Source organism: Callospermophilus lateralis, chromosome 1, assembly GCF_048772815.1.
Source record: "Callospermophilus lateralis isolate mCalLat2 chromosome 1, mCalLat2.hap1, whole genome shotgun sequence".
Taxonomy (NCBI): Eukaryota; Metazoa; Chordata; class Mammalia; order Rodentia; family Sciuridae; genus Callospermophilus; species Callospermophilus lateralis.
This window is the reverse complement of record NC_135305.1, coordinates 140,549,586-140,659,073: the sequence shown is the minus strand read 5'-3', so window position 1 is coordinate 140,659,073 and position 109,488 is coordinate 140,549,586. Positions and strand designations below refer to the sequence as shown.

Here is a 109,488-nt window from a genome sequence, read left to right as displayed (position 1 = left end):
ACCGTGGGGCAGGTGACAGAGGTACCTGAGGGCGAGGAAGGGTAAGAAAGCGAGAGAACCCCCTCCTCTGACCCCGGCACCTGCGAGGGAAGCAGGAAGGAGCAGCCGGTTGCCACTTTGTGCACCCGAGGCGCGAGGGCTCCGGGTGGTGGTCCAGCAGCGGAGGGGTACTCTAGGCGCCAAAGAGGCGCGAAGGGCAAGGGGCAATCCCAGTCGCAAAGCCGGCCGAGGTACGCAGAGTGGGCGTGTCCGCCTGTAAGCCCGCCCAGTGGGGAGAGGGAGGGCGCCCAAATAGAAGGGAAGGCAAGTGCGCGGATCTGGCCGCTGCTGCCTGCTCCTCCTACTTTTCTTGGGGCCAAAGGGTAGGCAGTTCCTCTCGGAAGTAAACGCTGGAGGACTCTAGCCATGGCGGGAGCTGAGTGGGAGTCGCTGGAGCAGTGCTTGGAGAAGCATCTGCCATCCCAAGACTTGCGGGAGGTGAAGCGAGTTCTGTATGGCAAGGAGACCAGGTCAGGGGCCCAGAGGCAGAGTTGCGAGGTGTGGGTCTCGGGAACCAACAGGGCTTCAGGGTTTCAAGCGCTCTGAGGTGACGGTGATAAGGTCCTACATAGGCGGGCAAAACTCATAGAAATCACAGATACGACATCCCCGGGCCGTGAGGGGTTGCAAGATTCCAGGGAGACCCTCACACATCATGCCTGGAACTAGAAGGGAAAGGAAGGGTTTGAGATTTACTTTCCTGGGCTTTCTCTGTGGCCACACCAGCACTCCTCTGCCCTTTGAGCAGTTTCTTTTCCAGAACCAGGCCTGCCCTCCGCGGGGTTTGGCTGAGTAAATGCTTCCAAACAGAGCCTCCTAGTAAGTGCAGTTGATTATCTGGCTCCAGTCTCTCCTGCCTGGAGTGACTGCCTTCTGGACCCTTATTGGTAGAGTTCAGCTGAATCTAATTGGCAAAGGAAACTTTTCCACTGGCAAGCAAGGGTTTAGTTACATGTTCAGTAAAAAAAAAAAAAAAAGGTTTTCCACCCCTAGCTAATCATGTGTGTCACCAGAACTCTCTGAGGGCAATTGGATGGACACTAGATATAAAGAGCTGGAAAAGACACTTCGCTTCCATTGTTGTTTCTCTTTAGTCCAGTCTTCTCTGGAACTACCAGAAGGACCTTTTAAAAATGCAGATCACATTCTGTTGCCTTTTATTTAAAAATATAATGGATTTTCCTGGTCTCTTAGAATGAACTTCAAACTCTGACCCCAAGAAGCCCTGGCTAAATCTCCTTCCACTTCCTTGTTCATTTGTGGGCTTCTTGCCTCCCCGCAGTCCAGCAGACTACCTGCTCCATGACCTTGTGCAAGTGGCCTTCCAACAAGAACCTAATCTGCTCATCTGCAACTGGAGGGCATTGACTGAATCAGTGGTTCTCAATCACTATTGGAGTTCTGGCAGGGAGACCAGACCAAAGATGTTTTCACAGCTAGAGGATATCTAAAGATGGAATAAAGCTGCCTTTGGGGTTTTGTTAAAAAAAAAAAAAAGGCTCTTCATACCTTTAGATAAAGGAATTAGATAACCTTTAAGGTCCCTCTCAGTGTGTCCAATGCTGTACTGTACTTCCCAGTGCACCTATAAGGTTGTTATCTGGGAAGAATCTTAGCACTAAGGCTCCCAAAGAAGGTGTCTTAAATAAAGCGAGGGTATAACTCAGGCTACAGTTAGTAGGAATGGGAATTAATTTATTTTAAGGGTGAGGTGAGCATATTCACATGTTCTGCTGAAAAATAAAAAGGAACTAATGAGCTTATGGGTGTCAAGAGAGGTAAAACTGCAGCATACTAGGAAAAAAGAAATACTTCCCCACATAAGTGGCTGACTGGAACATATTCTGAAATTAGGGCTGAGGTCAGGCCAAAAACAACCATGCTAGAGGGTTTTTTTTGTTTTGTTTTGTTTTGTTTTTTAATCAGTATTTGGAGAACTCCAGAATAGAGAGGGATTGTAATGGGTGGGAAAAGTGCTAACCAACATCTGTTGACCAGTGTCTGTCAGGCCTTGTGTTGGGACTTGACTTATAATAACTGAGCAAATGGCTCCCCTTTTTCTGCTTTTTCTTCTTGGTTGTGTTCTGTTCAGTCTCTCTAGGTTTTAGCACTTGGGTATAAACTCTCGTACTTGCTCAGTCCTTATGATTGGGTAGAATTCAGCTATGAGCAGGATTTCCAACTGAAGATAGAGAATTAATTACCTCCTGCTTAGTCTATGCACTGCTTAGAGCCTAGCTTGGACATGGTCACCTCTGTGAAGGCCTTGTGGTTCTGGAGTCCTCAGTCCCTCCGCTGGACTCCCACTCTGCTCCCTACAAGACCACCTTCTCTCTGATTACTTGTTGTGCCTAATGCAGACAATGCTTAGCTGGGCACAGTGATACTGGGGGAAAAAAAGAGAGAGAGCTAATGCTTGGTAAATGTTTGCTAAGTGAATGAGCTAAATGGGCTTTTGCCTACACCAGACAGATGAAATCCCCAGAGGACATCAACTCTCATTTTAAGATAGTCAGTATTAAGAAGCATTCATTCATTCAACAAACATTTATTGATCATTTGTTTTTGTCTTGGGCACCTGGGATACTAGGATAAGAAACCAGTGAGGTTTTTTGTTGTTTGTTTTTAGTGCTAGGGATCCAGTTCAGAGTTTTGTGCATGCTAGGTATGTGCTCTGTCACTGAGCTGTACCCACAGCCCTCACTTTCCATCTTTTTAATGATTGTTTTACGTTGTGAAAGAAGGATAAAGGAGAGCCTAACAGAATTTACCTGTTTGTAGTTCAAGGATGGCAGGAAGGTTCCCCAGGGCTGTCATACTTAAGCTATATCCTGAAGGAAATAAAGGGGTTCATTTGGAGACAGGAAGGGCTTGTGTCTCCAGACACCGGAGGACATGCCTAGACATGGCCTGTATGTTTGAAAGAGGAGGTCATAGAGTAGATTGAAGAAACCCAACAGGAGAAGGCAGGAGTGGCCAGTGTAGATCCATGCGGGCTCTGTATACCATGCTGTAGCAGTGGACATTCATCCTTACAGTAGTGGAAACATTGGGGCATTTTCCACAGTAGCCATGTCAAGAATGGACTGGAAAAGGAAGGACAGGTGAAGGATGAGAGGCCTAGAGGCAAACAGAGTACCTGGAGATGGAGAAGTGTCAGGGGCCCAGTGGACAGTGGATGGGAGGTGTGGCAGAGGTGGTGAGGATCATTCCTGGCTTTTGGCTTCCACCCGACAGGTGACTGGTGGTTTCCTATGATGAGGAGCAGCCTTGGAGAACAATGATGAGTTCAACTTTGGATGAATTGAGTTTGGTGTGTTATGTAGTTCCTAGGGCTGCCAAAATTGTAATAGTGAGCTTAAAACAGCAGTAATCTACATTTTCACAGTGGTAAAGACCAAAAGTACAAGAGCAAGGTGTCTACAGTGCCACACTCCTTCCAGATGCTCTGGGGGAGAATTATTCTTTGCTTTTTTGTAGTCTCTGGTGGCTTCTGGGGTTCCTTGGCTTGTGGCAACCAATCTCTGCCTTCATCTTCACATGGCCTTCTCCTGTTGTCCCTGTGACTGTCTTCTTGGTATCTCTTATAAGAATATTTGTCGCTGGGCTGGAGATGTAGCTCAGCAGTAGAGTGCTTGCCTAGCTCTAGCATGCTTGAGGCCCTGAGTTCCATCCCCAGCACTGCCAAAAGCAACAAACAAACAAACAAAAAATCTTTTCATTGGATTTAGGGCTTATCTGAATAATCTAGAATGATCTTATCTTGAGATTCTTAATGTAATTACATCTGTGAAGACCCTTTTTTCCAAATAAGGTCACATTCATAGGTTCTAAATATTAAGATGTGGATATAGTTCAACCCTTGATAGGTACTCTTGGGGTCTCCATTTAGAGATGTCCAGTGGCCCTTTGTTGTGTGGAGGAAGGCCTGATGGGGAGAAGCTGTTTTAGAACTGTGCTGGAGATGATCCTCCCAGGTGGAGGAGAAGCAGGTGCAGCATGGGAGAGGCCCAGAGGGAATGCTGGAGATTCCAAATAGTCAGAGAAGCAGAGACTCTGAAGGTGAGGATATATAGATGGGAGGACTCTAGAATGGGAGAGGAAAGAAGCATTAGATAGTATAGAGATGTTTGCTAGTCAAAGACAGTTTGGGCTTAAATGATGAAAATGCATGGGGCGGTTCCTACAGTAGGTAGTAGGGACCTGAGAACAGGGGGCTAAGAAGGGTGTCGGAGGTGAGGGCTGAGCTGAAAGGAAGTGTATGTGGAAGCTTCCTGTGGAGGAGGGAGAGCAAGAAGGATGTATGGAGTGCTCTCTCTCTCTCTCTCTCTCTCTCTCTCTCTCTCTCTCTTTCTCTTTTATGGTGGTGCTAGCCTTGTGCATGCTAGGCAAGCACTCAACCAACTGAGCTATATCCCCAGCCCCGCTCTGTTTTTTTTTTTTTTTTAATGGGAGAGAGTCAAACAGCTTTAATTGCTTTAATAGTGAGTATGGTGGGTCTATATGTAGTAACAGGGAGGGATGTCCAAGTTATGTAGTCAGTCATATGTCACCTAATGATGGGGATATGTTCTGAGAAACACATCCTTAGGTGATTTTGTGGTTGAGTGAATATCATAGAGTTCACTTACAGAAACCCAGATGGCATAGGTCAATCAATGTGGCCTTTCAATGTAGCAATGTGACAACTCAGTGTGGTCTCAATTTTTTTTCTCCCAGTGGTGCTGGGGATTGAACCCAGGCCTCACACAGCCTAGGCATATTCTGTACTACTGAGCTATACCTCAGCCCTTTGATGTGGTCTCTTGATATAATCAGCAGGTATAGAAAACATGATCTATGGTATAACACATTGTATTAATGGAAAGTACACTCTAAAATAATGATAAAAAGAATAGTAAATGCAAAAGCCAGTAATACTATTGTTGATTATCATTATCAAGTGTTATGTAACCATATATAATTTATGTGCAATATATATGATTGGTAGCACAATCGGTTTGTCTACGCCAGTATCACCACAATCATGTGAAATGATACATTATACTACGGTGTCATGATAGCTATAATGATAGGAATTTTTCAGCTCCATTATAATCTTATGGGACCACAGTCGCTTATATAGTTCATCTGTAATAGAAATGTTACATAGTACATGACTATGTATTGTCAAGTGAAAAAGGCAAGTTGAAGAATAGAAAATGCAGCCTGATGATTGTATTTGTAATACCTGTACCTACATAGAAAAACTGTAGGAGGAGGCACAAAACATTACTAAGAGGGATCATCGGAAAAGTTTGGGCCTAGGGCTTGGTGGGGGGAACTTATTTTTCTTTTTTATATCCTTTCTAAATTTCCCCCCTCCATGGGCATTTTCTCTTGTAACAAATCTCTAGTTTAATAATTTAAAATACTGATGGTAAATAGTCAATAGAGGTGGAAAGATAAAGTGCCTGAAGTAAGAGGCTGCTGAGGAAGCTTGGGACCCTTAGGCCAGGTCTGCCTTGACCCAGGAAGGAGAGGTGGGGGCCCAAGATGGTGTGTTGCAGCCAGGACAGGAAGTGACAGGCTTTCTCCTTCTTGAAGATGGAGCTGAGGCCAGGAGAGGGGGTGGTTTCAGTTGCAGGGTGATGGATAGAGGGATTGAAAGTCAACTACAGGAGCCAGGGTTGGGCTGCAGGTAGCCACAGATCCCCCTGGTAAGGCTGTATCTCATTTTTTGGTCCCTGTGCCTTCCTGGACTATGGGTGAACAGGACCTGTCTTAGTCACCATAGACTGGGTGATTTTTCAAACATTGAAATGTATTTTGAATGCTCAAAAGTTCATTAACAAGGCATTGGCAGATTCAGTGTCTGGTGAGGATCAGTTTCCTGTTCATGATTTATGCCTACTCCTACTTGCTATGTGTACGAATGGTGCAAGGGGCAAGCAATGTCTTTTAGGCCTTTTTGGTTTTATATTCTTTTTTTTTTTTTTTTTAGTATATGTGTATGTGTGTGTGTATGGTACAGGGGATTGAACCAGGGGCACACTACCACTTATTTCTTTATCTTGAGACGAGCTGTCACTGAGTTTCCCAGGCTGGCTTCAAATTTGTGATCCTCCTGCCTCAGCCTCTCCAGTCACTGGGATTACAGGTGTGTGCCACCATACCTGGCTAGGCCAATTTTTTTTATATATATATATAAGGGCACTAATTCCATTCTTAGGGTTACATCCCTGTAACCTAATCATCCAAGGGCCCTATTATTTTAGAGGTTGGATTTTGACATGTGATTTTGGGGGGACACAAACATTCAGTCCATTGTAGTACCCCACTGAATCCTCCATCAGATAACCCAAGTTCCCTTGTGAGGTTGTGATTCATTTCTAATCCAAACCTTTGAAGGACCTAGCACAGGGTATACCTTGAGGGTAGGTTTTGATCTCTTAGACACTGTGGGGTAAGAGATTTTATAGGTAGTGACCAGAAAATAGAGATGCTAAAGAGAGGTGTGACCCCAGAGGTGGCTGAACTGGAGGGTGGAGCAGCCCTGCCCTGCCACGCCTCACCTTGGGTGTAGAAAAATATCCACAGGAATTGTGGAATGAGGGAGTACACAGGCTCAGGGCCAGCAGGCAGCACTTGACATAGACAACGGGTGGGGAGATGAGGGGATAATATGACTGATGGTGGCAGAAAGAGAAAACAGCTGTGAGCCATGAACAGAGAGGGATGTCTGCCAGGTTACAGCCAGGCTTCCTCACCAGACAGGAGCCAGGCTCTTCCACCTGACATCTTCCCAGACTAAAACCATAGGATATTTGCACAGGGCAATTTGTCCCCGGGACCCACCAGCCTTTGGAGGGAAATAAAACCTTTCTCCTATTTTCTTCCTGTGGCTGCTCATGCATCCTCAGATAGTAGCTCCTGGAAAGCTGTGTGACTGTGTCCATGGAGGATGACTTGCCCTGAGGCTGAGGCCTGCGAGAGGGGGACAAGAGGGGACTCTTCCGTCGGGGGGGTGGGAGGTACAGTGAGGGGAGGCGAGGTGTGGGCACTGCTGCTATTTCTAACCTGCCAGCGGGAAGGGAACCTTGACTGTTTGAAAAGCAGGCTGATTGTCAGGGGCGGAACCGAACTCAGAGCTGTCAGGGCCATCACTTGGAAAGCGCCTGGCAGGGGGCGGCAACAGGGGGCTTGGGCTGACAGGGCTGTGATTTTGAAAGAAATGTCTTTAAGAAAGTGATTTAAAGTAGGAGAGAAATATTATTATTAGATAATGGCTGTCAGGTTATTTTTTGATGTGCTCTCTGGGTATTTCATAATCATCTCACCCTTAGATGGTAAGTCCTTCCTGGCCCAGGGCCATGAACTATTCGTCTGGGGGGTTTACCCCAGCTCCTGGCACGCAACAGGTCATGAGAAGTTACTTGCTGTTTGACCAGTGGCCACTTTGGTGAATAGTTTTATAAATAATTTTCTAGCCTTTGTTAATAAACCACAAACTTGGATGAACACTTGGACCTTCAATCTGGATCCTTGGGCCTTCACCTGGATTCATCAAACCCCACTCCCAACACCAGGCATGGAACTGGATCCCTAATGGGGACAGCAGAGGACAGGACCTGGGGATGACCCACCCAAGACTCAGCTCCTTAAGGGCAAATGGCCGCAGGGCCCTCCTCATAGTATCAGTTCTTGGCTTCCATTCAGCCTGTCTCCTGAGCCCTATCCTCTGCAACTCTATTCTGTTATCACAGCCTGTGCCATTCCCTAGGATCAGCATGGCCTTCTGATTCTAGATCAGAAGCGTGTTTTGGAACTACTCCCTCCTTTCTGTGCTGACTGTTGGAACTTTGATCCTTGCCCTGATTTCCATAACTGCAAAACACTAACCTCTTGGCTGGTTGTTCTTCCCCACTCTGCCAGTCCTAACCATGCCACCTCTGTGCTAAAGTCTATTGACTATTAGGTAGAGTCTGGACTCAGCATAGTGTCTATTCATGGCCTAGCCCTCCTGCTTCCTAGCCCCCTTGGGCCCTGGCACTGGACACCCTTGGCCAAGGACACCCCCAACCTCTTCTTTCCTTGATAAACAACTGCAGAGAGTCTGGGTTTTTCCCCCTGCAGCCCTGGGGATGGAACCCAGGCCCTCAAGTGTGCCGAGTCCACCTTGTCCCACTGAACTACACACCCAGCCCTGGGAGAGGAACTTTAGATGCAGCAAATATCATCAAAATCCTCTTCCTTCTTCTTCTCATTTAGGAAGCTTGATCTGCCCAGCAAAGCTTTCGAAGTTGCCTCGGAAGGAAACTTTGAACTACAGGGATATGCCTTTGAGGCAGCCAATGAGCAGCTGAGACGCCCCCAGATCGTGCGTGTAGGGCTAGTTCAGAACAGAACCCCACTCCCTGCGGATGCCCCTGTGGCAGAACAGGTACAGCCGTTTCTCTCTCTCTCTAAGAATTCTTTTTTTTTAACCTTATTTATTTATTTATTTTTAGTTGTAGATAGACACAATACCTTTTATTTTATTTATTTATGTGGTGCTGAGGATTGAACCCAGTGCAATACACTTGCTAGGCAAGCACTCTACCACTGAGCCAAAACCCAAGCCCCCAGGTGCAGCCTCTCTTGATCATATACACAAACAAGGCTCTGGCTCACCCTTTGCTTTGAACACATCACAATCCTTGGCTGACCACTCATCTAAATCCACAAGCCCATGTGTCTCAAAGGATAGCTGAAACACTTCTGCCAGACCTCCTCATTTTCCTCCAGCCTGAATCTTGAACTTTTCTTTCTCTTCTGGTTTTTACCCTTTCTCTTCCTTACTGTTCTTTTCACCTTCCCTTTCACTTCATGTCCAGCTGTTGATCCTGATTAAGTTCCATTTTCCAATTAGGAGGGTGCCCATTTGGCTAACTAGAGCTCTCTTCATGGGACACTGCCTCTCAGTCACCTGCCAGAAGGCCACTTGTCAGCATACACTGGCAGGACTGTCCCATGCTTTAATCCTAAAGGCAGAGACTCCCTATACCCAGAACTATTGCAGCCGATGGTGCCCACAAGCGGATAGGAATATGATAGATGTTCGTTTATGAGCTTATGGTTAGTAAATAAATGTGGGAGCATTGTGCATTTCCCTAAAGAAACATCACCACAGACAGACACAGGTTGTTAGTTTGTATACTTCTTCACAGCATTCCTCCAGCTGCTCAAACTTCGATGGCTTTCTTTGCAGAATTTTCCTCATGATGTTGCACTCTTGAGAATTCTTAGGGATTCTTGAGAAACTTAAGGTCACTTGGATTCCTGGTCAGGTTCTGAATCATCTTTCATGTCGATCCTTCCTTTGCTTTTGAGGGATTGAAAGATATCAGTGGTAGAGTGCTGGCCTGGTGTGCCCAAGTTTGATCCCCAGCATTCCACCACCATCATCGAAAAAAAGATATGTGGTTCTCAGTTTACTTTTTTCTCTGGATTTGTTACTTGTGAATATATCTTCCCTATCATCCCAGATGGTCAATTTGTAGGGCCAGCAATGTTCTTGTGCCCACGGCACCTAGAAGTATTTTTTTTGCATGTTGGTAACATGGAGCAAATTTGTGCTGACACTATGTGTGTGTGGAGGCCTGGAGCTAATAGCCTCTTGGGGAAGAGACTGAGAGCATTGGAAAGAGTTTGTGCTCTCTGGGTTTTCAGCCTGGTTCCTTTGGTCTTTCTTTGAGTGAACACTATGGAATGTCTCTTGGAGCCCGGGATTGGGGAGCGCGTGAGATCCCAGGAATGAGACAGTAGAGAAACCAGTGGCAGCAAAATGGGAACAGTGCTGCCAAAGGGGCACCCAGAGGCAGCTGGGAGAATCTGCAGAAGGCTCACAGAAGGACAACATGTGACACAGATGTCACATATCTGGGAAAATTGAGTGGTTGGGGGAAGCTCATTCCTGACCAAGGGCACACACCAATGCATGAAGAGTTAGAAGAATCAGAAAGGTGAGTTGGCAGCTATGATTCACACAGGACAGTGGAAATGGCAGGACAAGCAAGCCCGGCACCGTGAATGCAGGATGGGGCAGAGTAGACTGTCCAGAGCCAAGGGAGCAGCTGGTCCAGGGGGAGATTCTGTGTGTGTGTGTGTGTGTGTGTGTGTGTGAGAGTGTGTGTACATGCATATGCACCTTGTACACAGTACACAGAATCAGATATATTCATACTTCTCAGCAACCCCATGAATCTGGTGGTTGTTTCCCCATTGCCAGGTGAGGAAATTGAGACAGTGTCCATGGGAACCAGAGCTTCTGTACCTCCGCTTCATATTGCAGATTTTAGTCTGATGATATAACCAGCTATTAGAACCTCCCTAGCCCACTCATCTCCTCACACCTGGTCAGGTGGGAGTTTGTTGTTCTATGTGCATTGGGATAAATTCTTTCAAATCGTCTTTTCAGAAGAACTGAATGGATTCTAATCCTTGCTTTTTAAATCATCAGGTCTCTGCCCTTCATAGACGCATAGAGGCCATTGCCGAGGTGGCTGCAATGTGTGGAGTCAATATCATCTGTTTCCAGGAAGCATGGAGTAAGTCTTTTGTGATGCTTTCTCAGCTACCTTCAAACAATTGTGTCTTCTCTCCATGTTGTCAAGAGTGTCTGCTACCCTATTTAAAAAACACCACCAACAAAAATAAACAAACAACAACAACAAAACCAAAACTTCTTTCTATAGAAAGACTATTTGTCAACAACAGCAGAATCCCAGGAAACCTGGCCTCCCTCTCTCTCACAGGCTCTACTTGGTCATTTGATCCTTTCACTTCTGTCTTTCACATCTTTTTGAATCCCTTTACTCCTCCCTTCCTCTGTACCACTGCCCTGGTCCAAGCTACCAAATCTCTCCTCAGTTTTTTTTTTTTTTTTTTAAATGATAGGCATGAAACCCAGGTCCTTGAGCATGTAGTCAACCACTGAGCTACACCCCCTAGTCTTCTCCTCAGCTTTTATAATTACCTCTCCGGCTGATCTCCTTAAACCCTCTTCCTCTGGCCTCTCTTAACCTTGCTTTACCTTCAGATCTTCACTCAAATCCAGTTAGCCTGCCTATCTAAAATCGAGTCCTGTTATCTGCATTCCTGGTACCATGTGCTTTTTCCTTTATGTTATTTATTTGTTTATTTTTATTGAAATTATATGTGCTCGTGGTTTAGACTGTAAGGTCTGTTACCAAAAAAATATAAAACAAAAAAACGGCTGTTCTCCTACCCCAAGGCATCTTCTTTCTACACTTAGCTTGTTCTTTGGAATTTACCTTTGTTTCTATAGTTACTTCCTAATTTTTCAGTTTTACGTCATTCATGGACTTCCCACTTTAGAAGTGCTTTCCTCCTCATGCCCGCCTCTACATACATGTGTCCTTCCTCGTCTATTCCCCATTCGGTTTCCACTGAGCCATTTTGATTTCTTTTCCTGAATAATTTTTTTGTTTTCCCTGCAGCGTGATTTGATTTCTACGTACTTAACCACAAGTTCAACTCCATACTTTCTCCTAAATTCCCTTAACCTGTTTAGACACATCAAGCAGTCTATCGATTTCCTCTCCTTAAAGGAATCTGTCCCAGAACCTTCTAACTGCTCCAGTCTGAATTAATTGCCCCACCTGCTGGTCACACAACTGATCCATTCATCATCCTGAGGAGTCTGTTTTCAGGATCATCATCCTGAGGCGTCTTCTTTCCTTCCTCTTTCTGATTACTCATTTGGGTGGAATGGCCCCCTGAGTAATCAGAAAGAACACATGGGAGAAAAATGTTTTGGGACCTTGCACATCTTAAAATATGTGTCTTCTACAATTTGCTTGATTGTTTGGGTAGGTATCAAATGTGAGGTTAGAAATAATTTTCTTTCAGAAGTTTAAACATATGGCTTCATGGCTTCCTAGCTTTGAATATTGTTGACTAGCCCAAAGCCACTTTAATTTCTGACCTATTGTCTGTGACTTACTTTTCTCTGGATGATTATAGGATCTTCTCTTTTGGGCTAATGCTCTGCAATTTCATAATAATGTCCCATTGTGTGTACCTCTCTCCATCATTATTCTAGGCACTCAATGGATTCTTTCAGTCTAGAAACTTGGGTCTTGCAAATCTACATTTTCTTGTATTGTTTTATTAGATCTTTTCTCCTGTCAAAAGACACAATTACAATAAGCATAGTTTGAGGTTCTTAATTGACTTGGTGAGTCTAGAATCAGGCAACACTGCATTCCAATGAGCTGAGAAGAAAGAGGTTGGCTTCATAAAGGAGAAGGGCCGAATCAAGTAGAAACAAAGAACAAAGAGAGGATTGGTTGCTTCAAAGTTACTTTCCTTGAAAGGCAGGAGACAGGAAGATGAACAATAGAAAAATAACTGAAAATAGTTAACATCACATTACTTCAGATTAGTTTTGTGGTAAAGATTAAAGTAGAGGGAATGACAGTATCATGCTGACTGACACTGGTCTGTTGTGGAGATTTGGCTATCATTTCTCTTTCTTAAGGTTGGATAACAACTTAGTTTCTGTTTGGTGATGTGGAACTTTAGTATCAGTAATGCCATTTTGATATTTAGACTGGTCCCTTATTCAATTTCTTCCTTTTATTGGATTGGAACTGCCTCCCATGCATTGAGGCCTACCATGGACACCCGCTCCTTGGAGGGGCCCTGGAGATTCTCTCTGGCAGAACCGAGCACTTTGTCCTGCCAGGTTGTGCAGCCATCCCAGGTCACAATCTATCTCTTCCTCTTTAGGCTGGCAATTTCCAAGGACAGAACCACATCAGAGTCAGGAGCCTGGCTCATTGAGTGGTCCATCATGCCTTACCCTTTAATTAGAAAACTATAGTTGGGGCATTATAGCCCCTGACCTCACTCAGCCTCCATTCCATGCCTCCATTCCTCTTGAAGCTTTGTTTGTGTTGGAGTATTTGTGTAAACAGGAAACAAAAGCCATTAAAGTGGAAATTGAGAAATTTGGAGGCCTTAGCAATTTGAAATGAAATCAGCATGGGAGATTGTATTCTCTAGGGGCACTTGAGTCATTACTAATGCTCTGAAAGCTGAGAATTAATGGTCATTAAAGAGCATTTTTGTTATCAACAGCTTTTTTGTCATCTTCCTTAAAATAGTTCATTTGTCTTCACCTCACCAAAGGGACACAGGGGAGCCGTAAGTCTGGTACCAAGGCTCTTGGGGGTGGTTGTTGGCAGCACTTGCTGCCTGTTTGGGGCATGGAGAGGCTGCTGGTACCATTGGTGGTATGCTCACTCTGGTGCAGTCCTAGGACCAGGCATCCTGGGACTAGAGGAATTAGGAAGCTGAGGCTTCTCTTTCTACACACCTGTTTCTGAGGGTGTCAGAGAAGACCTGCCCCTTAGCATAACTGGTGTTGTGTGTGTGGGGGGGGAAATATTATCTACCATTGTGGTTTTAAAATAGGCCACAAACCCCCATGCCAAGGCATATGAACACCATCTAATCACATCATGAAGCATCCTACAGATGTTTTTCTTAAGTTAGTTTGTTCAGAAATGGTAGAACAATAGCAGACATTTAGAAATGCATCTAGAAAGTGGTAGAATGCTTGCCTATCGTGTGTAAGGCCCTGAGTTGGATCTCCAGCCCTACAAAACAAAATGAAAACCAGTTAGTTTAATGAAATTTTCTACTGAATGAATTCCCTGGCAGGGTCTAGCCAAAGATCATGGGAATAGTGCATTTATCTTTGAACTTGCTTATCTTTGAACATGCTTATTCTCATTTCTGAAGAAGCCTCCTTGTCCCTGGGAGAAGGAGGGTCCCAGTAGTGACCTCCTGTAGCCGAGCTGAGGAGCATACCCAGAGGCTGTGGGTGATATAATTCTAACCTTTCTCCCCTTTACAGCTATGCCCTTTGCTTTCTGTACGAGAGAGAAGCTTCCTTGGACAGAATTTGCTGAGTCAGCAGAGGATGGGCCCACCACCAGATTCTGTCAGAAGGTAAGACATTAACTGCTCCTCGAACAAGAGCTACTGAACCTGCATAGGTCACAGAGCATGGCCACAACTGTCAGCTGTGGCTCTTTGCCATGGAAAATGTAACTGTTTGGTGCTTGTTTTACCAGATAAAGTAGATAAGACTGTTTGCCACCTCTTTTTTTTTTTTTTTTTTTTTAAGTATATATTCACTTAAAAATCATAGACCTTCAGAGCTGGAATTGACTTTTGTGGCTTTTTCAGGTAAGGAAGCTGTACCTCCTGTAGAGGTGGTCTCTGACTTCTATAGTAAGTCCAGGGACATTGATTCTTTGTCCAGAGTTTTGCTTACTCCAGTTGCCATTTGTTTGCATCATATAGGTTTTGACGCATGACTTGTCTCATTAGGTAGAAATTTATTTTGATTATTTTGATTTTTTTTATTAAAACATTATAACACATGTGATATGATCCCATTTATATGAACTGCCCAGATAAATCTCTAGAGATGGAAAGCAAATTTGTGGTTGCCAGGGGCTGGTTTAAGGAAAGAAGGGGAGTAGCTACTCATGGGGATAGGGTTTCCATTTGGGGCGATGAAAATGGAACACACACACACAACACAACATGATGATCATGTTAGATCATGGTGATGGTTACCACAATTCTGTGAATCTACTAAAACCCACTGAATTTCATACTTTAAAAGAGAATGTGAATTATGGTATGTGAATTATGTCTTAATAAAGCTGTTATCAGAAAAGCCCATAACAGCTGGGTGAGGTGGCTCATGCCTTGTATTCCCAGCGGCTCAGGAGGCTGAGGCAGGAGGATTGCAAGTTCAGATCCAGCCTCAGCAACAGAGAGGTGCTAAGCAACTCAGTGAGACCCTGTCTCTAAATAAAATACAAAATAGGGCTGAGGATGTGGCTCAGTGGTTGAGTGCCCCTGAATTCAATCCCTGGTACCCTGAAAAAAGAAAAAAAGAAAAAGTGATGGATATTAAGTTATCCTTATTCTCATCCATAATGAAGGAACTCCTCTCATTTTTCTGTCTTCTCTTTCGGACTTCATATATCCTTAAAAAGTTCAGGGGCAGAGCTATAATCACAGTGATTTTATCAATACTAAGTTGTGATTCTAAATATCACTATTTTCAGACTATAGGGGGAAAACAATCTCTTGTTTATCAGGTTGTTGATTCCTTGCTATGGAAAAGAGAAGGGGACTCCTTAGGGGGCTATTGCATTTCATAAGTCTGAGCTAGGGCTAGAAGAAGGGTGTGAATGAGATCTGGTGCCAGTCAACATCAAAGGGACCAGAGATTCAAGGTCACCCCTTAGGAATGTAGCATCTGCTATGGCTAAAATGTGTTCCCCAAAGTTGATGTGTTACAAACTAATCCCCAATGTAAGTGTTGAGAGTGGGGATGAGCCACCGTGCCTGGCCCTTCTTACCCATTTTTACATGTACAGTTCAGTAAAGTATTTTCACATTGTTGTGCAACAAATCTCCAGAACTTTTGCATCTTATAGATCTGAGACTCTGAACCCATTAAACAATAGCTTCCCTTTCCCCTGCTCCTAGCCACTATCAACCACCATTCTATTTTTTCTTCATGTGATGTGATTACTCTATCTTACATAAGTAAATTAGAGAATATTTGTCCTTTTTTTTTGACTTACTGGTTTCTTTTTTATTTTTATTTTTAAATTTTATTTATTTATTTATTTTGTGGTGCTGGGGATCGAACTCGGGCCTTGTGCATATAAGGTAAGCACTCTACCAACTGAGTTATATCCCCAACCCTCTTTTTATTTTTTTTAACCTCTATTTTATTGACTTATTTTTATGTGGTGCTGAGGATTGAGCCCAGTGCCTCAAACATACTAGGCAGATGCTCTACCACTGAGCTACAACCCCAGCCCCTTGACTGCTGATTTCAATGAACACAACGTCCTTAATGTTTATTCATGTTGTAGCATGTAATAGGCTTTCCTTTTTTTTTTGAGGGTGAATTATATTCCATTGTATGGATAGACCACATTTTGCTTACCTATTCATCTGTTGATGGACACCTGAGTTGCTTCTATCTCTTGGCTATTGTGAATAATAATGTTATGAATCTGCATGTAGAATTATCTTTTTGAGTCCTGCTTTCAGTTCCTTTGGGTATATATCCAGAAGTAGGATCATGTAATTCTATATTTAATTGAGGGGTGGGTGTGGGGAATCTCTATATAGTTTTCCATTTAATGTTCTTACCAGCAGAGCACAAAAATAATTATTATGGGCTGGGGATGTGACTCGTCAGTGGTAGAGAGCTCACCTAGCATGTGTGAGGCTCTGGGTTTAATTCTCAGCACTGCATAAAAATAAATAAATAAAATAAAGGTATTGTGTCCATCTATAGCTAAAAAGATATTTTTAAAAAGAATAGTGATTATTCTTGTTTAGTTAACCATGGGCATCAGGATGACAATGACATTTAATGTTCCTGACAACTGCTAAGAGTGATAGCTCCAAACCAAACCCAATTATTTAATAGGATCATTCAGTTCTTCTCCAATAAAAGAACTTTAATGGGCTGGGGTTGTGGCTCGACAGTAGAGTGCTTGCTTAGCACATGCAAGGCCCTGGTTTCAATCCTCAGCACCACATATAAATAAATAAAATAAAGGTACTGGGTCCAAATACAATTAAAAAATAAATATTTATAAAAAAGAACTTTAACAATTGATTAGAAAGTAGAACTCTGAATTATTTGTATTTCCAGCTAGCAAAGAAGCATAACATGGTGGTGGTGTCCCCCATCCTGGAACGAGACAGAGATCATGGGAATGTTCTGTGGAACACAGCTGTGGTGATCTCCAATTCTGGAGCAGTCTTGGGAAAGACCAGGAAAAACCATATCCCTAGAGTGGGAGATTTCAATGAGGTGAGCTGCACCACTGTGCTTGCTCTTTAGTCTACAAATCTCACTGGGCTTTCTGTGTGGAATAACGTGGTGCCATGTAATGCTGGAATAGTATGGATGTGACTCTCAGAGGATCTCATGATGTTGCCATGCATCACACAAGCAGATGATATTCAGACTTTATATGGTAGGTGAGCCGCAAACACCTGGAGCACAGTGGAATTTTTATACATTTTTAAACTATAACCTGATATGACTTCTTGAAACTATCCTTTGCAGTAAGTGGTACTTAAGTTAAAACCAAAATAATGCGCAAATATGAAATGATTCCTGAAGCCCTTTTCAGGATCTGAGCACCTAGCCCACCATAGTCCAATCCTAGTTTTTGGGGTAGCATTGCTCGTCTGTGGCTCCCATGGTGTCTGAGTAGGCCCAAGTCTGTGTATTGGGTGATAGGGGGTAAATGTGTATATGTGTGTTACATGAGACTTCTCATTCCTGTTGTCAGGGCATAAGTCAGGGACTGTTTTGATTCGTTCATGTCAATTCATAGGTGAGTGAGAGGGAGGGAGTGGATATTGGAAGAAGGGAAATGAATTCCACCCAATGCCTAAGATATTAAATCTGAATATGATTTTCAGTAAGTGCAGTTTCAGTCCTTGGTCCTCCCTCTGCAATCACAGGGCTCTCAGCTACTCTTATGCTGGTTGGGAAGACAAGAAATCATTTACAGGGCTAGATGAGGTTCCCCAGGAGAGAGAAGAACCCAGGTTTCACAGTAACAGCTGGAGGTGGATGTGGGAAGACATGCCCCTCACCTGTTTACCCTCTGATTAATTTTTAGCTCCCACAGATAGCAGAGGGCAGGTCTCAGAACAGCATATGCTCTGGCGTCTGCCACGTGTGCGTATCCTGGTTGCTTCCCGATCCTCATCAATTTTGAAATGAATGAGAAGAAACAAAGGCTCCGAGGCAGACCTATTTGGAATCCGCCTTTCCCCTCTATTTTCTCTTAATGTTGTCCCTGATAATGTTCCACAGCTGGGAGAGCTCCCCTCTGTCTGCCCTGCAGGTTTATCCTTAACCCCTGGCAGGAGGCCTAAGGCGCTTTTTGTGGGCTCCACTCTCAGATTTGGCCTTAATCAGTTAAGCAAGTCTCATGGCTACTCAGGTGACAGTTTTCTCTTCCAAATAGGAAGAGGATTGCTTTGAATGAGTACAAGTTTCTTCAGCTGCAGACTTCTGTATAAGGACATATGGTTGGTGTAGACATCAGTTAACTCTTGTTAGCATGGATCAAACCTCAGCCTTCACTTGAAACCTCACCATAGTTTATCCTTGAAAGTTGCTTCAGAGATTTTTGACATATCACAAAGGAGACTGTGGGCAAATGTTTAAACCACAGTGATTTTCCTTTGTGGTTGATTGGTTATTGTATCTGGATTTGTGTGTCTGTGTGTGTATGTATCTGTCTGTGTGTATTTTAACATTGAAATTCTGGAACTTGTAGAGTCTACACCCAAGAGTGTTACTTTTAGACTACTAGTCATGTTTTTCTGTTGCGTCTAAGGAAAGTGAAATTCTTGAAGCTCTGAAGCATCAATACGTGGTCCTTTGATTTTGTTTTTCAGTCAACCTATTACATGGAAGGAAACCTGGGCCATCCTGTGTTCCAAACCCAGTTTGGCAGGATCGCAGTAAACATTTGCTATGGGCGACACCACCCTCTCAACTGGCTCATGTACAGCATCAACGGGGCTGAGATCGTCTTCAACCCCTCAGCTACCATTGGAATACTCAGGTCACTCAGCGGGCAGGATCTTGGGGGCTTCTTGGGGCCCAGACACCATCTCCTCCAAAGGCTGGGCTGTGGGACTTAGAAATACATTTAGTAAACTGCAGGAGGCAGGTGCAGCCACTAGGATGTCTAATAGACCTGAGCCCTAGGATTGTATGTTGCACATTTGACCTGCTTTTCAGTGAAAAGACTTCTCAGGATGACCATTACAAGCGCCATCTCCCCAAAAAGTCACTTGCTCTCCTCTAAGACTTAGCTTTTGCCATGATGCTGAACACTGAGATAAAAATAATAATCCCTACCCTCCTCTGCATTCATCAGGATTCAGAAAGCCTCACTTTTAAGTCTTGGAGCCCAGTAGGTGCCTGACCAGTGTTAGCTCCTGGACAGGAGGTTACAGATTCCTGATCCTCAAATCTACAGTGTCCACAGGGGAGAATGGAAATCCAGATGAGAAAGGGAACAGGTGAGGGAATTGGAGCCCAGATGATACTCAAGAGATCAGTCCAGGTGGGGGCTGTGATTGTAATTCAGTGCTTGACTAGCATGTGTGAGACAGACATTGGGTTCAATCCTCAGCAGCACATAAAAATAAATAAATAAAGGTACAAAAAATACAATAATATTATAAAAAGAAAGAGAGAAAGATCAGTCCAGGAAACTTGTGTTTAACCAGCAAAGTGTTTTCCTTTAATAACATCTAACAGCTAGTATTTGGGTGTCAGCCCTACCCTTTATCAAACAAAACTACTCTGGTTAAGGCAGCACTGGGAGCTGGGATTGGGGTGGCCCAGACAGTCCCTAACGCCATGGGTAGTACCCCTCAGGGCCGCATATTAAATAAGCAAGTGAGATAAAATAGCAGGATGTGGTGACATGCCTGTAATTCCAATGACTAGGGAGGCTGAAACAGGAGGATTGTAAGTGTGAGGTCAGCCTCAGCAACTTAGCAAGATTCTGTCTCAAAAAAAAAAAAAAAAAGAACTAGGGATGTAGCTCAGTGGTGAAGAAAGGTTTCTGGCTTCAATCTCCTGTACTGGGGGGAAAAAAAAACCTACACACTCGTGCCTCTGCCATTTGGCTCTTCCTCTACGTCTGAGCATTTGGGTGACTTCCAGGTTTGCATCATTACAAGTAACAGAGCTCTAGGAATTTATGTGCAAATACTTCTCTCCCCAACTCACTTCCTCTAAAGCCAGAGTGCCTGCAGCAGGAGATGCTGGCATCTACTCTCTGAGGTCCTTGTTGCCTGGGCTGGTCCTTACATGGGGGTACAGGCAGGGGTAGGTCTGCTGGGCAACTTTGAGATTTCTGTCAGTCCACACTGTCTCTCTTGCACAGCAGGTCTCTGATCAGGTCATATTGCAACCCCTAATCTCTTACCTCAGGTCCACCACCCTGTTCGTGTACCTGGAGGTCTAGTCCACATCCAGCAGGGGTGCTGTAGAGTAGAAGGAGAAAATCAGGCCTTGAATCTTCCCTTCAGTAAAGGCATATTCTTCAGAGAATATACCAGGGTTCCTATGGTGGCTTGAACACCAGTGTTAATGAATCACGAGAGTTATTGAGGTGGTCATTGGTTCCAGTCCCCAGGGCAGAACCTTGGGACCACCCTCTAGGGTATCACCCTCCTCCAGACCTTCCAAGAGTTAAGTCTCTCCTTCAAGGGTCCCTAGAGGAAACAAGTCAACCCTGGGGTACCTGGTCCCGAATTGACTTCTGAGTCAAGGCAAGCAAAGCTGTGGCCGCAGACCCAGACAGCCACCTCAACACGTGTATGCCTGCTGAGGTCTTCCCTGGCCTTATTATCTTGGGCTTTTATTAGCCCCAATTAAGCAAACAGAAATGTCTCAATGTAATAGGCACATAACTGCTTATGTCCTCAGCAGCTTATTAGGCTTATTAAAAATGATTGATTTTCTTTCCTCAGCCAAGAATCCTTCAACCCTTGGCTTGCAAGGGTGTGGTGAGGCCAGCCATAAAAACCTGTAGCAGGTCTTCAGGAAATTGGAATGTTTCATGAGCTCCTAAACTGTTCACGCCCTTTGGCCAGATAATGATACTCTTGGAACTGTAGCCTGGGGAAGTGATGTAAATGAGGAGATCAAGGCTGTGCACATGATGTTTATGGCAGTGTTACTTATAATGGAGGGAGAGGGGATGGCAGCAGGAGAAATGTCAGGGTTAAGTAAATTTTAGCTCATCTCTTCCATGGGTTATTACCACTCTAAAGAGTCATTATGAAGATAACGAAGCATCACGACAAAAACCCATGAGCATTAAAAAGATGTATCCAGGCTGTGGTCAGAACTCTGTAAAAATTTTTGGCCTGTGGACAAAGATAGTTGTAGAGTATGGAAAAATAACAACAGGTGATTTATTAGGAGGGCAGGGATTCCAGGTGATTTTCTTAAAACAATCAATGATTATTTGAAGAACTGGTATTCTTAGTACAATGCCAGGCAACCTCTCACGTTGGATCACAACTTCCAGAATCATCTATCCCCTGCTTGCTCTACCAGAGACAGACAGATACACATGTGTGCCTGAACTGTGGGTCAGCAAGGTGTCCTTGCTCATTTTTGTGTCCCACGATAGACTGTAAGTGTTTTTTTATTCACTGAGTCACGCTGGCAATCCCAGGATGTATCTGGCAGAGTCCATGTGACCAAAGATTCCTGCTCTGTATGTTCATGCATCAGAAAGTCTGTTTCTAATCCTCTTGCTGCATTTGGCCTTCCCCCTGGTATTATTTTTAGGGGTTTGTGTATGATACACTGGGAATATGTCAAATGTCCTTGTCCCCACACCAGACTCTTCAAGATTCCTGCACACAGTCGACTCTCGTGATCCTCCAGCTTCCTTTCCTTTGGTGATTTTGAGAGCATACATTTCATTGCCAGCTGTGGGTTTGAGTCCTACACAGAACACCTCCCTGGAGAATTATAAGAAAGATACTTTATGGCAATCACCCCACAAGTGTCTTATTTAATTCCTGAAAATGTCATCTATGGGTGTGTTTCTGTAAAAATCTTTTCTTAAAAGTTTTGTCAGCTTGGCTTAGCAGGTGGGGGGAAAAAAGCAAAATGAGTTCCTTCAATCAAGCCAGTGATTTTTTTTCCCCCTTTTCCAGACTCATGAATCCTCCTGAGCATTAGGCATATGACAAGCACCCACCCCCTCCACCTACTCCTTGGTTTAAACCAGGTGCACACTGACAGGAAGGAAGATTCTGGGGCATTTTGCTCCCAGGCACTCAGTGTTTGTAAGTGGGCATTGCTTCTGCCCATCTAGAATTTAAATGATGCTTTTTCTCAGACAGGAGATCATCAGTGAGCAGAAGGCCCACTGAATTCCATTGCACATCTTGGTTGGAGGGCTGGAGAAGGATGGGGTCTGTGGTTGGGAAGAGGTCTCTCACTGCACTCTCCCTTTGGTGGGTGCTGGACTGAGGAAGGCTCACAGTTCAGCTGTGCCTGTAGGGTATCCAGTTAGGGAACCAGGGAGTTTCTGCTTAGAGATGCATGGTTCAGAGTAGGAAAATAGGAAAGCACTGGGAAACAAGGACCAAACTAGAGGTTATAACTCTGCTACAAAATATGACTCCACATAAAAAGACATATCCTAAATTCCTTTCTGGTTACTCTGTCTGAAATCTCCCCCCTTGGAGACTGATTTGCAAGGTAACAGCATGGTAGGAGAGTTAGGGTGGGGCAGAGAAAGCCCATGCTCTGCCCTCACAAGCCAAACACACACCAAACACCCAAGATCCCAAGGTTCCAATTTATCAGGAGAAGTTCTTCTTGGCCCAGCATAGAAAACAGATTCCCAGAAGGAAGGAAGAATATAGGAAATGATAGCTATGGAAGAACCACCATGTGGAGCTTCATCTGCATGATCATTTAGTCTTCACAATTTCCTTTTGAGGAAGTTTTGGAGAGGGAAACTGAAGCTCAGGATAAGGATTTGATCCTTCTGATAGACCACAGCCTTGTGGCTTCTGCCTATAGCAGGCCCTCCCCAAAACACTTTGTGGGCTTAAACAAGTTGCTGAGGACAAGTTTGGTCTGCTTTCAGGTTTGAGGTGACCCTTGGGCATAGTAAGTCTCCCTGGCTGTCCCCACTCTAGGCCTTCTAAGGCCAGTACCAGGTGTAGCTCCAGGCTGAGCATCTACTGAGTCTGGCTAGAGAGTTGGCAAACTTGTTCCTCCTTTTCCTCTCTTACAGTGAGTCCCTTTGGCCAATTGAGGCCAGAAATGCTGCCATTGCCAATCACTGCTTCACTTGTGCCATTAACCGAGTGGGCCAGGTAAGTCTCTGAGGTACAGATGATTAAAGGAGCCAATGTTGGTGGTTGTAGTGGAGACATATCACGTTTATTTTGCATACATGTCATAAATCTGGAAGGGGACAAAGAAACTTGGTTTGTGATTTCTGTTGTTGCATTTAGCTGAAACAATTCTGAAAGGATCTTTGATCTGATCTCATTCTCTCACTTCTAAGTATCCAGTTTGTTATTTTCCCCACACATCAGTGGACCCCACCCACTGAACAGTCTTGACTACCAAACATAATGCATTTATCACCTAATAATCCTTTTCCTCATTCTTATTAATCACATGTCAAACTCTGATACCTTGAATTTTTTTGTTCCCCACTCCTCACTTTTCCCCCCCAGGGCCAAAGACCAAACTCAGTCAGGGCTTTGCGCATGGCAAGCACTCAGCCATTGAGCTAAATCCCCAACTTCACAGGTCAAACTCAGCTCAGAGCATCTGATCAGTTTGAGATAACGAATTTTTCCACACTAAGTCTATATGGTAAAATGCTTGCCTGGCATGAATTAGGCCCAGTACTGCTAAAAAAAAGAAAGTACGGAAGAAAGGAAGGAAGGAAAGAAGGAAGGAATGGAGGGAGGGAAAACCCTGACTTTTAAAAAATGTTTTAAAACTGTAGATGGACACAATACATTTTTTAATTTATTTTTATGTGGTGCTAAGGATCTAACCCAGTGCCTCACACATACTAGGTAAGCTCTCTACCACTGGGTTACAACCCCAGCCCCAAATGTTGATGTTTTGGTTAGCCTGTGTGATCCCATCACAACTTGATGTATAAATTTCATTAAGCTTTAGAGAAAATATTAAAACGGTATATGAAGGCCCTCTCCTCCACCTTTCATGTCTTCACAGACCCCAGGCTGAGGTCCTACTGCTTCAGGAAGGCCAACTTCACATACTTTCCACAGCCCTGAGAACTGATCAGTGCCCAATGTGTTTCTTTTCTCCCAAACTATAAACTCCCCAAAGGCAAAATCCAGGTCTTTACTTGTCAAATTCTCCACTGGCTGCCTAATCTTGGGTGCTCAGAAGGACATTTAACAAGTATCTGTTGATTGCCCAGAGAGAACAGACCCTGCATCTTACTTTCACTATTTCCAAGCTAACTCCCTGTGGTCCGGCTTGCTATTCTTGGTCTGGCTAAGAGTTCTGGAATGAACATTGTGGTGGTGCCACCTATAGGTTTCTCTTATACTCTAATCTTACTTCACAGGAGCACTTCCCCAATGAGTTTACCTCTGGAGATGGGAAGAAAGGTATGTTCCGTGTACTTTCATGGTGATGGGTCTCATCCCCCACTTCTCTGTTTGCTTCCTCTAGGCAAGGTCTGTCCCATAGCCTGTATCTGCATGCCTGGTGACTAGGAGGAGGTGCTGACTTCTCTGTTTTGTTGCCCTCTGTGGGGGAATCTGACTGTGGCCAGGATGACTGTGGCCAGGTCCTGGACATGTGACCACTTTGCTCCCCAGATAAGGAGCAAATGGGAATTATATTAGACTCCATTCCTTCACTGGGATTGGTGTAAAAATGGACTGAGAAGATGTAGGGGAGCTCTTTGTAAGCTCCTGAAAAAGCTGAAGGGCTCTCTTGCAGCTTTCAGACCTCCCTCTCTCCTTTCCTTTGTCCCCCCCTCAGCTGTACAAATGCCCCTCAAGTCAGCATGGATTGCCTGAGTTTCTAGGATCTACGGCTTGTTTCGATCTAAGGGAAGGTAACACCTCTCCTCTGCTAGGACTACTACACCCTTAGGTCCCACTTTCTAGACACTGATGTGAGGGAAAAGCTGTCCCCTCAGCAAGGAGGTGTCTGAAGGGGCCTGAGCAGATATGTTTCCCAAGAAAACACATACTGGAGGGGTCTTAAAGCCTTCCACATGAGGTCTTGGACTGTACCCCAGATCCACACTGCAGTCTCAGCTTCCTGCTGACAAAAGAGCAAAAGAGGCAGGGAAATAAGAGTTGGGGCCATGCTAGGTAGGCCCTGCCCTGCAGCCCACTACTCTTCACATGCCTGTGGAGTGGCTCTTAGCACCCCGTGACTCATGAGAGGACCAAGATGTGGAGTGGGGATGAAGTGACCTAGCTGTCATGACAAGTAGGGCTAGAGTCTCCAGTTTACTGAGTGAGCCACCACAGGAAACAGGTCGCACAGGAAGCCCCTAGAGCCCCCGAGGCTTGTATTGTGGGTAGCTGATAGTAGTCAATACTTCTAAAGGGTGACCTTTAGAAGTTTTCTCAGTGACTGTGGGAAGTGACACAGGAGTGACCTTTACAACCACCTACTGGGCCTTCGGGTCTGAGAAGGGAGACAGGCCCTTTGAATTTCTGCATTTGGAAGATGCTGGAGAAAGACGTATGAACATCTTGTCTTGAGCGTCCCTTAATGCACCTGCCTCTCTACAGACCTTACATTGTGTCTGTACAAACTCATGGCCTCTTCCCTTTGCTTCTTAAAGCTCACCATGACTTTGGCTACTTTTATGGCTCAAGCTATGTGGCAGCCCCTGATGGCAGCCGGACTCCTGGGCTCTCCCGTAGCCAGGACGGGCTGCTGGTTGCTGAGCTCAACCTCAATCTCTGCCAGCAGATGAGTGATGTCTGGAACTTCAAGGTGGGTCCTCAAGTTCCTTCCTGTTACCCTGCTCCTCTTTTTTGGCCCTCATCCTGCTCACAGAGCTGTGAACCGCAGTTAACGGTGTTTTCCCTCAGAGACAGCTTACAGAAGGTGCCTCCTTTGGACCAGGAGCTCCATGTTGGGCCTGGTCTCTGCCTCCCTGCGGGCTGTGGGGAGGAACTATTGGATCAAACAATGCACAAGCAGCAGGCCTCCATAAATTCTCTCATCTGATTTAGATTTTAGGTGCCTTCAAACAAATTAATCTCAATTTCATTTGTCCAGAGAATAGAGTGGATTGGCTTGTCTAATCCTTTTTTCCTTTCCAGGCATTTGCACTTATCACAAGATAAGTGTGCATGTCTGGTTCTGCCTGCAGCCAGGCTCCACAGTCTGGCCTTGACAATAGTGGGAAATGGGTCACACAGAGAAATGGGATCTGGGCCTGGCTCTGCCTTCTGTCAGTCACCCTAAGCAAGCACCTTCTGCTCGCAGGCCTTAGGACTCGCAAATATAAAATGAGAGGCTTAACTCAAATGCTGCCTGCTGCCTTTGAGACTGATACTCTGTGGCATCAAGGGTTTGAGAGGAATGTAGGTACCTGTCATCCCAGGATGGAACAGTGGTAGACAAGGATGGGACCAAGGCAGGGTTTATTGTACTCATATCCAGTAGTATTTCCACCAACTCAGTCCCCATTGATGAGCAAACCACCCAGCAAATGAATGTCACATTGTTATGACTGAATGACATTGCCTATGTGACTGGGAGGAGCCCAGGGGTTCCTGTTCAGACAGTTATGGGCTCTAGGCCTTACTCCCCTGCTTTCTTAAACATTGGTCCTTGAACACAATCCCCAGTCTCAGATCTTTGCCAGACAAACAAGGTGTTACCCATGACCATCCCTTGACATGCCACTCCTCTTGGATAGCTCAGATTAATGCAGAATTCTACCTAAATCAGAAGTCAGAGCTGAGAATTCCCTCCCTCCCTCCCTTCCTTCCTTCTATCCTTCCTTTTCCCCCTCCTTCCCTCCCTCCTGTACTAGGAATTGAATCCAGGAGTGTTCTACCACTGAGCTGCATCCACATCCTTTTTTATTTTTGCTATGTTGTTTTATGGGTTGGGAATAGAACCCAGGGCCTCATGCATACTAGGCAGCCCCAGCCCCATCCCAGTCCTTTAAATTTTTTATCTTGAGATAAGTTCTCACTAAATTGCTAAGGCTGGCCTCAAACTTACAATCTTCCTGTCCCAGCCTCCCAAACTGCTGGGATTATAGGCATGCCAGCCAGCTCTTTAACAAGTATCACCAGGAGCAGTAAACAGAATGTTTTCTCATGAGCTACTTTCTTGAAGCAGAAACATTCCCAACTGTGGCAATGGGAATGAGCTCATGCTGAGGCTTTTTGAAGGAGCTGACTTGAGATGGAAGAATGGAAGGCATGCCAGAGACTAGTCTCTATCTGTGTCCATAATGAGATGCCACATGGAGCAAACAGACCAAAAACTCAGCCAAGATATCTGGGTTCAAATCCTCACCCTTTTCCACTCCTGGCTAGTGACCTCTCTGGGCTGTAGGCTGCTCTTCTGAGTTGCTGCAGGACCACAGGACACCCCTCCTCCCTCCTCCCTCGGGGCAGACCACATCTCCTGAACAGGCAGGTCACAGAAGTCACCACAGGCTGGAATAGGCTGTATAAATCACCGCAATCAGTGCTAAGAGGTCACAGTGGGGTTACTTCTCTACATTGGTATGAAATTGTCCTGTCAACCAGTATTTCTATCTCACAGCTGCCCCCCAGTGGCAAGAAATGGTGGTGAGTAAGTGATAAGTGTTTATAAACAGGAACCTCGAAAGTATGTTTGTGTTTTGTTTTCAGATGACAGGCAGATATGAGATGTACGCACGAGAGCTTGCGGAAGCTGTCAAACCCAACTATGTCCCCACCATTGTGAAGGAGTAGCTGTCTTCTGTCCCCATTAGATGAGTAAGTGGGGCAGGCTTCACACATCCAAGTTCTCCCTAATTATGTTACTGTCCAAATGGATTTTTAAATGCCACAGCAGGAGTAAGGTGGAATTGGAATGACTGCTAAATGGGTACAAGGTTTCCTTCTGGGGTGATGGAAATGTTTGGGGACTAGATAAAGGTTATGATTGTGAATATATTAAATACAACTGGATTGCATACTTTAAATGTTTCGTTTTATATTAATTCTACCTAAATTTTTTTAAATGCTTTTTTTTTCTTTTGGTATTAGGGATTGAACCCAAGGGTGCTTAACCACTGAGACACATCCCTAGCTTTTAAAAATTTTTTTGTTTTATTTTGTATTTTTGAGACACACAGGGCCTCACTAAATTGCTTAGGGCCTCATTAAATTGCCAAGACTGGCTTTGAACCTGCAATCCTCCTGCCTGAGCTTTCTGAGTCCCTGGGATTATAAGCATGTGTCACCATGCCTGGCACTATCAGCTTCTTAAGGGTCAGCATGAGAATCTGTGTGCTGGTGGAAAGAAGTTGAGAGCAGATACAGAGTTGTGGAGCCTACAGTGTGGATGTGGGCAGGTGGTCTTTGGACATTCCAGGTTATTCCCCAGTCATACACTAGCCTAGGTATGTGTAAAGGGTTGGTTTTTGATAAAGCATCTCACTGTATTTCCCCAGCTGGCCTCCAGGTCCTAGACTCAGGCAATCCTTTTGACTCAGTCTCTCGAGCTGCTACAGGGATGCACTACCAAGCCAAACTTTCTGTGAAGTATTTTGTAGATTCAATTAGAGACCATAACCAATTGACTAAGTAAGTGAGATTATTCCACATCACTTAGGTGGGCCTGAATCAAACCATTAAAAGGTCTAAAGAACATTAAAAGGTCTAAAGCTCAGGCTTCTCTAAGGAAGAGGAATTCTGTATGCCAACCATAGCTCTGGGCCTTGGCAGGAATTCCAACCTACTTCCCTGACAGCCTGCCCTGTAGCTATTGGACTTGCCTAACCAGGCCCTACAATCATAAAGTCAAGTCCTTGCAATGAATCTCTTAATGCATATCCTACTGGTTCTGCCTCTCTGGATCTGACTAATACAGATTTTGGTACCAGAAATGATTCCTAAGAAATACAATCTTAAGGATGATTAAGATTAATTTCTGCAATTGATTCTGGGTTATCTGGAATTATTCTCTCATTTGATTATATTTAAAGGCATTAGTGCTTCAGATATAGTCCCCCTCCTTGTGCCTTGCTGATTCATTGAATCCAGCCCTAGAGACATGGTGAGCTTTTCTGTCTGGCCCTGCCATATCCAAAGCCTTTGTGCCTATGGTTTCTAGAAGAAGCATGTAGTCAGCCTAACATAGAGGTTTAGGTGACAAGTTGGTACATTTATGAAATAGACATTATTGTACCAGACACTATTTGATTATCTACACCGCTCATTGCCGGGAAGCAGAATCGTCAGGCCCATCTGAGAGCAGGAAGGCCCTACACAGATGGAGTCACTTTGGGGTTTGCCTTATGCCTGGAATGTTTTAGATGTTCAGTAAACATTTGTTGAATGGACTTTGGGTGGAGATTTTATGTGGTTATTGCTGATGACATGGCAGGCTCTTAGGCAAGAACCCAGGGTAACCTTACCCCTGAGCTACATCCCCAGCCCTCCACCCTTTTTTATTTTGAGACAGGGTCTTGCTGAGTTGCTGAGGCTGGCCCCAAACTTACAGTATTCCTGCCTCAGCCTCCCAAGTTGCTGGGTTTATGGGCATCCGCTCACATACCCTGCCAGTGACTCTATTTTCAATGGCAAAGAAGAAAGTGTTAATTGGTGGTATGATGTGACCATAGAAACTCATCTGTAGGGTAGATCTATATTTGAATTTTTCAACCTGTGTTCAGGAGTTCCAACCTGATAGCCTGCCTGCACTGTGGATTTCAGGCTTACCTAACCAGCCCCCATCGTCATGTAAGGTAATCCCTTGCACTAAATCTCTTGATATCTTTTACCTAGATTTGTCCCCTTGTGGTTCTGCTTCTGTGGTTGACCACTGACCCCTGACTCGCACATCAGATTACTCATTTCTCTGTACCTGGGTTTCCGCATTTGTAAAATAGGGCCATATGCCCTGTCCTGCTTTATGTCACAGAATGATGATGAGTGACAAACTTGATGGGTCAGGGAGCTCCTTGGCAGCTGTCAGAACAATACTTCTGTAGGCACTGTCCCTTGCACCAACCACATGGCAAGAATCCAACCTGCTGAACCTCAAATAGAAGTTGGCCAGAGCGTCCAGGGTAGAGGTGATGTCTTACTCTTCCCAGTCACAGAAAGCAACCTCATGCTTTCACTGGCCCAGCAGCTAAATTTTGCGTGAATAACCCCATGTCAGGGCTGGGGTGCTCCTAGATAGCCCCTTTGGGTGAAAAAGCCAGATAGAGCTGTCTGGCCACAACTATGCTAATCTCCTCAGCCTCTACCTGCTTCAGGTATAGTCCCCCTTCTTGTGCCTTGCTGTTTCATTGAATCCAGCCCTAGAGACATGGTGAGCTTTTCTGTCTGGCCCTGCCATATCCAAAGCCTTTGTGCCTGTGGTTTCTAGAAGAAGCATGTAGTCAGCCTAACATAGAGGTTTAGGTGACAAGTTGGTACATTTATGAAATAGATATTAATGTACCAGACACTATTTGATTATCTACACCGCTCATTGCCGGGAAGCAGAATCGTCAGGCCCATCTGAGAGCAGGAAGGCCCTACACAGATGGAGTCACTTTGGGGTTTGCCTTATGCCTGGAATGTTTTAGATGTTCAGTAAACATTTGTTGAATGGACTTTGGGTGGAGATTTTATGTGGTTATTGCTGATGACATGGCAGGCTCTCAGGCAAGAACTTGAATTGGTTCAATGTCCATGACCTGCAAGCCACCAGGCCCTAGTACAATCTTAGATGAAACCTTCTGACCAAATGAAACCGAATGCCAGCAGAAAAAAGAAAATGATTTTCTCACCTGTAAGATGGCAGGTGGCTGGACTCAAAGTTCTGAAGAACCCTGAAGCTCTAGCAGGTAGCCTTTCTGTCAGGCCACAGATTTATTTTATTTTAGTGGTGCTGGGGATTAAACCCATGCTCACACATGCTAAACACAAACTACCACTGAGCTACATCTCCTGCCCAATAGCTTTATTGCTGGCATCTGGGATGAGGTTTGGGCATATAAACCATAGTGTGCACAAAAGAAAAAAAGAACTTAGGCATTCTTAAGGATAGACCATATGTTAAACCATAAAAGAAGTCAATGAATTTTTAAAAAATGAAATCATGTAAGTCATATTTTCCAATTGTAATGGAATGAATTAGTAGCAAAGGGAAAATTGAAAAATAGGTGAGAATTAAACAACATTTTAAAATTTTTTATTTTATATATTTATTTAGCCATACTGAAGATCAAATCCATGGCTTCTCATATGCTAGGCAAGTGCTCTACCACTGAGTATACCCATAACCTAACATTTTCATTAAACAACCAATGAATGAGAAACGAAATCAAGGAGAGTTAGAAAATAATCTTAAGACATGAAAACAAAAAGAAAGCATACCAAAACTTAAGGAATGCAATAAAAACAGTACTAAGAAAGAAATTTATAGCTGTAAATGCTTACAATTAAAAAAGTTTTCAAACCAACAACAAAAATTTATACACTGAAAAACTAAAAAAAAAAAGAAAAAGAAAAAAGAAAAGAAAAAAGACCAAATGAAACCAAATGCCAGCAGAAAAAAGAAAATGATTAGAGCAGAGATAAGAGAACAGAAAATGATAGAGGAAATCAATGAAACCAAAAGTTTGCATTTCTTTCTTTCTTTCCTTTTGATACTTGGATTGAACCCAAAGGGTGCTTTACCACTGAGCCGTATCCCCAGCCCTTTTTATGTTTTAAGAAAGGGTCTCACTAAATTGCTTAGGGTCTTTAAATTGCTGAAGTTGGGTTCAAACTTGTATTCCTGGAGGATTGTGAGTTCAAAGCCAACTTTGTGAGTTCAAAGCAACTTATAGAGGCCCTAAGCAACTCAGTGAGACCCTGTCTCTAAATAAAATATAAAAAGGGTTGGGGATGTGGCTTGAGGTTAAGCATCCCTGGGTTCAATCCCTGGTGCCCAAACAAAACAAAACAAAACAAAACCTTGCATTCCTCCTGCCTCAATCTCCCAAGCCACTGGGATTATAGGTATGCACCACTGTACCCAGCAAAAGTTTGCATTTTTTAATAAAATTGCCAACGGTTAGCTAGATTGACTAAGAAAGACTCAAATTACTAAAAATCAGAGATGAAAGTGGGAACATTACTACTGATTCTTTAAAAATAAAAAGAATTATGAGAGAATACTATGGATAAATTGTATGCCCACAAACTGGAGAGCCTAGACAACCCAAATGAAATGGACAAATTTCTGGAAACACAAAATCTATCAAGATTAAATCATTAAGCAACAGAAAATCTGAATAGGCTTATAACTAGTAAGGATGTTGAATTGGTTGAATTCTACCAAACATTCAAAGTGCACCAGTCCTTCTCAAACTCTTCCCAAAAATCGAAGGGTAGGGAACACTTTCTAACTCACTCCATGGAGCAAGCATTACCCTGATACCAAAGTCAGAGACAATACTAGAAAACTATAGACAAATATCCCTTATAAATATTATTATTTTTTGGGGGGGGACAGGGTTTTGCTATGCGGCACGGGCTGGTCTCCAATTTCTGGGTTCCAATGCTCCTCCCCCTCAGCATCCTGAGGGAGGTGCTTAGCTGGTACTGCAGGCATTACATCACCACACCTGGCTCCCTTATACATATTGATGCAAGCTGTCTGTCCCTCTGGAGATAGCTCACATTCTCCCTTGAATGGCTCAACATCCTTGATAAGAAAATCAATCAGTATAATATATCTCATTAATAAAATGAAGGGGGAAAATCCCATCTGATTATCACAAATGAGGCAGAAAAGGCATTTGGCAAAATTCAAAACCCATTTGTGATTTTAAAAAAGTTCAAAAAACTAGGATTAGGATTAGAATAAAACAGCTATCTCAATATAATAAAGGTCACAAATGAAAACCCACTGCTAATACTCTGTGATGAAAAAGAATCAACTTCCACCACTTCTATTCAATATAGTTTTTCAAGTTCTAGCTAGAGCAATTAGGCAGGAAAAAAATAAAAAGGAACATAACAAAGAAGTAAACTGATGTCTTTTTGCAGGTACATAATCTTATATAATCTTATTTATATAAAACCCACAAAAAGCTATTAGAACTAATGAATTAATTCTGTGAAGTTACAAGACACAAAATCCATACACAGAAATACACACACACACACACACACACACAAATGGGTTTCTATACATTAACAATAAAAAATCTGAAAAGGAAATTAAGAAAACAATTCCATGACAATAGCATCACAAAGAATAAAATATTTAGGAATTAGCCCTGAAAGTGACTGAAAACTGCAGAACATTGCTGATGAAAATTAAAGAAGACCAAAATAAATAGAGTCCATTTTCATGGACTGGAAAACTTAATTTGGAGAGTCAGGGTACCAGGGATTGAACTCAGACTTGACCACTGAGCCACATCCCTAGCCCTATTTTGTATTTTGTTAGAGACAGGGTCTCACTGAGTTGCTTAGCACCTTGCTAAATTGTTGAGGCTGGCTTTGAACTTGCCGTCCTCCTGCCTCCTCCTCCTGAGCCACTGGGATTACAGGCATGCGTACTGTGCCCGGCCAAACTTAATATTTATGAATGTCAGCACTACAAAAAGCAATCTATGAATTCAATGCAATCTCTATTTAAAATGTCAACAAATTTTTCAGAAATAAAATCTATCTCAAAATTTATATGGAATCTCAAAGGACTCCAAGTAGCCAAAACATCATGAAAAAGAACAAAGCTGATGAACTCAGGCTTCCTGATTTTAAAATTTCTACAAAGCTGCAGTAGTATGGTGGGCTTGGGTTGTGGCTTAGAGGAAGAGGGCTCACCTAGCATGTGTGAGGCACTGGGTTTGATCCTCAGCACCACATTAAAATGAAATAAAGGTATTGTGTGCACCTACAACTAAAAAAATGCTTAAAAAACAGTGTGGTAATGACATAAAAACAAGGCATATATATTCAGACATATATGGAATAGAAGAGAGATCCCAGAAATAAACCCTGACATATATGGTCAATTATTTTTGACAAGGTGCCAAAAATCATTCAATGAGGAAAGGCAGTTTCTTTCCATTAATGGTGCTGGGAAAATAGATAATCACATGCAAAATAATGAAAATAGTCCCTTACTATATCCATATACAAAAGTGAACTCAAAATGTATCAAAGATCTAAATGTAAGCCAGGCACAGTGATGCACACCTGTAATGCCAGTGACTTGGGAGGATGAGGCAGGAGGTTTGCAAGGTGGCAGATGGCCTCAGCAACTTAGCTGGACCCTAAGCAACTTAGTGAGACCCTGTCTCAAAAATAAAATAAAATAAAAAGGGCTGGGGATATAGCTCAGTGATAAAGAGTCTCTGGTCTCTGGGTTCAATCCTCAGTGAAAGAAAGAAAGATGAAGGAAGGAAGGAAGGAAGGAAGGAAGGAAGGAAGGAAGGAAGGAAGGGGGGAGGGAGGGAGGGAGGGAGGGAGGGAGGGAAGGAAAGAAAGAAGGAGGGAAAGAAAGAAAGAAGGAGGGAAAGAAGGAAGGAAGGGAAGACAAAGATCTAAATGTAAGAACGTAAACTATAAAACTTTTTAAAATGGTGAAAGTGTTGTGATATTGGATTTGGCAATAATTTCTTGAATGTAACACCAAAAATACAAGGCAACAAAAGAAAAACTAGATAAGTTGAACTTCATCAAAATTAAAAACTTGTGTGCATCAAAGGGCACTATCACAGTAAAAGGGCAATCTGTAGAATGGGAGAAAATATTTTCAAATTGTATATATTTTAGTATGTGGAATATATAAAAGAACCTCTTAAACTCAACAATCAAAATGAGCCAAAGGGCTGGGGATGAAACTCTGAGGTTGAGCACTTACCTAGTAGGCATTAGGGCCTCGGTTCAATCCCTAATACCTCCAGAAAAAAAAGAAAAGAAAAAAAATCAACCAACCAACCAACAAAAACAGAACAAAATGGACAGCAACTGAAATACACATTTCTGTAAAGAAAATAGATGGTATGAAAGCATATGAAAAGATGCTCACCATCATTACCAGTAGGAAAATGCAAATCAAAACCACAATGAGAGCCCAGTACAGTGGTGCACACCTGGAATCCCAGCGCAAGGCAGGAGGATCACAAGATCAAAACCAGCCTCAGCAAAGGTGAGGCACTAAGCAACTTAGTGAGACCCTGTCTCTAAATAAAATACAAAATAGGCTGGGCTGGGGATGTGGCTCAGTGGTTGAGTGCCCCTGAGTTCAATCCCTGGTACTAAAATAAAACAAACAAACAAAAACCCACAATGAGATAAGACCTTAAATGCATTAGGATAGCTATTATAAACAAAATAAAACCAGAAAATAACAAGTGTTGGCAAGAATGTGAGGAAAGTAGAACCCTCAGGTATTGCTAGTAAGAATGTAAAATGGTGTACATGCTATGGAAAACAGTTCGGTAATTCCTCAAAAATAATTAAACACAGAATTATAATATGACCCAGCAATTCCACTGATAAATATATACTCCACAAAATCAAAACAGAATATAATAGTGTTAGCTGTATACCCATGTCCATAGCATTGTTATTCACAACAGCCAAAAGATGGAACCTAAGTGGATAAGCATGCATATATGCCATTCAATGGATATTATTCAGCCTTTAAAAAAAGGAAACCATGACACATGCTCCAATAAGAATGAAACTTTAAGACATTATACTCAGTGAAATAAGCCAATCACAAAAGGACAAATGCCTTTTTTTTTAATGAGTCCAAAATCTTGGGAAAAATATTTTAAGAGAGAGTTAATGTAATAGTTTTCATCCTTATATACAAGCATGCCTTCATTTTAACTTGAAAAATATACAATCATAGAAAGACATTTATATTAACACAGACAAATGCCTTTTTAATAGTTGATCTGAATGAATAATAGTCATTAGTAGTGGCTCAGAAGAACAGGAGGTTGGGGAAATGGAGGATAGATAATGAGTACCAAAACATGGAAGTAATAACTTCTAATGTTCTACAGCACAGAAGGGTGACTGTAGTTCATAATAACCTATATAAATGTTATGAAAAACTAGAAGATAGGAATTTTAAAGTTCCAGACGTGAAGTAATGATAATGAGATGGGAACATTAATTACCCTGATGTGATTAGTAAATATTGTATACACATATTGTTATTTCAATAACAATTGTTATTTCAATACATGTATACAATTATTATGCATGACCAAAAATATTATTAAGAGTCAAGGCTAGGGTTTTAACTTGGTGATAGAGTATGTACTTAACCTGTGCAAGGCCCTGGGTTTAATCCCCAGATTACCAGCACCCCATACACATAAAAAGAGTTTAAGGAGATGGAAATGTTAACTGTCATGATTTGATCATTATACATGGTATATATGTATCAAATTATCACCCTATACCCCATAAGTTTGTACAATTAAAGTAATTAATAAAAAAGGACAAATACTGTATGATTCCAATTACATGAGGTATTTAGAATAGTTGAATTTATAAACACAGAAAATAGAGTGTTAGTTGCCAAGAGCTAGGGGGAGAGGAGAAAGGGGGACAATTTTTTGATGGCTCCAGAGTTTCAATTTAGAATGGAAAAAGTTCTAAAATGATAGTGGTGATGGCTGCACAACAATGTGAATGTCTTTTTTTTTTTTTTAATGATAGATAGACCTGGTAATTTTTTTTTAATGTGGTGCTGAAGATCAAACCTAGTGCCTTATATATACTAAGCAAGTGCTCTGCCACTGAGCCATAACCCCAGCCTGTGAATGTCTTTAATATCACTAAATTGTTCACTTAAGAATGGTACAGTGTTGGGGGTTGGTTGTGGCTCAGTGGTAGAGCGCTTGCCTAGTATGCATGAGGCACTGGGTTCGATCCCAGGCACCACATAAAATAAATAAATAAATAAAATGAAGGTATTGTGTCCATCTACAACTAAAAAAATATTAAAAGAAGAAGAAGAAGAAGAATGGTAAAATGGCTGGGCATGGTGGCACGCACACATACCTGTAATCCCAGTGGTTCAGGAGGCTCAGGCAGGAGAATCATAAGTTCAAAGCCATGCTCAGCAATTTAGCAAGGCTGTAAGTAACGTAGTGAGACTCTGTCCCAAAATAAAATGAGCTGAGGTTGTGGCTCAGTGGTAGAGCACTTGCCTTGCATGCATGAGGCATTGGGTTTGATCCTCAGCACCACATAAAAATAAATAAATAAATATATTGTGTCTATCTACAACTAAAAACATATATAAAAAAAAAAAACATTAAAAGAGTTGGGGATGTGGCTCAGTGTTAAGCATCCCTGGGTTCAATCCCTAGTACCGCACCAAAAAAAAAAAAAAAAAAAAAAAGACTTATAATGGTAAATTATATGTTTTATATTGTTAAAAGAAAAAAATGTTACCAATAAGTTTAACAGAATTTACTTAAGCAAGAAAAAGAGTTCCAGAACCAGTCACCACTTCTGACTGAAATTGGTTCAGAATTCCCCACCCTACAATATATCCAGATCATTTTTATATTCAGAGAAAAGGAAATCACATACTTTCCTAAGAAACAACCTGATTGGCTGCAATCAGCATTTACTGGCTATAGTCAGTGGTGTGGTGAGGCATTTGCAGCTGAATGAGCCCAACTTATATTAACCTCATTCCTGACCCCAGAGCTCTCCTCCAACAGGCTGAGCAAATCCATAAATTATTAAAGTCTACCCTAGAAAGTTAGGTGTTTTTCTCAAATACTGACCTTTCCACTCTGGCCTAAGTCATGAAACCATATTAGATATTGCATAGTCTCCATTGTGGCCTGGCCTTATAAGAAAGTCTATTTTTTATAAATAAATTCTGGCCAGTCATTTGATGGTGACCTGAATATCTTCCAGGGCCATGGTGGTACCATTGATCAGATCAACTAAAGTCAGGGACAAAAGTTGCATTGCCTTTTTAATCAGATGAGTTACATAATAGGAATAATTGTTCCCATTGTGTATATTAACAGCAAGTCAGTTATCAGTTCAAAAAGGTTCTGTGAGTAACCAGGGGTAGCCTCATTTTAGAAATATCTCCATTATTATCTGTGGGTTGCACGATCTGTGCTCCATGATGTTTACTAAAACACAAAATTCTCTTATGATCATCATGAAAATATAGTACACCCTTTTGGAGAGGTTGATCCAACTAGTTTTCACATAAGAAATATAGTCATAAGGGCACATATGGCACTCTGGGGAAGAAAGTGTTATTTACAAGTGTCAGTGTCCCCCAAGGTCCTGGCCAGTTGGTAGACCTTTGGGTTTCCAGTTTACTTTGAATAATTAAGTCTAATCCTCATGTGTTATTTTCTGTCAATGAAAAAAATACCTGATACAATCGATTTATAAAGAGGAAAGTTTTATTTATTTTGGCTCATAAGGCCATGGTTACTTGGCCTCATTGCCTTTAGGCCTGTGGCAAGTCACCATGGTGGGGAGCACACTGCAGAGGAAATTCTTGCCTATGACAGCCAGGAAGCAAAGATGAGAAAAGGTAGGGCACATCTCCATTGACCTAATTCCTACCACTAAGCTTGATCTTTGTGTGTGTGTGTGTGTGTGTGTGTGTGCGCGCGCGCTAGGGATTGAACCCAGGGCCTGTGCACACTAGGCAAAGCAAGTGCTCTACCACTTGTAGCTCTACATCCCCAGTCCCTATGCATCACCTTTTAAAGGTTCTGCTACTTCCCAATAATGCTACAGGTTGGGGACCAAGCCTTTAACACATGGACCTTTCAGGGACAAACTATAGCACCTTATATTTGGAAGGACTGCCTGAGGGTAATTAGTCCAGTCTATCCTGGTTGTTCATGCCATCAGTTGAATGGCATTAGTCTTTTCCACAGATTGGCTGAGAGGTCTGTGGGAATGACAGCAAGAAAAACATCTGAAACATTGGTATTGATACATTGTAGGTATTTTTTGTGGGAAGTATAGAAGCCAGGGATATCCCCTGCTGTTTATAATAAACCTTTGGCAAAGGTAATAAGAAATAGTGACTAAACTAGTCAAAGTCATCTGAGGAGTGAAGGCAGAAGTTGGAGTCAGTTAAATTTAAAGTACTAACAAAAGTTTGGGAGAGGTAGGCCAGGTTATTTTTGTTCATAAAGAATGTTTCAAGAGCAATTGTGAAAGATAAAATCATTAATGTCCCTCCATTCTTACCTACTGGGATATAAGGTATTTTCTACCTAGATGCCAGAGTTTCTGCTCCACTCCAGTCCTCAAAATGTCATCTTTTCCCAATTATCCTTTTCTTGCACCCAGACTTTTTTTTTTTTTTTTTTTTGAGGAAGAACTTTTTTATAAAATGCACAGAGACCCATTATGTTTCCCAGTTTTTCTCATGTGGGCCACTGTAAGGGGTCTCAGTAAGCATACTGCTTACCCAAATGGTCATTATCCTTATGATCTAAGATCATGTCAGTCCCACAAGAGAATCCAAGTGACTGAATCAGAATCATATTTGAACTCTGAAGCCCCCTTTAAGCAGGGCTGCCTTCTAGAAGGTGTGTACCAACCAGGCTTGCCTAAAGTTACTGTTTAGGAAAACAAGCAAGCAACATACCCAAAAGAGTCATTGTGTCTTCAAAAGTTCATGTGTTGCACCAGTCAGAATGACCGTCATTAAGAACACGAACAATAATAAACCAGGCATGATGGCACAGGCCTATAATTCCAATGATTTGGGAGGCTGAGGTGGGAGGATTGCAAGTTCTGGGACAGCCTCAGCAACTTAGGCTTTTTTAAAAAATATATTTATTTATTTTTTAAGTTATAGATGGACACACTACCTCCATTTTATTTATTTATTTTTATGTGGTGCTGAGGATCGAACCGAGGGCCTCGCACGTGTGAGGCGAGCACTCTACCACTGAGCCACAACCCCAGCAGCAACTTAGGCCTTAAGCAACCCTGTCTCAAAATAAAAAGGGCTGGGGATGTGGCTCAGTGGTTAAGTGTCCCTGAGTTCAATCCCCAATACCAAATAATAACAATAATAATAATAATAATAATAATTGCTACAGAGGATATGGAGAAAAAGGAACACTTTCACACTGTTGGTGGGATTGTAACAGTACAACTGTAACAGTGGTTCACTTTATGCTTTGAATATAGCTCTTACTGCTCTGCCACTGAAAGTTATTTTTATTTTTATTTATTTTTTATTTTTTATTTTATTTTTTTTAAAGAGAGAGTGAGAAAGGAGAGAGAGAGAGAGAATTTTAATATTTATTTTTTAGTTATCGGCGGACACGACATCTTTGTTTGTATGTGGTGCTGAGAATCGAACCCGGGCCGCACGCATGCCAGGCGAGCGCGCTACCACTTGAGCCACATCCCCAGCCCCTGAAAGTTATTTTTAAAATAAACATGTTTCTTTCTCTTTTTCTCTCCCTGCTCTTCCCTAATCTCTCTATCTCCCTAATCTCAGGGGAAACAGGATTATCTTTCATCTCCATTTTAGGCAGATTTACCTGTCCTTGAGTACATACCCAACATAAGAATGAAATAAGCCAGACTTTGGGGATGGTACCAGAAGATCTCAGAAATGACTATCTCCCAAATTAAAAAGTGAATTAAAACTCCAACAGAGAACACCTGGAATGTAGCTTTTGAATCATCTCTTTAAAAGCCCTCAGTTCCTGCTAATGGGAAGAATCACACCCTGTGAGACAGGAGTCCCCTGTGTTTCTCCTTTGCTAGCAAAGCAATAAAACTGCTTTTTCCTTTTTCTCAAAACCATGTTTTCGTTACTGGTTTGGCATTGATCTCATCCGAAAACAGGCTCTTCTAGTAGGCATCTATGTATGTGACCCAGACAGGTTGTCATAGCTGCATTTATTTCCACCATTCATGTCCCCAAAGAGGAGTGTCTTTAATCTGCCCATTGAGATTTTCTAAGTGACAGATCAAACAACTAGGCTATTGACAATAGCCCAAGAGTCAGAACAAATATAATGTGGCCTATCAATTGGAGTACTGGTCTGAGGCTATGAGAATGGTTCCTACTTACTGAGAAGAGTAACACACATCCATGTTTTGTTTTGTTTTTTTTTATCCTTCAGTCCATACCCAACATAGGAATGAAGTAAGCCAGACTTTGGGGCTGTATCTGAGAGTGGAAAACCAAAGAAAACCAGAAGACATCATCAGGCTTCAGCTTAGCTAAACCATCTGTGAACTTGGGAAACCTCTGTAATTTACAAGGTTCCCTGGGCCAATGACTTTGCTCTGCTTAATTGTGGGTATGTTTCACCCAAAGGATTAACTGCCAGTTTTTTTCATATAAGTCTGAGATGACACCATGGCCAGGCTAGCTGTGTTCATGAATAGACCCATTTCCATTTTATAAGCAAAGCTTTCAGAGCACAGTTGTCCTATTTATTTATGTGGTACTGGGCCTCACACATGCCAGATAAGCATTTACCACTGAGTCATATCCCTTGCCCCAAATTGTCCCATTTTAACAAGAGCCCAGATAGTAAGGCTTTCAAAAGGGATGTACTTGGTCACTGTCAGTAATGCAGTAACCCCCAAATCCCCAGGGATTCTTATGGATGCAGTCTGCTTCCCTCTGCCAGGGGTTTCATTTAGCAAAATTATCAGTCACAGAGGCTTAATAGCTTTTTAAGAAGGGTCATTAGAATTGTGGGGCCCCAAAGTAGCAAATGGGCTGCAGCCACCAGACAACTTCCAATGTAGACTGTTGGTCTGGGTCCTGCTTAAAGGATGCTGATTTGTAGATTAGCTGATATAAAGAACCAAGTAGTATGTCCATGTGAGGTATGTGCTAGTCCAAATACCCAAAGAATTCAAGAAGGTGCTGGGCCTCCTTTTTTTGGCTGTGGTAGACTAGAAGAGACAGAAGATTTTTCCTTGACTGCTAGAAGGATTAGATATTGTGAATCTGCCCACCCAGTCCCAAGAAATTGAATTTTGTCGGGAATTATCAGCCATCTCTGTGGAGAGGTGTCAATGCTATAGTCAGGACCACTAAGACTGAGCCTTGACTTGCCACTCAATTGGACATCCTCTAGGTTGTGAAAGTTTTGGACATCAAGAAGGTAAAGGGACTCACCTAAATTCTGACTTGCCCACTACAGGCAAATTGCAGGGGAGTTTATTTCACACTTCTTTGTGTACAGATCTTCTATTTGGGAGACTCCTCCACTCAAGGGACAAAAGAATAACATCAATTCTTACCTTACTTTCAAAAGTAGATGCAACCCAATACATGGAATTGGACCAGAGGGCCTAGGTACTTAGTCTTTTCTTTCTCCACCCTACTATGGAACTTGCCCAGCCTCCATTTGGAAACCTTTTTATCCCTTAACACCAGATAAGGATGGTGACTTCGGCACCCATAATCAACAGAGCAGTTAAAAGTTTGAGTCCCTCCTGTCCCCAAAGTTCCCCAACATTTTCAGACAGGTACATATGGTCTTTGGTCCACCTTGAAGATGAGAGTACGTCAGCCCCGTCACTAATATTTCTCCTGAAAGTAGCTGAGGTTGGAACAGAGAGGGACTAAAGGATCAGAATTAGGGAAGGAGAAAGTAACTAAGGGCCATTAAAGATGGGAATGCTTACTTTCATTTTGAAGGGTACAGCAACAATTAATGCCTCAACTGAATGAACTCCGAAGTTTTTTGCCTACAGCCCTATATCAAGTGGAAAGGTCATCACTACCAATACTGTTTCGGCCTTGACTCCACAGCTCCTTGCTTTCTGTCTGGGGGCCACAGTGTATTTTTTTTTTTTTTGGCTTACTCTAGACATGAGCCATGATATTTCTTTTAAGTCCAACTTAATACAAGCCATTTGTTTCCCAGTTATCATAATAACACTTGTTTCTGCCCTTTTGTTTTGTTTTTTCTTTGAAACAGGATCTTGTGGAGGTTGGCCCAAACTTGAGATTCTCCTGCCCCAGTCTCTTGAGGAGCTGGGATTACAGGTGCATGCTACTGTGCCCAGCTTAGCTTTAACAGGAGGACTAGAAAACTTTCCTGGGTGATGAAGTTGACTACAAGATTCTATCTAGAATTATTTTGGTTCACTTCTCATTCTCTAGTGAGCTGCCTTTATGAGCATTGCAAAACCAATCCAAGGTAGTAAGAGCCCAAATACCAGTCAATACTACATCTGTGGTCTTTTATAGGAGTTATTCTTAGGGGAATCTCCCTGAGAGGGCTCAAGATCATTTTTAGCTTTTAGGACCCACTGTAAAAACAAAAACTCTGGGATCTTTTACCATTGTCTCCTAATGGATTTAAGGTTGTCATAAGAGGCTGGAGGTATAGCTTAGTGGTAGAGCATATATTTAGTGTGATTGAGGGCCTAGGTTTAATCCCTTAAAAAAAAGGTTGGGATAATAGATTGCAGGAAGGACCAAGCCAAAAGACAGCCCAGCTAAGACTTTCCTCCTTCACAAGCATTACATGCCTCACCTCCTGGGTAAATCAGTAAATTAAATCAGCCAACATTCCAATTTGCCTGCTTTCTTTCCATTGTGGTAATGAATTCCTCATATTCATGCTCAGTGTAAGTGTATATCTCAGTAACTGTTGTCTCAAAGGGGTTGGAAATATCTGCACCCAAGGCAAATTTTAGTATTGGTTGTTAACAATATAAAGACATAAGGTTGCCCACCAGATTGGTGCCAGATACACCATGCCCAAAGAGAATTACGACAACCAGGGCACCATCCAGGCAGCTGGAACCCTCTTCCAGGGACTGGGCCTATAACCCCACCTCACAATTTTTTCATTAACAGACAATAAAATAAGGGACCATTTATTGCCCAAGTATCATACAAGTTGGTCAACAAGTTTGTAATTGATTCCCATGGACTTCCTCTTCATCAGGCTGCAAGGCTCTCACTGTTCTCCCCCAAGCCATGTTTCAGTCAGTATCCCATCTTTGTTGCCAATACTGTCAAGAATCATCAAAGGGACTGGGGATAAGCTCAAGTGGTGGAGTGCTTGCCTTGCATGCACAAGGCCCTGGGTTCAATCCCCAGTACCACACACACAAATCATCATCAGAGGTGTTTTTTGCAAATTTGCCTGCAATAGTTTCTTGGTTGCTGGTAGATACAACACTCCTGGGTCAAAGACAAAGGACAGTTTATTATGACAATAAAAGTATTCCAGTGACTCCAGATGTTGAGGCAGGAGGACTGCAAGTTTGACACTAATCTCGGCAACTTAATGAGGCCCTATATAAAACTAAAACATAAAAGGGGTCTGGGGATGTGGAACAACGGTTAAGTGCCCCTGAGCTCAATCCCTGGTACCAAAATAAAAAGGAAAAAAAAAAAAAGGTAGCCCGAGGACCAGCATTTTCTTGCATTGATTCAAGTTCTACTTATAATACTTCCTACAATGTAACTGCTATGTAAATAGTTGCTATATTATATTGTTAAGGGAATAATGACAAGAAAAGTCTATTTGCTTAGGATAGACAAATTTTAAAAATATTTTCTATCCACTGTTCATTGAATCTGTGGATGCAGAACCCACGGATATGGAAGGCTGACTGTATTAACCAAGTTATCCTGTTTTAAAAGCCGTCATCAGTTTACTCTTCCACCATTCTTTGTAGGAGTGAATGTCTGCTGGATTCTACATGACAAAGAAAGCTCAAATATATCCTCCCCTTTAATGATGATCTCTGAAAAATACAGGAAAGCTGAGAAATAGGTGTTGTTAAAGATCTAGTGCATACTATCCATTCACTCACACTTATCAAGCAATTATTAGGTGTCAGGTACTAGGGCTCCAGCAATGGAGGAGTCATGTAGACATCACAACCTGGTAGAGGAAGGGCAGAAAGGTGGGAGTGTTGTTTTAGAAAGTGACATTCGGAGAGAGCTCTGAGGGAAGTGGTGGTGATGGGGGCACAATAGGTGCAAAGGCCCTGAGGCATGAAAGGACTTTGGCAGGTGAAAGGTACCAAGAAGAGGCTTTGTATTGCGAAGATAAAGTAAGATGTAGACCTCAAGCCCTGGTAAACTAAGAGGCTTTAAACAGCTTGGGAAGGCTACTTCACCAGATCTCCCAGGGCTGTAAAAGGCAAAAGATTTCTTGGGGTAGAGCCTGGAATAGTAGTATATAGGCAGCCAAGGAGATGCAGAGGAAGTCAAGAGGCAGAGAGTAGGGGAGGAGTAACCACCCACTGGAGGGGCCTTTGGTCTGGGACCGTGGGAGTTTCAACTTGCATTTCCGGGCGTTGAGGTTTTTCCATGAACACTCAATTCCATGCTGATCCCATCACTTGGCCCCTGGGGACCAGCAACTCAGCAGGATGACATCTCAGTATTTCCCTAGTTTCCTCAATTCTGTTCTGAAGCTGGAGGGTAGGGACAAGTCCATGATATGTGTCCTTGGATCCCAAGGCTGAAGCAGGTTGGATAGAAACATCACAAGAAACTCTTGAGTCAGAGGCATCACCAGGAAGACAGCTGAAGGTTCTACCTCCTTCCAACCATCAATCCAAGTGCCATTCTTTCTACCTGGGAGAAGTCCCCAAGAGCCAATAGCCCAGTCTCTGGCTTCCAAACTCGGAGCTCATTTCCTGGCTTTTCTGAAATTGGCTCACCCCTACAGGGTCACTAGGGTTGTTGCTTCTGATCATGGCCTGGTCTGAGGATTGGGAAAACAGCAAATGACAGGTTTGGGTCTTGCTCTGTCTCTAGCTAATTGAGTTATGACCTTAGCCAGTCACTGCCCCTCTCTGGGCCCCAGTCTCCCCTTGGACTAGACAAGTGACTTCCCAACTTTCAACATATTTCATGGAATAACAGTGTTACATCAAAACACTCTGTGGCCAGATAATGATGAATGGGGTCCCCCATCAAAAAATGATGAATGTAGAGCCTCATTTTTACATCCTAAATCTCCCAGAGGGTACTGTAGCCTGCTGTGGTTGTCAAGCTGGTCTGATCGGGGCACCCTGTTTTATAACTTCTCACCATTGGCACTATGAAGAAGATACCCCAGGATGAGCTAGACAAGAGTCTTTGTAGGGGCATACTTAGTTCTCTCCTGAAATTTAATCTGTAGAAATAACCATTGACCGTGATATCCAATGACCCTTGCCTCCTGGTATTTGTGCCCTTTGTCATCTCCAGTGCTTGCTGGATTCATTTCTTTTTCTTTCTTTCAACTGTATTCTCTGTTTAATACCTTGTGGATCTCAGCAGATACTCTGCTGGGTGAGTCCATGAATATAAAAGATTTCTGATAAGGTGGAGCTAATTGAATTCTGGCCTCTCCATCCAACAAGCCACTTGGGAACCCTCTGGTAGCCACTGACTCTGTGCCAGAGTCATTTCATTTCATAAAAAGACAAGGACACACAGGTTCTTAGAGTCAAGGCCAATGACCTCTGTTATGTTGGAGATAATCTAGGGACCAATGATTCATTTATAATAAGTAGAATTCTACAGAAGTGAGGATGTCATCTCCCAAGATTAGGTTAAAGACTATGGCTTCTATCCTTCCAGCATTCTTGGGCTCACCTTCCCATGTCACCCGCTGCTATGCTATGAGGACACTCAGGAAGCCTATGGCTGGCATCCCTATGAGCGAGCTCCAGCCCCACTCTAGCCTTGAGAGCACTGAACTCCCAGCCACCAGTTTGACTGAAACGTCAAAAGAAACCCTGAGCCAGAGGTGCCACCTCAGCTATACCCAGATTCCTGACCCACAGAAATTGAGATAATTTTTTTCCCGTTTTTGTCCCAGGGATCGAACCCAGGGGCACTTAACCATCGAGCTATGTTCCCAGCCCTTTTTATTTTATTTAAAGACAAGGTCTAGCAGAGTTGCTTAGGGCCTTACCAAGTTGCTGAGGCTGACTTTGAACTCCTCCTGCCTCAGCCTCCTGAGCCCCTGGGATCACAGGCCTGCTTCACCATGCCTGGCTGTTTGTTGTTTTAAACTGCTAAGTTTGGGAGATAATTTGTCATACAGCAATGGAAAGCTAATAAAATTGTACAGTACCTTCTACAACCAGTGTGTGATGGATTCTATTAAAACTGTTCATTGTATGTGTAATGTTGAAACCTACTTGTTTTGTGACATGCTTCCCTCTCCCTGGCACTGAATGTCCAGTGTCCACTGGTGGCATCGTCCACTGGTCCCCAGTGTCCTCCTAAGGGTACTGGGTATAAGAGGGAGGTAGCCTCAAAAGATAATGTATAGACAGGAAGTTCACATAGCAACTGGGCAAGGAGGTGCCATGCTCTACCAAAAACCAGTCTGAACAATAGAGTAGCAAGGTGGGGTGGTGTGTCCTCTCATCTCTGGGTACTGGCCCCTGGTTTTACAGGTTGGGCTCAGATTCTGCCCTGGACCAGCCCATTAGTTCCCAATGGAACCTCTTATTGGAATCCTTGGTTTTTGTTCTCACTGCCCACCCCCACACCCCATATGCTCTGTGCAGCCAACTACACCCAGGCCGTACCATCCTATCTTCTTTTGCCATTCCTGCCCCAATACCTCCCACATACTGTTAACTAAATTTGGTGGCCACTCAGAGCCCATAAACCAACAAGCCCATTCAGGATGGGGCCTCTTCCTCTAGAGTGAGCTGAGGATTCATGCTCAAGTGCAGAAAAGAGCAAGCTCACTACCATTGTCTACCTGGTATGCTGCCTGGCATATTCTAGTTAGGTACCCCATAGATGATAGCTCATACTGCTTCCTTGGTCAGCTCAAATGAAAGTTTGAGTACAGGGCTGCTCTGCAGTTTGAAGCAAAGAGCCCAAGATCTTGGTCAGGATGTCTATTAATATATCTTTTCAATGTGAGGGGTGGGAGGGACAAAATAGCAGTCAGGAAAGGCATTAGGTAGGAGACCTGGGCATATTGAAAAAGCTGGCTATGGCTCCATCAGCCCCCTCAAGGGCCTAGGACAGCTCTGAGGATGCCAGATTTACCAAACACTTCCTTCCCTTTTCAGAAGTGGAATTTTAAAATGAAATTATTAAATGAATCCTAGAAGAACCCACTATCTGGCCAATAAGTGGAGGCTGGAAATGGAGGGTACAGGGAGGGTTGGAGACAGGAATTCTATAGATTAACACAGCTTCTCAGAAAGGCCAGCCAAGGGCTGTCACCACTGTGCAGTGAGAATAATGTTTATTGAGAATGGCTCATTACAAACAAAATATATTTATGTATAAAATCTCTGCAATGCAAAAGATCCCTTTCGTCCCCCTGCAGCTAGAGTGAACAAAGCTGCCTACTGTTCCATTGGCTTCAGAAGCTGCATTGGGCTGAAGCATGAGAACAGGCTGGGCAATTGTGGGTGCCACGTGCTGTGGGCAAAGTCCCTGATGTCCAGCCTCTTTCCTCAGCCCCAATGTCATGACTTGTGCAAGAATGCAACACAGTGTAGCTGATGTCCTGCCTCCGTGACCTTCCTCAGAGAGACTGGTCTTGGGAACAAACAACTTATTAATCTTACAGACAGGTGACCTCTAACATGTGACTTACCCTGAGAAGCCATTGTCTGAGCCCAGAGACTGAGCATGTCCTGGATGGATGAGGTGCTGTGATCACTTTCTGTGAAGTCTAATCCCCATAACAGCTCACCACCATGTGTGCTATTCCTCATTCATATGCAGTCATCATGAAAACTTAACTTCTTCCCATCGGTTTCCTTCATTCAGCTATTCTCACCACAATTTTACCTAAACCTCTCCTGAGGACACCCATACCCCACAGCTGCTATGTATGGTACTCCTGAGCTTGGAGCCAGAGTTCCCGAGGACCTTGGGACACCCAGCATTAAGGCAATAGAAATGAGACCAGACTAAAGCCAACACCAGTCTCTGAAACCCAGGATGGCTGCCTTGCAAATAGTGCTACCCTCTCGGCCCAAGGCTGTCTGGTGTTAAGGAGCAAGGTGGCTGGGTGGTCTCACACAACTGGTAAGCAGACTCTTCCTCTACCCCTCAGAACTACCATGGTGAGGGAGGGGCCAGCTAGAGTCGGTGTGGGAGAAGCAGCTGCCACCATGTCACACCTTGGGCACTGGAAGACCAAGCCCTAGGAGTGCAGGGATGGTGGGGCTGTCAGGGTATCCCTGTCTTTTTGCCAGAGGCAGCCATGAAGGGCTCTTGAGTTCAAGACCCAGCTCTACTACTGTCCTGGGCCAACTTCCTCCTCAAGTAAGGCAAGGGGCCTGGTGCTCAGACTTTAAAAAAGAAATCTGGCTGGCTTACCTGCCCTGTGAAAAAAAGAGGTGTTAGTGGTTCCAAAGTACCTGCAATCTCACTATTATTCTTACTTAAAGGTGATAATCACCCAGCAAAAGTAAAAACTTAAATTTCAATAAAAAAACACCTCTGCTCCCAACAACAACAAAAATTTAAAAAGGGGTGAGGGGAGGAAAGAAGGAAGTAAGGAAGGAAGAAACCAGCTCCAGTCAATGCTACTTGCTGTGCTGTGTGATCCTGGGCAGTCATCACCATTCTCTGTCAAGACAGAAGAGATCCAACATTCTGTGCAAAAGGTCCTGGCATGAAAACCAGTGTGGGTTGGGACTACACACTGTCCCCTGCCCGTTGCTTCACAAGTAGAGGCTCTACCACCCAGCTCCGACAGACCTGGGGTTGCCCACACCCAGAGGACAAATGGTCCCTCCTTTTGGGATTTAGGCTGGTGTCAGGAGGCCTCATGGGTGAGGAGGGCTCTTTGGGATCCACGTAGCTGTTTATTCCTGGGGTACACTCTCTGCTGGTGCCCAGCACACTCCCTAGGGCCTTCCTCCCTACAGAGCCAAGTGGCTATGAGGTGTCTACACTTCATGATAGGGGCCAGTGGCCTCATAACTAGTCAGATACTTGGGCCCACTGGAAGGCAGGAGGTGGTAGTAATGGCATCTACCATGGGTTACAGAGGGCTCCATAGCACTTCCAGAAGATTGGGTTTGGAGTGCTCCAGCTCCAGGGACTTGAATTCAGCTACACTTTCCAAACATGCAGATGCTGTCCTGATGAGTAGCATCAGATCAAGTCCTAAGGTCTATGGAAAGACTGCCTCAGGCCTCTCCCCTCACCTTGGGTCTGGCTAGAAGGCAACAAGGGCATCCTTGAAGCTAGACTTCCAATGGGCATTGTTGGAGTCAGGCTTGTCATCCTGGGGGAGACTCCCCTCAGAACTCTGGAGAAGCCTTCAGGAGCCACCAGATGCTTGGGGTAAATGACAACATATAGCACTAGCTGACAAAGCAGCTATGCCAGTTCCCAGAGTTCCCCAGAGCCTTGTCAGATAGGCTGAAGCTGCAGTGTTGCATTCCAGCCCCAGCAGCCCCCAACTTGGGCATAGTGATTAGGTCTGGCTGAAGTTGGGGGTTGGGGTCCAAGGATCTGGGCACAACAGGCTCCTGCTGTCAGCTGTCCAGGTAGACAAAGAGGATGTCCTCATCTGTGCCGTAGCTGGTTCTGGCCTCCTCAAAGTTACTGACACTGGTGCTGCACATTCCTGCTGGGAGTGGGGAGAGCAGAGTGGGATCAGTAGGTGGGGAGAGAGCAACCAACCTACCAGTGCCCAGGGAAGTTGGGTGAGGTCTACATCCCATCTGCCGGGCCACACGTCTTGGCTCAAGTCCTCCACCCTCAGGAAGCCTTCCTTGCCTATTCTGGCCCTCATGAACTCTTTCTCTGACCCTTTCTCAGTATAGCATATGGAGAAAGCAAAGCCCAGAGAAAGGAAAAAACATGCTCCAGGACACATGGACAGGTCAGGAAAGTCTGTCCCTGTACCCTGAGGGTAGTAGGTAGCATGGAGCAAGGGTGAGGTTGGACAGACTTTCTAATAAGTGTACTGGTTGTCCTGGAAGGATTGAGTGGAGACTGCCTGTGCAACATAAGTTATTGAGGCAGGGACCTGAGCAGTGGAGTGGAAAAGAGGGGTGGCCAGAGGCCAGCACTAGTGCAAGTTTGTGGCTGGTTTGCTTACATGGTAAAAGGGGTAGCCCCGATGACAAGAGCCCAGGAGTAGTAGAGGCCTTGGGGAAAAGGCAGCAAGGGAGATTGTGGTCATACCAGGCTGGATAGGAGGAAGTTGTGGGAGCCGGGCATAGGGGACAGTGAATGCATACCGCCTTGGCCCACCCTGACCCCGGCACTCACGGTCAGCATAGGCTGGGTTGTTGTAGAAAATACAGCCGGTGGCCCTGTTGTAACCACGCAGAACAATGAAGTGGCCCTGGTAGTCAGGGGTACGGCAGAAGCAGCGATGGCCACTGGGTGCAAAGCAGCAGTACTTGACGGGGCTAGAGCACAGGTCGCAGTGTAGCACCCCTGAGTTCACGAGCACGATGGCCACATGGCCCTGAGCCAGATGCGCCTGGATGTCCTGCACACTCACTGTGCTGTGGGCAGAAGGGGGTCAGCTGGTGCCAATGGGCTCTATTCCTCATCTCAACTGGATAGATCCCTGCTTACATCCCCGTTACCCTATGTTATGAAACTTGGGGACTTGACTTGTCTTCCCTCTGCCCTGAATTTCTTGTACATGGAACATCCTTGCTTAGCATATTGGCCCAGGTTAGGCGCAGGGACTACACAGGACCAGTGTGTGTATGTTGTTAGCAGAGTTCTGAGAGAATACAAGGACCAGCAGGCCCTTCAGGAAGGGAAGTGAGAAGGTCAATTCCAGATGGGCACAACTGAGGACCACTAAACAGTTTATGGAACCTCACTCCTGGTATGGTAGATATTTTGCCAAGTCCCTATTTCTACTTTCCCACAAATCCTATGTGGTTTACATTGGAAATTACTAGCCCAATTTAATTCCCCAAATTCGAGCAGAACCTGGCTTGGCCACATTCAAAACCAAATGTTTTTCTAAAAGGGCTATTTTCCCCTTTTTCCAAGGCTCCTGTGGCAGAAGGAATCACTCAGAAAGCACTTATAGGGGAATGCTATAAGTTAACTCAGTAAGCACAATGTCTGGAGCTGTCCCATAGGCAGACTCATAGAAGTGGCCCCATTCTGTGTCTTCCAGCAGACAGCAAATCTAAACAAAAACCCAGAAGGGACAGAAGGGGCTTGGGGCCCTTAAGCCAAGGGCTCCCCGAAATTTGCTGAAGGGGCTGCTCACCACTCGGGGCCCTCCTTCATTAATCAGCTCATCAGGAGTGGCAGCATCAGCACCATGAGGTCTGGCCCAACTCTAGCCTCAGCTGAGTCACGTGGCAGTTTGGTTTGCTGCCTTGGCCGGTGAAACATGCCATTTTTCCATTTAGTCTCTGAAACAAAATAGCTGGCAGAGTTCCTACTGGTGTGTACAAGAGGAGGGGAATTTCAGCTATGGGAGAAAAGCAGGAGCATGCTAGATTGAAAAGTTGCAGCTCTGTAGGATTATGAGTGTAGAAATGCTGGGTTCAGATCACAGCATAGCCACAATGCTGGGGAACCGTGCACTGGCAGGTCTCTCCCAGCCTCATTTTCCTCCTGAGAAATGGGGTGGCAACAGCTTCCCCGCTCAATAAAACAGTGCCTATCAAGTGCCCTAAAAAACGTTTGCCGCCTTTACTTCCATCAGGCAGTCATGTGGCCAGAGGATAAATAGAGATTTATCTTCCCATTTTCCAAATTATCAGGTGGTTACATTATGTTAATAATAAAAACATAATTTTATAAAGAAAGAGTAAACCTGAGAAGAATGGTCCCAGAAAGTCTGGCCAGGGGCTAGAGATAGCATGTCTAAATGTAGCCTCTAAGCAAGTCTGGAGAATGCTACCCACATCTGGGCAAGTTGCCCCCAGGGTTTGCTTGAATCCAGCCCACCCCCACACATGGATGAGAAGGGAGAGGTCCATGTAAGGTCACAGCATGGGAACAAGATTCCTAGACAGTTTATACATGTGGCCTTCCCTGCTCCTGTCCCTGTCCACTGTCAATCGCCCTACCACCACATTACTCAGGCTGTCCTTCCTTTTTTAGGGCTTCTATGTTTTGTTTCATGCCATTATCCTATGAACTGAGCTGATCACAGCCTGTATCACTCACTTTTCCCTCCAGTACCTGCTCAGGATCCACTCCAGACCAGAGTCTAGGTTATATAACTCCACTGACCCCCATTTTAAGGATGGAAAAAACAAAGCACAGAGGGGCAAATTACTGCCCAGGTAGGAGACACTAGTTCTGTATAACTCTAGAGCCCCAGCCTTTCCCAAACACTAACCTGAGATCTCCCTCACTACCAACCTCACCAGAGGTAACTGGCCATGGTGGGATGAGAAGGACTCACCATTTTTCCACAAGCACCTTGCAGGCCTTAGCTTCTGCAAACAGCTGGTTCACCCGGGTTTCCTCTGTATCAAAGTGCTTCCTGTAGAAGGACTAAAGAGAGAAGGGCAGTCCACTTGGCTACTCTCACTCCATATGGTTAAAGCAAAGAGCGTGTTATAGAAGGAGGGGATGTGGGAGGGCAGAGAAGCTCCATTGTGGGGCAGGCTGCACATGCAGCACACCCAGTCTGTCCCAGGCCAGGGAGTACACAGGACCAGAGGCATTATCAAGATGGGTGGGCAGCTGGGCTCAGGCCAGCTCCCTGGGGAAGACTGGTCACCCTATGGCAGGCATAAGCAAGAGCTCAAAGCAAAAGGGTAAGGTGGGGTCTGAGGCTGAGCCATAGCTCAGCTTATCCAGGCATGGTTCACGGAACAGCCTTTGTTTGGTGCAAGTACCTTAAGGTAACCAGAGCCCCCATGGGGGAGGCTAAAAAGAAAGACCCTGTTCTTAAGCCTCTTTCTCTGCCTCAACCAGACTAGATTCATTAGCCTTCTTCCTTTGACCAAGAAGGTTCAAAGGAAAGTTAAGTTGATTGGCAACTGCCACCATGTCACAGCCCTTTTGCTAACTAGCCAGCACTGACTTCGCTCTGCCATGTTTTGGAGTCTAGGCCACGAACTTTTGTAAGAAAGGCTTTAACTTTGCAGGGAAACAGAATACACTGACATGTGGGCTCAGCTGTCAATGTTAGGCATTACTTTCAATAGGAAAAAAGGAAAGACAATATTCGTTTTTCTTCAAGAATACCAATTACTCAGCTTAGAACTGGCTGCCCTGGTGAGAAGGAAGAAAATGGGCAAATGAGGGTTACATGAAATCAGAGTGATGTTCTTGGAGGCCCTGGGCCGGCCTTGTGCTGGAGGACAGTAGGGAAGAATGAAGGAAGGTAAATGCTCCAATGCACATCCTCTGAGTGTCATAGAAGGTAGGCAGGAGCCAGGACTCAGTGATTAGGTACTCCATGCAGGCTGGACCTCATGGTCACCTGCTCAATGTGGCTGGTAAATCCTTTCTATAGCCCATCTGCCACTGCCCCTGGTCTCTGCACACCTATGTCCCACCAGATGTCTAGGCCTTGACAGCTCTCTCTTCTAACTACTACAACTGGGTGGCCTATGCCTCTATGTGGCCTCAAATGAGAAGGCCCATCCAGGTGTGGTGGCTTACCTGGTTTTTATAACCCTTGTCGACGCCCAGGGTCTGGGTACAGAAGCGGTGCCTCACACCAAAGTGGCGCATCAAGTAGGCCAGATCAATGGTCCAGATACTTCTGGTTAGGTGCAGCTCCTGCAGGGCACTCTCAAACTCTCCATCGTCCAGCTGGCCCAGGTATCTACAAGGAGAGAGGCCAAGAAGCTCAGCTTCAAGGGGGAACTAGGTCATAGGTGGAACTAGGTCATACTCCATTACTGGGTCTATAGCAACTGTTGCTTCTGCTCCCCAGAAGGCTCTGTCCTTTATCATGAAACCCTATACCTGCCCACATGCTGCCTGAACACAACCTGAAGACTATCAGGGCTAAGGCTACCTGGGGCACTGTTCTGGCTCTGGAGTCAAGGACCTAGATTTTGCTTCTTGTGTCTCTTGCAGGCTGGGTGATCTTGGGCAAGTTACTATCCTCTATGGCTATGTTGATTCTAGGCGTTTGTATCACATTAGTGCTTTGTTTTGTAAAGGTTATTTTTGGTGGTACTGGTGATCAAACCAAAGGCCTCACTCATGCTAGGCAAGTGCTCTACATCTGAGCTATACCCGTAGCCTGCAAATCAGTGGTTTTCAAAGTGTTAGGCACTGAACCTTTTGTTGAATCCTATCTTTCCCACAATTCCAGAATGTAAAACTGAAACAGATAAGGGAGAGGCAGATCTAGGGTTCCAGGCAGCTGACTGAAAACTCTTGTACAAGAAGCTGGTTATAGTCTCTTCTGGTTCTGATTATCAAGGGTCCTATAATATTCATTCAGCCTCAGCTCAGCAGACTCCCAGAAGCCTGAGGTTAGGAGCATAGAGGATTCCCTATACCAGTTACGGGCTGCTCTGTGGGCTAGGCGAAGGCCCCTGGAACATCTCTGGCCATCCCAAATTCCTAGGCATTACCAGAGTAGAGATCTGGGTGACCTGATCCACCTTTTGCTCATTTTTGTAAACAGGACAGGGCCCAAATGGAAGATAGGCTTCTTGCAACCTCAGCCAAAGGTGGTCTCAGAGAAGATGAATCCCACCCAGGTGTCTTCCCATGTCTCCCTCAAACCATAGTAGTTGGTGAATAGGGAGGGCGTAGGCCCCTCCACTCACCGAAGCACCATCCTAGAGCAGGCTAGGCCGCAGTCCCAGTGGTAGAGCTGCTGGATGATGGGCACAGGCAGCTGCACAAAGTCCCCTGCATGGAACAGAGGAAGGTTTCAACTCTACTACCATTCCCTGTGGAGACACAGTCATCACCTCCTACCTAGATCCTGTGGGAGCTCAGAAGATTCCCCACAGTCCTTCATTCTTACAGTACCAGTGATCTCCCCCAAACACCAGCCACAGCAGGTTAGCCCTACTCAAAATCCTCCAATGAATTGGTTCCCATGTCTCTTAGGACAATTTCTCTGTGGCTACTGTCCTAGCACCTTCAGCTTCTTCCCTATCATAAGGCTGTCCTTCAGGCAGAACCTGTACCTGTCATAATCCCTCTTACCTGGGGTCCTTTGCAAACACGGTTCTTCGGCCTAGATGCTCCTGGCTTCTTTTTCGTGTTTTTTTTTTTTTATTTTTTATTTTTTTTTAAGAGAGTTAGATAGGTAGAGAATTTTTAATATTTATTTTTCAATTTTTGGCGGACACAACATCTTTGTTTGTATGTGGTGCTGAGGATCGAACCCGGGCCACACGCATGCCAGGCGAGCGTACTACCGCTTGAGCCACATCCCCAGCCCTGCTCCTGGCTTCTGAAGAGCTAACTTCTGCCCCTGAACCTCCCTTTTCTAAGGTACTGCCCCTTTAAGACCTGGCCCCCACCATGTATACTCACATCATCCCATGTCTCTCCCTCACAGCCCTTCTTTGGGGAGGATCTCTGAGGCAGGAGTAGGGCTGTTTTACTTCCTGCTTTCAGACCAGATGGCAAATGGGAGGTACCTAGCAGATGCAAGTTTGTGGGACACCAGGAGGCTTACCTGATTCCAAAGGCACTAGGACAACCAACACATGAAAGTCACAGTAAGAAGGGGACTGTTGAATAAGCTGTATATGTGGACTGCTTCTGAAAGCTTCTCTAACACTGTCACTGAGCAACCTCACAGTTTGTCCTTGCCAGGTTGTGAGGTGAAACAAAAAAAAAAAAAGGCCTGACCTAGGCATTCTAGTCCTGGCTCTACCACTGGCTGGCTGTGAGCTAGACAATGGACTTCCTCTTACTAAACTGAGTTTGGCCAACCCTAAAGTGGGGACTTTGGTCTGATTTGGTCATTCAGTTGACAAATATTTTCCAAGAACCTGATTAAGTGCTTGGCATCTGTACTATAGTAAAGTGGTGAGTGACATAGGCAAGATCCCTGTCTTGGTAGACAGCAATAACAAATAAGAGACAATCAGCAGACTAATCTAGGAAAATGGTGTGCCTCAAAGATGTGACAATCAGGGAGCACAGGCAGACAGGGAACATCATGTACTGAGGCCCTGAGGTGAGGGCAAGCTGGCACACATGGCATTTAGGACCTTCCCACTTGGCTAGCCCATGAATCTGGATGAAGTTCAGAGTCTAAAGAACTGGGGGGTGGGGGGGCTGGGGCTGGGGATATAGCTCAGTGGTAGAACACTAGCATGCATAAGGCCCTTTGTTCAATTCCAGCACTACACTACCACCCCCCAAAAAATCCTAAAAAGAAAGTTCTCTATCCTGGTCACTGCTCAGTACTCTCTCATGATATCTATTCAGTATATGGAAATCCAGCCCATCTACTTCGCCATTTTGAAGGGGTTTCTGGAGCCTCCTGGGTCACGTGACTGGTTCTGTACAGAGCCTGCCAGACATGCCAGCCCCACTTCCTGTTCCTCTGCATGTGCCACTCAGGAAGGCCACCCACCAGCAGTGGAGTTTGTCATGACCCTTCCAAGCTCCTACACTCTTATGACTAACATTCTCTAGCTTCTAGGGCTTGGCTCAGAGGCCACTGCTTCTAGGGCCTTTTCCATTCTTAGGCTGTCTGTGTCCTGTCCCTTATGTTTACTCCTGAGTTCCATGCTTAGGTTCATAAGATGCAACTCTTGAATGATGCTTTGTCTGTGTCTGGGTCCTGGTAGACTGTTTGTATGTTCCCAGGAGAAGGGGACCTATGATTGCTACTGGCCACGCTTTACCTTGAAGGGTGTGCAATAAGACCAATAAAGGCAGGATGGCATAGTTGAGGAAGACAACCTGCTTGTTGAGCCACCTAACTTCTCTGTGCCTGCTTATTCCTCTATGAAATGAATCACTGCAGATGTAACCTACAGGGTACCACGAGCACTCAAGGCAACAGTATGCATAGAACCCTGCCTCTCAGCCAGGGACTGGTATACTGAACCCAGGCATGTCTGAGGCTTTGTCCTCTTCCCCAGGTGCCTCGAAAAAGAACCAAGGCCTTCATTCAAGGCCCTCACATATTTCTCTCGTACCACTGCCATGGATTCAGTCCTACCTGTCCTTTGTCCCAAATTCTACTCACCTTCTGTCTCTGCATACAGCAGACTAATGAATCTCATCCAACTTTCCATTGCTCTTAGAATAAAATTCTCACCTCTTAGCAGGACCCAATCTTGGCCCACTAGACTTACCTCAACCCTGACCTGTACACTGTTTGACCTGTAAACTCAGCAGATTTCATTCTACCCCAGGGCCTCTGTATGTCTGGCACCCTGTCTGGAAATCTCTTCCCCCAGTGCTGTTGTCATTTAAGTCCCAGCTCAGAATCTCCTAAGAGGTTTTTCCTGATTATACCTTTGAGGGGTAAGGGGCCCCATTAATGACATCCTGTTTCTTTGAGTGCTTTGTAACAACAAAAGAAGCTACTGTTGCCCCACTGGACTATAAGCTTCTTAAGGCAGATACTATGGTCTGAATGTGTCCCCCGCAAAAAACACTGTGATGGTATCAAGAGGCAAGGACTTTGGGTACACAATGAGTGGATTAGTGCCTTATAAAAGGGTCAGAGGGAACTAGCTTACATCTCCCTCAACCCTTCTGACCTGTTATGTGAGGACACAGCATTCGTCCCCTTTTCTTCCCTTCCTGCCATGTGAGGATACCAAGACAGAGGTATTTATGAGGAATGGACCTATCAGACACTGAGCTTGCTAGCACCTTCATCATGGACTTCCCAGTCTCAAGAACTATAAGAAAATAAATTTCTATTGTTTATAAACTACTCAGTCTCAGGATTTTGTTATAGTAACACAAATGGACTAAGATAGCAAGGAACCTGCTCTTCTTGTTTGCTGTTTTCCCAGTACCTGGTATCTGATGCTTAATAACAACTCTAAGTTACTACTTACTGGAAAAAAAAAATGGATTTATTAAACATTTGCTGTGTACAAGGCTCTTGGCACAAAAAAGTGACTAAAAAGACCCAAATCCTGATCTCCAGAGACTTATATTCTAAAACTGTTCCACACAACAGACTGGCTAGAAAAAGAGTTCTCTGCAGGATGTGGTGTTATAATGATATACCAGTATCTTCCCTTTTCAGAACCCCTGTGAATGTAACAGCCTTTCTGTTTTTGTTTATTCAGGCTGATTACTCTCCAGCCTGATTACTCTCCAACCTCTGCTCTGGTATAACCTTTAGTCTGAAAGTCCAAATTTCTGTTTCCTGTACCTCCCAAGGTCTGTCAATGTGGAGTCCTTGAGGTGGCATCTACTTTCCCCCTGGACAGAGAATTCTGTGGTGTCAGTTAAGAACAGAGTTGAATTGCTTTCTCCCAGCCCTCAAATATGTTTGGTGAATACAAGTTTTCCAAAAAGGCCTTACTCTTTGAGATGCCCAAGCCTACTTGTTATTGCAATGCCCCTGCCCCAGGTTTCCAGACTACAGTCCTTTGTTGAAGACTCCCTTCTTACTCTGTGGCCTGGGCTCTGGCATTGACTAGCTGGGCCATCTTGTGCCCAGCTATAAAATGTGGTACAGGATACTTGCTTTCTTGGACCCTGGGAGACTCAGTTGCTCTTCCTCTTCTTGCCCTGAGCCCTGGAACCCCTTGATCCTGGAGCCCCATGGAGCAAAACATCTCCAAATGGCCATCCTAGTCTTGGCACAGGCAGGTCAGCCCATATGAAGATGTTCCTGTAGGGGGTGATAAGGGTAAGGCAAGGCCTTGACATTTGTCCTGATAACAGTTTTAGCTTTCAGAGACCAAAGCAGTTGCCAGATATTGATGCCTGGAGTCAAGAGACAACCCCACCTGAGACCTAGAGTCTGCCTGGAAGGCCCTAGTCTGGCTTTAAGTTGTTGGCTGTCACTAAGAAATAAAGGCTGTCTACTGTCCTTGGTCACTTAACCCCTCTGGACCTCAGTCTGTGCCTTTACAAAAGGGCAAACAACAGTGGTCGCCTATTTTACCCAGTTGCTATGAGGAGTAATGAGGCACCACATATAAACAATTTAGCAAAATGCTTGTGGCAAGAAAGTTCCCTATGAATGTGAGCCATTACCCCACTAAGACTCAGGAAAGAAAATATCTCAGTAAAGACCACAGAGTTAGATAATTGGAAGACTAGAGATGTAAATTCCAGTATAATGTTCAGATTCTATTCCATGCTGCAATCACACACACACAAAAAAAAAAAAAAAAAAAAAAAAGACCAGTCCCTGGGTGTGATGTGCCAACGTTCCCTAACATCTTAGGCTCTGGGTCCCCCATATTCTTGACCTCTCTCCTAAGTTGGCATCTCACCTGTTTACTAACATCAACCTTGTCTGTATCTTAAGCAAAGCAGGAATCATGGCTACCTCCTTACCCCCATTCTTGGACAATCAAAGGGATTCTAGCTTCCTCAAGGCAGAATGAACCACAGTGAAAAAGACAGGTCGTTGAGTCTGGGAGCCAGGGAAAAGGGCCTTCCCATTGCTGGACAGACACTCTCTCGGGCAGCTACCTCCCCTTATTGGTCTCAGTTCCGACAGTTCCCCCGTGGAGAAGGGACCTCCCAAAGCAGCTCCAACAGGATCTTTCTCTTCTGACCGCTATCAGAAGTAACTGGGGTCCTAGCCTGGGAGTATCAGTAAAACACAAATGAACAGAAGTGTGGGGGAGGGAGGCGAGGTGCGAGAGTCCACCTGGCCAGGTTTCGCTCCAAGCTCCACACAGCCTGGGCTGGGACGGCAGTCGGCCCAAGGTCGCGCGGCCAGACCCTGCGCTGCGCTAGGGCGGTGTCCCCCTTGGTCCCCAGGGTGAGGGCTTGGCCCTCACAGAGGCACTGACCGGGCTCGAGCTGCGACCCCGCCGCCTCCGCCTCCGTCCTCATGACCCCGGCGGCGCGGGGCGCCCATGGCCCCGGCCCGGCGCGGGCTGTAGCTTCGGCTTCTGCTGGGCCAGGAGCGCGGCCGGTGCGTGTCGAGTTCCTCGGTCGCCGCCGTGGTAGGGAGAAGGGGAGGCGGCGGCCGGACCGCCCCAAACCCCGCCCCAGCCGTCTCAGGTCTGGAATCCCGAGGCCCCGCCCTTCCCTTCCCTTTCCCAGACTTGGGTTCCTAGAGGCTCCAGCCACCAGATTTAAGCCCGCCCCCGCCATTCGCAGTCCGGGTTTCTGATGGTCCCTCCCCCTTGCCCAATCCTTATGCTAACGATGACGCGTTTTCCGGAAGCTCCGCCCCTTTCCCTGAGCCCCGCCCGGAAGCCCCGGCGTACTGCAAACATTGGCTTTTCAGAGGCTCTTCCCCTTAAGAAACTCCGCCCGCCTTCAGGGCCTGTCCTTTGCAGCTTCAGGTGTTAGCTCTAGTCCCGCCTTACACTTGGCGGAGGCTCCAGGCATCCTTTTTCCGGCTCCCTTTAGGGATTTTCCCGGGGCGGCCCCCCTACACTTCATTTCTCTGTACAGTGACATACCTCGCCTTGCTCAGCCGCCCTCACCAGGCGGTGACGTGATCCAAAGGTTAAATTGTGAGGCGAGGTCCTGGCCCTCGGCACCACTTCCTGTCGCCCCCGATCCGAGGGCCCAGGCCCCAGATACCCGCCTTGCTGCCAGCTTGCCCTTTGTGTGAAGCGCTTGGAAGTGCGAGCATTCCTGTCCCCTTGCCGGCTCCAGGGTCGGTGTTTCCCTCAACCCCTGGGCCCTGTCATCAACTCACTCTCTTCCGGCGCCGGAACTTTTGTACCATAGTCCACGTTTCCCAGCCGGCGGGGTGAAAAGGAAGCGGAGACTATAGACCGCGCCCACCAATAAGGAAAGGAAAGGGCGGGTCATGCGCGCGGCATTTTGGGAACCCGTGGTATTCTGGGAACGTAGTTGCCGCCATTCGCTTTCCTCACGCCTTTGCAGTCGCGTCAGTTTTAGCTACATCTTGGAGAAGGAGAAGTAGGCCGCCGCCGGTGAGGAGAGACCGAGGATGGGTGAGGGGAGGCCGAGGCACTTGTGAGGGCTGGACGTCGGAGAAGGATACGCTGCCCCGGAACTCAGCCGGAATAAGGGAGGGAGGGAGGAGAGCGGGAAGCGGGGCCCGCTCCTTCATATCATTAGCACTTGGAATAGTTAATCACTAACTGTTCCCCAAAGTAGGTGATTTTCACTTCCTATGCTTCTACAGGTCATTGTTTTCCGAAATATCCAGGAAATCTTGGAATCACTTCTGCCTAATCATTTTCTTCCCCGAAGTCCTGTTTGGGTCATCCTTTTCAAAGGTCTTTGCATTTCTGCCTCTTTCTTGCAGTGCTTTCCAGACTGCTGTAGAAGGTGTAACAAGTTTTTCTGCTTTTAAGCTGTATGTTCGAATCATTTTATAAGTGCTGTTGTTTTTTCATTATGTATTTTCCTATGTATAATCCTGTAGCTCCCTATTGTTATAATACAAATTCCTAAAGCTGAAAGCCGTGAATTCTCACCAAGGCCTTTTCTTTATCCATCTACTTTCTTTGTCTCTTGAACACATGGTATGTGTTCCACATATGAGTCATTGAGTCATCTCACTAAAATGTTCGCCGCTTATTTCTTTTTAATTAGTGTAAATCAAACATTTATTCTGATTATTTTTCCTTCACAGTAACATTGCTTGCTTACAGCAGGTTATCACTCTGAACATTTTGATACTTTTTTTCCTTAGTCTTGGTAGTGCAATAAATGGAGAGTCAAAAGACCTGAGTTGAAAAGCACAACCTCCGCTCTTAGATTTGTCTGGGTCCTTTGGTCTGTGTCTGTACTACCTAGTATTGTGGTCTCTGGCCACACATGGTTGTTGAGCATTTGCAATATGCCTAGGGTGACTGACTGAATTTTCTGTTTTATTTAAGTTTAATTAGGTGCATGTAGACAGTGACTACCATTCTAAACAACTCAGGTCTATAACATTCTCAAAATTGAGTCACTAGCAATTGTAGGTTGACAAATATATTATTCTGAACGTGCATGTCAGTCCTCTCTCCCCCAGCATGCACACTGTATTGATTATTAGTTATTTTGATAAAAATTAAGGGACACATAGTAGGGTGGGAGAAGGGAGGGGTTCTTTTCATTCCTATTAGCTTTCTCTTTGTCCATCCTATGACTCCTCTCCATCTCACATCTTGCATGAGTTTGCTGTGGTTCTTCCAAGCCAAGAACTAAGCTCCCTTTCTTTTTGTTAATTTTTTTAGATGTTGATGAACATTTATTTATATGTGGTGCTGAGAATCGAACCCAGTGCCTCACACATTCCAGACAAGTGCTCTACCACTGAGCCACAACCCCAGCCCGCTCCCTTTCTTTTATTGAAATTGTAGCTTTGGCATCTTGGAGTACCAGCCCTTCTTGGACTCTGAAAGATTAACTGAATGTTGTTTCTCTCACTGTAGAACTCTGTTCCGGCCAAGATGTCTATTGGTGTGCCGATTAAAGTTCTGCATGAGGCCGAGGGCCACATTGTGACATGTGAGACAAACACGGGTGAGGTATACCGAGGAAAGCTCATTGAAGCAGAAGACAATATGAACTGCCAGGTACCCTGCTTTACATGAGGTTGTGAGGGAGGTGTGTTCCAGTATCTCAGAGGACAAAAGGGTGGTGGGTGATTAGAGGTTTTTATGAGGCTCTTCTCATTCATCAATTATTTACTGAATGCCTAATGTGTGCTAGGCACTCATAGGCTCTCAGACTATATACATGAACAGGAAACTCATGGTTTTAGGCAGAAAAGCCATATATAAATTTGGAATTTTGTCCTTTGTTTTCTCTATCCTGTAATCATTTTCTCCCATATTTTAAAGGGCTATTTTAGAGAAATGTTGCTGTTCCCTTTGGTAAACTCCTTCAGAGTCAGGACTGTTATTCATTTTCCCCACATGCTTTGCAGTTGGCAAAATCTTCAACTCATACAGTGTGTTCTTACTTTTTTTCTTGGAGGAAGAAACTTATTTGATTATTGTAACTACCTTGTGAAGAAGCAAGTTTGATGATAATCTTGACATCCATAAAGTAGAGAGAATGAGATTAAAGAATTAAGCTACTAGACATCATTCAGCTAATACATGACGGAAAAGCTTCCCGATGTGGTACCCTTCTCATAGCACTACTTTGTCTTTTGCATAGTCACATGAAATTTTTTTTTTTAATATTAGTTGCTGATGGACCTTTACTCATTTAGTTATATACAGTACAGAGAATCAACCCCAGTGCCTCATATACGCTAGGCAAATGCTCTACCACTGAACCACAACCCCAGACCATAGTCACATGAATTTTTATAGCATTACTTGATATGATCTTTGTTCTTTAAATCTGTGGTTAAGAGTTTGAACTTTGGAATCAAAAATGTGGATTTGAATTCTAACTAGCTGACCTTAAGCATATGAATTGTCTGTTTCCTTTTCTGTAAAATAGAGATGGTGTTATTTGGGGGCTCTCATAGTTGGATATATAAAAGTTTTACTCAGGAAATGTCAGTAAAGGATAATAGAGCTAGGTATGGTGCCATACACCTATAATCCTTGCAACTTGGGAATCTGAGGCAAGGCAACTGCAAATTTGAGGCAATTTAGTGTTTCAAATAAAAAATAAGATCTAAAGATGTAGTTCTGTGGTAAAGCAACTGAGTTCAATTCCTAAGAACACAAATAAAAACAACAAAGGATAATGGAACAAATAAGCATGAGTAGGCAAGAGAATTTTCAGTCTGAGGTGTTAGTTTAACTAGGGAAAGGAGGGTTGAGCAGAAAGAGCCTCATACTGCAGCATAGCTCTGAAAAAGTCTCAGCCAAATAGGGATTGCTTCTATGAGAAGTTTAGAATAGAACAGAAATGGTCTGACTCTAGTACTCCTGCCATGGTTAGTATTTGGCCGAGAGTTTGTGGAAAGAGACACCACAGGGTGAATGCCACAGGTGGCAGCTTGAGGCTATCAGGTCCCTGTACTATTCAAAGTCTGTTGTCTCTTGAGGGAGACTGCTACGAGGATAATACCTAAATCTCATGATTGTTATATATATCAGATGAGTTATGTGTGTGCAGCAGGTAGCTCAGTGCCTCACATGTTGGTATTGTTCAATGTAAGGTACCTATTACTGTTCTCTAGGTTGGAGAGGTAAAGAGCCTTATCCTGGATTAAAATGAGGGTCAGGGTTTCAGACTGTCTATTGCTTTACAGTGTTCATTTATTTATTTGTGATTTTTTTTCTGTACCTTTGAGTATCCATCATCTTCCTGCCAGGTTGACCACCTCAGGCATTTCCTTTGAATGCAAGGAGATTGACATCAGAAACTGAGGTTAATCTCCTCAGTGTTTTTGTGAGAGTACAGGCTCCTGTGCTATCTGTTCAACAGGAGGGTCTGAAAATTTGCACCTCTCTTTGTGCTATAAAGGGCCTGGCCTCTGTTACTCTTTTACTTTCATAAGTGCAGTCTTTTAGCTTAAGAGATCCTCATCTGTTTCAAGGCACTTTAGTTTGGAGAGTAGAATGCAAGACTTAGGGTAGTGACTCTTAATGTGCTTATTGAAATACTTGTTTTTTTTTAGTTAATTAATTTGGGCAATGTACTGAATCTTCAGGGCCTCAGACTTACAGACCATTGGTATTAGACCTGAAATCACGTTGCAGTCTGCCATCTAGTATGACTTGGGATAAACTTTGGACCTCTTTCACACACTATTTCTTTCTCCACATCAGGGATAAGAACCATGGTACAGAGGAAATGAGAGATGTGTGTCAAATGTTGGATGGGGGGCTTCCCTGCTTCCCTGCCTGTATTAGTTTTCTGGGTCTACCATAATAAAGTTCTACAGACTGGATGGTGTAAGCAACTGAATTCTGTTTTCTCACCTTTCCTAGAGGCTAAAAGTATGAGATCAGTGTATTGATGGATTGGTTTCTTGATAGGGCCATGAGGGAAGGATCTATTCCAGGCTCTCTTCAGCTGTAGAAGGCATCTTCTCCCACGTGGTCTTTCCTCTATAGCATCTCTGTCCGAGTCCCCACCCCCCTTTTTAAACTATTTTTATGTGGTGCTGAGGATTGAACCCAGGGCCTCACATTTGCTAGGCAAGCTCTCTACCGCTGAGCCATAACCCCAGCCCCAAATCCGCTCTTAATAAGGACACCAGTATATGTGTTAAGGTCCACCCTAATGACCTCATTTTTTAACTTAATTGTAAACATAATCACATTCTGAGTTACTGGGGATTAGGGCTTCAATGTGTGGATTTTTGCAGGGACACAAGTCTCTAACCCTATCCATGTCAAAATGATGAGGCTTCATTGGGTCTACCAGAACTTAAGCTCACTGAATATAGCAATCTGTGTGGCATTCAACTTGGCAGCAAGTAAACACTGAGCACTGTACTCAGGGAATACCCGGCCATATGTTCCTTCCTAGCTGGTCAGTCTGCCCTTTGGAAATTATGTCATACTCCCAATATTCTTCCTGCTTATTCTTTGCCAGAGGGTAGCGTTAATAACATTTTCTATTATAAAAATGGGGTGGGTTAGCACTTTGCAAAGATTTGGATAACAGTTGCAAGAATCTCAGTTGATGGACTTCTTTCCCAACATGTATTTTGAGGTTTAGTATTTGCCTTATAAAAACTTTCAAAAAGAATTAGAGCCACTATATAGCTCGGTGTTAGATCCCTTGAATGCATGCACAAGGCCCTGGGTTTGATCCACAGCACCATAAAATCATAATAAAAAAACCCACCTTCCAATTTAAGGGTTTATTGTGGGAACCTACCCGTGGCTATCAAAGCAGTGACCTTGAATTTCTGCTTCATGAGAGTACAGTTAAATGTTGTAAGCTGGGCATGGGGGTGTGTGCCTAAGGCCCCAGCTGCTTGGGAGACTAAGGCAGAAGAATTGGTAGTTCAAGCAACATTTAAAAAACAAAAAAAAAAAAAAAAAGGAATAAACCCAGCACAGTGGTGCACGCCTGTAATCCCAGCAGCTCAGTGGCACTCAGGAGGCTGAGGCAGGAGAATCGTGTGTTCAAAGCCAATTTTAGCTAAGCAACTAAGCAAGACCCTGTCTCAAGATAAAATGTAAAAAAGGGTTCAGGATGTGGCTCAGTGGTTAAGCACCCCTTGGTTCAATCCTCGATACAAAAAATAAAATGAAAAATGAAGAGCCCCGATATCCTACTTTATCTTCTCTAACAACTTCTTCCTCCCTTCCTCAATGTGTGTGTGTATGCATGTACATGTGTGTACATGTTAGCAATCAAACCCAGGGCCTTATGCATGCTAGACAAACATTACCACTGAGCTACACCCTCAGCCCCTTATATGGTAGGATAAAAATAGAGGAATGTGTCTTGGTTCAGGTAAGCTGGACTAGAGAGTAAAATGAAACCATAAGCAGTCATTTCCCAGCAATATAACCCCAAATCCCTGTACATTAAATAAAGTTATATTCGGGTACCTTTATATCATTACTAAGATGTATAGTGTTCATAAGTTGTACAGATTTTCCTGGCACTCAGATATGCTAGGAAAATATATTAGATGATATTTTCAATAGTATTCCTAGTATTTTTAGAAGTAAAATATGGCTTCTTTTAGGGTCCCTTGGATATTTCTAAATTAACCTATTATAATACTTTTTTTGATATTTGGAAATGTAATGAAAGCATGCATTAAACCTGTGATGAGATCCCCTGAAGTAGCATTTAGTGGGTCAGAGGCTGCTAGCAGTTCTGTGCATCTGTGGTTTAGAAGGTAGCAGCCTTTACTTTCCCCTATAACCTCACAACTGCAAGGCAAGTATTGTCTGGTGACCAATTCTGAAGATTATGACATCAGCTATGGGTGATATTGTACTACTACTTTTGCTGTGAGCATCCTCTTAAGAGTGTGGATGGGGTTGAGCAAGGGCCCTTGTGACCTGCCGCATGATTCTTATTAGCCATTTTTTGTTTGTAGCAGAGATGTGACATCCCTCATCTCTTGTCCAACGTGGGGATGTAAGACTTAGAACTAAAGGCCCCTAATGGTGCAAGTTTCTGTTCTTCGTCTCTCTGTACCCAATAAAGACTTAAACCATCCTGTCTAAGAATGCAAGTGTGATGTAGTGGTACACTCTTTTAATTCCATTTATTCAAGAGGCTGAGGCAAGAGAATTGAAAGTTCCAGGCCAGCCTGGACAACTTAGCAATACCCTGTTCAAAATAAATTAAACAGGGGTGGGGATGTAACTGAGTGTAGAGCACTTGCCTAGCATGTATGGTTTAATCCGCAGTTCCACAAAAAGAAAGAGCCCGGTATTTGGTAAGATATTAAAAAACCATGAAGACTTGAAGGTGAGGGATAATGAGAAAGAATAAGCATGTAATTTTAACACAAGACCATATACAGGTAGCCTTTTGAGGGAGATCTTTATGACTGTAGGTTTTATTAGGAGTCCAGTGTGCAAGGTTCCAGAGTGTCTTCATAGATTCTTAGGGAATGCTGGGTGTCTTCTAGCTCAGTTGGTCAGTATTCAAACACTTAGGTCGTCATATAATTTTTTAATGATGAAAAGCTATTATATAAATGTTTTTTACAAGTCAAGAATGTTATTCCAATTAAAAGTAAACATAAGACATAAAATGGGTGACTCACAAAGGAAAAAATATATAAATGGAATATAACATGTAAAAAAAGGCCTTAAGAGTCAAATGTGTAAATTAGCAAATAATAAGAATACTCAAAGTTGAAAATAAAATTAATAATGCTACCAAGAATTCCTTGATAAACTGTCAGTAGAGGTGGAAATTCTACATAAAATTCTACTGTGTATCCTTTCTGTTAAATATGTTTACCATATGTCAGTGTGGAAAGAGTTTTAAGAACCAGTTTAATATTGTAGACAAAAATATATGTGCCAATGGTATCCATTGCTGTGGTATTTTTAGTAAAGAAAACATGAAAACCAATATTTCTGTTAATAGAGCTAAATAAATTGAGGTTAAACTATGGTTACGTAGAATATTCACCCTGTAAAAATGGATGACTATTTAATGTTTGGAAGCATGGTTGATGTAAGTTGGGGGGGATGGTTCAAAACTCCAAAATGTTTCCAATTTTGCAGAAATAAAACTATAAATGATACATATAAATACATGGAAGAAAACAAGTGCTTGAATAGTTATTTTGACTGAAATCATGCAGTTACATTTTTCATCTGGGTTCTGTAATCCCTACTTGGGAGGCTGAAGCGAGAGGTTCACTTGAACCAATGAGTTTGAGGCCAGCCTGGGCAACATAATGAGGCCCTATCTCAAAGAAAAAGATAAAAATTTTTGTTCCCCCTTGCCCCCCAAAATAATGAGTGAAATAACAAGAAAAACAAAATGATAAGCATGTGTTAATTAATGTGTGTTCATAAAGTCTTAAGTAGAATCTGAGAGTAAGGACCAAATCCATTTCATCATAAACAAAGTGACAAAATTTTTACAAGTTTTGGTGAAAGAAAATGATAGAATTGTGAGTTCTGTAAAAGTTGAGATGGTGCTTTTGGAGCTTTGACATGACCATAGAGTGGATTGCATTCATCATACTCCCTTGCCCCTTAATACTTTTGTATTTTGTGTTTTCTAAGAATAAAGATAGGTAAGTTCATAAGTTAATATTCCCATTACAACAGTGGCAACTAAGTGACTATATCTTTCTTGTGTATGTGTGTAATTGTCCTAAAAATGTACATTTCTAGCATGTTGATAGTCCTGAGGCACCCCCTAAAGATACAGAAAGAAAAATCAACTCAAACTCCACTTGGTTTTTCCTAACATACTGTTGCAACCCAAAACACTTCTGACACCAAATATGTAAAAGTTTTTCCTAATACTTAGCAAGCAGTCACTTTTGTAGTGTTTACCAGTCAAATTAGTTTCTCCTAGTTTAGTTCAGTCCTAACATTATTTATGTGGAGATAGCATCAGATATCATAGGTTGAGGACTTGGTCTGCAAGACTGCCACCATCCTTGAGATGCCAATTGCAAGCCCTAGGTTGTTTTATCTGTGCTTCTGACCAACTTATTATAAATTAGGGGTCCACTACCCCCTCCAATGGTACCCCTAATTTATACCAAGTTGGTCATGGTTTGATCAATTTGCTCAACCAACTCCCAGAATTCAGGAAAACACTTATGTTTACTGGTTTACTATGAAGGATATTAAAAGAATATAGATAGATAATCAGGACAAGGCAGTGGGGAAGGGACATTGGAATCCCCATGCCCTTTCCAGGTACATCACCTTCCTGAAAACCTCTGTCTCATGGCACTCTTGTCTTTTGGGGTTTTTATGGAGATTTTATTGCCTAGACATGATGGAAATATGGACAGACAAGTAGAAAGGCAATTGGGCAAAAAAGCTATGGTCTAATGCTAATAGACTAAGTGAGGAAACCCAGCAAGACCTGTCTTTATGGATTCTAATTGGCCTTTCTGTCCAGTATTCCTTCCTCCTAGATACAGGACAGGACCCCTCATAGTCTGCTATCAGACAATGTAGGTCAGCATTTCTTTATGACCAGCTCTAAGATAGAAAGGCAATTTTTATGGCCTGCCTTGGTGGTAGTGGAGGAGTTGTGAGTTAGGAACCATGGATGGACACTCCCTCAAAAAAAAAAAAAATGTGAATATATATATTTATACATACAGACACACACACACACATATATACATATATATATATATATATCTATAATTTATTTGTTTGTTTATTTTTTCATATCACCACACAACACAACCCAGCATTACTTCACAATCTTGGAGCTAGAGCTAGCTGTTTACATCTCAGTATCAAGTGTTATTTCAGTTGTGTACCTGGCTTTCACCATTTGTGTTTCATTGTGGCTGTTTAGGTAGTTGATTAAACTCAGTGTTCTGTCCTAACTTTCATGAAAACAGTCCACTCAAAAGTTGGTGTCTTTGGCCATGTTAGTGCACACCTGTAATCCCAGTTACTCAGGAAACAGGAGGATAGCAAATTCTTCAACAACCTGGGCAACTTAGTGAAACCCTGTCTCAAAAAAGTTTGAGGGATGTAGCTCAGTGTTAACATGCCCCCTGGGTTCAGTTCCCAGTACTGCAAAAAGAGTTTCTACCTTTCCTTTGGCTTTATGGGGGACAACTAGTAGTACTGTGAGGCTGTGCAGCCATTTCCCCTCTGGTGTTGCAAAGAAAGCATAAGAACAGTAGTGAGCCTGAATCTTAGTGTTGAAGTACATGTCTTTTGGCATTAGAATCTCTTGTTCAGCCAGGACCTGAGCTATTTGTGAAAGCACACAAGGTCTTATTGGACCTGTGTGATAGCTTCCTTTGGAGAGTTTCAAAGCAGGGTAGGATTCTGACAGGGAAAGAGGGAGATGTGTCAGTGTGTGCTAGAGATGTGGCTTAGCAGTAGCACGGCTGCTAAAATAGATATTTTTAATTATCATTCAGATTTGACTTTTTCTGAGTTTCTGTTATGTGTTAGGTAATTGAGAGCTTAGACATACTTTGTTTTGTTTGATTGGCTCTTTGACAATTTCAGGAAGGAAATCTGTTGCCGTGGCTAAGTGTATGGGTTTAGAGTTAGATGGACCTGGGTTCAAATCCCAGCCAAACTACATAGGGCAACGTGATCCTGGGTAGAATAGAATGGTTAAGGGCACAGGGCTCCAGAGATAGATCTGCCTCTGACAGGCTATGCTACTTCATCTCTCCAGTGGGGCTGGGGATGGTATCTGTCCCATCTCTCTGGTAGGGTCTTGAGGTATGAAATTAATTACTATAGCAAATCAGTCACCTGTGATAGCTCCCGGTGTCTAGTCAGTACTCAGGAAGTATTGGCTTTGTTACATTTTTTTTCCTCACTATAGAAAGGAACTGGGACTCAGAGAATTCTTCAGAGTACCCAGGGTTAAACTCCTGGGTACAGATGACATTCATTCAGTTAGAGGACCTCAGCCATTTTTGTCTTCTAGAGAGTTAATGGGTATATCTGGTATTGGGGAGCCTGGTGGAATGCAGGTTTTTGTCTTGAGTAATAAACCATAATTGTGTTCATTTGTGGCACCAGAGGTTATGATAGTCTTCAAGGGAAGAATAGGAGTTGTGAAATTAACAAACTGGGGGTATGGAACCCATAGCAGAAGGCTTGATAGGAAACCAGAATCCTGTTGCCCCTGAAGGTAAAACATAAACAGTAAATTGAAGCTCTAGAAACCATTCTAGCTGAGTGCACAGTTAGAGTGGGGAAAGTCCAGAGCATTGTTGGTCTTTTTTTATTCTGTGTTTTCAAGCAGAGACTACCTAACCAGGTATCATTTGGAGAGCAAGTAAGTGTAAGATAGCAACAAGACAGAAATCTGGAGAAAACAACACACTGTTGTTGGGCTTGGCCCATTCTGAATAAATTACAGTCCTCTTACCCATATGAGCAAAGGCGATAACCAAAACCTGATGCCTTCTGCATATCCCCTGAATCTCTTTCGCCATTTCCTTTCCTCCTCCACATCTACTTACGTATGCAAAGGAAGTTGGTAATGTCATCAGAAGAGAGAATTGGTTAAGATGTTCAAGGAAAGGGGTTATCCTGAGAAAATTAGCCGTATTTGCTATAGACATTGGCATAACTGAAAGAAGACATCAGCAGCTCTATGATCAGTACAGCTGTCCATAGACTCCCAGTTATCCTTGCTAGTCAGTGTGGCTCTCTCATTGGAAAAGGTGGTTGTAAGATGGCGGGGGATGTGCACCCCAATTCAAGTGAATGGGCCATCGCTGTTGCTGGTATGTATGTGTGTGTGTGTGTGTGTGTGTGTATACATATACATACATATATATATATATACGTATATAAATATAAATATATATATATATATATTTAGTTTTAGATGGAACACGGTATCTTTTTCTGTTTATTTATTTTTATGTGGTACTGAAGATTGAACCCAGAGCCTCACAGTTGCTAGGCTCTACCACTGAGCCTCAACCCAGACCTTTCCATCATCTTTGCAGATTATCAGGACAAGTATCTCACAGGCAGCAACAGTGAACTTGCCCCACACTACCCCTTTCTTGTGTCTTAACCCTGATTTAGAGGGACTACCTCTAGAGGCTTATATCATTCAAGGACAGTTAGCCATTTGACAGCCAGATTTATCCAAGCTCCACCAGTTGACAGTGCATCAGTCTCGCTTTCCCATGATGACACATGGCAATGCTGGATGCAGTGCAGGTTTGGATGCATCTGCTCAGACTACTATTCTTTCCAGATACTTTTCTTTCTTGATTGGCTGTTATAATTGGGCATTGAGGCACCAAATGGCTGGCATACAGATCAAAATTGTGAATCCAGTGGAAGGATCTACTGATAGGCAGATCCTACTACCAGTATTAGTATAGCTCAAAATCTAATTAGTCAATGTCAGGCTTCCCTTGGACACAGATGGCATGAGGAGCAGCTAAACAGTGCAGATTCTTTTTCATCTATAATTCCTTTGCTGTTCACCCATGATACATCTGTGTAGTTTCTGAACAGTGATCCCATTTTAAATAGCTTACAAAATATCAGTTAATAAACACTGTCATCCACTTGTGATTGTTTAATTAAAACATTTTAATTCCTTTTTCTGTTCAGTCATTAATGCTGAGGTCTATGTCTAGTTTTATAAGTGTTTCCCTGTTTATTTTTTATTTTGCTCATGCATTTTTCTGTCAGAAATGTAAGAATAAAATATTAATACATTTCAGCTTACTTCTGTAATGTCATAAATTTAAAAAAAAAAAGATGGACTGGAACTTTATGAATAGAAATTGGACACACACACACACACAAAGATAATTCTCTCCTCTGTTCAGAAGACTACTTCGGTAAATGTGGCATCTATTGAATTTGATACTGGCAGATCTGTATTTCTTCCCACACCCAGCATGTCTGCTGGCTGCTCTCACCTAGAGGCTCCCTCCCTCCAGCCCACATCTGCCCATGTTGGCACATTCTACTTCCTAAAGTGTTACCTTAATCCTGTTAGCCCTTCCTCTGTCCACAAACTTGAGTGATTCATCTCTAAAGTGATGACTCTATCCTCAGTCATGATTCTGACTCAAGGACCCAGTCCTTACATTCTAAAAGTTCCTGCCTGAGTACCCTCCTTCTTGTTTAAGCTTTTGCCTCATGCCTCGTTAGTATTGCAAACCCTGGGAGTAGTACTGCCATCTCCACTTCTTGGGCCCTGTACTATAGGAGAGTCAGAACTAGATCTGGCCTATGCTTGTAACTTTCATGGTACCTTTGTAATCTGAGTTCCAGGAAGGTGCAGGAGAGGACATGGTTTGGATAAGCAGTTAAAAACCATTTGAGGGCTGGGGATGTGGCTCAAGCGGTAGCACGCTCGCCTGGCATGCGTGCGGCCCGGTTCGATCCTCAGCACCACATACAAACAAAGATACTGTGTCCGCTGATAACTAAAAAATAAATATTAAAATTCTCTCTGTCTCTCTCTCTCTCTCTTTAAAAAAAAAAAAAAACAAAAACATTTGAATTAGGGTTTATCATCATCAAGAACTTTTCATATACTGGCCCAGGAGACAGTATAGTCAGCAGAGGTGGGGCTCTGGAACCAGGCCATCTGTTTCCAAACTATTGCCCCCTGCATTCCAGCTCTTTGACCTTGTACACATTCATAGTTTTTTTGTTTTGTTTTGTTCTGGTTTTTAATCTGTGAAAGTTGAAGAGCTTATACCTACCCTGCTTAATGCAGTCCCTGGCGCATACAGTAGTACCAACTATTATTTTGATAGTTCACCAGCATTGCCTAGTTCCTTTATCGCACAATGTCAGTTTTTGCAATTCTAGACTCCCCTATCCCACCAGTCAAAACATCTGTTCTCTGTTAGTGTTATTAATAGATTCTCTTTGTTGTTTGTTTGTTTGTTTGGTTTGGGTGTTTGTGTGCACCAGGGATTGAACCCAGAGGCACCTAACCACTCAGCTACATCTCCAGCCCTTTTTATTTTTTACTTTAAGACAAGGTCCCTTTAAGCTTCTTAGGGCCTCACTAAAAGTTGATGAGGCTGACCTCAATCTTGTGGTCCTCCTACTTCAGCCTCCTGAGTTGCTGGGATTACAGGTATGCACCACCACAACTGGCATGCTGTTGACCTTTATTGATAAGCTGATAATTTTTTTTTCCAGATGTCCAACATCACAGTCACGTACAGAGATGGCAGAGTAGCACAACTGGAACAGGTGTACATCCGTGGCAGCAAGATCCGCTTCCTGATTTTGCCTGACATGCTGAAAAATGCACCCATGTTAAAGAGCATGAAAAATAAAAATCAAGGTTCAGGGGCTGGCAGGGGGAAAGCTGCTATTCTGAAGGCCCAAGGTAGGTGCTCCTCCTGCATGGGTTTTTAAATTAGGGCTTATCTTCTATATTTTAGGAAAAGGTCCAGTTACTGCTTATGGGTAGGGGTGGACTTGACCTCAGCTGTCTTCACACCCAATTCCACCCTTTTTCCCTGCAGCGTTGGGAGACCCTCTGAAATGGTGGGGTCTTGCCTGATCTGATCCCAGTTACAGGGCTTATGCAAAATCCAAAGTGGCTCTTTAGAAATTAGGCAGGACTTCCTATCATTTAAGATAATAAATCTTCTATTATACCTTTATTAAAGGGCCTTCCTTTTCAGAAGTTCTATCCAAGAGGCCTAAGGATAGTTTGCAGAGCAGAGATATACCAGAATGTGAATGAACTGATTTTTGAAGCAGTCGGGGGCAGCATTCCTAGAAAGACTTGTTGATATGTGTTGATACATGTACTTGGTGAGATGCTAACAGTGGGAATCCATTTACAGACAAGGAATATGTGTTTGAACCATCTTTACCCAATAATGAGCTAGACTTCCAGTTTCTTTGTTTTGCAGTGCTGAGGATTAAGCCTTATGCTAAAAAAGTGCTCTACCACTGAGCTAATTCCTCAGTCCCAGGATTTGTAGCTTCAAAGCTGCTTATATTTGACAATAAATCCCTCTTTTAGCACATTCTAGAAGTGTACCAGCCTTTATCTAGTGACAGCCAGGCTGCTTTTCTTAAGGTTAGCCTAGTCAGGTTTTATACTTGGGCCCCTTTAGAGTTCTGCTACATTGTTAGGTAAGAAAGCAAGTGTTATCTCTTAGAAACTGCCTAGTGTGGAGCAAAGATTTACAGTCAGGGAAGGCCTTGGATCCTTCATTTGTATCTTCAGCTGCATATTTTACATATTTGATAGTGATATAGCTTTGAGTTTAAAGATACAATAATGTAATCTTTTATAATGCCCTCAAAAAACAACAGTTAAGCCAGGTGAGGTGGTGCACACCTGAAATCCCAGCAGTTGGGGAGGCTGAGGCAGTAGGATTATGAGTTCAAAGCCAGCCTCAGCAATGGCAAGGCGTTATCGGTGTGATGCTGTCTCTAAATAATATACAAAATAGGGCTGGGGATATGGCTCAGTGGTCAAGTGTCTCTGAGTTCAATCTCCAGTACAAAAAATAAAAAATCTTTTGCCCTTTGGTTGCTATGATTGACCTAGTGGAGCTGCACCATTTCTCCAGCCACAGGGGCACTGGCTGGCTATGCACTAAAAGGCACTTGGCAGTGAGTTTGCCTATACTTCTGACTTCTGCCTGAACCACCTGTGCCTCTCTCACACCCTGGCGCTAGTCCTGTCATCAGGTGGATGGGTTCTCATAGAACTCTCCTCCCTCTTCAGGACAGCTCCAGGCTCTGGAAAAGCAGAGAAAGGTGAGACTCCAGTTCGTAGCCATCAGAATATTTTCATTTGTTTTTCAAATCCTCTGATGCCCTCCTAGACCTCTTGTGTTACAGAGGTCCTTTGTATAGGGAGTGTTATTTTGGTTTTGCTATTATGAATGATTACTGTCATACAGATAAGCTCAAAGAATAAAACCCCTTTCTCAGAATTAACAGATATTAACAATTATTTGTTTCAGATTTTTAAAGTGAATTAAATGCATCTGTAACGTTTTATTCGCTTGGCCTAGCCCAGCCTTGGGAATTCATCTTTTTTTCTATGTCCTCAAGACCACCTTTTCTCTCTGTACTGCCTCTCACCTCTTGTATCACTGGACTAGAAGGCAGGAATCTAAGTGCTGGCTCCTGCTCTAATGGCAGTAATCACCACCCCACCCCACCCCACCCCAGCCCTCTCTGGGGTGGGGTGGGGTGGGGTGGTGATTACTGGGTCTTCATCCCCTTATTATAAAGTGCTGTGGGTCAGGGAAATGTTCAATCAGGTAGCCTTTCAGGTCCCTTCCAGAGCTGATGTCCCAGGATTTAAGCTGCTCCATGTTGTGAACATGCACTGACTACACTGACCTGTTCTCATCATTTCTATTCCTTTCAGTGGCTGCAAGAGGAAGAGGACGTGGAATGGGACGTGGAAACATCTTCCAAAAACGAAGATAATTTTCTCTATTGAACAGAACTTTACTCTTCTTTTTTAGATTATCTGAATTCATGGGGATAGGTGCCTGTATGTATGTCCTAGGTTTTGTTTGGGGATTTTTGTTTTGTTTATTGACATTTTTCTCTTTAGATCAGAGGAAATGTCAAACTAAATAAATTTGGTTATTTTGTTTTTTGAGAAAATATGGACTGTGTGTTCATTTTAGAGTTTGCTTTGGCAGCAGGTTAAATTTTGACACCCTGGGAGGTATCTTGGAAGAATGCCAGTTGTTTGAAATAACACACTTATGGATAAGAGTTTAAGCTGTTTTTCCAGGCTAGTTGGTTGAGCCCAGAAAAGCCCACCTCAAGAAGCTCCAAGAACACAGACTGTTTCTTTTGTCTTCGGATGCAGGTGCTTAATGTTGTGCCTTGTTCAGTTGCCTTTTGTGGAAATGTCATCAGCTCAGCTTTAGCAACACATGGCCAAGATGACTTGTGAAAAAGTCCAGTACTGTGACCTCTGGTAGTCTGGTAATCCTTGTGGTTCAGGATTTGGGAAAAGTAATGTAATCTACAAAGTAATTCAGAAGATATTTGTGGCTCCTATCCTGGCTACATAAGCAGTGTTGTGGTGGTTTTGGGGAACAAATCCTTAGGAATTTATCAGAGCATCTCAGCATTGATTGGCACATTAATCATTAATGTAGAAAAGATAAATTGGAGAGGATAAGATATGCAAAGCAAATAATTGTGACAAAAATCCAGAGATTGAGAACAACTCAAAGAAGTCAAATACTGAAAAGAAGTCTGGCCAGGGTTTAATACAGGATGAGCTACAACATAAATCTTCAAGAGAAAAAGGGATCAGTTTTTTATCCTTAGAATTTGCTTATTAAATAAGGTTCTTCAAGTAATGGAAAAGGGAGAAGAAAGTTGAACGTTTGTTAATTTGGCATCAAGTAGTAATTTTCCAACAAGCTTTGTCTTGTAATCATAACATTACCAAGAAGTATTAGTTTCCAGGATTCTTACAAAGTACTTCTAAAGAACAAGCATCAATGAGTTGATCAAATAAAACAGGCACGTTTAAAAAAAGTTTCAAAGACTATCTCCTCCTATCAGCCCGTGTCCCTTCTGGTGCTTCAGCTGCTCCAAACAGATTTGGATAACATGTGTCTGATGTCCTCTCTAGGCAGAACTCTTCCCCAGAGGGGCTGTGGGGTTGGTGGCCATCTCAGATGAACTTGTTCACTGTGAATGGAATTGAAAGAGTTCATTTGTTTGAGATTTGACCAGGAGTTAATTTGTTACTAATATTTTTGGTGAGAAAGGGGTACTTACCCAGCCCTTTTAATTTTACTGGGTCTCCCTAATTGCCTGGGGCTTTCCTAAATTGCTGAGGCTGGCCTTGAACTTGAGATCCCCACTGAGATTATAGGCATGCACTACCACACCCTGCTAGTTTTTTTTTTTCTTTTTTTTTTTTTTTTTTTTTTTTTTGCGATGGACTCTTCCTATGTTGTTCAGGCTGATCTCTAACTCCAGTAGTCAGTTTCAGCCTCCTAAAGAGCTGCAACTACAGGTGTGCACCACCACACCCAGCTTAGATAAGACTTTAATTAGTGCTACATTATATTTAATTACAGTAATGAATTACATCCTGAATGTGAAAAGCTAACTTTAGACCCTAGAATCATGCAATAATAATACCAGTCTTGCATCATTCTGTACACATAGAAACTACCTCCCTTCCTAGATGCTAAAAAGTAAAGAGGGTTCTCATGTATGGTTGTTTCTAATTAAATATTTATACTATCAGTTTCAAAGTTGTATAAGTCATAAAGAAGAGTAATCTAAAAGGGCTTTTTAAGTAGTTTGGGGGGGGTGTACCCCACCCCCGTTGGTTCTTTGTTTATTTAGAGACAAGGTCTTGCTAAGTTGCTCAGGGCCTCACTAAGTTGCTGAGGCTGGCTTTGAACTCTTGATCTTCCTGCCTCAGCCTTCCAATGCGCTGAGATTGTAGGCATGCGCAACTGTATCCAGCTTTTAAGCAGTTTTATATCCTACATTTCAGGGGGAAAGAGTCATTACCACATATTGAAAACATAGTTCTGTAGGTTTAATTATATTTAACAGCTCTCCTGCCCTGTCTGCCTCATTCTCATTTTTCCTGCTTTAAGACAGTCCTTTTCAAGTCTTGGTTGATTTGTCTCAACATAAACTCATTCGCGCGGCTACTTTCTGTTTCTTTTTTTAGGCATTATATTTTGAATTATCTCTCTGCCTCCTACACATATCTTGTATGTACTACCCATCTCCCTGATTGCAATTCTGAGTCAGTCACATTCAGCTTAGTTATGATTGGGTAAATTATTAATTCTGATCCATGTATTAGACTAAACTACAGAACTTTCCCCTAGAAGTAATAATCCTCTTGCATTTTATTTATTTATTTATTTATTTTAGAGAGAGAATTTTTAATATTTATTTTTTAGTTTTCGGCGGACACAACATCTTTGTTTGTATGTGGTGCTGAGGATCAAACCCAGGCCGCACGCATGCCAGGCGAGCGAGCTACCACTTGAGCCACATCTCCAGCCCCATCTTGCATTTTATTTGCTTAGTTTTCTATGTATCACAAATAGAACTCCAGTCAACACTCTAGTCTTACCTGAAGACCTTGATGCCTCCTCTATTTATATATTATTCTTGATCGCCCACTATCATCTTGTTTCAACTGGTATCATTAACTTGAGTCTCCTGTGACGACTCCTATGACCTTTTCCTCAGTTTATTCCCTTACTGGGTGGGGGGGGGGGTATAAAAGGGATATGTGGGAAGTAGTTTTTTTGAGAGACTACGTGTATGAAAATGTTCTTTCACATTTTTTATTCGATATGAAATTCTGAGTTGGGATTAGTTTAGTTTTAATATTTTTTATTTGTAGTTGGGCACAATACCTTTATTTTATTTATTTATTTTTATGTGGTGCTGAGGATCGAATCCAGGGCTTTGCATGTGCTAGACAAGCACTCTACCACTGAGCCACAATCCCAGCCCGAATTAGTTTAGTTTTGCTTCAGAGTTTTGAAGGCATGGCTACTTTGTCATCTAGTAGCTAGCCTTGCTGTTGAGGAGTCTAAAGCCATTCTGAGTCAAAAGCCATTCTGATCCTTTGTATATGACCTTTTTTCCCCCTACCTTCCGTTGTAGCATCCTGAAATTGCCCGGTGTTCATACCTTGATGATCATCTATTTTCTTGCTTTGTGACAGGCCCATGATGAACTCTTTCAAGATGTACTCTTGTCCTTTGTTTCTGGGAAATGTTCTTAAATTATTTGCTAATGATTTTCTTCCTTTTTTTTTGTCTGTTTTTTTTTTTTTCCTGAAATTTCTGTTATTCAGACTTACCTCTATTCTTATCTTTACTGCCTCTACCATGCACCCCCTTGCCCTTTTCTTATCTTTTGATCTTCTTTATGTAATATTAACTACAAGTTGATTCTAGAAAGGTCCCTTTGTCCATAAATCTGTTTCTGCTAGAGAATAAGGTACCAGCTTTTTGCCCAGTTGGGGGAAGAACAGTTAAGAACAAGTTTAAATAGGAACATTTAAGCATGTTCTCTCTAAAGAAAACATTTTCTTTGAAAACATTATTTTAAAATTTTTATTTTTTGTGGTGTTGGGAATCAAACCCAGTGCCTTGTGCCCTACCACTAGGCAAGTGCTCTACCACTGAGCTATACCCCCAGCCCTATGTTACTTTAAATGAAAAATACCTAGGTGAGATTAAAGAAGATATAGAATAAAGGATGAGAGCTGGATGCATGGTGCACACCTGTAATCCCTTGGCTACTTTAAAAGGCTGAGGTAGGAGGATCACAATTTTGAGGTGAGCCTGGACAACTTAGCAAGACTATCTTAAAATTAAACCAAAGCTGTCGTGGTGGCACACGCCTGTAATCCTAGCAACTCAAGACAGGAGGATCATGAGTTCAAAGTCAGCCTCAGCAACTTAGCATGGCCCTGTCTCAAAACATAAAAGGTCTGGGGATGTGGCTCAGTGGTTAAATGCCCCTGGGTTTAATTCCCAGGACCAAAAATAAATAAATAAACCAAAAAAGGACTGGGGATATAACGCAGTTGTAGAGGATTTGCCTGGCATGCATGTGCAAGGCCTTGGGTTTGATCCCTAGTACTGTAGGGAGTAGGGGGAGAATAAAAGATGATCTGATGGAAAGATAACTAGACCAAGATTTAACAAAGATTTTGATTCTAACTACCACTACTATCATTTCTCTCCAGACCTCTGGTTTCTTATAAGGGAAGGTTTAGAGTCACTTGATTCCCTGTTACTGACTATCCCAGCTTCTAAACTCCCCTGCTGGACATTCCATAATCTTTTTAAACAAGAGGAGAAAAAAAGCATACAGGATTTTCTTCTTTTCCCTGCTACTGGCCAAGAGGAAGGTAATTGCCTAGATTTATATGTGCCTGGAAAACAGGAGTAGAGTAGTCCCTCTAAGAATAGGGAAATTTATTTATAAGGGAACTTCTACAATTGCTCCAACTTAAAGCCCTGTAAGAGTTTCCAGACTATGGCATCAGGGGAAGAGGACTGAAGTGGACCCTACAGACTGCCTAGGTCGAGGAATCAGAGAGGCCTGAGCTGCTGGTGTTCATAGGTCAGAATACCAAAGAAGAAAGCTGTTTAGAGAACCCAGGAGAGCTGCAGAAGGTCCCTCTTGAATATCTAGCAGAGTACAGATTAGCACATGACTGAGGGAACAAACTGAGACTAGGGAAAGGATCATGAAAATGGATTAGATGAGTGCTTGGCATTTCTCAGGGCTGGGAATAGTGCTTGTTCATACCAGCCAGACAAAAACTCAATTCACATGATATTGGATAGAGTTTTGTTTACAAATGTACCCAGGATTTTGATTTAATCAAATACAGTAAGGCAACAGATGTGGAGACAACTACCTTCAAAGAAGAATTATTGCAGTTCCTAAGAGAAGAGAACATGCCATATGCAGAGCCATATGGGGAAGCACCAGGGTGAGTCAGGAGGCAGAAAGAGCAAATAGAGAACATGGCTCAGAGGCTTTATTGTGGTTTCAGCATGAAATGAGTTGGGTAGGCACATTTGAATAATTTCTTTAGGCTGTGAGTAACAAGGTGGTCTTTAATTGTTAATTTTCTGGCCCTGGGGTGATTTGGAGTAAGGCAAATACTGGCTTAGTGTGTGAGTTAGATAAGGATGTGCTTGTAGGTGTGGACTTTGATTTGATTGGTTTATATGTGAAAGGTATGCTAGCAGATTGTTTGCAATCTCTCAGAATTAACTAATTCTGGGAGGGGCAGTTTCTTTAGGATTAAGAAGGCCCCAAAATGTCAGAACATCATAAAATACATAAAGTAAAAAATATGATTAATACAAGAATCCAGGAAGATCTTGCTTCATAAATGAGGAACAATTAGCCATAGACTGGACACTGCCTTGAACCTGCCTAGCAAGTCATAAAAACAAGACTTGAAAGAGAAAACTTACTTTTCCAGAACAACAGGACTCAAAAAGATTTTATAGGAATATAAAAATATGCAACATCCAGGTAAAACAAATAATGTCTGGTATCATAAAGAGGAAAGTACAATCAATAATGATAATAATCAAAAGAAATGCAAAGCTGATACAGATGTTAGATTAGCAGAGAAGAACATTTAAAAAGCTATAACTATGACATATGTCCAAAAGTTAAGTAGAGGAGAAACCCAAATTAAGTTTCTGTAGCTGGATGGGATTAACAATAGATTTGACATTGCAGAAGAAAAGTTTAATGAACTTGTGGGCACGGCTAAAAGGAAAGAAAATCTGGAAAAAAAAAAAAAAAGTGAACTGTGGGACAATTTTAAATGGCCCAATATATGGGCAATTGAAGTCCCCAAAGTTATATAAGACAAAAATTATTTAAGGAAATAATGGCCAAAACCTTTACAAACTTGATAAAAACTATAAATCTATAGATCCAAGAAGCTAAATGAACTCCAAATACAACTCAAAACTAGTGGTGAAGAGAAAAAAATCTTAAGAAGTAGCCAGAGAAAAAATAAATGGCAGAATCTAAGAAATAAAGATAAGGAAGGTAGATTTCTAATTGGGAACAATACATGCCAGAAGATGGTAGAACAGCATTTTTATACTGAAAAAAAAACTGTTAATTTTGAAAATTTAGGAAAAACTTATCTTTCAAAAATGATGTTAAACCAGATGGACGGCACATGCCTGTAATCCCAGTGGCTCAGGAACCTGACACAAGAGGATCATAGGTTCAAGGCCAGCTTCAGCAACTTGATGAGTCTCTAAGCAATTTACTGAGACCCTGCCTCAAAATAAAAATAAAAAGGGCTGGGGATATGGCTTAGTAGTTAAGTACTACTACTTGGGTTCAATCCCTGGCACCAAAAAAAAAAAAAAAATCATGTTAAAGCCCTTTTCAGAAATACAAAGGCTTAAAAAAGTTATCTCCAAGAGACTTTCCATACAGAAAACACTAAAGGACATCCTTCAGGCAGAAGAGAATTTAAATCAGGTGGAAATCTTGATTTACACAAAAGAATGAAGATTACTATTAGAGTTTATAGCATATTTAAAAGTAAAATGTGTGATAATATTATAGAGACCAGGAGGGGAGCAAGGAGTGTACACTACTATAAGATTCAATATCACTTGAAGATAAACTATAGTAAGCTAAAGTATATAGGTTGGGCATGTGGAAGTGCATGCCTGTGAAACAGGAGGTCACAAGTTTGAGGTCAGTCTCAGCAATTTTAGCAAGACCCTGTGCAAAATGAAAAAGAGATTAGTTCAGTGGTAAAGTGCTCCTGGGTTATTTCCTCAGAACCAAAAGAAAAATAAATAAATAAAAGTACATAATATAAACTCTAAAATGACAAGAGTTAAGCCAATGGTCATATATCCATCAACTCATGAATGGTAAATAAAAGATGTAGGGCTGGGGATGTGGCTCAAGCGGTAGCGCGCTTGCCTGGCATGCGTGCGGCCGGGGTTCAATCCTCAGCACCACATACAAACAAAGATGTTGTGTCTGCCAAAAACTAAAAAATAAATAATAATAAAAAAGATGTAAAATACAACATAGATGACCTTTGAAAATATGTTTAGTGGAAGCAGCCAAACACAAAAGGTAAGATGTTATATGATTCCATTTACTTAAAGTATTCAGAATAGACAAATTATAATAAAGATAGCAGATAAATGGTTGCCAGAGAATGAAGGGAAGGGAAAATAGGGTTTGCCTGCATGATGAATATAGGGTTTCTCTTTGAGGTAATGAAAATATTTAGTAATAGTTCAGTGATAAGGGTTGCACACATTGTGAATACATAAAAACCACTGAACTGTACATTTCAAAATGGTTAAAATGGTGAATTATATGTGAATTTTATTTCAATAGAAAATTATTAAGCTAACAAAGGACAAATGGATTCATAAATATGCCAAGATAAGGCAGAAGAGGAGGAAAGGGGAACAGGAAAATAGTAAACAAATAGCAAGATGACAGACCAAGACTATTTAATAATCATATTAAATATAAATGGTTTATATACTTCAATTAAAAGGCATGAGTGTTCAGATTGGAATTTTTTTTAGATTTTTAAAAATTTGTTGATAGACCTTTGTTTGATTGATTGATTGATTGATTGATATGTGGTGCTGAGAGTTGAACCCAGTGCCTCACACATGCCAGGCAAGTATGCTACCTCTGAGCCACAACCCCAGCCCTCAGATTGGAATTTTAAAAAATAAAACACACACGCACACAAAAGGAGGAGACAATTACATGCTTCCTATAAGAAACGCATTTGTAAAAAAAATATATTTAGAGCCTCACCGTTATACATAGTAGTTGTGTTCATTCCAACAAACTTACACATGCTTAGAATTCTTTTTTTTTTTTTTTGTAGTTGTATATAGACAGAATGCCTTTATTTTATTTTTATGTGGTGCTGAGGATTGAACTCGGTGCCTCAGGCATGCTAAACAAGCGCTCTGCCACTGAGCTACAGCCCTAGCCCCACATGTTTAGAATTCTATTTCAGTTCATGATCCCCCTTTCCTCATCCCAAGAAACACACTCTAAATAAAAAGACATAAATGTTGTAAGTAAATGGATGGAAAAATGATAATATACTATGCTAACAAAGGACAAAAAAGAAGCTGCAGTAGCTACATTAATATCAGGCAACTAGATTTCAGGACAAGGAATATTGCCAGGGATAATGAAGATCATGATAATGACAGAGTAATCAGGAAATGACAAAAATCTTAAATATTTTAAGCATTTAATAATACATCTTCAAACTATGTGAAGCAAAGATTGACAGAATTGCAGTAAGCAACAGGGAACTCCACAGTTAGTCTGATTTCAGCATACCTCTTTCAATAATTTGTAGAGAGTGTAAGCAGAAAACTAACAAGAATATAGTATATTTGAACAACACTATCAGTCAACCTGACTTTCTTACTGAACCATCAACATTAGAAAAATACATATTCTCAAATGCACATAAAACATTTTTTAAAGAGAGAGAGAGAGAGAGAGAGAGAGAGAGAGAGAGAATTTTTAATATTTATTTTATTTTAGTTATTGGCGGACACAACATCTTTGTATGTGGTGCTGAGGATCGAACCCGGGCCGCACGCATGCCAGGCGAGCGCGCTACCGCTTGAGCCACATCCCCAGCCCCATCAAATGCACATAAAACATTTAATCATATTCTGAGCCATAAATTGGTCAAGTCATACTTTTTAGTCTCAGTCCATAGTGAAATTAAGTCATAAACAGAAAGATCCTTGGAAAATCTCTAAATATTTGGAAACAAAAAATAATTTTTAAGTAGCCCATGGATCAAAGGAAAAAAAACTAGAAAGTATTTTAAATTAAGTGAAAGTGGAAACAATATATAAAGGTTTATGAGATACCACTAAAGCAGTATGCAGGAAGGTAATTTACAGCACTAAACGACTATATTAGGAAAAAATGTCTCAGATTGATTACCTCAGCTGTATGAATATCAGAAAAGTAGACGTCATTTAAGAATCTAGAAAAAGGGGCTGGGATTGTGGCTCAGCAATAGAGCACTCGCCTAGCACATGCGAGACCCTGGATTCGATCCTCAGCACCACATTAAAAATAAATAAATAAAATAAAAGATATTGTATCCAACTATAACTAAAAAATAAATATTAAAAATTTTTTTAAAAAGAATCTAGAAAAAGAAGTCAATGGAATGTAAAGAATCCAAAGAACAGAAATAAGTATTTAAAGTACCCAATGAAATAGAAAACAAACTGATAGAGAAAAATCAGTAAAACCAAAAGATAAGATCAAAATAATTGATTAACTTCTAGCCAGACAGATACAAAAGAAAGGGGGTAGAGGGGCGGAAATGAAGGGAAAGACATAATTACTAGTCTCTGGAATGAGAGATGATATCATTACAGATTTTACAGATCTTGAAAGAATAAGAATATAGTAATAGAATATTGTGAACAACTTTATACCAAAAAATTCAACAACTGTGATGAACTGGACAAATTTCCTTGAAAGACCTAAAATAGGAAAGCTCATTCAAGGAGAAATAGATTACCTGAAGTCATGTATTTATTAAATAAATAGGAATTGTAGTTTAAAACCTCCACAAAGAAAACTCAGGCCCATATAGCTTCACTGGGTAAGTTGTTCCAAATATTACGGAAGAAATAATATCAGTTCTACACAAACTCTTCAAAAAAGAAAAAAATGGAAATGAAAGAAGTGTTTCTAGACTTGCTCTATGAAACCAGCATTAATTATACCAAACCTGGCAAAGATATTAAAAGAAAAACAGATAAATATCTCATAAACATATACATAAAAATCTAAATGGAAGTAGAGCAAATAGAAGGAAGGGAAAGAGGGATGTGAATATTAAAAAGTGACCAAGTGGGTTCTGCCCTTGGAATTATTTACTGTATATTCAACAACCAATAAATGTAACACCATGTTAAACTAAAAAAGAACCATATGGGGGCTGGGGATGTGGCTCAAGGGGGCTGGGGATGTGGCTCAAGCGGTAGCACGATCACCTTGCATGCGTGTGGCCCGGGTTTGAACCTCAGCACCACATACAAAGATGTTGTGTCCGCCGAAAAACTAAATAATAAATATTAAAAAAAAAGAGTAATTATAAAAAAAAGAACCATATGATCAAATGCATATGATATATGCAGAAAAAAATATTTGACAAATTCTAATATCAATTCCTGATTTTCAAAAATGAATAAAACACCTAGACATGATGGTACATGCCTGTAGTCCCTGCTACTTACTTGAAGGCCAAGGTGGAATAATCACATGGACTCATGAGTTCAAGATCAGCCGTGGCAGCATAGCAAGACCCCATCTCAAAACGACAAAGACAAAACAAATTAGGAATAAATGAGAAAATCCTCAACCTGATAAAAGGCATCTATGGAAAATCTACAGCTAATAGCATATTTAATGATGAAAGACTGAATGCTTTCCCCCCCAAAATATCAGAACAGGAAAGGGCTGTCTACCCTCAGTATTTACATTTGACATTGTGTTAGAGACTAGTAAGTGCAACTGGGCAAGGAAAAGAAACGATATCCAAATTGGAAATGAAAAGCAATTATCTGCAGTGGCACACTTGAGTAAACCCAGTGGCTTGGGAGGCTGAAACAGGAGAATCATGAGTTCAAAGCCAGCCTCGGCAACAGTGGAGCACTAAGCAACTCAGTGAGACCTGTCTCTAAATAAAATACAAAATAGGGCTGGGGATGTGGTTCAGTGGTTGAGTGCCCCTGAGTTCAATCCCTGGTACCCCACCCCCAGAAAAAAGGAAATATCTGTCTCTTTCTCTATGACATAATCATCTAAGCTGAAAATCTGATGAGATCGACAAAAAAGTTAGAACATTTAATAAGTTGACTTAGTAAGACTGAAGGATACAATCTAATATACAAAATACACAAATATAAAAATATCAATTGTGATGGTTGTACCTATCTATGAAAATACTAAAAACCACTGTATACTTCAAATGGGTAAACTACTTGTGAATTAGAACTCAATAAGACTATTAAAAATGAGTTGTATTTATATATGCTAGCAACAAACAATTTAAAATTCAAATAAAAATACCATTTACAATAGCACCAAATATATGAAAACTTGGAGACAAATCTGATAAAAAATTGAAGAGGTCTGTGCACTGAAAATGACAACATTCTGCTGAGAAAAGTAAATTTTAAGTAAATGGAGATGTATACCTTCTTCGTGTGCCACAAGACAGCGTTGTTAAAATGTCAATTCTCTCCAAACTGACATATAATTATGATGAAATCACAATCAAAATCTCCCTACACTTTTTTGTTAGAAATTAACAAAATGAATCTAAAATTTATATGGTAATGCAAAGCATCTGTGGTAACAAAACAACTCATGAGAAGAATTATAAAGTTAGATGATACTTCATGATTTCAAGAGTTCTAAAGCTAGTTGTGTGGTGACACGTGCCTGAAATCCCAGTGATTTGGGAAGCAGAGGCAGGAAGATCACTAGTTCAAGGCCAACCTGGGCAATTTAGCAAGACCCTATCTCAAAATAATACTGAATGGAGCTCAGTAGTAGAGGGCCTCTGGGTTCAATTCCCAGTAAAAGCTATAGTAATCAAAACAACATGATAGAAAAATAGATCAAAGGAACAATAAAGTCTGAAAGCAAACTTTTCAAAAGCACAGAGCTAATGCATTGAAGAATGAAAGCGTTTTCAACAAATGTGCTAGAGCAGGGCCTGGGGTTGTGGCTCAGAGGCAGAGCATTCGCCTACCATGCTCACACGAGGCACCGGGTTCGATCCTCAGCACTATATAAAAATAGACATTGTGTCCACCTATAACTAAAAAGTAAATATTTTAAAAAATATTTTTGTGCTAGAGCAAATACACATCCATGTGCAATAAACAAACCAAAACTTGAATCTATGCCTCATACTATATAAAAAACAACTCAGAATGGATCATAGATCTTAACATAAAACCTAAAACTGTAAAACTTGTAGAAGAAATAGGAAAAAGTCTTTGGGATCTTAGGTTAGGCAAAGAATTAGACATGACACGAAAAGTACCATCTATAGAATACCAAACTGATACACTGAACTTTACCAAAATTAAAATCTGTTTTGTTCTTTGCTGAGCCTGGTGGCACATGCTTGGAATCCCAGCTACTCGGGAAGCTGAGGCAGGAGGACTGCAAGTTTATGCCCAATTTAGACCCTGTCTCAAAATTTAAAAAGGGCTAGAGATAGAGCTCAGTGGTGGAGAACTTGCTTAGCATGTGCATGAGTCCCTGGGTTTGATCCTCAACACTGAAGAAAAAAAAAAAATACTACATTTCCTATCTCTACTCTTCTTCCTGTGTCCACTGGCCTCTTTGGAAGGCACTCAGTTTAGATGACTCCTGAGGTGACCATCCTTGGCAATGGCCTCTAAGCTATCTGCAGGAGAAGCAGCCTTGTCAGGGATTAACAGACTAAAACCAGGTTACCTGGACTCATGTGTTGGCTCCTCCAGTTGCTAGTTCTGTGAACTTGCACAAGTCATTTAACTTATTCTTGCCTCAGCAAACTCACCCGCCTCCCACCACCGCCAAAACTAAATAAAACAGAAATGGTAATTGAAAGGAAAGTGACCACAACACTCAGAGTGACCAAGAGATTTTTATCGCAGCAGTGCAACAGAGGAGAAAAGAGAGAAAGAGAAGGAGAGAGAGAAAGAGAGAGAGAGAGACCGAGCTCACGCAAGAGAGACAGAGAGCAAGAGAGAGAGGGGCCCTGGCAGGAGGGAGTTTTTATAGCCCAAATCTAATGAGGTCTCTGGGTCTGCAAGCTCCCTTGTTGGCACAAGGGCGGGTTAAGTGTTCAGCCTTGAGCAGGGGGTTGAGTGTTCAGCCTTGAGCCAGGGCTTGGGCGTTTGGGCTTGAAGCAAACAGGTGATAAAGAACCAGACAGAGGGTTTGAGTGGTTAGGTCATCTTCCAGCTAACTTTGTTTGGCATGCCCTGCAGGCGACTTATTCACCCTGTCCTGCACCTAACAGTAATAGCACTTACTTCCTTAAAGTGCAAGAAAAACTATAGGAGTGTAAAGCAATCAGAACTATTAACAGGCTCAGAAAAAGGCTATGAAGATGCTTGTTAAATAAGTAAGCGGGGAGCTGGAGATGTATCTCAGTGGAGAGCACTTGCCTGGCATGCATATAAGGGCCTGGGTTCAATTCCCAGCACCAATAAATAAATAGTTTCAATTCTGCTTAGTGCCAAAGGTTTGGGCTCCTGCCATTGTCATCCAGAGAGCCTGGGAGGAAGCCCTGACAATGTTGCAGCATACCTTCCCACACCCCCAACTTGGTAGATGCTTTCCATACCTCATGTCACCCTGACTCCAGGAGACAAGGAAAGATTTTTATACCTAGTTCCCACAATGAGGGAAGAGACTCTGAAAGTACCATACTGCTAGGGAGTGATGGGAATGGGACAAAGCCTAGGCCTGTTTGCCTCCAAAACGGCCTGAGTAAGGCACACTGTCTTCCTCAGTCTGGAGCTCAGGCTTCAGCTGTCCTGGCCAGCGCTTTGTGCTTCATCAAGCTGTGTGAGGCACACTGTGGTTTAACTGTGTCCTCCAAAGTTCACTCAATTCCCAATGTAGCAGTGTTTAGTGGTGAGAATTTTAAAAGACAATTAGGTCATAAGCACCTTCATAAATGAATTAATGTCATTATTGCCACAGTGGGTTGTTATAAAGGTGACTTTGGACCCCTTTGTGCTCGCAAGTGCTCTCTTGCCATATGATACCTTCTGTTGTGTTATGACACAGCAGGAAAGCCCTCACCAGATGCAGCTCTTCGATCTTCAACTTTTCAGCCTCCAGAACCATGAATCAAATAAACTATTGTTTATAAATTATCCAGGCTGTGGTATTCAGTTATCAGAACAAAATGGACTAAAACAAGGCACAAGCCCTTGCTTCCCAGATCTCTGTGTCCCTGCCTGTGGAGTGTCCTTGCTGGTGGTCATAAGGAGCCTGTGAAGGACTGTGAACACTTTCACAGGGGAGGCCACCCTTGTCCATGTCCCCAGAGCTGTCTCAGAATCTGGCTCAGCTTCTGCATTGAGTTTCTCCAACCAAAAGGCGAAGAGATTGAGACCATCTGCTGCCACCCAGATTCTCCAGGAGCTTGTTGAGGACATCTGGCTCTGGTCCTCTCGCACCTTGGCAGGAATCTCTCTGAGCAGTGACATCCAAAGGTTCGTGGGCTGGCTTTGGACCAGTAGTGGGCAGGGAGTGAGGACGACAGGAGGAATGTAGAAAGCTTGGCCTTTCCCCAACAAAGAATTTTCAGAGAGCTCAGATGCATGTGCATGTGATGGGTTCCTCAGCCTGCTGGGCCTAAGACTGGCCTTCCCTTCCTTCTTTCCACTGGTCTACCTTCTTCTCCACTTTGCCTGGTTCTAGGGAGCCTGAACACCCTTCTCCTGAGTGGATGCACAGAGAAACACTTCCGTGGCTCTGAGACCTGGGCAGGCCCATGTCTAAAACAAGAAGGGCATCGGGACCTTGGGATGGAGGGTTGAGAGCTGGGAAAGGCGAGGGGCAGTAAGCCCTATTTAACAGAGGGGAGAAAGTCGAAACCAGAGGCCCAGAGAGGGGAAGGGCCTGGCCAGCAGCTACAAAAAAAAATAAACAAAATAATGAGGAATAAATTTAATTAAGCAAACGAAAGGCCTATACACTGAAAGCTATTAAAATTAGTAACAGAGTGAGGCTGGACCTTGTGCCCTTTCCACGGCCTTCCAATAAAGGAGTTCCTTGAAAGTATTGAGACCAGTGGGGCTTTAGGGGAAATTTCATTCCTTGCTGCCTCTCTCCCAGCCCTGGGACCTGACATGACCCTGTCCTCCCCACCAGTATGGCCTAGAGGCAGTTATGCATCCAGATGGCTTGGGGATGTGCTGGAATCCATGTGCCACTGGGGATGGATATGCCATTCACAGTCCCCTGGGGATGGGGGTCAGAGATGTGAGGGGAAGGTCAGAGATGGTAGACAAAAATGACAGGTCCAAGGGGTTCCCTCCCTTATCATTTTTCCTGGGGCTTCTCTTTGTCCCAGGATCTCTCCTCATGCAGCAGGATCACACTGTGCATAGACCTTATGTCCTGGCTCAGGTCAGGGGCCTTACACCATGGACTTCTCCACTTGGGTCCTCAGTTTCCCCTGGACATCTCACCTGACTTTCCTGTCTGCTGACCTGAATTCCCACAATGATGGTGACCATGGCATTAGGCTCCTGGTTGGGAGCCTGCCCCCATGGTTCTTGAGGAAGAAGAGAAATAGTCTCTTTATAGGGGCAGCCTTAGGATTGCTTTGTCCCCAAATCCCTTGCTAGTGGCTGTGTTCACCTCCACCCACTGTATACACTCTGTGGGATGCCCCCGAAGCCTGGAGGGAATACACAACTCTTTATCTCTGGCCAGATATGTCTCCTAATTCTGGTGAGTTGACCACTCAACAAACACAGGAGGCCTGAGGGTGGGGGAGATGAGCATGAAGCCCTCCCTTCTTAAGTCTGCTGTGGCCCCTGCCTCTGGTCAGTGCATCCTTATCCCCAGTTCAAGAGTCCCTGATGGTGGTCTGGACTCAGGAATGAACTTGATGTGAGGCTCCATTCAGAACTCTGCCCCTCCTGGGTTCCAACCTGCTTCTCTGATCCCTTATTTACATAGTCCAAACCCTACCCAGATGTGAGGGTCTCCTCTAACTCCCCATCCCACACCGTTGGAATCATGACCTGCTCACACCTTGGTCTCCATGGGGCCCAGCCAGGTAGATAGGAGTTACCCCAGCAGCACAGCAGCAGGGCTGGTGCCCAGTGACCCTGAGGTCCATGATGCAGAAAAGCAGAGGAGAGGAAGAGCATCACCTTTTATTGTGGAGTCTGGGTAGTGGGTGCCAGGGCCCCTCATACTGACAGAATCTTGAGACTCCAGCCTGGGATAACCATCTGGTGTCTTATAAGAATATTCTCCATCTATCCCATTAATCCCATGTTGAGCATTTTCACTGTCTCTCTGGGAATTTATGGGACCTCCTAGGCTTCCACCACTTGCTATCCCATGTGCTTGAAAGCATCCTCAGCCTGGTGGATGGTGAATCACCTAGTACAGCAGCTCTGGGGTTCAGACCCTGGTTCAGCAGCTGCAGAGCCCCAGGTAGAGGTAGTGGCAATGGTCCCAGCCATACTGTCCCCAGGATCAAGGTCCATGCCCTCATAAATTGTGGGCAGTGAGGTGCGCTGGCTCAGCCGTCGGCGCAGGCCAACTAACAGGGGCTGGGGCATGGAAGCCACATCCACGTTGTTGCCCAGGTCCACCCAGGCCAATGCAGGGAATTTGGTGGTATCCTTGATGGCTTCAGTGAGTTCCCGGGCAGCAGCCCGTGTCAGCCGGTTGCCATTAAGCAGGAGCTGGGTGAGGCAGGGCAGTGTCCACAGGCTGGGCAGCAGCAGGTGAAGAAGCTCATCACTCAGCTCCGTGAAGCTCAGGTCCAGCACTGACAACCCAGCCCCGTGGCTGCCCAGGTAGCGTGTTATGTGCTGCACATCTCGCACTGAGAGCGGGATGCCTGATAGGTCCACCGTCTCCCCTGCCAGCAGAGTCTTCTGGAGGCCACTCTTGAGGCTATGGAAGAGTTGTAGGTGAGATAGACTTAGTATGAGCCCTGGCCCAGGGCCAGGCAGAACAAAGTGTGAAAGATTTGCTGTGAGGATTAAATACAAAGGCAATAAAGCTCCATGTGTGAACTATTATTAGAAACCCTTTTCACATGTCCAGCATCACCACACCTGTTATATCTCTTATCTCATTTATTTTTACAATCCCCAAGGGGCTAAGAATGATGACCCACTTTTTTCAAAGGGTTAAGTAACTTTCCCATGGCCATGGGGATCAGGTCTCCAAATTAAGACACTCTGATTCCTGAACTCAAATTTTTTTTTTTTTTCTGGGCTCCCTCTGAATTGGGTCCTTTGGGATAGCAAAAACTTTCTTACAAGGCTGAAAAACAAATACTACACATGTGCCAGGGTCAGCTCCTAGCTATGGTTTTGGGTCTCTAGGACTAAGTGCTTGCAGCCAGTTCCAGGCTGAGTCTGTATCACAAGGCTGTGATGGAGTGACCAAGGCGGGGACCCCACAGCAGAGTAGAGGCCTCAGCTTTGGGCACCCCAGCATTGGTAAAGAATTCCCAAGAGTTACAGAGTAATGAGAGAGGGTATAGCCTAGGACAAGCTGCTTTGCCTCTCCCAGCCCCAGTTTCCTTCCCTGTTAAATGGGAATTGTGACACAGAATCTGCCTACCTGTTGTGAAGATTTACCTAATGCCTGATGAGATCACCTTGGGTGGAGGGGAACCTAAAGAGCCCCAGGACCTGTACCAGGCCAGGGATTAAGGGATAAGTGAATGGCAGGAGGTGGTCGTCCTGGGGGGCATGGGAGGCATATCCATGGAAAGTGAATCTTCAATTGTTTTTTTTTTTTTTTTTTGCCACGTGCCAGATTGACTTTTGGAGTTGAGGCCTTAATACCTGTAATAAGGTATTTAATGGGATTTGCAGGCGCCAGGCTATCAGTGATAGAAGACTAGGTGTCAACCTGGGAAGGGACCCTGAAAGGACAAGAGGAGGGGCTGTGGCTGAGCTCCCCTTACCAGTTCTGTGTCTTCTTCCGGGGCACGCTGGGCCCTCTCTGCCTCTTGGAGTGAGGGGTGAGGTGGTAAATGAGCTGCCGGCATATCTTGTCCGAGGACTTCCAGAGCTCATAATCCTGTTGGGGGACAGCATCATCAGGGTGAGACTGAGCCCCTCCCACCCCCACCCTGACTTTGACCTGGCACAGAGCCAGGGGAGGCTGCCCGCTGGGAGCTGGACAGGCTGGTCCTAGGCCCGCAGTGCCCGGCGGGAGGAAGCCCAGACAATGGGCCCTTGTTCCCTGTCCTCAGGCCCAGGGCCAGCAGTTCGGGCTATCAGCCGGCAGCCTGACTACCCTCAGCACCCCCAGGGGACTTGCCACAGGGGGAGGCCAGGCCAGGCCCCTCAAGAGAGCCCTGTTCCACTGACGCCAATCCCAGGGGATGGGAACAAGCCAGGTCAGCATGTTCTTCTTCCTCTCATTATCCAAGCTACACTGCGCCCGTGGGGCCTGGGTCTGGGCTAACAGGGCTGGGGGTTTAATGTTTTACAGCACCACATCCTGGCTCTCTCTTAGTCCTAACTGGGCCCCCGCAAAGGCCTAGCTCAGGGCAGAATACACGGTGTGCTTTCCACAAAGCTGGTACTGAGCCTGCTCCACTACCTACCCGGAACGTTCTTTTATGCAATCCCTCTGTTAACAGCCTCAGGAGCATATGGCAGACTCAGTGACAGCAAGCCCTGGTAGTTACTGTGATGGCTATGGGCTAGCCAACTGCATACACATTTGGGAGTTCAGGATGGCAGAGCCTATAGTGGACACATTTGTTTCATATGGCAGATTCACTGTGACCAGGGCTCAGGGGCTGGTAGCTGGCTGCAGCCATACAGTTTGGGGCTGTGTCCATGATCATGGCAGACCATCTGCAAGTTGTTGTCAGATTAGGGCCCAGAGTGTGAAGGTTGCAGGTGGTTGAATCCAAGTTAGAATGAAAAGGGACTTGCTGCTATGGGAGGGACACTGAACATTTATCCCCAAGAGTGTCCAAGTAGGATGGATACCAATGAATAGGCTCCAGCCGAGGGTGGCCTCTTCTGGCCCAGGAATTAAAGGCTGGGAATCCAGTTCTCTTAATGAGTTTGTCAGAACATTTTGTGTTCTGCAGGGTCTCCATTTAACTTCTGTTCAGCTAGGGTTCCCAGGCCTGAATCACAGGTGCTGTCACTTGGGAAAAAGGTCTACCAAAAGCATGATCTTCAGGTTGGGTAAAGCACATTTGCCCCTGGAGCTGGCATCAGTTCTGAGAGACAGAGAGAGTGACCTACCTAAGGCCACAGAGCAAGCCACATGAGGACCCAGGCTCCTAGCCTCTGTCAGCCACACTGCCAGTCCATGGCCCATGCATGCTGACCTCACCTTCTTGGGGCACTGTAGGTCCCGGGCCAGGTTCACAAGCAGGTCATGGGAGATGGGATCCACCAGGTTGAGGAAAGCCACATTCCTATAGAGGATGTCTGTGAGAAGGGTCCCCTCAAGGCCCAGGTCCTGAGGGTGGTGAAGAGGTAGTTGAATGAGCCAGGAACCAGGGCCTCCTTTCTCCAGGTCAGACAGCCAGATGCCCCTCATGTTAATTTCCATGTCTCCCCACCTCCAGGGAGCAAAAGCCAACTGTCTGGTGACAGGTGGACCCTTTAGATGAGGAGAGGGGTGGCACATGGGGTACCCCAGGGAGGTAATGAACAGATTACTCAGACCAGTTGCTACAGGCAAAGTGTCTTGCTGTGACACCTTGCCTTCTCTGGGGTTAGGGCCTGTCAGGGGGATTCTATTCCTCTGATGACCTGTGAATGGAAATGTCCCCCATCATTTCCTTCTGGCCCTTTGCCTTTCCTTCTGTCTCTGAGATCTCCCAAGCTGCAGCTACCTGTTGAGGTTGGCCTTTTTCCCTTCTCAGTTGTGACAGGCATCTCAGACTTGATGTGTACATTGGCCTCACATCCTGTGCCTTAGCTTAGTATGAAGGGTAACCATGCCCACCTTTCCAGGAATCACTCATCACTCTTTCCTTGCCCTCTCTTCTCCAGCTCACCTAGTGGGTCCGCTTCTTCTTCCCCACTGCTCCCATCAGGTTCAGGTCTACCTCTCAGAAATCTCCTCCCAGGGTTCTCAATCTTCTACATCCCTCCAGCTGGCAGGGCCAATCTATGAAGCACACATCTGAGCTTGATCCATAAGCCCTTGGAGATGACCAAACCTTTTAGAAGTCACATGACATCAGACTTACAGTTTGCCGAGTCTCAAAACTCTCAGTGCCTGGCCGTCACACCTTCTCTGGCCTACCAGCTTCCTCTTCTATCTTTTGATCACATCCCATGGTCAGGGCCCTCGCCTGGTCTTCCTGCCTTCATTTCTTGGTCTTTTCCTGTCTATTCCCATAGACCTGAAATGGGGCTGAACACCCATTCCAGAGGGTCCGTTTACAGGATGCTGATGGGGCAGGCACAGCTAGGAAGGACCTTCAGTCTCTGCATGGGCCCTCCCCAAGCCAGAGAGTAACATGCCCTGTGCATTAAGTCCCTAGCCCAGGAAGAAAGGCTAGGCAGGAGCCCCCATGTGCGGTAGTACCATGGGGGGAACAGTTCCTGCAGATTTGGGGGCAGGATAGACCCCTTAGTTGGCCTCAAATTCCAACCTCTGGGAGATAAGGGGGTGACCTAGCTGATCTCTGAGAACCAATCCTTCCCTCCTTGATGTTTTTAAGGGAAAATGCCCAGCTGATGCCTAAAGACCATCCCCGACAGTGATCTCTGCCTCTAGCCAGTCTGGCTGACTAGGTGCTGCTCTGCTTTTTGTATTTTTAACATGGTTCAACCTCAGATGCCAGCTAGGGAGGATTTTGATGGAGGAAAGGGTGACTGTTAAGTCTGGGCAGACCTAGACAGGGCCCCAGACCGCAGTCTGCCTTCTGCTGGTCCGGACAGCTCTTCTTAAAGGGCCAGTTCCACTATTCCAGACTGCTGAGCCTGGAGAAAGGAAACTTTGGTGGGAGGAGGAACAGGCCTAATAGCCTGGGCTCTGGCTCTGGCTCCCCTTCTCCTTTGGGTCACTATTTATTTCCATGCATCCCTTTCCCCTTCTTTACTTATCTACCTTCTGTCAGCCAAACACCTTCATGACTGATTTCAGCTCATTTATTGGGCAGGTGATGGTGATAGCTGCTATAGGGGGTGGAAACAAGGTAGACTGGGAAGTAGTAGGTAGCATGCCCAGGGCTGATGCTGGGACCAGCATCCATGTCTCCTAGGACAACATTAGGGCTCCAAATCTTGGGCTAGGAGAACCAGCGCTCCCACCCCCCACCCCCACCTACCGGGATATGTTACTGTTGTGTACAGATGTCAGATGTGTGTACTCAGTGGCCTGTTAGATGGACGGGTGATGCATGCCTTGTGGCTTTGTCTGCACTGCCATGGTGTCTCCTGGTGCACCCGCAGACCAGCTGGGCTGTACCTCCCAGGTCCTGCCTCCCAGGTCCAGTTCTCACCCTCATCCTGCTCTCTTCCCACTGTCCTTCAATAGAAGACCCCGCATCCAGCCCTTCTCCTTTCTTGCCAAGGCCTGAATGTGGGCTCTTAGCTCCAGGCTGGGGGCACTCTTCAACATACATACAACAGACTTCAAAACCCAGAGCCCCAGGCACACTGGCCCCCGCCGCTGCATGGCCTCACCCAGCCCTCACTCTAGCCCGCGCACTCTGGCCCAGAGAAGAACCTCAGCCTCAGCACTCCATCACACTCTCGAAACCATCCCACAGCCCACAGCCCGCAGCCCCGGCCCCTCCCCGGACCCAGACCCGCCCTTGCCACCAGCCCCGGGTTGGCCGGCTCCTTCTCTCGCCTGGCGCAGGAGGCGCAGCAGCTGCCGGGCGCGCTCCGGACGCCGCTCGCGGAGTGTGGACTGGATCTCGCGGAGCCAGCGCACCCTGCGCTCGTAGGGCGCGGGCCCGCTGCCCGCCGCCGCCTCGGCCTCGGAGCCCGCCTCGGGCCCTGCCCGCCGGCCTAGCCGCGCCCCCATGGCCGCCGCGCGGCGGGCGCCTGGCTAGCCGGAGGCCGGGCAGTCTGCGTCCCGCCCTCGCCCCGCCCTCGTCCCGCCCCGGCCGGGCTGGGATGCGCTGGGTGGGGAGCTCCGGTCCAAGGCTGCGTGCCCGGGCCCTGGCCTCCCGGCCTGGGGACGAGGGGTGGGACTCCTGCATTTGGCAGAGATCTAGCAGGAGGGCTCCGCCGGCGTCGGACCTGGCGCTTGGAGCTCTCCCCAAGGGCCGCCAGGGAAGACGCTAAGCCTAGCCAGGACGAGGTGGCGTTTGGCATCTCTCAACCCTCTGACTAGGGGAATAAAAGCGTTGACCGCGCAAAGAACGCTCCAAGCGGGGTGGGGGTGCCTTCTGCCGGCATTAGACAATGTCAGCACCTGCTTTCAGGAATCTCTTCTGCAGCATGGCAGTTGTATCTGACCTTCCACTCTGCATCCATACAAAATTTAATGCCAGTCCCTGCATGCTGGCGGTGGTGGGCACGCCTGGGCATACTGGGAGGAGCCCGCCCCCTCTGACCCCCTGCCTGGGAGAGGAATGGGCTGAGGTGTGCTGGTTAACTGGTAAGCTCAATTAACTGGTAAGCTCAATTATGGGCAGGTTGGCAGCAGGCCGGCTGCATCTGCCCCTGGCTTCAGCATTCCTATTAGACAAGGGGGGAGGGGCAGGGCTCAAGTGTGAGGAGGGGCCACTGGCTCCTCCTAGGATTAGGTTTGAGCTACAGGGGGATTCCCACCTCCAAGGTCTCCCTCAGTAGTCCCTATTGGAGGCCTAGTGCCCCACCACCACCACCAGGCATCCTCCTCGGCTCTCCCACGCTCCCCACCACCAGCTCTGGGATCCTCACATTACCTGAGGGGGAGGCATTTGTGGCCCTGGGCTCCAGCCTCCATTCTCACAGGCAAGGGATATGTGTCCAGCTTGTAAGGCTGGGGTGCCTAGCTGGGCTAGTGAGTAGGAGGCATTTGAAGACATATAGTGAGGGCTCACCATCAGGATTCTTCCTTTAGGTCAAACATTGCCTGCCTAGAGATTGGGGTGGGGGGTAGGGTACCAGGCTTTGTGGACACACCCCCAGGGGTGTGTCCCTTAGACAAGGCAGAGGACAGCAGAATGTTGTAGTCTCTTGACCATTCTCTGATTCCTCCAACCCCTGTTGGGTCAATTCTTGGGCCCCCTTCTCCCTGGGCATCTGTCAGCTGGACCCAGAGGCCTCCCTTCCCCCCTCCTCTGCAGCCAGTATTGTCCTAGGGCTACCTTGGCACAGCAGGTTTCCTCCTTGGCAAACCTGCATGACTGCCCAGTCTGCCCTCCCTCAGGGCCAAGACACTTTTGCTGAATTGACACTGTGACGGGGCCAGAGCTTTAAGCAGCAGCCCCAGTGCCCCAGCGACTTCTCAGACCCCCTGCCAGAAGCTGGCAGCCAGGTAAGCCCTCCTTCTCCTCCCTGTCACCCTCAGGGCTGGAGCCAGAACTGGATGGCTCCCAGATCCTGCTCATATCGTTCCAGAGACTGAGCCAGGCCTGGACATTGTCCCCTTGAATGTGAGAAGACTGAGGTGGGGGTGAGGGTGAGGAGAGGGAGGGCTGAGTATGGGTGTCAGGATGGGGGCAACATAGGCAGGGGCATAGTGAGGATGCCCAGAGCTGAGATCTTGGGAAAAGCACAGAACCACCCCTAGCCCCACATCTATGTTCCTGGCTGAGAGATTCCTGGAGGACATTTTTCCAAGAAAGGAGGGAGGCTGGTGTCTGGGCCCAGATCCCTGGATGGGCCTCTCTTACCCTGCTGTGGGGGATACCTTGGGTAAGTTGTCTCTTGGGGACTATTTCTGGCTTAGCCTGACTTGTACAAGAGCCCCCAGAGACAGGGCTGTCCCTACAGTAATGGGGACATCATTCTACCTCGCCAGCCTCCATGTGTACTTTACTGAAGGATACTGGCCCCTCTCCCTGGAATTTTTCTGTTAAGCAGGATTTGTGGAGACCCTGTGAGATGGAGGGGGGACTTCAATGTTGCCCTCTCAGCCCCTAGGGCTAATTTAGAGTTGAGGGGATTAACCTGGGCCCTTTGGAGCAAACCTACCACCCCTAGGAAGCCAGTGAGATGGAAGTTGGGGGCCCAGAGTCAGATAGGAAGGACATAGCCAGATCCTAGTCCCTGATGGAGCATATGAAGCACCATGTGGGACCTACCAGGAGACAGGTATTGGTGATAGTCACACCTTAGGTGTCCCCAGCCCTTGACTACTCTTATGGTAACTCAGTTGAAGTGGTGGGGGACCAAGATCTGGGTGACCCTTCAGGTGGAGTGGAGGGCTGCAGCTGGGTCTGGAACTCGACGTGCCCCATCTTTTGACCCCTTTTCCACCAACCTGATGGTATAGTCCAAACCAAGAAGGAGGAAGGCCAACTGAGGCCTGATGTTACCTCAGCAAGTAGCCATATGACATAGAACTTCCTGGAAGCTGTGACAAGGAAGATGCAAGAGTGGTTTTGGAACCTTCACTTGGAATAAGGAGGCATCTAGATACTCTATGGAGACAAAGTGTCCACTGAGCTTGCCCTGCAGGGGTAGGTTCTCAGTCTTCTGCAGGGCAAGGAATTGCCATGGGGCTGAAGGACACAGCAGAACATGGGCGGGGGATGTTCAAGGTATAGGTTCAAGACCTGAATTAAATCCCTTGAGCCATTGCCCTTTGTTTAGTGTGTAACCACAGACAGGTAGGGAGTTGTGTTAGTTTTCTGTGGCTGCCATAACAAATTACCACAAACTTGGTTGCTTAAAACAACAAAAATGTATCCTTTCACTGTTCTGGAGTGTAGAAGCCTAAAATCAGGCAGAACCAAGTTTCCACTAAAGGCCCTGGTGGAAAAATCTTTCCTTACCTCTCCCAGCTTCTGATGGTCTCTGCCAATTTTTGTTATTCCTTGTGTAATGCATCACCCCAAATCACTCCAATACCAGCCTCTATCATCACATGGCTGTCTTCCCTGACTTCACATGGCCTTCTTCTAAGGACACTTGTTACTGAATTTAGTAATACTACCCTAATCCAGAATTACCTCATTTTAGGTAATGACATCTGCAAAGACTTTTTTTTTTTTTTTTTGTACCAGGGATTGAACCCAGGGGAGCTTAACTAGCTTAACTACTGAGCCACATCCCCCAGGCCTTTATATGTTTTATTTTGAGAGAGAATCTTGCTAACTTGTCCATGCTGGCCTTCCTACCTCAGCCTCCCAAGTCTCTGGGGTAATAGTCGTACACCACTGCACCCGGCTGCAAAGATTATTTTTATTTCTTTATTTATTTTTAAATTTTTTTGGTTGTAGATGGACACAATACCTTTGTTTTATTTCTTTCTTTTTATGTGGTTCTGAGGATTGAACCCAATGCTTCACACATGCTAGGCAAGCACTTTACCACTGAGCCACAACCACAGCCCCAAAGATTATTTTTAAATAAGGTCATATTTTGGGGGCTGGGGACGTGGCTCAAGCGGTAGCGCGCTCGTCTGGCATGCGTGTGGCCCGGGTTCGATCCTCAGCACCACATACAAAGAAAGATGTTGTGTCCACCGGAAACTAAAAAATAAATATTAAAAAATTCTCTCTTTTTAAAAAAAAAAGGTCATATTTTTGGGCCTGGGATTGTGGCTCAGTGGTAGAGCGCTCGCCTAGCACAGGCAGGACCTGGGTTCGATCCTTAGCACCACATAAAAAAATAAATAAAGGCATTGTGTTGTATCCATCTACACCTAAAAAAAAATTTTTTTTTATAAATAAGGTCATATTTTGAGCTTCTAAGTAGACATGAACTCGGGTTGAGGGTGGTTGGAGCCACTATTCAATTCACTTACAGTAGTCTTTGCAACCTTCAGTTTCCCTATCTGTAAAATGGAAAAAATGAAATGTTCATTTGGCAGAGGTGTCATAGGATTAGAGAAGCAATGAAGAAAGAGCTGGCACACAGCAGAGCTGCATGTGTGAGCTTTTTTACTAATAAATCTTCTACGGTGTGGGTATGTGTGTGCGTGTGCATAGGGTTTGAATCCAGGACTTTTGTACATGTTAGGCAAGCTACACCTATAGTCCCTCTTCTTCAACTTTATACAGAATCCACCCAGCTTCTCCCCAGCCCAAATCCATCCATTCAGTGTGTACTGCAGATACTCTAGAGACTAAAGGCAAACAAAGTAGGTGGCAGTAACAACTAATTTAAAGAGTGGTGGAACTGGGATGGGGCAAAGGAGGGCTTCCAGAGGGCTAAGGTCAGAGTCTAAAGGAAGAGTGCCATTTCAGTAGCCTGCAAAAAGTCCTGGCGGGAGCACTGAGTGCAGAGGAATGGGCAGGCACCAGCAAGGCAAGTATTTATCTGCAGGGCAAAGGGGGCCTTTGAAGGGTTCTCCAATGGGGGAGGGACATGCTCAGATTTGCATGCTGAGCACTGGTGCTACCTTAGGGAAATAGCACCAGGGTTGCGACCTATGAATGAGAGTCACCAGGTGATTGCGGGGAGCCTTGGGGGGGGGTCTAGGGGGTCAGGAGTGACTGGGAGGGGATGTATAGAGAGGAGCAACTGAAAGGGACCAGTGAGGATGCAGGAGCACCCGCAAGGCTAGACTCTGGCTCATGTGGCCAGTAGAGGTCTGGGGAAGGCAATTGTTTAGCTCAGGTTGGGGCATGTCGACTTGGGGCGTCTGAAACATCAGCCAGAGGGGCTCAGTCTTGGATCAGCATCCAAGAGGTGAGGGAGGCAGAGGAAGCTCCGTGGAAAAGGTGGGGAGCTCTGGAAGTCCTGGTGAGCCAAACAGGGTGTTTGTGGAAAGTGTTGGGCAGTTTGGGCATCAGTGAGGTCATGGGGAGTGGTTGGTGGACAGGCAGGCTTGGCCTGTGACCCAGAAGGCCATGAGACAGGAGTAGGTTGGCTTTCTTGGAGACTGGGCCATGTGATGGGGTGGGGGTTGGGTCATGGACAAGACTCGGCCTTTCCTCCCCAGCCTTCTGGAGCTCTCAGACACCGCAGATAATTACCAGGTGATGTGATAAATGCCACCTGGAGAGAGTTCAATGTCCCTGGATGGCCAGGAAGGAGGCACTTTAGGTCTCTGTTCTGAGCCACTCATCAGCCAGGAACAGACCTGGTGTTGGAGCTGGGCCAGCCTCTGTGAGGCTTTGGAGGTAGCACATACCTCTTACAGTCTGAGCCCAGCCTTCTCAGCCAATCTGCCCAGTGCTCTTCTACTTACTCTTTTCCTGAGGCCAGAAAGGGGAAGGGAGCCCAGATCATGTGCCATAGGTATCTGGGGTCAGGTTTGAACCTGGGAACTCCGGAGCCCACTCCCCTGTCATATTGCATCTGCGTTTTGGAAGTTGGATTTGGTCTACCAGGCACCAGGCCGGCACTGCTGCTGGATGCTTGCAGGCATTAACTAGCTGACAATTCTGGAAGCCCATGCACTTGGCTAAGCTCATCTCTGACCTCACATCAAAGGTGGGTACTATAATAGGGAATGCTGCAAATGGTGCCTGAAGGTTTGGCTAAGTTCTCGGGGCACAAGAGTTCTACCATGCTACAGTTAGCGAGTGCTTACCTTCCCCCTGCCCCACTGAGTATTGCCCTTTATTGAGCTAGAACCTTCCTTCCATCTCTTTAATGTTATCTGTCTGGTTCTGAGATGCTATGGTCAGGTAGCCATAGAGTTTATTGGCCTCTGCTTCTCTGCTTTGTGGCTTCAGATGGTAGACAGAATCTGAGGCCAGGCCCATCAGAAGCAGGCTGACTCTTGCAGTCTACAGAAGGCATTACAAAGAGACAGGCCACCGTGCACGCCTGTAATCCCAGCGGCTTGGGGGCTGAGGCAGGAGGATCTTGAGTTCAAAGCCAGCCTCAGCAAAAGTGAGGCATTAAGCAACTCAGTCAGAACCTGTCTCTAAATGAAATACAAAATAGGGCTGGGGATATGTTTTAGTGGTCGAATGCCTGAGTTCAATCCCTGGTACCTTAAAAAAAAAAAAAAAAAGAGAGAGAGAGAGAGAGAAATTGGGGCTTGATGGTAGGAAGAATTGCTGTCTTTAGAGGTGGTGAGCTCCCCATTAGAACAGGTATAAGATTCTGTGATTCTTAAGCTATTATGATATGTGAATTTAGAATCAGTTTTATTCCCCCAGTTTACTAAGTGTAAATATAAAATATTCATGAGATCGTATCCCAGCAGTTGTGGAGCATGGGCAGGGGCAGCTTGCATTTGGACCCACCTGCTTTGCTCACTTACAGTGAGGCTGCAGTTCAGTTATCATGGCCCTATCAGTTCTACCAGCTTTGGCCCCTGTGGTGGCCCACCTGGGGCTCAAGCCTTGCCCTGCACTTCCTGGCACTCAGGTGCAGTCAGCTTCCTGGACCTGACAGTGAGGTGGGGCATGGTGGGGGCTTCAATGAGATACCAGTTTCAGGAAGTGGTTTGCATAAGCCTCCCATGTCATGGGTCACCGTGTCCTGCTGTGGCTTTGGGCAGGTCTCTCCCACTCTTAGTCTTTGGTTTCCTGTGCTTACAGCATACTCCTTATCCTTCCTAGTACCTTATTTTTCTAGATACAAAGGTGAGACAATCCCAAAGTTGTTGGGACAGAAAGGTCCTTGGAAGCCACGGGGAGCCCATTTCTCTGCAGGGGAACTGAGTTGGCTACTGAGCCTCCCCTTGGACTGACTCTTTGGGCCTCTGTCTAGCCAAAGCCCTGGAAGTACTATGGGCTGCTGGTGCCAGTACAGAGGAATGATTAGGAGATGAAAGGCATTGGGACAGTGGTTGAACTCTTCCCCCTCCCTGCCCCCAGGCCAGACTGGCACAGGAAGACTCCTCCAGGAACAAGGACACAGAGAGCCTAGCTCCACCAGACCCCCACTCCCCTCAGTGTCCTATCAACACTCCCTTCTTCCCAGGGCCTCTGTCTTCTGCCTAACTTCCAGAGCTGGCTGAGGAGCTAATGGGAACCTACCAGAGTCTTAATGAGTGAACCAGGGTTAATGGGTTACCCAGCATGGTGACATATTCACCAGCCTCCCAGGGCTCTCAAAGTCCAGACTGGCCTGGCCTTCAAGGTCTAAGGCTCCATCACCTCTTTTTCCAGCCTTGACGCCTCAGGGCTCAGGAAAGGACCAAAGAGGACAAGAGGGCCTCCTGAGCACTCCCTGCTTCTCTAGAAATCTCTAGTTTTTGGCCTGCAGGTTCAAGTGGGTCCTTTTGGTTCATATTTTCTCCCTTACCCACCCTCTGCTCTGAATGGGTTCCCAAGGACCCTGTTTTAGTGTCTGCCCCTCTCCCAGTGCCCTCGGCTCCTCCTCCTTGTCTGATAACACTATCTTATTTCCAATAAGGATAGGGGTCCTTGGGAGAAGAATCTGGATGGGCCAGGATTAGATGGGGGAATGAATGAATGAATGAATGAGTTTAAGCCAGAGCTGTGCTAATAGTGGCAGTTCTGGCAGGCAACAGACCCTATGTGTGGACTTTTATCTAAGGGCCTAGAGGCTTGGGTTTGCCAGCTGTGGGGACACTCACGCATCTCACTCAATGACCAGAGCAGGTAAGGGCATGAGTGGTGGATCCCATCCTGTCCCTAGCCTCCTCCTTACTACTTTACTGCCCAGCACTATCCATCAGTATGCCTGCCCATACTTCAGGAGGTTAGGGGATTAGGAGCCAGGTGATAATCCCAGGCTTTAAGGAGGCCCAGGCAGGAGGATCCCAAGTTCAAGGACAACCTCAGCAACTTAGTGAGACTCCCATTCAAAATAAAAAATAAAAAGGACCGGGGATATAGCTCAGTGGTAAAGCATCCCTGGGTTCAATCCCCAGTACCCCTCTACCCATACATAATAAACACATACAAAAAAAGGGGGGCAATTTAAAGGATTAGGAAAGACTCCCCTGGGTCATGTGACTACCTTTAGTGCAGGTGATCAGGATCCTTGGAGTGACAGCCCCTGTGCTCTTCATCTGTAACCCAGAGAGTCAAGGAGAGGGCATGGTGTTTGGTGGGTCATCCTCTACCCATGAGCTGTGGAGGGCAATTTAGTCTCCTTAGATCTTGTGGGGTCTTGGATGCTTATATCCCAACCACCACTGGCTGCATTCTAGCTCTATGTGTCCCCATTTTGATTGGAGGAAGCTCACCTCCTTCCAGGGACCCCACTGGCCTGAGCTTCCTCTTACTGAAACCTAGCTTCATTCAGCCTCACTGAGGCCCTCTGGGCTCTGGGCTCTTATTGGGACTCCACCAGGCTCTGAGAGATCTGCAGCTGTCCCAGGTTCCAAGGCCCCAGAGATAAGATCAGGTACCAGCCCTCTTCCCACCTGGAATAGTTTCTGTACCTTTAAAGCCTCCTCCTACCCTAGACTGACAGGGGGAGGGAGGGGAGGAGCTGGGCCACAGCTGGGGCTGGGGATGTAGCTGAGTGCTAGTGTGGGACTGAGAGTCAGGTGAGCTGGGCATGTGTCTGGCTATGTCCCAGTGCTGTGTGACCCCAAAGTACGGCTCACCCTCTCTGAGCTGCTGGACATTGTAGGTGGGGGAGTTCAGGGAATGTGTGGAGGCTTGGGTTCTATCCCTCAGCTGTGCTATATGCTGGTCATGCTCTAGAGCAGATTTCATGGGAGACTCGGTTTATGCACCTGGTCAACAGGAGTGAACTGCGCTTCTGGGTGAAGGTGGCCAGGCTGCTGTGGACGGTCCCTCTGGGAAATGTACAGGTAGGCAGAGCCCTGGGTTCTTTGTTTCGCTTGGTCTGGGCTGGGGGCTTCTGTTTCTTGTCTGATAAGTATGTTCCAGACAGCCTGCTCAGGCTTTCTGGCTTGCTTTTCTGCAAATGTCTGGTAGATGTCACCTGATTCCTTGGAAGATGGCCTTCAGGAATCTGGCTCCCAGAAGGTGGACCTGGAACTTAAGAGGGAGGGCTGCAGCGTGGAGAAACAATCCCTAGGAGTTCTGACAGCTCCTGTGAGGGTGGTGAGCAGCTCTTGAGTGCAGCGGGAGCCCTGATGAAGGCTGGGAGGTGCTGTGTGCCGGGGCCATGCTTGCCCCACTCTGGGTTTTGGTTGTGGCTGAGAGTGGGGGTTGGGCAAGGCTCATTGTGCAACCAGCATTACCCAACACCTGGGGGCTCCTACCCACCTTTAGGTCACCCTAGGCACATATAGCTCTTTGACTAGGTTTCCAGCAGGTAGTGGTTATCAAGTCTTGGGATGAGTTTTGTTTTTCCAATTTGCAACCCTATTGGGCGGCAAGGAGGAAGACTCCAACTTTCCCGACAGCATCCTGACCAGGGGTGTAGCAGGGCCAGGGAAACCACACAGGTCTGGTCTCATACCCAGGGGAGGTGACTCCTGCAGTGGGGGAGGGGATGGGTCTTGAGCCCACTTGCTGGGCCACGTGCCTCCCAGGGCCAGCTGACCCTGGGCAAATTGCTTCTGCCTAAGCTTCAGTTTCCTGTCTGTGAATGGGGTTAGGGCTGTGTCCTGTTTCACTCTTCTGGCTCTAGGATTGCATGACACAGCCTTTGAGCTAGGGATTAGCAGAGAAACTCCAGGTTGGCCATTCTGACTGTTTTCTGTGCTCCCCTCTCTGCTGCATCTTGGGAATCTGCTCTGTTCAGCCTAGATTCAGTGTGAGTGTGAGTGGTGCCCTTGTGTGTTAGAGTCAGCATCTCTGGGTAAGTGAAGCCTGCAGATTCCTGGGGACAAGGAGCTCAACACCTTATATGCACAACTGTCTGGGGAGGGGCATAAGGAACTATAACCCAGAGATCTGCTGCTCTTGGTTGAGGGCCAAGAGAGAATGGGGTGTATTGCCCAAGGCCTCTTGGGGTGGACCCACAGCTGCTGTGGTTGAGACTTCCTTGGTGAACTGGTCACAGAAATGCAGCAACTTGGGGCAGGTATGGGATGGCAGGCTTACATTGCTGGGCTGTATGACCTTGGGTCAACTCTGGTTCTCTCTGGGCCTTGCCTTTCTAGGCTGACCTGGTGGTTCCTTGTGCCTGGGGTGTTAATGTTCCTGGAATGGTGGTGGAACCGGTCTGGACCTTGGCACCTCTAGGCCATGTTCCAGGGAGGCTACTTTGGTATCCAGCAGCAGGGTGTGGTGAAGTCTCTTGGCTACAGGCTCTTGTCTGGTGCCGGGAGTCAACCCCTATTTCACTGCCTCAGGAACCATCTCTGGGACACCCTGTCTGGCTCTGAGTTTGCATACAG

At 44.5% G+C, this 109,488-nt stretch overlaps 4 protein-coding genes across 14 annotated transcripts; 2 read left to right on the top strand and 2 right to left on the bottom strand.

Annotated features, from left to right (window-relative positions):
- The first annotated feature begins 376 nt into the window (after positions 1-376).
- Upb1 (beta-ureidopropionase 1) lies at positions 377-46,967 on the top strand. Of its 5 annotated transcripts, XR_013092414.1 has the most exons (12): positions 377-509; positions 8,290-8,461; positions 10,520-10,607; positions 13,946-14,040; positions 16,793-16,954; positions 18,565-18,734; positions 22,959-23,040; positions 24,285-24,327; positions 25,527-25,681; positions 27,568-27,675; positions 41,019-41,198; positions 42,840-46,967. XR_013092414.1 is itself a non-coding variant. In XM_076866884.1 (11 exons), the coding sequence occupies exons 1-10, from the start codon at positions 406-408 to the stop codon at positions 27,649-27,651; spliced, it is 1,155 nt and encodes a 384-aa protein (XP_076722999.1). In that variant the 5' UTR covers positions 377-405; the 3' UTR covers positions 27,652-27,675; positions 41,019-46,967. The 5 variants fall into 5 exon arrangements, 4 of the variants coding, with proteins under 4 accessions (XP_076722999.1, XP_076722958.1, XP_076723098.1 ...); XM_076866884.1 differs by having other exon boundaries at positions 41,019-46,967; XM_076866843.1 differs by lacking the exons at positions 41,019-41,198; positions 42,840-46,967 and having other exon boundaries at positions 27,568-27,884.
- Positions 46,968-48,076: 1,109 nt separating this feature from the next.
- Positions 48,077-61,612, bottom strand: Gucd1 (guanylyl cyclase domain containing 1). 5 transcript variants are annotated; one of them, XM_076867046.1, is made up of 7 exons: positions 60,709-60,882; positions 59,424-59,570; positions 55,561-55,645; positions 54,434-54,599; positions 53,223-53,314; positions 51,098-51,339; positions 48,077-50,447 (listed from the first exon to the last, which is right to left on the bottom strand). In XM_076867046.1, the coding sequence occupies exons 2-7, from the start codon at positions 59,512-59,514 to the stop codon at positions 50,356-50,358; spliced, it is 768 nt and encodes a 255-aa protein (XP_076723161.1). In that variant the 5' UTR covers positions 59,515-59,570; positions 60,709-60,882; the 3' UTR covers positions 48,077-50,355. The 5 variants fall into 5 exon arrangements, with proteins under 5 accessions (XP_076723161.1, XP_076723471.1, XP_076723380.1 ...); XM_076867356.1 differs by lacking the exons at positions 59,424-59,570; positions 60,709-60,882 and adding an exon at positions 61,572-61,612; XM_076867265.1 differs by lacking the exons at positions 59,424-59,570; positions 60,709-60,882 and adding an exon at positions 61,330-61,563.
- Positions 61,613-61,705: 93 nt separating this feature from the next.
- On the top strand, positions 61,706-77,514 carry Snrpd3 (small nuclear ribonucleoprotein D3 polypeptide). Of its 2 annotated transcripts, none has more exons than XM_076867487.1 (4): positions 61,706-61,812; positions 63,268-63,411; positions 75,061-75,253; positions 77,270-77,514. In XM_076867487.1, exons 2-4 carry the CDS (start codon positions 63,286-63,288, stop codon positions 77,329-77,331), a joined length of 381 nt encoding a protein of 126 aa, XP_076723602.1. In that variant the 5' UTR covers positions 61,706-61,812; positions 63,268-63,285; the 3' UTR covers positions 77,332-77,514. The 2 variants fall into 2 exon arrangements, with proteins under 2 accessions (XP_076723602.1, XP_076723696.1); XM_076867581.1 differs by having other exon boundaries at positions 61,707-61,833.
- A 15,872-nt stretch (positions 77,515-93,386) lies between these two features.
- Positions 93,387-99,219, bottom strand: Lrrc75b (leucine rich repeat containing 75B). 2 transcript variants are annotated; one of them, XM_076867532.1, is made up of 4 exons: positions 99,043-99,219; positions 96,562-96,690; positions 95,165-95,280; positions 93,387-94,137 (listed from the first exon to the last, which is right to left on the bottom strand). In XM_076867532.1, exons 1-4 carry the CDS (start codon positions 99,217-99,219, stop codon positions 93,612-93,614), a joined length of 948 nt encoding a protein of 315 aa, XP_076723647.1. In that variant the 3' UTR covers positions 93,387-93,611. The 2 variants fall into 2 exon arrangements, with proteins under 2 accessions (XP_076723647.1, XP_076723638.1); XM_076867523.1 differs by lacking the exon at positions 99,043-99,219 and adding an exon at positions 98,516-98,928 and having other exon boundaries at positions 96,562-97,347.
- Between the last annotated feature and the right edge of the window lie 10,269 nt (positions 99,220-109,488).

What these genes read in the sequence shown, in the direction of transcription:
- Upb1 (XM_076866884.1), top strand. Translation starts at nt 406, where the DNA reads ATGGCGGGAGCTGAGTGGGAGTCGCTGGAGCAGTGCTTGGAGAAGCAT. An exon ending in GCTACCATTGGAATACTCAG is followed by an intron (nt 18,735 to 22,958) that starts GTCACTCAGCGG and finishes CCTCTCTTACAG; the next exon opens with TGAGTCCCTTTGGCCAATTG. An exon ending in GTGATGTCTGGAACTTCAAG is followed by an intron (nt 25,682 to 27,567) that starts GTGGGTCCTCAA and finishes TTTTGTTTTCAG; the next exon opens with ATGACAGGCAGATATGAGAT.
- Gucd1 (XM_076867046.1), bottom strand. Translation starts at nt 59,514, where the DNA reads ATGTTTTGCTCCATGGGGCTCCAGGATCAAGGGGTTCCAGGGCTCAGG. An exon ending in TGCTCTAGGATGGTGCTTCG is followed by an intron (nt 54,600 to 55,560) that starts GTGAGTGGAGGG and finishes CTCTCCTTGTAG; the next exon opens with ATACCTGGGCCAGCTGGACG. An exon ending in CAACCCAGCCTATGCTGACC is followed by an intron (nt 50,448 to 51,097) that starts GTGAGTGCCGGG and finishes CACTCCCAGCAG; the next exon opens with GAATGTGCAGCACCAGTGTC.
- Snrpd3 (XM_076867487.1), top strand. Translation starts at nt 63,286, where the DNA reads ATGTCTATTGGTGTGCCGATTAAAGTTCTGCATGAGGCCGAGGGCCAC. An exon ending in AAGACAATATGAACTGCCAG is followed by an intron (nt 63,412 to 75,060) that starts GTACCCTGCTTT and finishes TTTTTTTTCCAG; the next exon opens with ATGTCCAACATCACAGTCAC. An exon ending in TGCTATTCTGAAGGCCCAAG is followed by an intron (nt 75,254 to 77,269) that starts GTAGGTGCTCCT and finishes TATTCCTTTCAG; the next exon opens with TGGCTGCAAGAGGAAGAGGA.
- Lrrc75b (XM_076867532.1), bottom strand. Translation starts at nt 99,219, where the DNA reads ATGGGGGCGCGGCTAGGCCGGCGGGCAGGGCCCGAGGCGGGCTCCGAG. An exon ending in TGCTGCGCCTCCTGCGCCAG is followed by an intron (nt 96,691 to 99,042) that starts GCGAGAGAAGGA and finishes CACCACCCTCAG; the next exon opens with GACCTGGGCCTTGAGGGGAC. An exon ending in CGGAAGAAGACACAGAACTG is followed by an intron (nt 94,138 to 95,164) that starts GTAAGGGGAGCT and finishes ACTCTTCCATAG; the next exon opens with CCTCAAGAGTGGCCTCCAGA.